This window comes from Vitis vinifera, chromosome 17, assembly GCF_030704535.1.
Source record: "Vitis vinifera cultivar Pinot Noir 40024 chromosome 17, ASM3070453v1".
NCBI classification, from domain to species: domain Eukaryota; kingdom Viridiplantae; phylum Streptophyta; class Magnoliopsida; order Vitales; family Vitaceae; genus Vitis; species Vitis vinifera.
In genome coordinates, this window is record NC_081821.1 from 4,425,901 (window position 1) to 4,570,079 (window position 144,179).

A 144,179-nucleotide genomic window follows, 5' to 3' on the forward strand; every position below is an offset into this window, starting at 1 on the left:
ACCATGACAGCGTGGATGGTTATGACATGGTCCCCATCTAAAAGATTGGAAAATGAAACGGATGAGCTGGCGACTGTTCTGGCCTACATCGCTATATATTTCTGAAATTTAAAGTTGTCCCCCCTCCTTTCACTCTCAGTCACGGGGATCTTGACTCTTTCTCTCTACCATAATATACGTACTAATAAATCAGAGATTTTAAACCAATACCATTCGATTTCTGATTTCTCTGTAATTAAAAAAAAAAAAAACATTCTACATGTTGTTAAGTCAATATAAGTGGGTAGGATTCCCCTTGTTTCCTATTTATCTTCCCTAGTGTTGAAAGGATATCTCCCATTCACTGCATCCACCACTAATTTCACAAAAAAGGGGGAGGGGACAAGGAGACAGAGATCGATTCAAGGCTCTGAAAGCAATTGTGCCACGCGTCACACATGCAACCATTTCATCATTTTGACTCTCTTCTTCCTTGTTTTATTGACGTTTTTCACACGAAAACACAACGCATAAGCATATATAACAGCCGGGGATGATATGCTAAACTACTGCCCTTAACCCCTATACTTTGATTAATTTCCTATACATGCCACTGACTGGGACAACAGCCTATAATAACGAATAATTATGAGTCAATGGCCCACACGGCCACACCCACTAAAGCTACTTTACATTTATTTAGATGGCCTCCCACTTCCCACCCACTATTTTTCTACGGAACCAAGTGAAAATCGCCTTTCCTATGTCGTAATTTTTTTAACTTATTTCGGAGATAGTTTCGTAATTTCACATCGAACCTACTAACATTTACGCGAGGAGAAGGAAACTTGCGAGTTGGCCAAATCGTACGTGACACGTGTCCCCTGCTGCTGTACGTTCCCGATGATGGACAGAGAGGCCGTCGTTGGAGCAAACGCCAAACAGAATGTTCCGGCCGAGTCTACGGGAATCAGGTAGTTGCTCGGCGGCAAGGGCAGGGACTTTCCTCCGTCGAACAGAAACGCCACCGTTGGGACACGAACGCTGGTTCGCGAGGAGAGATTGTAACAGGTGTCGAACAAGGCGAAGCCGCTCGTCGATGGCAGGTCCTTGGTGAGCTTCACGAACGTGTCTCGGAGCGCGTTGTAGGCCTGAGTCTGCAATCGAGTCACAGCGGTGCCGCAATCTACGATGATTCCTCCTTTTCCACTCCCGTCGACCTCGAAGATGGAGGGCGGGATGGCGAGCTTCTCACCGCCGACGCTCATCCCTGTGATGCCGACGTAGTAGAACGTGTCCACTTTGCTGTTTTTGAAAATCGGCGCGGTTACGGAGTCACTTGGCTTGGCAGAGTTGAATTCGAGAGTCGACGAGTCGACGGAGTCGCGGTTGACGAGGCAGTAAGAGAACGAGGAGGCTTTGATCTGAGAAGTGAGCGAGAGTGGGCCGCCGCCAAGTCCTATCAAGCCAGCCGCACCGACAAACAAGCCCTCGTTGTCGTGACCGCATCCGATGGCCACCTTATCCACAGATCCAGAGTTCCCAAACGACACCGTTTCAGTGGCGAAGTCGCCGACGGTGTACGATCCGTCGCCGTAGGAGACCTGGTAGAGACACGAATCATTCCGACACGCGAACACATCGAGATTCCGGCATTGTGGAGTTTGGCATCCGAGACGTGAGAACGAGGACGATGAAGCCGGATCGAAAATCGGATCGACTTGCTGATAGCAGTCGTCGCAAGGCTTGCACTGAAGCCAGTTGACGTCGCTGCCGGTGTCGATAACCATGTAGAACGTTTTCGAAGGCCGGCCAATTCCAACTCTCAAAAAGTACTCGCCGCTGCCCTGACTCGTACCGGAGGTGACCGGAGTCGAGAAATCCTGTGGATGGAGTATCTCCGTGTCCATCGGCACGAGATCGGACTTGTCGGTGCCGGATACAGCGAGTTGGAGCTTAGTATTGATGGCCTTGACCCGGGCTGAGTCACGAGCGAGTCGCGAAAGCATCAAAGCCCTGTAGTCCTTATGCGAGCCTCCATGAAGAAGCTCCCTCGGGTGAAGCTCCAGAGAGAAAGACGAAGCCAGAGAAGTAGGCGAAAACGACGTGGTCTTCTCATCTCTCTGGTCAGAGGGTTTCGAGACACTGCTCTTGTGAGATAGCACGTCGAGAGTCTTCCGAATAGAACCCGAAACATCCAGCACAGAGCTGTGAGAATCAGTGTCCAGCGATAACTCCCTGGAGAAAACAAAAGGAGAAAGAGAGAGAGCGAAGGCAGCGAAAATGGAGAAAATAAAAAACTTGTCCGCCATTTTGGCTGCAGAGAGGATAGCCAGACACAGACAGAGGTGGAGCAGTAATTAGTAATGCCTAATGAGTGAGTAAGGAGGCTTTGGTTGGCTTTATAGCGGCCGGAAGCAGGACGGAGAGTTTGCGTGGCGCTGGTGAAAAAAAAAATAAAAAGGAAAAAGAAAATAAAAGGGGCGAAATTAGGGCGATGATGACGTCATACCGTGGGGGATAAAAGTATAAAACAACAACATGCATATAAGCAATTAAAAAAGTGGGAAGATGGGTGTGAACCCACTACCCAGCTCTACGCCCACGTACTCTACTGCCCAATTCTAGAAAGCCCACTCCACTGCCCAACGCTACCTTACTAGTTACTATGCTATATTTGTGCCCACAATTTTTTATTTGAAGACAGGATTCCAGGTTTTATTTTATTCTTTAATGTCTAGATTTGAATGCTCATATCGAATTCAAACTGTTAGTTTTATATCCAATAACTTGGACTATGCTTTTCATAAACTTTAAACGTGTTCTTAATAATCAATCTATTAGTTAAAAAAGTTTTGAACTTTTAAAGGTTACTTAACATGGATTAGAATTTTCAAACTTTGAATTTAGCTTCTTTTTTTTTTTTTTCTCAAACTTAAATAAATCTTAATTTAAATTAACACTAAATAGGACTTGACAATCTTAAGTATTAAGTTTTTCTTTATATTTAAATCTTAAAAGAAATTTTCCTTAAGGTTTAAGTTATTATTAAAACTATTTGTCTTTTAAGTTTTCATCTAGACATGTTTTTTCGTTTTTTAAAATATGAAATAATAGTTACTTATAGAATGTATAAAGGTTTATTATAAAAAATGATTGAATTATTTTATATTTTTAAAAACCCCTTTTAAAATTTTTAAACTTTTACGCCATATGACCTCTCACACGGATATATTATCTTCATATTGCATCAATGGGGGCAAAATGTTTAAGATGTGTTGCTCGTTTCACTTTATTAAATTGCTCTCTAAATAGTGAAAAGATCTAGTCAATGATTTTTTGTGTATGAAAATGAAATTAAAGGATTGAAATTGCACTTGTTTGAAGTGATTTGCATAGCGCTTTAGTATACGTGAAGTTGATTTCACAATAATACATTCAATTTCGCATCCGCTAAAACACTTTAAAAAGGAATGTTCACGTTACAAGACATTGCGAATATTATAAAATGATTTTATTAAACAATGATATCAACTTACAAACAGAAAAGATAGATATAGAAATTAATGAGATCAGGGTATAAAACATTAAAACTAGGCACAAAATAAAAAAAACCTACGTACAAAGTTGTGGGAATTAGGTATAAAACAATAAGTCGTAAATGCAAAGTAATAAAATTTAAATTCAAAGCAATGAAATCGAGGTATAAAGTAATAAAATTAAGATATGAAACAATATGATGATAATATAAAGCAAAAACATTAAGATATATGATTAGGATACTAATGGGACAAAGCAATAGGAACAAAGGTAAAAAGGAAAAACATGAAAGTGGAGTAAATGGAAATCGGTCGGCTCACCTTCAGATTTCGAAAAATTAAATAAAATATAATACATACTTGGGCCGAATTAGATTAGTGGGCCCCGAAGAACGAAATCAAGACTTTATTGGGCCTCTTTAACTCGGCCCAAAAGGGGCAAAAACCCTAACCGCGCACAGAAAGATCAGAAAAACCTCGGACAGACGGAGAGGAAGACGAAGCCGAAGCCGAAGCCTCTGGTTCTCTCTCACTCTAGCTAAATCTAAGAGCCTGGGAAGCCCGAAATTATGTACGGAGGCGGTGAGTAATCGTATAATACTCTATTGTATATCTTTTTAGGCTCTTTGTTTATTCGTAGTTTATTTCAAACAGATGAAGTATCGGCCATTGTGATTGACCTTGGTTCGCACACCTGTAAAGCGGGATACGCCGGCGAAGATGCTCCCAAGGCTGTTTTTCCCTCTGTAAGTGTTCGCATTGCGGTGATTCTACTTCGTTTTGTCGGTTGTCACTGTCTGTGTTCTGTTTTGCTGCCGAGAAATTGAGGAGAAAAATATGAAATGAGATTATTATTATTATTATTATTATTATTTTTTATGTTTTTTTACCCTAAACTGAAAACAATCACATTTTAAGTGTTTGGAAAATTTATAATTGTTCAAGTCTTGCCTTTTTTAAACATGCTCATTTTTTTTTTTTTTACTTCCAAAAACCACCCCATCCCACCCCAACCCGACTCCACACACACACACACACACAAACCCTCATTTGGTCCACCAAACAGCTCTGTACGTTTCATTGTTTCAGTTCCCACCAAATAGCTCCGTACCTTTCAGTGTGTGGATGTGCGACGTGTATACTTAAGTTATCAATTTCTTCTTTTTTACTTCTAGTACTCCTTTTTTTTTTTTTAATTCGGATTAAAGGAAAAATGGTAATATCATAATTCCGGAAAAATCAAGGTTGTTTAATGTGGGATAATTAGAATATAGCTGAAAGGAAAAATAGGGAGGATAATGCAAGATAAGGTTCACATAGAGAATGCATGCCACTCATCTTGGATGTATGTACATGTTTTGAATCCAAACATTATGAAATGTTTTGAAAATATTGTCGTTAGTTTCCTTTGCAATTGGCCATTTATATTTTAATTTCACTTAAATCTACTACTTTAAATTTAAATACTAATATTTATGAACTTATTGCATGTTTTAGAATTGATGTCATCTGATTTTGCTACTTGATATTTCCTTGACTTATATGTAAACTACTAATACGAGAATGTAATTTTGTATGTATTTACATACATGACGTATATATGTATGTATGCATGTAAGTTTAAGTATTGGTTATCTATTAACACCAATGATAAAAGAACTAAAGACATATTTTCAAAAAGTTAAACACAAATAATCGTTTCAATATAGAATGGGGTTTGGCCAAAGGTGGATTAGATGGATAAAATGGTGTATCTCCACAACAAGCTTTTTTGTTCTCATTAATGGAACTTCGTTTGGTTTCTTTCAGAGTTTTAGGTTTTGAGGCAGGGTGATCCCCTATCCCCTTATTTGTTCATCTTGGCTATGGAAGCTTTTAGTTAGATGTTGGCTAGAGCTAAGAGTGGAGGCTTCATTTTGGGTTTTAAGGTGGGAATAAGGGGTGGGGAGGGGATGGAAGTGTTTTATCTCTTGTTTGTCGATGATGCTATGATTCTCTACAACACCAATCGTGATCAGTTGAGATATTTGAGTTGGGTGTTATGTGGTTTGTGGTGATTTTTGGTCTAAAAATTAATTTGGATTAAAAATTAATTTGGATAAAAATGAGGTTTTTTCTATTGGAGAAGTAGCTAATGTGGAGGAATTAGATTTGGTGTTAGGTTGTAGAATAGGGAAGTTGCCCACTTCCTATTTGGGTCCCCCTTTGGGAGCCTCTTATAAATCTTCCAAGGCGTGGGATGTAGTGGGGGAGAGATTTAGGAAAGAATTGTCGATGTGGAAGAGATAATACATTTCTAAGGGTATGAGACTTATCCTGATCAAAAGCACTTTATCAAGCCTTCCAATTTATTTCATGTCCTGATTTGTCATCCCAAAAAATGTCTGTTCAAGACTTGAAAAGATCCAAAGAAACTTTTGTGTGGGAGGTGGTGTATTATAGAAAAGACCATATTTAGTTAATTGGAACATAGTTTGCTTGGGAAAAAAGGATGGGGGTCTCGGAATTCACCATCCTCTTTGCCTTAAACAAGACATTGCTTGGCAAGTAGAATTAGAAATTTGCTATAGAACGAGAACTCTTATTGAAACAAATCATAATAAGGAAGTTTGAAGAGGAGGAAGGGGTGGGGGGGTTGCGTTTGAGAGGGGTGAGAGATGGATATGGGGTGGGGGTATGGAAAGCCATAAAAGACGAATGGGAGGGTATAAAAAGTAAGTCTTATTTTTCAATTAGGAATAGGAAAAAGTTTAAATTTTGGAAAGACTTGTGGTGTGAGGATCTAACCTTGGAAGAAGCCTTCCCGAACATATTCTCTTTTGCTTCTTACAAAAATGGATGGGTGCTAGCTACATGGGAGTAGTTTGGGGAAGGGGGTTTGGAAAAATGACTAGTTTAATAATTGAGAGCTTGATGAAGTGGAGATTTTATTTCAAAAGTTACAATTGCTGTCAATTAAAAGGGAAGTGGAGGACTGACTGGGTTCGAATGAATTCAAGAGTGACAAATTTTCACCCTCCAAGGTAGCCCGGTTGGTCAGGGCAAACACTGAGAAGTGTGGTCCCAGTAAGTGGAACATGATCTTGGATTCAAATCCTGCCACTGAAGATACCCTGAATTTATCCGGTGCTGGTTGTTGTGGGGCGGTCAACACCCTGAGGTTTGGGTCTCTATGGAGAGTCTTAAGGACTTGGCCATGGAATGTTCCTCGGTTATCAATGAAAAAAAAAAAAAGTGACAAATTTTCAATTAGATCCCTTTATTCTTCCTTTTCTAGGGATATAAAGAGCCTTTCCTGAGTAGTATAGTGTGGATCACTTGGGCATTGGTGAAGGTCGATGTCTCTGCCTAGGAACCATCTTGCAAAGATGAAAAGGAAATGACATACCACTTGCTTCTGCATTGTTCCAAAGCAAGAATGTTGTGACAACCGATTTATTCTCAATTTGAAATGGTTTGGGTGATGCATCCTTCAATTAGAAGAAACCTATTAGGTCGATATGACTCTTTCATGGGGAAGAAACGAAAGAAAGCATGAAGGGTTGCTCCCCTGTGCTTGTTGTGGATTCTTTGGAATGAAATGAACGAGAGGGCTTTTAATGAAGTTGAGCAGTCTGACCAAGCAATTAAATCCACTTTTATATATACTTTTATGAATTGGACTAAGGTGTATATAGAGGATCATACAACGTCTATGATAGATTTTGTAGATTGGTTTAGCTTAAAGGAAGGTGAGAGGTTTATTATTTTTATCTTTCTTGCCCATACTGAATGTTTTTTGTATACTTTGTGTGTATTGTGCAATGCCTCGTCTTAGATGCTTTTAATATATGCTCTCTTTTCCCTATAAAAAGAATATAATAATGTCTTCCTAATCCCTATTTAGTATAATAGATTATTTAGTACGTAGTGATGTTTTTAGGCTTTATTTTTGTTTTCTTGTTTTTTTAAATCAAGTGATATTAGAATGAAACATATAATGAATGAACAAAAGAATACAGAATCTTACATATTGAAGTCAAAAATAATATTTACTTATAGGTAGTATTCTAAATACCTGATAATTTCTGTTGCCAATGGTAACTACGGTCTACTAGTTATTACAGAGTCTACTGCGTGTAATTTTAGAGAGTGAATCCTTGGGTGGACAAATGTAGGATTGTTTTTCAAGTTATAGATGAAGCTAATATAAGCAGGCAGTAGTGGCATCATGTATCTATAGGTGTGTGTTATGTTTATGTTCGTTTGTTTGTTTGTTTGTTTGTTTTTTTTTTTTTTCTGTTTGCTTCTTGGTTTTTGGTGTGGGTAGGAGGGGTTTGTTTATAGGTGTATGCTATGTCACTCAAACACTCAAGAATGTGGTTTTTATTCTTTTTATTTTGTTTTATTTTTTTTAAATTTTTATTAATGCATTTGGGAACCTGTGAATGCATGTTGACTCTCGAATACTTGCATATTACTCCTTTGACTTACTGTTGATGCTTCTAGGTAATCTCATTCAATTTCTTGCATTGGTTTGCTGACACAATTGTCATCATTAAGGCATGCCTAGATATAGTACTTTGAATTTTTTTATTTTACAGATTTATAAATTATACAATATTTTTATATTTTGAATTTTTAATATGATTGATATTAAGATATGCCTGTGTTTCTGTGCCATCATTTTATTGTGGTTTATGCACATGGGAAGCATTGGACATGTGGTATACCATTTTATTGCATGTTGATACATGTATATATTAGGGCATGTCTGTCTCTGTATGAGCGTGTGAAAGATGAGGTTAGGGGGTTGGTAGAGGGGATATGGTTGGTTTTTGCAGTTTGTGTATTTGTGATGTGTGGGCAATGACACCTGTGCATCATGCCACTTTGTTAGGGATTGTGTATATTGAATCTAAGGTGCTGTGTGTTGTGGTTAAAAGTTTGATCTGAAAACACAGTCATAAACAGGAACCTTTTTGATAAGAAACAAAGATAAAATTTTATTGATAGAAGAAAGAGAGAAGGATGAGGGGTCCTTTTCTCAAAATACAAAACCTGATCAAAGTAAGAGTATACTCCTTTACTATGAATTACAAACCGAAAGCCAAATTAGTTGAATTACATTAAGTGGAACTCCCTTAAAAGCGTTGAAACAAGAGGCCCAAAGGGACGAGTAGAAATGAAGTACATTGCACAATGTCTCTCCATTCTCCATTAATCCTAAAAAATCTTAGCGTTTCTCTCTTGCCATACAATCCAAAGAATATTGAGGCAAGCGATTTGCCAAAAAGTTCTACCTCTTAATGAATTTCCCAATCCTCTAAAAGAGATAAACACCATATATTTGATACTCCTCGGCAACACCCAAGCCAAATTGGCTAAATTGAAGAGCTTATGCCAAAGCCCAAAGTTAATGGGCAATGTAGACAAAGATGGTCGATCAATTCTCCACTTTCTTTGCATAAAATGCACCAATGTGTACTAAGGGATTTGTAGGGTCTTCTCACTTGTAGCAAGTGATTGGATTCACCATCTTGTGCACCACCAACCAAACAAAGGCCTTGGCCTTTGAAGGGGTGTTTGATTTCCAAACAAAATTGGTTGGAAATAAAGGGGTTGGATATGAGGATTTGGACAAGACATAAAGAAAGACTTTACTGAGAAAAAGCCAGAGGAGGATAAAGACCAAACCCTTGAATTTGTGATGGTGGGAGTCAAGCATACCGAGGTGAGTGATGACATAAGTCTTTCAAGAGAATCAATTTTAGGATTAGTGAGGTTGTGACAAAAGTTAAAATTCCAAGGCAAGTAGGAAGTACTAGGGATGACTGAAATGGTGAGATTTTTAACTGAGATAACTTTTTCATAATCGGGAACTTTGATTTTCTATGGTGATACATGACATTCTCCACAGTAAATGGTTGTACATTGTAACCTATACCCATATGTTGGCCCAAGATGTACATAGTTGTAGGCCCTATGTCCCTTTGTGACTTTATTGATTGGTTGGGTCATCACTAAGGGAGGGGAGTAGTTTTTTGTTTCCCTTTCCTTTTTTGGCCATCTCTTGGCGGCCATTGTATATGTCTTGTGTACTTTGGTGCGCTTTCTTTTTGGTGCTTTTAATGCATTTCTTGTTTACCTATAAAAAAAATATTTATTCATTGCAATTTAATTGGCAATGGTATATTCGTTTTTTGAGATTTTTTTGGTTTGTTCTTTCTACATGGTAAAGGAACACACGCTCAAGAGGTACTTCATACATGGTGTGGAACACGTGTGCTTATAGATAGGATTGTTATTGACGAGGATGAATCTCCAAGATTTATATCAAGAAAGGGAATTAGTATTAGTTGCAATTAAAGTATAATTAGTATTACTTGGAATTAAATTAGGATTAATATTTGTTGGAGTCTAATTAGGATTAGCTAGTTAAGTTATAATATAATTAGAATTTGAATCATGATAGGTTATTAGAGTTCTAGTAGACTTTGGATGTTATAATTAGAATTAGAATCATAATAGGTTATTAGAGTCCTATTAGACTTTGGATTTCCTAGAAAAGCCTATAAATAGGTTAATCAATGTATGTCAAAGGGATAATTGATTATTAGTAATATTATGTTTTTTTTCATTGCAAGGTTGCAACCCTTAATGGTGAGACTCCATTGATTTTCTTCTAGGTGAGACTCCTCTAGTAGGCCTTAGTGGGACTCTAAGGTTTTCGATCTTTTCTTCGTTGTTTTTTCTTTTTCTCCATTTCTTATGTTATATTTTTCTCTACCATAAAATTTATTCCTTGTTCCTCTTCTTACACCCTAAAAATAAAACCCTAACCCACCTACCCTTGAGTGTAGGCAACCATCCTAGGGTTGTCCTACATCAGTTATACATAGGATGAGAGCTTGAGAAAGAGAAAAGTAAGGTTGTATGCTTTCGAGTGTTCCTCTTTAGGCACTCTTAATACAATTGCTTTTACTTATATAAAAAAAAGTAAGGTTGTTTATGGAAGAAGTAACACCGGATTTTATTGTTGTGGCCAATTCTTATGTAATAAATTTTTATTATCTTTTTCTTTCTTTCTTTCTTCTTTCTCTTTTGTTTTTTCTTTTTCTTTTTCTTCCCCTGTTTTTACCATTAGAGTGACTATAACTGCGAGAAAGAATTCACTTGTGAAAAAGAGGCAGGACCTTGAGGTGAGAGAGATTTTTCTGTTCCTTTTTTCACAATAATTTATATATGCCTATCTCTATAGCCATCTACGCTCATATGCATATGTAGTTGGTAGTTTCCAAATTATTTTGTTTTATTTTAATGTAGGTATGTATGGTGCTTAATTTTTTTTGTCTTGCTCTACTGTAATTCGTGTATATGTTTGTTAAGGTTGTTGGATCAATTGATCAAATGGAAGTTGATGACCCGGCGAATACTGAGAATTCTGGATCTGGCAATGATTCCAAGAACACTGGCAGACCTTTTGATTCAGAAAAAAGCAAGGGAAAACGCAAATTGTATGTGGGCTCTCAAGCCCTTGGGCATCGCCGGGATCATATGGAGGTCAGTTGTGTAATTCTAATCTGTTACTATTGGAAGATTCATGAGAGACATTTCCATGGTTGCTAATTTTGAGGTCTTCATTGTTCATTATACTTTTCCATCAGGTACTATCACCCATTAAGGATGGAGTAGTTGTTGATTGGGATATTGTTGACAGCATATGGGACCATGCTTTCAGGTAACTAGTGGTTACCTGATTTTTGTTTTACTGTTGTTTAGAATTGCCTTTCTTTTTAATTCTTCTGTTATCTTTTGAGATCATTGTTGCTTTATATAAATTATTGCATGCACAGCTTGCACCTTCCCCTAAATTTTATTCTCCTTGCTATAGCATCTAGCTGGAGCTTTTCTTGAATCAAGAAATTTTTGTAAAGCTTATCTATTTTGACCTACTCAACTTCTTGTATTTGCCTTTGTCCATCATTTGTTCTGATTCAAGTACAGCTAGATGGTTTCCTCCTTGCTTTTTCTTTCCCCCCCCTTTGTTTTAGAATAAACATTCCGACGGCACTACAAATGCCAGTGTTATCCATGGTCTCTTGATTATCGTATGGAATCTGCTCTATATGTTCTGGGAGGCCAACCCTCTGAATTCTCTTGTGGAAGCCGTTTTTCTTGATCTCCTTGGCTATTTTGTTGCCTCCATGTGTGGTTTATCATCTTGCAAGAGACAGCATGTTTTGCTCTTTCTTTCTCTTGTTTCTCTTTTTTCTTGGAAGGTTTCCTCATCCTTGCTTGTATGTTTTGCTATATTTATGGTATTGCCTCTGTTTTTTTATTTTTTTATTTATATAAAAAGGAGATCATTAGTTGGCTATCATCTGAGAATGGTCAGGTGAGCCTATATAGACTAGGGCCTAAGTATGCTTCTGAAAGTTGTAAATCAAGTATTAGGACCATTTTCTTGGTTCTGATATTTTCATATGAATACATGTTCCATTTTAGCATTTTAGTATTATCTCTACATCTACCTGTGCATTTGTTGTCACTTTAAAATTTCTTATATATTTTCATCCCATTGAACAGTTCATTTGTTCTTGTGAACTTTCTTGTATATCTTTTTGAGCCTCTTGTACCATGACATTCAGGGGCATCCCTCTCAATGTTGTTTAGCTGGACTAGCATTTAGTGTGTAGGCCATAAGGGTTTGAATAATGAGGAAAGGAGATTTGTTCTGATTCTATTTGATTGAGATGTTGTTATTCCTCATGGATATAAAGATGTATAAAACCTTTTTTTTTTTTTTGAACAGAAACAAAGAAGATTATACAAATAAAAGAACAAATACAGGAGAGAAAAAGAGACAATAGAAAGAGAAAAAAAAAAAAAACCAAGGGAAGGATGAGAGGTCCTTCCTACACAAATTAACCAAAGAAAAACTCCCAACAAAAGAACTCTAAAAACAAAGAGAAACCCCATCAATCTTCAAACTCTTGAAACGCAAACCCCAATCCAATTGAGTTGTAGAATGCTTAGAGGAACTCCTCTAAAAGCTTCAGTACAAGAAGCTCATAGAGAAGAATAAAACCGGATCAAATCCCAAACCATCTCTTCCGTTCTCCCTTTATTCTCAAAGATCCTATTGTTTCTTTCTTGCCACACCATCCAAATCAAAGTAAGGCAAGCAATTTGCCAAAGTGTCTTGCCTCTTAATGAGTTCCCCAAGACTTTAAAAGAAATAACCAACATGTCCTCAAGGCTCCTTGGTGGGACCCAAATTAAACCTACTAGATTGAACAACCTGTGCCAAAGTCCAATGGTAACAGGACAATGAAGAAAAAGGTGGTCAATCGACTCTCCATTTCCTTTGCAAAGAATGCACCATTGAGGACAGAGGGCTTTGTAGGGTCTTCTCAATTGCAACTTGTCATTAGTATTTACCTTCCCATGTGCTACTAACCAAGCGAGGGCCTTAACCTTTGAAGGGACTTTTGAGCTCCATAAAAACTTGGCCGGAAGGAACATTAAAGGATTTGAAACTTTTGACAAGGCATAGAAAAAAGATTTCACTAAAAACAAGCCTGACGAAGACAAAGACCACGCTCTCGAGTCTAATGAAGAAGGGGAAAAAAACACAGAATTAAGGGAGGACATTAATCTCTGAAGGAGATCAATTTCTGAATCCGTTAGATTGCGGCGAAAGTTAAAATTCCAAGACAGTGGTAAGGAATTGCCAAGGACATTTGAGACAGTGAGGTTTTTCACAGAAATAACTCTGTAAAGATTAGCAAATTGAGAGCACAAAGTTTGGTTTCCCCACCAAAGATCTTCCCTAAACCGAATTCTCTCCCCATTGCCCACCACTAGGTGGACAAAAGGGGAGAACTCCTGGAAAACTTGAGCAATAGCCTTCCAAGGACATCTGTGAGACCATCTAACCACCGTGTTGGCGTCCCATCCATTAGGATGTGTCCCATATATACTCGCAATAACCTTATGCCAAAGACCGCTCCTTTCTCTAGGGAACCTCCAGAGCCATTTCCCTAAGAGGGCAATATTTCTCATAGAAGTCTTCCCAAAGCCCAAACCTCCCATCTCCTTTGGTCTACTAACAACCTCCCATTTGATTAGGTGATCTTTCTTCCCTTCCCCGGCCCCAGACCAAAGAAAATCCCTTTGCATCTTCTCAATCTTTGAAGCTATTGATACTGGGATTTTAAAGAGGGAGAGGAAGTAGCTAGGGATGTGAGACAGACAAGACTGAATTAAAGTAATCCTCCCTCCCAAAGACAAATAGGCCTTTTTCCACCCATCTAGCCTCCTCGAAATTCTCTCAACCACTGGATCCCAAAAGCCTATTGTCTTTGGGTTCCCTCCCAAAGGAAGGCCTAAATAAGACAAAGGACACTCTGACACTCTGCAATCCAAAACCAAAGCCAAACTAGACAACAGCTCTTGCCGAGTGTTAATACCTGAAATGGTGCTTTTTTCTAGGTTGATTTTTAAACCAGATACTTGCCCAAAAACTAAAAGGATAATCTTGAGGTTTTGAAGAAGGTCCAAAGAGGCTTTAGAGAAAAATATGGTATCATCAGCAAACTGTAGCAAGGACACTCTAGTCCTATCCCTCCCCACAAGGAAACCCTCAGTTATCCCAGTTTCCTCAGCTCTAATCATCAACCTACTTAGAACATCTGCTACTAGAGTAAAAAGGAAAGGAGAAAGAGGGTCACCCTGTCTCAAACCTCTAGAGGCCTTAACCCAACTCTTTGCATTCTCATTAACTAGGATTGCAAAGCTAGATGAAGACAAACAGCCCCTCATCCAAGATCTCCATTTCTGGCTGAACCCCTTCCTTTGAAGCACATGATCTAAAAAGCCCCAATCCACATGATCATAGGCCTTCTCAAAATCAATTTTGAAGACTACCCCTTCCTTCCTTGACCTTCTTTTCTCATCCATTACTTCATTGGCTATCAATACAACATCCAAAATTTGTCTCCCTTCCACAAAGGCTCATTGAGAGCCAAAGATTGTTTCATGTAGAACTTTGTGTAAACGCCCTGATAAGACCTTAGCAATTATCTTATATAAACTTGTAACCAAACTAATAGGTCTATAATCTGAGATTTTAAAAGTTTGGCTTTTCTTAGGCACCATAGCAATGAATGTCGCATTTGTACTTTGATTTATTACCCCCTTAGTGTGGAACTCAAAAAACACCCTCATAAGATCCTCTTTTATCACATCCCAACACTCTTGATAAACTGCTATAGTAAAGCCATCAGGGCCAGGGGCCTTTTCCTTATTTAATTGGAAAACTGCCATTCGAACCTCCTCTTCAAAAAACGGTCTATCCAACCAAATTGCACTCTCTCCAGAAATAGGGGCCCAATCAATCCCTTCAATCTTCCAAGAGTCACCTTCAGGTTTGGAATAGAGATTCCCAAAGAAATTTATAATCTCCTCAGAAATAATCTCAATGTTATTTAAAGTCTACCCCCTCTCAGAAATCAGAGACTTAATGAACTTCCTGCTTCTTCTTCCAATGGCCACTCTGTGAAAAAACTTAGAGTTGTAATCCCCTTCTTTAATCCACTTAACCCTAGATTTTTGTCTCCATTGCACCTCTTCCTTTAATAACAAATCCTCTAGCTCCTTCCTTCTTAAGGTCCTTTCCGAAACCATATCAAGATTTAAATTCCCTTCTTGTTCTATTCGATCAATTCTGCCTAAATCCGTAAGAATGTGCTTTTTCCTCTCTCTTAAATCTCCAAAGGCCACTATATTCCACTCTTTCAACTTTGATTTAATAAACTTTAGTTTCCTCATAAACTTGTGACCTTCCCAACCTTCAACCGTACACTCTTGCCACCAATCTCTAAACTTCTCTTTAAACTTAGGATGGAGCAACCACATATTCTCAAACCTAAAAGGAGTCGGTCCCCATTTTAAAGGATTAGTTTCCAAACAAATTGGACTATGATCAGAGGTCCATCTAGGAAGGGCCTCTTGAATACTTTAAGAGAAAAAAGAATCCCACTCAGAAGAGAACAAAAACCTATCCAACCTATTGCAAATAGGATCGACTTGCATGTTTGACCATGTAAAAGCCGCATTCCTAAGAGGGGGATCCAACAAACCACTTTCCCTTATAAACTCGTCAAAACACCTCATGTTGATTGTTAACCTAGAGTCACCCATCTTCTCAGATATCCTCCTGATCACATTAAAATCCCCTCCTACGCACCACCTTGGGAAAGTCAGACCATGCAGGTCTTGAAGCTCCAACCAAAAGTCCTTCCTCCACGCAGGCTTATTCGAGCCATACGCTGAGGTTAACAAAAAAAACCCTTCCTCATCAGAGTTAAATTTTACAGTTATAGAGAAAGATCCTAACACCTTCTCTGAACACTTGAACTTAATTGAATCCCACAAGATCACAATCCCCCCCGACGCCCCACAAGCAGGAAGAGCAGCCCATTCCGGACTTTTACCTTTCCAAACACTACTCACAGACCTCCTATCCCAAATTTCTCGCTTTGTTTCCTGAAGTATCACCACATCTGGGTTTTGTCTTGGGCATGGAAGTGCTGAGTGCACTCATTAGAAGGGCTGTGCAGGGGAATTTCATTACTGGGTGTAGGCTAAGAGGGAGAGGGGGTGCGGAGATGAATGTGTCTCATTTGCTCTTCGCCGATGACACTATTATCTTCTGCGAAGCTAGAAAGGAGCATTTAACTCATCTTGGTTGGATTTTGGCGTGGTTTGAGGTGGCTTCTGGGCTTAGGATCAATCTGGCCAAGAGTGAGCTTATTCCTGTTGGGGAGATTGATAATATTGAGGAAATGGCGGTGGAATTAGGCTGTAGAGTTGGGAGCCTTCCGGTTAAATATTTGGGGCTGCCCCTTGGAGCCCGACACAAAGCCTTGTCCATGTGGGATGGGGTGGAGGAAAGAATGAGAAGACTTGCTCTTTGGAAAAGACAATATTTGTCTAAGGGCGGGAGAATCACCCTCATTAAGAGTACCTTGGCCAGCATTCCCATCTACCAAATGTCCATCTTTAGAATGCCCAAGTCAGTGGTTAAAAGGCTTGAGAAATTACAAAGAGATTTTCTTTGTGGAGGGGGAAGCATAGGTAAGAAAATCCATTTAATTAATTAGGAGGCGGTGTGTACTCAAAAGGAGAAGGGGGGTCTTGGTATTAGGAGGATTGAGTTATTGAACAAGGCCTTATTGGGCAAGTGGATTTGGAGATTTGCCTTTGAAAAGGATGTCTTGTGGAAGAAGGTGATCGGGGTGAAGCATGGTTTGGAGGGATGTGGTTGGAGATCTAAGGAAGTTCGTGGGCCCTTTGGAGTGGGGAGTTTGGAAGGAGATTTTGAAGGAGACGAGCTGGTGTTGGGATAACATGAAGTTCAGGGTGGGGAGGGGAACTAAGATTATGTTTTGGACTGATCATTGGTGCGGCAACGCAGCGCTGTCCCAAGCGTTTCCCCAGCTTTATGCCTTGGCGGTGTGCAGTAACACGTCGGTGAATGAGGTGTGGGACCTAAGGCTTGGCCAAGGAGGGTGGAATCTCATATTGTCTAGAGATTCAAATGACTGGGAGCTGGTGTCAATAGAAGAATTGCTTTTTCTGCTAAGGGACTTCAGGTTAACCCCAAAGGAGGACTCAGTGTTATGGAAAGGAGGGGATTTTGACATTTTTCGGATTCGGGTGGCTTACAATCTGCTGGCAGCCCCTAACCCTCTCGTTTTTTCGGGAAAAAATATTTGGGTGGACAAGGTCCTTACCAAAGTTGTTTTTTTTGCGTGGAAGGCCACTTGGGAAAAAATCCTCATGTTGGATAGGTTGCAAAAGCGTGGGTGGCAGCTCCCTAATCGTTGTTTTTTGTGTGGTTGTGAAGAGGAAAATGTAAATCACATTCTTTTACACTGTACAGTGGTTAGGGCTTTATGGGAGATCGCCTTTGCCTTATTTGGGGTTCAGTGGGTGTTTCCAGAGAAGGTCAAAGAGGCGTTATTCTGTTGGCGGGGCCCTTTTGTGGGTAAAAAAAGGAAAAAGATATGGAATTCCATTCCGTTATGTATTTTTTGGACGGTTTGGAAGGAAAGAAATAGGTTAGCTTTTAGAGGGAGTTCTTTGGCTATTCAAACTCTTAAGAATTCTTTTGTATGTAGTCTGTGGAGTTGGGCTAAGGTGTATAGGGGAGAGGAGTCCTCTTCACTTTTAGGCTTCTTGGAGTGGTTAGCGGTTCCCTAAGGGCTGGTGAGGTGTTCTTGTTTTTGCGTTTTTGGCCTTGTGGCTGCTTTGTATACTTCCTGTATGTGGTGCGGCCTTTCGGCCTTCTTTAATATATTTTGCTCTCGCTTATAAAAAAAAAAAAACCTTCTCACAGTCCTCCTTTTCTTCCTAGATCCTAAACCTCTTGTATTCCAACTTAAGATCTTCATGAAAACAAAAACAACCCGACACAACCAGCACCTAGTACTAATCCTCTCCTCGAGTTCCAGAGTCATTTTTCCTCTTTCTTCTGGAATAAACCTTGTCCGTAGAGAGAACACTCTTGTTCTCTCCTTCCACACCTTTTCCATTATCCCTGACAATTCTAATCCTCAAACTCTCCAAAACCGACTGAACCTTGACCAACTTCCTAGGCGTAAGCCCCTCAACCTGAAAACCTTCCAACGGGAGGGTGGAAGGTTCTAGTACTGGAAACGAAGCCCCACCTGAGACACCACACACCTCAGGGTTACTGAGGGTTTCCCTAAGGAGAGGTCGGTCTTTAAATTTTTGGTTAGAGGTTTCTAGAGGAACCACCACACCTTTCGAACAGGATGCACCACCACGATGGCTGATACTCACCACAGGAGAGATAAAAAAGGAACCACGCTGAACGGCATAGCTTGACTCCAACAGAATCGAAGAAAAGACTGACAACGAGAAGGATGAACCAAAGAAACAGAGGTTTCGGGAAGAAAATTTGGCTCAAAAGCCCCAACCAAAGGAAAATCCCGCTCGAATACAGCTAAGAAAGGAGTACGCACCTTATTGACCAATTTGCATTGCAGAATCCCCTCTTCTCCCTCTGTCTCGCCGGTAAAAGCTTTGGATGTTTCAAAACCAGTGGAGAGATCGCTCTTTCTAGAGCGATATTTGCCCCGAAAAGTGTCTCGATTTGCCTCTGGTGAGCCACCTCCTTCTAAGTTTCGCTTCGGGGTAGAAGACGCCTCCTCTAATCTCGGCGACCGACTTCTTGCTCTGCGCTTTACGGAGACTGAGGATCCTTTTGGCTTTGACGACACTTGAAGATGACCTTTCGGCATTATATTCTTTGCAGTGAACCTTGGTCTTAGGAGCTTTGAAGACGAAGATGCATCTGGGCCGCCATTAGAGGATCCTTCATGGGCTGGACCCGCTAGGGGCCCAAAATCTTTTGCCCCAAATTGGGCCCAATCAGAACGGGCTTCAAAGGCGTCTGGTGTTGGCCCGATGTTGCTTCCCGCCGTTGGGCCCAACATCCACCTTCCCTTTCCTTTCTCCCCCTTTGCCGATTTTGAATCTGAAGAATGAAAATGGGAACGATGATGAGGCATCCAACTATGGCACTCTTTGGTCCTGTTAGTAGCTCGTAGCCCCTCAGCGTTTTGTGGCTTCTGAAAGACGCAACCCCCCCCCCCCCCCGCCGCTGACCTCAACTTGTCCTTGCTGCGATTTGACTCAGGCCTGAGAGAGTCTTCTCTGTCATCTTCTCCGTCATCTTCTCCGTCATCTTCTCCAGTGACTGTAACTACAACCATGTATGTCCAATCTCCATCTTCTACCTCTAATAGCGTTGGAAGCACGACATTTGGAAGCATATCCACCCACAATGTTACCTTCATCAAATCAACAAGCTTCAGCGACTTCCTCACCACCTTCATTACCCTCCCCCACTGCTGCAAAATGTGTCTCAGTTGCGCCTCATCCCACAGGTGGAAAGGAAGACCTCTTAGTTGCAACCACCCCCGTCTAAATTTTCCATTAACGACTGAGTTCTCTTCTGGCGACCATCTCTTTAGAGCAATAACCTCTCCTCTTGCTGTGAGGCTCCCTTGATTTTGAATCCACTGAGCTTTCCTTTCAGAATCCACAAAAAAACACCCTTTGTAAACAGAAATGGGTGTTACAGACACCATTCCTTTCATACCCACCCTTCTCGCTATAGCTTTTCCAACCTCACACCAGTCTCGTATTTTTCCTTTGCTTTCACAAACTACAGCTCTTGCCCATTTTCCAACTGGCATCTTTGCACCATTCCTAGGTCCTTTCTTTGCAACCACATCAGCATAAGACCACTCACCTCTGTACATTCCTTTGCTCTCTTGAGGCTTTTTTTGCTTCTCCTTCGAATCTTTTTCAGCTTGAACAGAGAACTCTTGGACTGAAACAATCACCTTCCTAAGATTTTCCCACCCACAACCATTAACACCTTCAGGAACAACTAAAACCAAAGGTTTTCTCTTTGCAACGAATTTTGTGATTTTCATATATCTCCCCCTGCTATTAAAACATATCTCCATCGGATGAGTCCTAGTCTTGCCCCTCATCTTTCGAATGAAACCCCTGGAAGCCTCCAAATCCACAACTTTCTTTAACTGCTCCAATAACCAACCCGTCTCCTCCTCTCCAAAACCTAAAGAAACCACAAAACCTCGACTTCTCTCTGTTATTGAAATCCACGTTCCTCCATTGGAATCTTCAGACTTTACCTGGAAAACCTTTCTCTCCACTACAAACGACTGATTTCGATTCATCTTTATTATAAAACCTACATTCATTACAGTGTTATCATTTGTATCATTTCTAACTAATGCAACTTACGCCAGTCCATCAAATCTTGCCCTACAAACCTGTTGTTAAAATAAAATTGAATGTTAGCATGCAAATGTGCAACAAGAAAGTATCTCCATCAGTTAGATCGTAGAACACTAGAGGGGTTTTGTACCGATTTTTCTCTTATGGTTCTACATGGATGTATAGGTCTTATAACCATACTGGAGTATGTCAATCTTTTTTTTTTTTTTTGTTTAGCTTTTGTAAATCTAGGGAGGATTCCTCATTCTTCTCATGTATTTGCTTTATCCATTTCTAATACATAGGGTGTACATAGATGAAGGCTGTATGCCTTGAATTGATTTTGTAGATTAGTTGGTATTCTGTTGCGAGAGAGTGAGTAATTTTTTGTTTTGCCTTTTGATGGCTGTTGTATACATTCTGTGTTTTCTTGTACTTAGTTCTTTTGGTGCTTTTGATATATTCTCTTGCTTGCCTATGAAAAAAAGTTTCTAATACATTTGTTGTTTCTAAAAAAAAAAAAAAAAAATTCTTCTATATCTTGTGATTCCATGTTAAATGCTTGGTAATCTACAGTTTTTTTTTTCATATTAATTTATTAAGGCTTTTTTTGTTTATCCAGTTTCTGCCATAGCCATTGAGTTCTTTGTCATTATTTTTCAATTTAGTATTTTTCTTCTTAAGTTTCATTGTCTTATGCTATTACTGGCTTCTATCAATTTTAGGGAATGCTTATTGGTTGATCCTAAAGAGCATCCAATGCTACTCGCGGAACCATCATCTAACACTCAGCAACAAAGAGAAAGGTGATCTGGGACCTTGTACACTTTTTAGTTAATGATATAGATGCTGATAGTCGTTCTTTTTCCTGCACTTAACAGAATTGATGAGAGTCTGTCAAAGGACTTTATTTTAATGATTCTCATGATGATCATGACAAAGTTTAGAAGACTGATTCAATGGGTTTGATATTGTCTTTATTTATTTCTAGTAGTTATTTCCGTTGTTGGTCATTTGATGATAAGGTGTGACTAATTATTGAAGTGGATAAATAAATATTTTCAATTTATGATCGTATCTGACATTCATACCTGGGGCATCTGCCTTACCTTTATGCCTTCTATAGCTGTCAATTATGAGACCCTTCATTGGTTTTCTAGTTTTTATCTCAAGTAGGAAGACATTGTTGAGTTATGCATGATGAAATTCAAGAGATTTAAGTATAGATATTTGTAAGGTATCATGGCTCTGAGATGTGGACCTAATGAGCTCCATTGTTCACTTAAAAAGTTTACACTAATATATAAGGAATTAATAATACAAATAAAATTATGATTATGCCTGATTTGATTAAAGATAGGTGTCTTTAGTATTATTTATGCAATTTTTGTGTTTAAAATGAGACGTTTAATTTTGTTTTATTTGTTTAGGTAAATATTTGATTCAACAATTCCTATAATATATTTTTGCAATGGAAAAATGTTTGAGTAGACCAACAAATGTTAGCTATATTGGGGATAGAGCTGTTGTTGAGCCTAGGAATATGCCTATCAGGACTACATTTGAATAACTATTGGAAATGATGTACTCCATTATTAGCAACAATAGACAACATTTTCAGTTAGTTCTCAATTGTAGGTATCCTATAAAAAAGGAAGTAGGTTCCAACCTATGCTTATCATCAAAAGGTGGATTTTCTTTTGTGGCCTTTCTACCCCATATGCAGGAGTCTTTTGAGGGCGATTTGGGTATTCTTAGGCTTTCTTATTGCCTGGTGTTTTTGTTCTTCCTTTTTTCTGCTCTTGTTTTTGTAGGATTCCACATCCTTCTTTTGTACCTCCTACTTTTCTTTTCACTCCTTTTTATCCTGTAACAAATAAATTAAGACTATCTCAACTCAACCAAGCTTTATTCCAACTACTTGGGGTGATTGTTAATAAGTATATATTGAAAGTTTATATTTTAGTTTGTAGCATATTGTTTTATGTTTGGTGATGGAATTTTACTTGTTGCATGTCTCAGGACAGCCCAGCTCATGTTTGAAAAGTATGAAGTTCCTGCATTATTTTTGGCCAAGAATGCTGTATGCTCCTAGTCCATCCTGTTCTGTGCTCCAAGTTGCAGTAAATTTTGTTTTCATTATGGGTTGAAGATCTATCATTATTTTTGTGTCTAAAGATTCATTATTTCATTACCTGCCCTTCGTATCTCCTTTTCTTGAGAACATTATGGTCTCTGAGATGGTTGACAGGTATACTTTTGGATGTCAGGTTCTCACATCTTTTGCGTCAGGACGTGCTACGTCATTAGTTGTGGACAGGTAGGACTTTATGATGATGATTGGCTTTCTTCTTTGGCATCTACTGTTGTTAACTAAATGCAACTTCTTTTTTCCTTATTATTAATCACCCTAAAATAGTTACTTAATTCATCATCTTTGCATTGGATTTCTGTCATCGTTTTTCTCATATTTTCTACATATTTAGCTTACATGTTAGTGTCAAAGTTTAAACATTTCTCTGATTTAATCATGGGGTTTCTCACTGGACCCTGCCTAGTCACTGATGATACCACAAAAACAGGTTATTATTCCATGCTGGTTTTGCTGGCTTTACCAATGGGCCTTGGCAGGGTTTAATGGGACACCCTCCTACATTTTTGCAGAAAGCGTTCAGTCACATAACTCAAATCTGTCCTATGCGCTTGACGGCCTGAGACCTTTACCATTGCATGACATTGACCTCGACATTGATGATATGTGGATTGTCCACAATTTGTTGCTCTTTCTGCATGGCTAGTTGGAAATTTGTTTAGTGATGGGTTTCGACCCTCTACATCCCAATTCTTTCAAGAAACAATAAATTCTAGTCTTTGTTACCAAATCAGCTAATTGATAGCCTTACTAGTGGTTTTTCCATTTTCAATAATTGTTTTGGGGATGCCAGCTGTGGGCTTTGAGAAGGAAATCTGCTCACTCTTTAGAAAAATGGAATCAAGAAAAGGATGTGGGGTGAGCGTGTCAGGGGGAAAGAAGAAACCTTTGTCTTCATCCTGTTTGGAGAGGGAAATCTAAAAGCTAAAGAGTTTGATTAACTACAATAGCTCTCCGTTCACTGTTAGGGGAAAGGGAAGGGGTGTCAGGGATTGAGAGAAAGGGTTGCAGTCGGGCTTAGGAGGTAGCTGTATCAGAAGGGGTATTTGTGGTGGGGTTGCGTGGGTGGTTTTTTCTGTTGTTTATGACTTCCTGTTTGGGTTGTTCATTCTTCCTTTAGGGTTGTTTGTGGTTAGGGTGGTGGGTATTTGTTTCTATTTTTCTCCTCTAGCTTGCCTTTGGGCCTTTTTTGTATACTCCATGTGTACTTTTTTGCGCCTATTTGCAAATGCCTTAATATATCCTGCCTTTTTACCTATCTAAAAGAAAGGTTCCTTTTCTTGCCTTAAAGATACTTTACCTGAACCAGTTCTAACCATTACTCAATTGTTCTTCACTCCAATCCTTTCAAATGGGGACTGAATCCTTTTAGATTTGGGAATAAGTGGTTGTCTCATGCTGATTTTAAGGACAAGGTTAAAGATTGGTGGGGGGGTGCATGTGTTGAAGGTTGGGAAGTTAAAGGCATGAAGAATCAATTGATCACATTCTTCTCCATTGTGATAAGGCAAGAACTCTTTGGGTGCTGCTTTTCTCAATGTTCGGGGTGCAGTGGGTGCTGCCAGCCACGGTTAAGGAGACGCTTTCGGGGTGGAATGGGTCTTTTGTGGAAAAGAAGAGGAAGGGTGCTTGGAAAGCAAGTCCTTTGTGCCTTTTTTGGACGGTTTGGAAGACAAGAAACAAAGTTACTTTTGAGGAAGAGGAGCTGTCAATTCAAAGACTTAAGGCTTCTTTTGTTTATTTTCTTTGGTCGGAGACGAAGAGGTCTTTAAAAGATGGTCCCTCGACCTTAGTTGATTTTGTTGGGTGGGTGGCTTCCCGTTAAGGGTGTGGGTAGGGTTGCTCTTCAATCCTTGGCATTCTGCTAGGGAGCATGGGGCGTTTTTCTTTTTCTCTTCTTCTTCTTGTACTTTTAGCCACTGCTTCGGTGGTTTTTAATACAATCTCTTTATTTATCAAAAAAAATAAAGGTTGGGAAGTTAAAAAATTCATGCAAAGATTGCACTTCATCAAGGCTAAATTTAAAATTTGGAGCAAGGATATCTTTGTGGATATAGAAGAAGAGAAAGATGCTATCTTATAAGATATTGCTGTGGTAGGTTGTCGTGAAGGGAAAGATGCTTGGACAGGTGAATTAGCAACACTAAAAGTGTATTAAAAAGATTGAACAGGAGGAACTGTTGCTAAGAGAAGAGGTTCATTGGAAATAGAGTTAAGGTAAAGTGGGTTGAGGAAGGGGATTACAATTCCAACTATTTCCATAAGGTGGTAAATGGTAGGAGGAAGAAGAAATTTATTAAGTCTATAGAGTATGGAAAAGAAAGGTTGGATCAAAGGACTATTACAAAGGATATTTTGAGCTTTTTTTTTTTTTTTCCTCTTTTTATGGGTAAAAAGCAAATTTCTTTCTTTTTTTGATCAGAAACAAAATATATGTATGGTAAAAAGCAATATATTAAAGCACTACAAAACAAGTGCCCCAAAGTACAAAACAAGTATATGGATATTTTGAGCTTCTTTAACAAAGCTAATGAGGATAGAAGGGATGGATTAGTCTCCAATATTTGAGGAGAGTATTAGATGGTTGGAGCGCCTTTTTTCGGTAGAAGAAATGGAAGGAGCATTTTTTCAGATGGATAGAGAAAAAGCTCTTTGCCTTGATGGTCTTACTTTACCTTTCTATTGAGACTATTGGGATTCCATCAAGGAAGATTAGATGAAGGTTTTTTAGGAATTCCACCACAATGGGGTCATTAATAAGAGTTCCATTGCTACTTCTATTTCTTTTTTGGGCTCTTGTTGGGTTTTGGTTGGAATAGCATGATCTTGGTCACTATTTAGTCTATTTGGAGGGTAGGAATCAAAGAGTATTTGTGGAAAATAAAAGCTTTCTTGATGATACTATTTAGTGTATTTAATGACTGGTTACCAAAGAGTATTTAAGGACAAAGAAAAAGCTATCTGAGATCAAAGATAAGATCTCAACTCAGTCTCCATAGGAAATTACTAGTTGTGAATTTAATGTTACTCTAAATTCATTGTATTAGTCAAATTCAGTAAAACTCTTATTAGGAGAAAAGAGAGGGTTTGGGGGTGGAGAGAATCTTAATAACAACACATAAAGAAAAAGAGAGGGGAACTTGAATGAATTTTGAATTTACTTTCATAGTTTAAACATCTTTGTGTGTGTGCGTGTGATATCAAGATTTATTGCCAAGACTAACTCTGACAATGGTATTGTCCCCAATTACAACTCATTCAGTGGTGGAGGATCAACTACTGTTGCCCCTGTCCATGATGGTTATGTTCTTCAAAAGGTAACCCTCTCTATCCAAGTGGAACTTAACTTACCAAAGTAATTTAATTTGGGTGAGAGCAATGTTAAATCTTTTTTGCTGTATGGTTGCCTCTTCTAGTTTCCAGATGCTAATCAGGAAGCAGAATTTTATTTTTGTGGAAGAGGGAGATCTGTGGTTGGGTAGTATTGTTTTCTTGTTTTTTGTTTGGCTGGAAGGATCCTTCATCTTTACATTGTAATTCTTTATTCTTGAACATTAAGGCCTTGTTTGGCTACATTTTCAAAAACAGGAACTCAAATATAAAAAAATAGTTTTTTTGGCTTATTCTCCATAAAGATACTGCACACTTCTGTGCAATGTAAAAGTTTCCAAAGTATTCTCCATTTTTTCAGTTTTGCCCAGAAAACTCTATGAGGGACAACTGAAAACACCTCAAAATTATTCTAAAAAAATAACCTGTTTTCAGACCAAATTCTGGAAAAGTTGTATTAAGTCAAAAGTTGTCAAACATGTTTTCTAAGTTAGAGAACAATTACCAAAGAGGCCCGAAAGTTCTCTAATGTGGAAAAAAAAATCTGGGTGTAGTTTTTCCTTTACACCTACATCAATTTAAACTGATTTCCATTTTCAACAAATGGTACTCATTATATGGTTATTGGAACTTATTTATCTATCTCCATTGCATCTTTTATAATCTCTGCATATGTGTATTGGACCTTTCTCCTTTTCATGTTTTAAATTTTTTCCTGAACTCTTTTGGTTCCATTTTAGTTAGTCCTGTTCTGATAGATTTCTTATATTGGGATGCATTTTTTTTTTATCAGATTATATTGGGGTAAATTGGGCACGTAGGATGTAATGTTAGAGCTCTTAGAAAGATTGACAACTTGTGACAGCCTTACCTTTTTCCCCCGTTGTGTTTTTGTGACAATAGGCTGTGGCCTCTTCTCCTATTGGAGGAGAATTTCTTACTGAATGCATGATGAAAAGCTTGGAAAGTAAAGGCATTTCGGTAAGTGACTACTGAAAAGAATTTAAATTATATAAGGCAATTAATTGTTTATGGTGGCTTAGTATTTTTTAAAAGTATATGTTTTTTTGGGGGGGTTCTGCAGATAAAGCCCAGATATTCTTTTAAAAGAAAGGAAACACGTCCAGGAGACTTTCAGGTATCCTATTGTCTTATGTAGGTTGGCACCTGTCTTATCTTCTAATGTTTTAGTCCTATTTCCTCTGGTTTCTTTTTATAATTTTGATTTTGACATAATTCCTACTTGTATTATTGTCTTACGTGTGTTCCTGTATTTCATCTAGAATTGTGACTGACTGTAAATTCTTGGGTCTGACATGCCAATAGCTGTTTATGGTAGTAACCTGATTATTTCCTCCTCAGTTTTGGAAATCCTACTGAACCAGTTTTGATAGTTTTCAGATTCATTTTTATTGTCTATTTACTCTTTTACAGGATTGTTCCATGCGTGTTTCTCTCCTTTGTTTTCAATTAATCTTGTGTTAAAGTGTTTACTTTGTTTCAGATCCTTTGTTTTAAATAAATTTTGTGTTGAAATGTTTACCTTGTAATTTCCCTCCTCCAAGCCTTTGATGGTTTTGAAGGTGCTTGGAGGATTTGAATATAGTTGTGTCTAACAGATTTGGAATGTTAGACACAGGAATGCATGCACACACTCGCGCATGTGCTGTCACACTGCTAAATATTTGTCGTGTTTCTAAAGGTACTATTATTTGGCATAATAAGTCTACTGATGTAATCGTTTTCTTGAATAAAAATTTATGCTTTTGCCAATATTATTGAATCTTAGTAGTAGTTCAATCTAGTACTAGTCAGATTGAGAATTGAACCATTTCAATTCTCAATTTGAGCAAGACTAGATAACACTACTACTATTAAGATTTAATAGTAATCTCTTCTTTTTGTTTGGTTGGGTTTTAGATGATAGCTGATGAGTTTTTTGTATCCCTTCTTCTTTTTGTTTTTGCCTTTCGGCGCCTCTTGTATACTCCCTGTATTCTTTGGGTTGCTCTTTAGGTGCCCTTTTCTCTTAATATATTTTTTGTGTGATTATCTATCAAAAAAAAAAATAGTAATCTCATGGGTATCTAAGTTGCAGAGAGGTCCTTGGAAGTCTCATATGTGTCTTTGTCAAATCTTAGATCTAGCCAGCAGCTTAGGTTGATTCTTCTCTTGGTCCCATAGTTCAATTAACGAGATTGTTGATTGCTTAGCTAAACACGGAGCTCAACAAATGGTTTCTTTTGTAGGGGGATTTTTACCCCCTTGAGTTGTACATTGTTGCATATTTTGTACATCTTCTTGTTTCATACTTGTTTGGTATAGTCATCTTTCTGCTCTTGTTAGCTTTTCCTCAATAGTGTGTTTCTGATGAAAATAAAATAAAATAAATTGAAAACTGTATCAACTTATCTTCAATTGGCTTGGTCAGGTTTGGTTCTGCTCTTGACCATTAGTGCTTTTGTCCTGGATTGATTAAACTAGGTATAGATTTACCAGCTTATCATGAGACTGGACTCCCATTTATAACTGAGATGTGCCTTATAGTTGTTCCCTACATGCAATTGTAATTCAATGCTCTATGCATGTGTAGACCATATAAAAACTGTACAAAATCTTTAACAAAGAGATCAGAATATTGGGGTTTCTCTAATGGGAAAAATGGGGGGTTTCTTTCAGAGCAATGTGAGAGACAATTGTGGATGAGAGTTGGGATGCCAGCTGAGTATTGTTTGTCAAATAGCTGGTACTGCTGCTATTAATATTTTTTCTTGTTCTTCCTTATGGAAACCGGTTTAGCAAAATATCCTTCCTTATTTTTTGTTATTTTATGGAACCCTCAAAATCCTTTCCCACTTCTACTCTGTAGCTGCCTGCATGATATCCCTTTGCCCAATGGTACAAATACCTATGCATTTGAGCTTGCTGACCTGAAAACCTACTAGACCCTGGTGTGGTTGGCCAGTTAAGTTCTAAAGTTACAATAATCTCCGAGTTGAAACTTGAGAGCTGACCTAGGTTAGATCCCTTCTGGGTTGAGGCACCTAACCAACCCAAACTGAATTGCCCCCTAGCTTGACAGTTTATTTTCTTCTAAATATATTTTATGAATGTTTTAAATAATTGTTCTTTTTTGTGTACTTTGGTGCACCCATTTTAGGAATTGTTAATATACATTCTTATTTTCCTGTAAAAAAAAAAATAAAAAATTGTTCTCTTTCCTAGCCTTCAGCCAGGGTAGTTAAAGGTGGAAGATACCTTTGAGGCACCACAGCCTCATATCTATTGAGGTGCTGGATTTCTTGCTAGGCATTCAGCCAATGAGGACGTAATTTTTATATTTTCCAAATGCACTTTTAATTGTGATATAAATGATATGCCAAGCATTCCAGTAAACCTATTTGATGATCTGAGGTTAGTTACATGATTCCAATTTCATGATCCCACTTTTCAAATTATTATTGCTCTTTAAGTCATTGACTAACATGTCTTTCCAACTACCTCAACTCACCCTTTGTGTTCTTCACTTGTGTAATATTTCTGTTGCAATGATTGATCTTTGTTCTACAAGTCCAGATCATCTTAGTAGACTTTCTGTCTTGTTCTTAATCAATGGAAATTGTTCTACAATTAGGCTATTTCTTGACAGCATTCTGTAAAAGGATCAAGGCAGCAAGATCACTTATGATTTTATTTTTTTTCATACAAAGCTCATTTAGACATTATTACTGTTTTTCTTTGCTAATTTGCCTGATTAATAAGGATTTTCCTGAAGTTCATGGTATGCTGCAATGCTGTATTGTCCTGCCTGAGTCCTACGTATGAATTTGGAGCAACCTTCTAGCACCATCTTCAATCTTCTTTAAGGGGGGGTTTCATTTTCGTGGCATCACCCGGACTTCTAGGCTTTGGATCATGATGATGAGCCTCATAATTGTGTGTGTGTGTGTGTGTTCTTTTTTTCTGTTGGGAAATGAAAATATATTAAAAGTGTTAAGAAAAACGTGCAACCAAGTACACATGTAGTATACAAAATGTGGGAAGGGATAAGACATAAGTGAAGGGATGGAGGAGAGAGAAAGAACTAGAGAGAGAGTGAGTGAAGGAGACGGTGAAGAGAGCTGGTTCGAAGGCGCGAATGGGGACTCAGAGGGGTACCTCAAGGTAGGGGGTCGGAAGAGGAGGTTTGGGGTTGAGTCAAAAATCTTTGAGATCGAGGTAGAGAAGAAGAAGGGTAGGACATCTATTTTCATCACGGAAAGCAAAGGAGGCGTCTCTTCTTGGATTAAGCTGGGGCCGGCAAGCTTGGGGCCGCTCATTGAAGGCCTGGGTTTCTGCTCAAAGGACATGAGGACTGGCCATTGGGAGAAACGCTGGCAAGAGAATGGGAGATTTTTCTCTTTAGAGCGCGGCGAAAACAAAGGGGGATGTTTCCTTAAGCTGGGGGTTTTAGATCGGGAAAAAAAGAGATTCAATATCTTTGTTCCCAGGGGCAGAGGAGCAAAAGGGGGATGGTCTCTCTTGGTGGAGGCGCTGCGTGAGATAGAGTCTATCTCAGGCCGGCAAGTGAGACAGCAGGATAAGGAAATTTTTCGGTCACCTTTGAGGGGAAAGTCCTTTGCGGAGGTGGTAAAGCAGAACCACAGCATCGGAGAAGAGGTGGCGAGGGTGCGTGTGGACAATAGTGCATTATGTGTGAACTTGGAGAAGCTAGCCCACTGTCTTGTCGGGTGCTGGAACTCAACGAGAGGAGGGGGGGAAGATTTAAGAAGTTGGGGGACCCAAATGTCAAAATTATGGGGACTAAAGGGCAACTTAGGCTTGGCCAAATTGGAAGATGGCAAGGCTTTGTTGGAATTTGGGCTGTTATCAGAAGCTGAGAAAGCCCTAGATATGGCGGAAATTTCGGTTGGAGGCTTCGTCATTCGTCTGGAGAAATGGAGCCCAAGGTCGGGATGCTTAATGGAGGAAGATAAAGTAAGAGAGGCATGGGTAAGGATAGTGGGTCTTCCCATCTCTCTATGGAATCGGGACATCTTGAGCAAGGTAGGAGAGGCATGTGGGGGTTTTTTGGGCATGGATGTTAAAACAGAGAGGATGGAGGAGCTTCAGTGGGCAAGAATCCGGGTAAGGAGGATCGAGGAGAAGAATCCTAATATGGTGGAAATATGGGTGGGAAAGATGTGTTACTCCCTAACCCTGTGGTGGGAGACCAGGCCGACGCTGAGCGTGTCGCCGACGGGAGGGAAAGGGAAATCGGTTGTAACAGAGGGTGAGGTAGAGGGTGAGGCCCATTCACGCGAGGGCAAGCGCGTGAAGGAGGCCAAAGGGGGTTCGTGGCCCGAGGTGCAGTTGCAGTCGGCGGATGGGACGGAAAGACTAACCTCCGGGTCGGGGCGCCCCATGGAGTGCTCTCGTGGGCCTTATGGGCTGCAGTTAAAGCCCCAGGGAACAAAGAGTGTGCAGAGTGGACAGGTTGGGCTGGGCTCTCTGATGAGGCCTTGTGGGTCTGAGGGCTTTATTCAGTCCTCCTCCTCTGTGGCCTCTCTTGGGCCAAAGGAAAATAGATGGATCGAGGCTTGGAGGCCCTCGGTGGAGGCGGGACTGGTAGCTGAGAAGGAGCCCAGTGACCATCTTGCTGAGGCCCAGAGATGCGGCCCAAGCCACGCGGGAAGCCCACTCTCCGATATATCCCTGGTTTGGGTGAAGGATGGGATGCGATGGCTGGGTGAGGCAGAGCTCCCCCCCTTAGAGCGATCGAAGACTGACCTTGCCCTGGTGGAGGAAGCGTCGAGGTATGTTATGGTCCAGTCCGAGTGCTTGACCCCTGTGTTTCCCTCTTCCTCTCTTTCTTTTTTCGGTCGGACTCCAGTGGGGGAGTATTGCGACCTTTCTGGACACGGAGAGAAGCGTGACGAGGATGAGAATCCGCTTCAAATGCTCATGGGCATGGAGCCACTTGTGAGTGAGCCTGTCGAATGCTGGGACTTGGTGGAGGTCGGCAAGGACAGAATTGATGTTACTGGAAAAGGGTTGGACTCCGATCAAATAGTGCCAATGGGTAATAAGGCAGGAGGGGAGCTAAGCTGGGAGAAGAGTGATTTGGCCAAGTTTAGTAAATTTTTGGGGTTTTCAACAGAAGGTCTAGAAAAGGACATTATGGAATTCTTGGTGAAAATTCGTAAAAGAAGGGAAAGTGTCCACAGCAAAACCTTTCTGGAGAAATCCAAATTTGAGAGAGAATTGAAGAGATTGGAGTGTTCCATCAACTATGAAAAAGGGAAAAAGCAAAATGGTGAAATGCAAGTAAGGGGGTGCCAAATTACGGAAGTAAATGAAGCTAAGAATCATTAGCTGGAATGTTCGTGGAGCCAATGATAGCTCCAAAAGAAGGGTTATTAAGGCAGTCATAAGAAGTCAGAGGGTGGACCTGTTTTGTATTCAGGAGACCAAATTTCAAACTTTGTCGGAGGGTTTGGTTAGAAGTTTGGGTTCTGGAAGGTGGTCTAATTGGGTGGCTTTAGACGCCTTGGGCTCTGCGGGAGGGATTCTGGTGTGTTGGGACAAAAGGTCTTTGGAGGTGATGGAGACGGAGGTAGGAAGGTTCTCAGTCTCCTGTAGGTTTAGGAATGTGGAAGATGGGATGTCCTGGATCTTTACAGGGGTGTATGGGCCCTTCTCCAAAGAGGATAGAGATTGTCTGTGGGATGAGCTAGGGGCGATCAGAGGCCTGTGGGAAGACCCCTGGTGCTTAGGGGGGGACTTCAATGTCATATTATCCCAGCGGGAAAGGAGCAGACAGGGAAGGGTGTCCGGTGCCATGAGAAGTTTTGCCCAAACAGTTGACGATTTAGAACTCATTGATCTCCCAATGCAAGGGGGTATTGCCACTTGGAATGGGGGAAGGAACAATCAATCCTGGGCTAGACTAGATAGGTTTTTGGTGACTCAACAGTGGCTTGATATGTTTTGTGGGGTAGCCCAATGCAGAATGCATAGACCCACTTCCGATCATTTTCCTATCTTGCTGATGGGTGGGGGGATAAGGAGAGGACCCACTCCGTTTAGATTCGAGAATATGTGGCTGAAAGTGGACGGGTTCATTGATCTTCTCCGGGGATGGTGGCAAGGGATTGAGGTGAGAGGAAGGGCCAGTTTCAGATTGGCCTATAAGATGAAGGTTTTGAAGCACAACATTAAAGTTTGGAATAGGGAGGTGTTCGGAAGGCTGGAAGTCAACAAAAATTCTGCCCTCCAGCAGTTGGAGTATTGGGATGGAGTGGAGAGTGAAAGGACCTTGACTTTAGCTGAAGCTGAGCAGAAAAAACAAGCCAAGGATGCCTTCCATCATTGGGTGCTGTTGGAAGAGGTTCATTGGAGGCAGAAATCTAGGGAGCTGTGGCTTAAGGAAGGGGATAGGAATACGGGTTACTTCCATCGTATGGCAAATGCCCACCGTAGGAATAACTCCATGGACAGGATTATGATTAATGGGGAGCTGTTGACTGAGGATCAAGAGGTGAGGGACGGGATAGTGAATGAATTCCAGAAATTACTCTCAGAAGAGCAGGGGTGGAGAGCGGATATTGAGGGGCTGCAGTTTAATCAACTTAGTTCTAGGGAGGCTGATGGTCTGGAGGTGCCTTTCTCTGTGGAGGAAATCCATTCTGCTTTGATGGAGATGGGGGGTGACAAAGCTCCTGGCCCGGATGGCTTTTCAGTGGCCTTTTGGCAAGAGTGTTGGGATTTTGTGAAGGAGGAGGTGGTGGAAATGTTTAAGGAGTTCTTTGAGCATGGGTCCTTTGCTAAGTCTCTCAATACTACTTTTTTAGTCCTTATTCCTAAGAAAGGAGGGGCTGAAGATTTGAGGGACTTCAGGCCAATCAGCTTGCTTGGGGGCTTGTATAAACTCTTAGCCAAAGTCCTAGCCAATAGGCTAAAGAAAGTGCTGGATAGGGTGGTTTCTGTTGACCAAAATGCCTTTGTGAGAGGGAGACAGATTTTGGATGCTTCTTTAGTAGCTAATGAGGTGATAGATTATTGGAAGAAAAGTAAAGAGAAAGGGTTAATTTGCAAGTTGGACATTGAAAAAGCCTATGATAGCATCAACTGGAAGTTTCTTATGAAGGTTCTTCGGAAGATGGGCTTTGGGTCTCGCTGGAGGGATTGGATGTGGTGGTGTATTTCTACTGCCAAATTCTCCATATTAATCAATGGGGTTCCAGCCGGGTTCTTTTCGAACTCCAAGGGGTTGAGGCAAGGAGACCCCCTCTCTCCTTACCTCTTTGTCTTGGGTATGGAAGTGCTTAGCACTCTTATAAGACGGGCTTGTGAGGGTGGCTTCATTTCAGGCTGTAGACTGAGGGGGAGAGGAGGGGATGAGCTGGCTGTCTCTCATTTGCTTTTCGCTGACGACACTCTCATCTTTTGCGAAGCTAGAAGAGAGCAACTTGCCAATCTTAGCTGGATATTGGCGTGGTTTGAGGCGGCCTCTGGCCTCAGAATTAACCTAGCTAAGAGTGTCCTAATTCCGGTGGGGGAAGTGGATGAGCTGGAGGAGTTGGCGGCTGAGCTAGGATGCAGATGGGGGGCTTTACCCACTGTTTACTTGGGGCTGCCCCTTGGAGCCCACCATAAAACCTCTTCTTCTTGGGATGGGGTGGAAGAGAGAATGAGAAGAAGATTAGCCCAGTGGAAAAGGCAGTATATTTCGAAGGGGGGAAGAATTACTCTCATCAAGAGTACTTTGGCCAGCATACCCATCTACCTTCTTTCCCTTATTCGCATTCCTAAGGCTGTGGCAAAGAGGTTTGAAAGAATTCAAAGAGACTTCTTGTGGGGGGGAGGATGCTTGGAAGGGAAAGTTCACTTGATTAATTGGAAGGTGGTCTGCAGCCCTAAGGAGGAGGGTGGCTTAGGCATCCGAAAGATAGACTTGTTGAACAAAGCCTTGTTGGGAAAATGGGTTTGGAGATATGCCTATGAGAAGGATAACCTTTGGAAAACTGTGATAGGGGTGAAATACGGTCAAGAGGGAGGTGGGTGGAAGACAAAGGAAGTGTGTGGGCCTTTTGGGGTGGGGTTGTGGAAGGACATCATGAAGGAGGTGGATTGGTGCTGGGAGAACATTGAGTTTAAGGTTGGGAAGGGGAACAGAGTTTTGTTCTGGACGGATAAGTGGTGTGGCAACGAGGCGCTTGCTCAATCTTATCCGCAGTTGTTTACCTTGGCGGGTCAAAAGAATGCCAAAATTTGTGAAGTGTGGGACTCTAGCATGGGTCAAGGAGGTTGGAATCTCAGGTTGGCTAGAGACCTCAATGACTGGGAGATGGAGCAGATAGGAGATATGCTGAATCTGTTGAAGGACTTCAGGACTTCTCTTGATGAGGACTCAGTGAGATGGAAGTGGGAAGGCAATGGAGTTTATGGGGCTAAGGGGGCCTACAAAACTTTGAGCGGCTCTTCAGCCGGGGTTTTCCCGTATAGGCGCATTTGGATGGATAAGGTTCCAACAAAAGTGTCTTTTTTTGCTTGGGAAGCCTCGTGGGGGAAGATCCTTACTTTGGATAAGCTTCAGAGAAGGGGGTGGCAGCTCCCAAACCGGTGCTTCTTATGCGGCTATGAAGAGGAAAGTGCGAATCACATCCTCTTACATTGTACAGTGACTAAAACTATTTGGGAGATTACCCTTGCCATTTTTGGAGTTCAATGGGTGTTCCCAGAGTCAGTTATAGAGGTGTTACTTAGTTGGAGGGGTTCTTTTGTGGGGAAAAAAAGAAAGAAGATATGGAATTCCATTCCGGTGTGCATATTTTGGACGGTTTGGAAGGAAAGGAATAGGCTAGCTTTCAGGGGAGGGTTTTTAGATATTCAGAAATTCAAGAATTTTTTTGTATGTAATCTGTGGAGTTGGGCTAGGGTGTACAATGGTGAGGAAACATACTCTCTTTTAGGCTTTTTGGAGTGGCTTGGAACCACTTGAGGGTGGGTGAGGATGGGTGGGGTTTTCCCCCTTTTTTTGTTTTTTCTAGCCTTGTGTAGGGCTGTTCAGTATACTCCCTGTATACGTGTGGCTTTTAGCCTTTTCTAATATATTTGGTTGTTTATCTATCAAAAAAAAAAAAAAAAAAAAAAAAAAATGTAGTATACAAAATGTGCCAAGAAGCAAAGCAAAAAAACATGACGGACTCCAAAAAAACACAGCCCCTTCATGAAGACCTCAACTAATCGATCAAATCTATCATGTTTATTTTTTTTGATAGACAAAGGCATGAATTAAGAAGCGCCAAAAAGAGGGAGCCCACCCTACATATACAGGCAGTATACACAAAAATTCCAACACAAGCACCAGCTAAGACAAAAAAAACCTAGAAAAATGTAAGGCTAGCCACAATAAAGAGTACCCAAAAATTCAAGATAGAGGAGTTTTCCAAATCCAAAAACTGTTGAGACCACTCTAAAAGTAGTTAGATAGAGAGATCCTTCAAACTTTGATTTGACTATTCTTCATCTTCGAAAGTCCTTTGGTTGCGCTCTCTCCGGATACTCCAAAATAGACAAATCAGAACTAGACACCAAACTGCTTTTTTCTTCTTCCCTAGCCCTTTGAGTTTCCATTCTAGGAGAAGATTTCTTATTGAAGCTGGGAACACCCAAACCAAACTGAATGTTGCTAACAACTAGTGTTTGAAAAATCAGTTTTTTTCGTCGAAATATCGGATATCTACGGTGGTCGAAACAAAATCGGCCACCAACAATCGGTCGGGATAAAAATTGAGAAAAAATTGGAAAACTCGGCGAAATATCAGTTGCAGGGAGATATATCGGCGAAAAAATTGAACGTGAGGTGACATGCGTGTTGGGCGATGGCGCCGATTTATTGACGATTTTTTGATAAACCAACGATTTTTTGAAAGTTTATTTTTATTTTAAATTTATCCATTTCAAATTATTTATTTTTAATTTATCTTTTATTTTAAATTTATATTATCTTTTTATTTTTAATTACTTTTTATATTTATCTCATTAATCCTATTTTAAAAATTACTTTCACTTCACTCTTAATTTTTTTTTATTTATCCTTCTAATTTTATTTAATTTTAAATGTTTTTATTTTAAAATATTAAAAATATAATTTTATTCAAAATTTGCTACAATATAAAAATTTAATGGAGTCCTAATATTTTATAGATTAAAATTAATTTGATAAGATAAATTATTAATAATTTAATTATTTAAATAAATTACTGTTAATAGAAAAAGTTGTCACCACATATTTGTAATAAAAATTTAGAAATTAAATCTCAAATAAAATATTTTATATAAATCAATTTAGTTTTTTATTTAAAATGTAATAAAACATGTTTTAATAAAAATATTTTCTAAATTTTAAAATAAATGAATATAAATATATTAAAAGAATTTAGGCTAATTTTTTATAAAAATTTGATAAATATTATCTTTAATCATAGTTATATCAATTACACTTTCAAAATAACTTTAACATTATATTTTATCTTATTTTATCATTTTTTAGAGTTTTTTCAAGCATTCTCATGAATTTTGAATAATTTTCGTGTCATCAATATTTTTGTCAAAATATCTGCCGATATTTCTAATATATCCGTAAAATCAAAGTATCGATATATCTGTATTTACTGATATTTTAAACCTTACTAACAATAAGGTCCAAAGCTCCCTTGTCTTATCACAATGAATCAAAATGTGATCAACTGATTCTTCACTATCTTTACAAAAGCTACACTTGTTAAACATTGACCATCCCCTCTTCATTAACGTGTTTACAGTTCGGATCTTCCCCCACATAGCTTCCCAAGCAAAAAGAAAACGATTTCTAAAAGGAGCACAAGATATCCAAATCTCTTTGGCTTGGAATATTTTTTTTTTTTGATAAGTAAAGCAAGATGTATTAATGAAGAGACGGAAAGTTACAAAGTATACAGGGGGTATACAAAGCAACTACCCCCTCTCAAAGCAAAAAGAAGACCAACAAGACTCACCACCCCTTAGTTGGACGCTAACCATTCCAAGAACCCTATAAGGGACATACGCTCTTTGGCTTGGAATATTAAATTGTTCTCATTCCCAAATCTATTATGGTTAGGGGAACCCTATCTATATGATTGTGAATTTCGTCTTATGTATTCACTTGAATGAGTGTTGAGGTGACATTAAGAAATTGTCACCTCAAAGTTGCTTGTATCATCTCCTCTTTTGACTAGCTGAGTTTGCATCCACAATATCAGATAATTTTCATTATTTCCTTTTCTTCTTAATTAGAAGCAATAAAGTTCATCTCTTCATGAATGAAAAGTGGTGAAAGGATGAGTTATGCTTCACAGATAAAACACAACCAATATACAGAAAAGGAAAACCTTAAATAGACTAACAAAACCCAAACACAATTTCAAGGAGGCAACAATTCTGTACAAAAACCTCTAGCACTAGACACCTGTCTATTTGGCCAAACAAGAGATCTATGAGTAAAAATGAGCCCACTTCTTTTCTTTTCTGGGATTCAAAAATTAACTTTTTATTGTGGAAGATGTAATAGGGTGTAATGGGGCCATAATGCTGTTTGACTGGGGAGCGCCTCATTTGGCAACAAAAATTACTGTCCTTAGTACATGTTTCTTGCTAATGCAATGTGCAAAATCAGTGCATTATGAAATGCCTGAAGACAATTATTTCCTTGTTATGTTTGAGAGAAATACACAATCTGCCATTTATTTTGTGGTAGACCAGTTTCCTGTTTGTGAATTTTTAGTTGTCTAAAGCCAATGCTTCACAGTGGTGCATGCTGTTTTTGTGCTTTGTGTCATCGATGCAGTTGCCTACACTGTTGCAATTTGTTCTCTTATTTTGACATTTTCCTTTTCATTCTCCTGAATTTCAGACTGTTGATGTTGATTTTCCAAATACAACAGAAAGTTATAAGCTGTACTCCCAGGTTTGTCATTGATCTTAATATTCTTTAGTAATATTTTCATTCCTACTATCTTTACTGAATGTCATTGTATTGTGACAGAGGGTTATTGCTAGTGATATTAAGGAGTGCGTGTGCCGAGCCCCTGATACTCCATTTGATGGTTTGTGTCACTTTCCATTCTTTGTTTTGATAATTTCTGTGGAATTTGTATGCTATGCTATTAACATTGTTTGATACATAATACACACATGCACACACACATATGTATATATATGTGTGTGTGCGTGTGCGTGTGCATGTGCGTGTGCATGTGCGTGTGCGTGTGCGTGTGCATGTGCGTGTGCGTGTGCGTGTGCGTGTGCGCGTGCGCTTATGTATGTATGTATGTATGTATCGCAAACACACATATATACCTAAACTTTTGTGCACTCACATTCCACTTAACATGTTCCAAAGTCTTTTCTCACATGCTGCAACTTTAGTATATCTCACTTTTAGGAAGCAATATGATTTATAATTAAACCTTGGTTTTTGGTGCAGTTAAATGTTGGTGCATATTAATTTTATTGGCTATCGGCATTGTGGTTCTCTTTTTGAACTTCCCATGCGCTTTGCACCCTACTCAAACAAAGTCCTCTGTTTTTGGATCTTTAGTTTTCTTTTCTAACAAGTTGTAAAGAATATAAATTTAAAGAAATGAGGCCAAATTTAGTATGCAGGGAGTATAAATTTCTAACTTCTCTAGGCCTCTCAATGACTAGGAGATTGAGACTCTAGGGTGCTTTTTGTCAAGGCTTCAAGATAAGGTGGTTGTTGTGGAAGGGGAGGACAAGGCAGGAAGTGTAGAGCCATTCCTAACAAGTGTTGTGTTGAATCCGTGGGTTCCTCCAAAGGTAAGCTTTTTTGCTTGGGAGGCAACGTGGGGGAAAGTTTTGACTTTAGACCAACTATAAAGGAGGGGTTGGTCTTTCGCCGGTAGATGCTTCCTTGGTGATTCTCATGAAGAGTCAATTGATTACATCCTTTTGCATTGTGGAAAGGCGAGGGTGTTGTGGGAGCTCTTGTTTTCCTTGTTTGGGGTGTATTGGGTGATCCATTCTATAGGTAGAGAGACTCTCTTAGTATAGCATGACACTTTTGTTGGAAGAAATTGGAAAAAAGTTTGGAGAGCAGTGCCTTTATGTATTTTCTGGACAATATGGAAATAGAGAAATTGAAGATCTTTCAAGAATGTGAAGCTTTCTATTCAAAGGTTGAAATTCTTGTTTTTGTACAACTTGCTATCTAGGACCAATTTGTTTATAGAAAATACATCTATGTCCTTGGTTGATTTTATTGATTGGTTGGGTTTGGATTGAGGGAGGAAGTATTTTTGTTTTCCATGTCCTTTTTAGTGGCCATTGTATACACAGTGTGTACTTTGGTGTGCCCCGTTTGGCGCTTTTATACTATTATCATTTTCATTTACTTATCCAAAAAAAAAATAATAATAATAAAAAAATACATTTTTATAAAAATCAGTTTTAGTATATTTTTCTAAAGTAGTCTTCAAAAACTTCACAGGAAAAGGTATACTTGTTTGAAAAATGTGGTAAGAACATTAAATAAAAATTTAGCACTTAAGGGTTAAAAATTGTTTTGTTCCTAATTCAATCTTACATATTGGGAGGATCTTTTAAAACATTGTGATAAGAACAAAATAAAACTAATTCTCATGTTCATTTATTTTATTATGATGTTTTCTATCCTCTCAAAATTTTATTATTTCTCAAAGTTTCAGCCATTTTTTTTTGTTAAATTTAATTTTTTCTTTTCATCTTTATTGGTATAACCGTTGATATAAATATTTCGTTTGATATTTTTGTAAAATGGTAAAATCGAACCACTGATTTTTCGTCAACATCAACATTTTTATCCTTGGTTTCTTGTGGTCTTTTTGTGTTTAGGTTGATTATCCTGTTTTCTCTATGCTCTTTTATGATGTATACATTGTCATGTCCTTTTCTATCGAGGACTCCTTACTTAGTTAGTGTGGCTCTTTTGTTGGGAAGAAAAGAAAAAAAGCATGGAATGCAACCCCTTTGTGTTTATTTTGCTCCTTATGGAGGGAGAGAAATAGAAGAGCCTTTGAGGACACTGAACTAATGGACCAAGCTATTTTATGGTCCTTTTCGTACATGTTTTTGGAATGGGTCAAGGTTAATGTAGGCTCTAGCTCGTGGTCTTTACTTAATTTCATTGATTGGTTGGGGTGCAAGTAAGATGGCGGTTTTTGTGTTTTCCTTCTCTTTTTTTTTTAGCCTTTTAGCCTTTTAGCCTTATATACATTGTGCATACTTTTAGGTGTATTTTTTTGCCTTTCTTATTACAATTGCATTTACTTATTAAAAAAAAAGGGTTGTGCCCTCTTTAATAACCACCTGTTAATATATATTTCTATTTTCCATGAGAACCCAATTAAAAAAAAAAAAAAAATGAAAATTAGGAATCTCTCTAAAAAATGGTATCTGACCAAGAAGAGATTGCAAAATAACCTTCTGTTGTGATCAAGCTATCATTAAAAAAAAAAAAAAAATCTTCCCTTGTGGTCAGCCAGAATGTTGGACTTAACGCTCAATAACTTGTCCAAACTGCTGTCGTTTTTATTAACATTTTTTTTTATGAATAAACAACAATATATTAAAAATAAAAGACACATCAAGGAAGCGCCCCAAAGTACACATGAGGTATACAAAGGAGACTAAGGAACGCCTTAAAAAGAAACAGGGGAACAACAAAAAACAGCACCCCCTCAATCAGAACCCAACAAATCTACAAAATCAACAATAAAAGGGGGGCTAGAGACTAAAAACCCCTTAGCCCATGCCCACAAGTTACAAAGGAAAAAAAAATTTACATCCTTGAACTGAATGACCCTCATTTTCAAATGCTCTATTGTTTCTTTCCTTCCAAACTATCCAAAAAAGGCATAAGGGGGCTGCTAGCCACACTTTCTTCCCCTTCTTTCCCACACAAAACCCAAGCCACCCCAATAACGCCTCTCTAACTAAAGATGGAAACACCCATGACACCCCAAACAGGGAAAACAACAAGTTCCATAAGCTCCTTGCCAACTCGCAATGCAAGAGGAAGTGATCAATAGACTCTTCCTCTAAAAGACACAAGTAAACATCTATTAGTCAAAGGCCACCCTCTCCTTTGAATCCGATCCAAGGTTAAGACCTTTTTCCACGTAGCCTCCCAAGCAAAAAAAAACTCACCCTTGGCAGCATCCAAGAGTTCCAAATTACTCTTGTAGGAAAATCCCTTTGTCTTTTTGATTCCAAAGCCTTATAGAGAGACTTGACAGTAAATCTACCATCTTTTGACTTGTCCAAACTACTTGATCTTCCGCATCACTACACACCCTCCTCTCTTGTAGTCTCAGGAGAAAACGCTCCACCTCAAACACCTCCCAATCATTGAGCCGCCTAGAAAACCGAGGAACCTACACTCCCCCTCTAGAGTGGTTCCACACATCCTCCACCCAAACCTCCTTAGACAAGGAAATAGCAAATAAGGATGGAAAAGAAGTACGTAGAGGATTGTCTGCACACCACCTGTCTTTCCAAAATCTAACCCTCCTATCATTCCCCGCAGAATAAACCATATTGCTGCCCATCACATCCCAATCTCTCCTTATGACTGTCCACAAACCAACCCCAAAAATTCTTCTCACTTCACAAGACTGCCACCTACCTCTTCTTCCCCATACTTTCCACAGATAACTTGCCTTCACAAAGCCTCCCTCTCCACTACAAAACGCCAACCCTATTTGCAAAGGAGAGCCTTATTTAACCACACCAATTTCCTTACACCCAAACCACCCTTTCGTTTATCTGAACAAACAATAGACCAATCGACTAAATGGGGCTTCCTCTCAAGGGCCCCACCTCTCCAAAGAAAATCCCTTTGAATCCGCTCCAACCTCAATCTCACTCTCTTTGGCATATAAAACAGGGACATACAATAGATGGACATACTGGACAGAGTGCTCTGGATCAAGGTGAGCCTCCCCCCTTATTAAGATACTCCTACACATTGTTGTAGTATCAATTTTATAATCAAGGCCTGAGTTTCCTCTTCTTTTCCAGAATCTATGCACCGTGGGATAAATAAACAAATAAAAAATAAAACACATCTTATCTATTAGATAGAATGTGGAAAGGATGGCTGCCTATAACTTGAACATTGCATCACCTATTTTATATTTGTGAGGTGAAAGTACATTAAATTTTGAAATATTGAATGAGGGATACAGAGGAAGATCTTTGTAAGTTTCATTTTTTGTTTCTATGAAGGATTTTGGGGTTTTTGAAAGATAAAATGAACTGGCAAAAAGTGTTGCAATATAACAGGGGAGAGAGGGAATGAAGTCCCTGGCTACAGTGGCAATCGCCCTGGCCAAGGCTTTATCAGATAGCTTAACTTGTTCATAACTTAAATATGCCTTCTTTGTAGCTAGTGAGTCTTGACAATCTTATCAATATTTCTCAGAAGATTTCACACTCAGTTTTGTTGCATTTCTAGTATCATGTATTTTGAGCTTTATTTATTTTCCATTTTTGAAGCTTCAGAAGCATTGACTATAAAAAATGTGTTCTAATACTATAATCTTTTCTTTACAGAAAGCGCATATTCAAACATTCCGATGACACCATATGAACTTCCTGATGGGCAGTAAGTTCCTTGCAATTTTACTAGCAAAGTCTACATTTAGGGTGCAATTTGAGATGGAACAACTGGAGTATTAAACCAAAGAAAGAACCTTGAATATTTTGTTTTTATTAGAGAAGTATGATTTGGTTTTGGGTTGATGCTATTGAGAACTTGGAAAATTTGCTTCAGTTCTGGATTTAGGATTCAGTTTAACCAGCCCAACCCTGGACCATAACTCTATAGCTTACAATATTTGATGGGCAATTGAGTAATTATCATATATAAAAGGACACTGGGGTTGTTAAACACTTACAATTGGAAATGAAAAGAAAATTAGAAACAAAAAAGAATACAAAAACATCCTATTATGCTCCCTCCTTCTGCACTCAATGAATGTGAAGAAGGATCTTCTGCTAGTCAAGCCAACTTCTTCAGATCAACAAACATTGGTCTAATTATTTTTTTTTTGATAGGTAAAGAGAAATATATTAAACAGAAAGAGGAGACACCAAACTAGTGCCCTCTAGGTATACAGGGAGTATAAACATTGGTCTAATTATGTTCTCCTTAAATATCCATACTAGGCTCTTTAATCCCCTTGTGCTCCTTCCAAGTTCACCATGCTAAACATGAAGGAGCTGCCTTCTGTACTTCCCTTCTCCATTCAATAGGCATCCCATGACAACAAGCCAAGGCCTGCTTAAAAAGATGGAAGCACCCAATTCACTCTAGGAGGGCAAAGATCAAAGCCCATAAATCTCTGGTCATCATGCAATGCATAAGGATTCAATCAGCACTTTCTGTGTTTCTCTTACTCACGCAACACCATATTCAAGTGAACATCCCCCTTCTCTCCAACTGTTATATGGTTAAAATCTTTTCTAGACCTCTTTCATGTAAAGAATTCCAACGTGGTGGGAGCCAAAGTTCCCGGATTTCTTTTGCTAGAAAGTTGTTCTCACCCCTAGTATTCATGGCCCAGTAAAAAGATTTAACTGAAAGCTTATTACTCTACCTTATACAGTTGTTCTGTAAAGGAAATTGCTTCCTCCAAGTCACAGTTCTGAACCTCCCTAATCGAGCTCAAGTTACGATGACCCCACTTTGTTCTGTGCAGAAATGCAACCCTAACCTCTCTGTTAATCTATATCTTGAACAAATCTGGAAACTTCACTTTTGTTGTTCACTCAACATGCCAGAAAAGAACATGCTGACCATTCCCCACACTGAAGAATAAATGTAGAGATGACATTCCTCCCCAAAATTTCTTTAGATCGCTCTCATCCTTTGATGTTCCTTTTTACAACAAATCTCAGCAACCATTTACCTAATAAGGCCATATTTATCCCCTCCAGCCTCCCAATGCTCCATTCTTAGGCTTAAAACACCTTCCACTCAATAAGGTGCATGTGTTTCTCTTTCCTCAAAGCACCTCAGTAAAAGTTCGTCAGAAGCTTCACAATCACTTCTCACACTAAGGACTAAGTCAAGAAGGGTTAGAAGAGATGAATTCTTCAGCATGCTTCTAAGCAGTCATGGAGCCAGAAAATTAGTTTACAAGTCTATTGGAATTTTGTGCGTGAATCATAAGGGTCAAAATAGTTAAGCTTGGAGCAAAGCTTCAGTCTATAGGAGTAGAGTAGCCCTTGTGTGTATGTTTCTTTTAGCAATATATTAAGGTATAGGTCTTGTTTTGTATTTTGGGAATTTATCTACTTGCTCTATCTAACCAGAGTTTTGCATCTTGGGGAAGGATTCCTCGTCCTTCACAAGTACTTTCAATTCCTTAACAATGAATTGTTGTTTCTGATAAAAAAAAAAAGTTTACAAGTGGCAAGACGCAGAAATTTATTTCAAGGGGGCAAAAAAAGGTAAGATTGCTTTATGTAGCTTAATGGTAAAGGCAAAAATAGGGCGAAACCTTTTGGATAGGGTTTCAAGTTCTCATAAAGCTTAATTGTCTAATATGTTCAGGGGCCCCCTGGGCTTGATGTGGCTTTGCCATTGCTTGTAAGCATGATTTTAACCAGAGTCACCATTTCCCCTTTCCCTGATATCGCCTTTTCCCCACATAACTAATCTCTTCTCTGTCCTCTCTACTACAGGGGTCCCAAACTCCTTCACCCTTGTGGGGAACCCCCAGAGGGAGCCCAAGGTAGGTAAGTTCCTACCTTACAACCTAACATCATGGCCAATTCATCGGCATTCACCCCTCACTTACTAGATCACCTGCTATCCTGAAGTTGCTAAGGAAAATGCATCCATGCTTATTTCAATTGATCAACGTTGGCCCTCGCCCATCCAAATGAAAAATGAAAAACAATCCCATAGCATCATCTGCATTGGAGAAAATGAGAGTCCTCATTCCCATATCATATTGCCATATTGAAACCTTCCTCTACCCTTCATCAACATTTTTTGGTTATCATTGTGCTCAAAGCCTCCATAACAATCATAAACAGACACGAGAACAAAAAAAAAAAACCCTTGTTTAATACCTTAAAAAACTGAGTCATGTATCTTGACTGCTCAATGAGAGATGAATAGAATAGAAATTCCCTCTTTGACATTACCACACTTCCAGCATCTTTCTTGCTAACTACTACATTATCACCTTCTCAAGGGTCCCAGCTTTCACCTCATTACCAAGGCTCTTTTGGGCTAGCTTGATGGTTGCCCTTGGGCTGTGGTTGGTCCTTTACACATTGTCTATTATCAATTATTGTTGATCCTATTTTCTGATAAAAAAAAATTATTGTTGATCCTATTTCTGTGCATTAAGTTGTACCAAATAAAGTTAATATAATCAGAACAGATAAAGTTACTATTGATCCCATTGCTTTACAAATTAGCATATGTTAAATTGTTAATATAATCAGAACAAAAAACAATCTGAGCCAAATATAGTTACATTAATTTGTTTTGGTTTGGCTCCTTGGGCAAGTTGGTTTTGTTCCAGGTTGAAATTTGAAGAATTGAGCTGGGTTGGTCCAGCTCCATGCTATTGCTCAACCAACTGACCCAGGCAGAGTTGCATACCTAGTTTCTATGTAATAATTACATTACAATGTACTTAATTTGTTTTGCATATTGGAATTTCTTGGTTTAGTGTCCACTGTCCATTTAACTTTTGAGTACAATAATGTGGAATGTGGTGTTATTGTACCAAAACCTCATAATATCACCCAAGTTGGAAATCATTTTTTCTCTTTATACAGGCTTATGTTATTTTCTCTTGCATTTTCATTCATTGTGAATAACACAGGACGATAGAAATTGGAGCTGACAGATTCAAGGTTCCTGATGTTCTGTTCAATCCATCCTTGGCTCAGGTGTTTGGCTCACAAATTTACTTTGGGCTATTTTTTCTATTTCTTGAAACTTTCAGATATATCTCTGTTTCTTCTGTTGCTAATGTTTTTTTTTTTTCCTTAAGAGAAAATTGTATTTATGTAGTAAGACATGAGCTTTGGATTGTCCATCATGACATGTATTTGTTTTATCTTGAACATCTATCCGTGTAATCATCACTGCCCTCAGAATATAAATTTCCATAGTTTGTTAGGAGGACTATTTAGGTCATTCCTCCTGGTGACTAGTTAAATTTTCTTTTGAAAGGCAATGAAAAGTGCCTATAAAAAAGGAAGGCACATCCTAAGTACATTGGATGTGTTTGGATATCATCAAAGAAGGCACAAGCTAAAAAACAACCTACAGCCCACTTAAACAACCTAAAAACTGTAGAAAAGATACAACATTACAGTCCATCAAAGCCCTTGACTACAGGGACAGATTCGTAAAGACATGTTTCATTGTAGCCCCTGATTCCTCCATTTCCTCAAAACATCAACTATTCCACTCTTTCTAAATGGGCCAAAACAAGCATTTTGGGTGCTCAAGCCTCCACATCCTTTTCCAGCTTCTCCCAATAAAGATATCCAGCAAAAGCTCTCTAAGCAACTGAGGGAGCACCCATTTGATCCTGAAAAGAGAGAAATAATGCTTAGGACTATCGTTTTATAACACTGAAAAATTAACTGCCTTAAAATTCTGAAGTACCTGGTCTTTTAAAACTTGACCTTCTCTTTATGAGATTCTTCTAAATGACACAGGAGAAGGAATTGATCTTGGCATCTGCACTCCATAATTATTGTTAGAGATATTCAAATTCTGGAAGATGGTTAGCCTCCACTTAGGGGTTGGGGTGTTTGTTCTTTTTTGGTTGGGAGGCCTTATTCGCCTCGTATACTCTGTATGCTTTGCGGCTATTTTGCCTCCTGATAATATATTCTGCGCTTACTTATCAAAAAAATAAAATTGTGGAAGATGGTGTGGTCAATGTTACATTGGCTTAATTCCTAGTATCAATTTTGCCATTGTGAAATTCTTTGTTTCTCTGTTCAAATTTTGGGTTTGATCTTAGATATGGAGACTTCACTACTGATTAGTCATATTCATCTGAATTGATCTATAAAGTTACCTTTTATCCTTCTCTAGTTGTATTCTCTCTCTCTCTCTCTCTCTAGGGCTAGTTTTTTCTTATAAAAGAATAATTTAAGTATGCGTTCATGAAATATTTCTTAGTTATTATCTGAATCTCAGACAATTCCAAACATGGAGAGTTTTGCGGATATTGCTCCATCTGTTCGTGGTTTGCCACAAATGGTAAATTCCTTTTCTGTTTACAAATTTTTTCCTGCTGCAAATGATCTCTAATAATTGTTTGTTTTTATTTTTTGATTGATTATTCTTTTTTAAATTTATGCAGGTTATAGAGAGCATTAATAAGTGCGATGTGGACATTCGAAGAGAACTGTTTAGTAGCATATTGGTAAAGTCATCATAGTCCCCCCTTTTAAGTTTTTGGGGTACTGTAATCAATTGGTAGATCTTTTGCAAGTTTTTAAGCAGTTGCTTTAAAGATACTATTTATGTACTGCAGTGAGTTACCATAGTGAATTATATGGGTTCTAGTTTTATTGCTTATTTTCATTTTTATTGATTTTCTACATGGAATTCAATTAGGAGTTTTTCATTTGGTGAGCACATTTGGGACATAAGAAACTTATTGTTTTCTCAGTAGTTTGAGTTTTATGTGGTTGCTTATCAATTAGTCTTGTTTCATAAATCTGTTCTATCTGGCATATCTATTTTAGGGTCCATGTGGAATCCATTTCAGCCAAATGAATGGAGGATATGAAATGAATACAAGTTTGAGTTTGTTTCGAGTGTCTATCGTGGGGCCTGTTCCACAACACTAAAGCCATAGAGCAGTGAAGGAAAAGATGCACTGTCTCCCTGTCTGAACAAAGAATGCAATGAACTTTGAAGAGCATAAAAAATTTGATTCTTATTTTAGGCATATTTCACCACTTTCCTTCACTGAAAATTTTGAAGCTCTGAAAGCTGTCCTGCCTTAGGAAGTGTGACAGGGGATATAGAGATTTAGAAATAACTAACATAAAATCATTATATTCAACTATGTGTGCAGACTTCCCAGTATTTTCTTTGTAAGTTGAGTTGATTCATGGACGGCCTGATGAATTCTTTAAACTAATGCCTTGAACATCTGAACTTCTTGGATTATTTTGCTTCGAGTGACACTAATTATGTGATCTAGGAGTTATCTAGCAGGCTTTTCTCAGTTGGGCATCTATGTCTTTTTTGCTTTGTGAGTTGAAAAAAGAAAATTTGTTATCGTGACTATTGGAAACATACTCTTAATTTCGTACAAGTCATGTATTAAAGACTTTAAGCATGTCCATTACTTATTTTCCACGCTAGTGTAGGAAAGTATTACTGTTACAATAGGGTTGCTTTTGTCTCTGCATGGTTGCAATTTTTCCTTTTTGGATGATGATGAATGAATTTGATTAGTAGGAAGGGTACATAGGGTAGGGGTTTCTTCTCAAAATTTTCTATTTTGAGAAGAAAAACAATCAAATTAAATATGATTTTTATGACCCTATAATCTCTGATGTTAGAGGAGCTGTAAACATTGTTAAGGCTCACTGGTAGGTCAAAAGATGAGGAATTTCAGAATCATCATTAGGCTTTCAAGAAATGAAAATTAGTGCACTGGTCAATGATTCAATTGAGGGAAGCGATCCATAAATGGGGAGTCAATGTACAAAGGATCCTTCCAGAACTTGACTTAATCACTGGCTTTAGTATCGAGTCTATGCACAATGAAAAGCTACCCTTTTTCACTTTTCTGCTTTCCAAGGGCTCTGTGAGCTTTCCTTTCTGAAAATAGCATCCCAATCATTAGAATAGAGATCATATTAGTTCCCAATAACTGAATACAATAAACCATTGGATTATATTGCATATCTCCTCAACTAGGTTCCTTTCAAGGACAAGTTCCATATTGACAATGACCTTTCCACCTAAAACTTTACGTTTTGACACTGCAGTTTAGTCCAGTAGTTTATTGATCCTTTTCTCATCCCTAATGAAATGTTTGTAGATATTTTCAAAGGTGCATTTTCAGGAGTGAGAATATTAAACAGGAGGTTAGGATAGAAAAGGGGAGAGAAGGGTGCTTTGTAAAGTAAGTCTCTTAGCAATGCTATGGGCAATTTGAAAGCATAGGATTTACCATGGAGTTTAGGCCATCGGGTTCATTCTCTTTCTTTTGTTCTGACTTTATGATGGAATTTATTAACATTTTTTATTTTATTTTTGCACAGACTGCTCTCTTTTTTATATTAGCATGCCAGCCTTGGGTTCTAGTTCTAGTTCTAGATATTACTTTTTGTTAATTTTTGTGAACTCACATAGAATACATATATTCAGGGTTATTGAAAACCTTATAATGCTGTTATATTTGGATGCTAACACCTGAGTTGCCTGTCTCCATGTTTGACATTTAGATATTTTCTGTCTCTTAAATTCTGGAAACATTTCATGGAAAATGGTTATATAACATTTTGAATTCGATCAAATTTGTAAGATGTCCTATGAAGGATCTAATTCAATTGGGTAACGTAGACATTTTTTTTTTCTTCAACGCAACAATCAGAATTGGCCTATTTGCTCAACTTCATTTCTAAATCCATCTGACCGAAGTGATTTTGTGGTTAATTTATTTGATCAGTTTCTGTTACGATTGTGTTCCTTTTCTTGTGCTATATGCAGCTTGCTGGTGGTACAGCATCAATGCAACAATTGAAGGAACGCCTTGAGAAAGACTTGCTGGAGGTATAGGATATAACTTATCATTACCTATGAACTAAGTGTATTTCATTCAGAATTTATTTGAACCTTGTTTATGCCCTGTCCCAATGAGGGTTATTGACAGAAGTATTAGTTGAGGCCATCCTTGTTTTAAAATCTTTTGATGCCTCATTGATGGCGTCCTCTTTCTTCTCTCCTTGGCGAAGCTATTAATTTCTTACCCCATTTTCCTTTGACAAAAATGCATTTGGATTGTTATCCTGATGAACTTGTCTGATTAAATAGTATGGTTTTATTATCAAAGATCTAGTGGTGTTTGTGTAACTTGTTTTCTGCAATTTTCGGTCAAATATTACAAGCCTCAAGAGATTCTGAGATGATAAAAATAGGGAATATCTTAAACTTGAGTAATTAGAGGATCATATTATGATTCTACATGAAAAAACTATATGCACTAGAAATCCATGTTAATTTTCAAGATATCACTGCCAATCATGCATACATTTTGAACATGTTTGTCAACCTCCTCATCTGATTGTCATTTAATTTGGAATTCAGTCAAGGAAAGAGTTCTCTGCTTAGTTCTTCAACTAATTGAAATGCTGGCTTTAAGTTTTTGTATTTGTTTTGTTTTGTTTTTTAAAATCTTTTTTGCATATTTTTTATTCTCAATGTGCAGGAGTCTCCGCAAACTGCTAGAGTCAAGGTATTGGCCAGTGGAAATTCAACAGAAAGGAGATTCAGGTAAGATTATCTTGCTCAACACCATGCTGACACTTGAATCTTAACGCGGCTGTTATTTTAATTTATCTTGCAGAATAAAAGGCTGAAACTTTGTTTTCAGCTGCAGTTAAGCCCGTCAATTTTCTATCAGCTGCACATGTCTCTCTTTTTCTCTTTCTTCATTCCTGTGGTAATCTAGTGTTTTTATGCAGTGTTTGGATAGGAGGGAGCATATTAGCATCTCTTGGTTCATTCCAGCAAATGTGGTTCTCCAAGGCTGAGTAAGTTTCACCTCTCTGTTAACTACACTGCAGTGTAGGGGCATAATCCCAACCTTCACTGTCTTTATTATGTTTAAAAAAAAATCAAGGTTGAGCTTATATTTTTCAAATTTTCTTATTCTCTTGATCATTTCTTAAATAAAAAAATTACTTATATGTTTTATGTATATGCAAATGACAGGTACGAGGAGCACGGGGCTTCTTACATTCAGCGGAAGTGCCCGTAAATGCTGTTGTTATGCTCATCAGCGGATGAGTGGATCCCCTACAAATCCTAGGAACTAACTGGCTTCTGTTGATGAGCTACTGACAAGCTGTCCTTAATTTTATTAGGTTACATAGAACTTCCTGATCCTTTCCCTTTTTCGAGTTCGTAAACATTCTGAGGCCAATGTTATTGTATGTATGATGATTGCAGTGCTCTAGTCTTTATAATGTGGTAGTATGTAACCAACCATTCTTGCCTGTACCTTAAGTTGGTTAATTAATTCTGGTATGATATGTAACAGAACTTAGATTATTAAAAACAGATTGGGACTCTTTCGATGACTCAGATCATACTTGCCTTTTTCTATTGCTAGTATCTTTTAGATAAATTTGAGGTCAAGTTGGAAGTCAGGAGGCTTCTGAGGGAAAATGTGGGAACAATCTGCAGAAAATCAAGTTGAATATCTTGTCTGTTGTACTAATATAATTTGGATCTTTTTGGTGATGACTTTATTAATTTCTTTATGGGAAGTACTGAAATATGAGAGATATTTTGGTTTTTTCAAATTCTTAACAAGGGGAAAAAGAAGTTATGGAACCCAAGGAAGAACTGGGAAGTTTTGCTGATCAAGATTTTAAATATACCAGTCACCACTGTTTAGCTCGTTTTCTGACGTAAATTTATGTAGTTTTTGTTTTTCAAAAGAAAAAGATAATTTTAACTTAAAAATTAAATTTGATAATTTTTCATTGAAAATGGCTTTTTAAAATTAAGTTGTTTTTGAAGTATTTTTAAGCGGTTTTTTATTTTTTATTTTTTATACTTTTAAAAGCTGTTTTTTAAGAATAATTTTTTTAGCATTATTTAGTGCAGTATTGTGTTAGTTTGTACAGTATTTTGAGAATAATTGAAAATATTATAATCAGTTTAAATATGGTATATGTAAATGCAAAGCACACTTCTAAGAAAAATAAAAGTTCAAAATGACTATTTTTCGTATTTAACACTATTTTTTCATATTTAAATTCCAAAATAAAAAATGTTTTAGAATAAATTGTTTTAATAATTTTTTTAGAAAATGTTACCAAACAAACCATATATTCATTCACTCATTTTCCTTGGAATTCCCTTCCCTCGTTCTCTCCAATTTTATCCTTAAATTTACAATAAATAATTGTTAATAAAGTATAAACTCATACATGTATCTTAACAGAATCGTCCATGTTGATTCATGTCCCTGGACTAATACCTCCAACATACCCAAACGAAAAAGAGCCACCTGCCTCTTAAGCCGCTAACAACCCTCCAAGTTATATAACACACCTGCACTCCCAGACGAAATATTATTCTTTCACAGAAACAAAGTTGGAGTTTTTCAGAATGGGGTGTGGTCACTTAGCATGCTTTCATGGGGACCTAGCTCATATACATGCAGGAGGGGACAGGGTTTGATTCCCCGCCTCCCCAAGTTTTTGTGATGTTGGGATGCTGAGTATAACGAGGTTTTTCTACCTTAAGGGTGCGCTTGCAATAACAAGGAATGGAAACCTGAGTAAGAAATCAAAATCCTAGTAAGAGTAGGAGTGGATATCCATATTAATAAATTTTTCATTTCTATTCTCATTCTAAAGAACAATCCAAACACATCCTCCTCTTCTAACCCAATATTGCAAATGTGATCTAAGAGCATAAAGATGTCACTTTCGAGAATTTGATATCTATTTAGGGGGAAGCAATGCTTGAAGAGTTTAGCTGAATGGTGTTCTAACAGCATATTCATAATCATCACCGTTCAATGGTGATATCCATGTGAACAACAGGACTCACTATAGTAATCGGTCTCGACTCAGAAAACATAGTAACCAAGATTCATACAAATATGGACAGTTTCATTTTATGTACATACAAGTAGATTTCTATTAATGATATGATTGATATATACCTTAGCATATAGCATAATCTGTGACTCTTCTTTAGTGGTTTCTTTTTTGTAGGAATATGACTAGTATTTAACACCCACCGCTTGCAGGCTCAATCGAACTTAGAAGACCATTTCCCCTCAGCTGCATGCAGTGATCCTCTGCATCGACTTGAGCACAAATGATAACCACTGACATGCCATTATGGTGTGCCTCTTGCATGATATTAACCGCATTGTCAAGTGTCATTCCAGGGATAACCTTCATCAGCACTTGAACAACATACTCTCGCTTATTGTAGTTGTCGTTATGCAGCAGTACTCGATAAGGTGGGGACATTTTCCTTGATTTCCTGCAAATCCAAACAATCAATTTAGTGAAATCTTGTGTTCTAATTAAGTTTCATCAGTCACCTTCCAATTCATGATAGATATGAAATTCCATGAGAAGAGGATAAGGTTTCAGTAATGACTCTCTAGCCCAGCTATTGGCTCCTGAGTAAGCCAATTACAAAGAAAGAATTTACACCCCTTGCAAGGTCAAGGATTCCATGACTCCACCAGTCAAATCTTTAATGCCCTTTAGAATCCATTTGACAGTGTTTTTTAAAAACAATTCTAGCCTAAAAAGTGTTTTTGAAGAAAAATAAAGTGTTTTGACAAAATTTAGAAAATACTTTTAAAAACTTGAAAAATCACTTGTAGTATTTCTTGGAAAAACACTTGATAAACAATTCTTCCAAAAACCCTTCTAGAGAGAATGCTTCCACTAAAAGCACTTCCACACTCTTGCTCCCCTAGAGGCTTAGAGAAGAATATGGTCGAGTACCCCTCCTTTATGATCTGTCTATCTTCCCCAAAAAAGGGAAACCTTGTTTGAGACTTTCTAAAAGCTTAAGAATCTCAATCTCAATAGAGAAAGAATGCCTCAACAAGCCTAATCCCTATCATCTTTGATTGTACCACCAATATCTAATGACTCATCTCGCCAAATGAGCATCCATCAAAATCAAACTTAAAGATCCAAAAAGGTGGGAGTCCATGCAATTCTAAATGAAATTCCACTCTGATACAGTAGAAAAAACAATACTAATAGGAAGACCTGAAAATGCTTTGGTAACTGGAATCCAAAGAGAATCCAGATAGCCAATAGTTTCCCACATCATTAATGCTTCTCCTTTTATTCTAAAAAATCCTAGTACCCCTTCCTTTATGAATGGCTAACACAACATAATAATTCAACAAAACATCACCCCTAAGACTCCTTTCAAGCTGTAGAAAGAGAGACTCAACACATCAGGGCTGCCCCTCATTGCAGCCCGCATAAGAGAACACAACAACAACAAAACAATGAAGATAGGTGGTCCACTCTCTCACCACACTCCATGAAAAGGATGTACCTAAAAGCCTTGGAAGGGTTTGCTGAACTGAAGCAAGTCCCTGTTATTCACTTTCTTGTTAAACACTTACTCTAAAAACCCTATGTGACAGACTTAGTGTTTCCTAAGCTCACATGGGACACTTAGACAAGTTAAACTACTTGGCATTGCTAAGTCATCCTTTCCCCAATCTTTGCTCATGATTCTAAGCAAAACTACTTGATTAGAAAGCTAGGATGCACACAGGAAGCAATATTTGAGGAATGTAAGCTTCTATTGTACTAAAATACTGTACAAGACTTTTGGTTTGTACGTTACACATGTACACCATTGCAATCTTGCTTCTTTTTTTTATTTTTATTCTTTCACCTCAATAAAGTTTTTGCACATAAAAATGCATTATTTGTTAAAACTTGAAAATTACAGCAGTAGAATTTTATTTCTCTTTGAGGATTAAACAAAATTTAATGTTAAAGTGAGGGAATTTCTTTCAATCTTTTGCAAACATCATGGCTTGGTCTAGAAAAACAAAATGAAAATCATATTTTTTTTAAACATATAAATATATTCTTAATTTGAGAATCACCATACACTTCAAAAATTAATATAAAAGAGATAGTATGGAACAAAGAATTTTGATTGCACAACATAATATGTGGAATCTGTGGCATGTATGTGACTAATCAATGAACAATCTAACATGTGCATACTGTTTTTATGTTCTTAATACTCTTACAACGTATAACACTGCAATTTCTATTGAAACTAGTAAATTAAGAGTTCTTAAAGCCAAATAATTATTATCATTGTATAGAAGAACTTCAAATCCAGGTTTCCTTCCATCAAGCATGCTATATATCTAATAATATTTTCAATCAATTAATCATAAAACCATAACTTAATACATACTTTTACACTGTCTTTATATATTTAATGAAGGTTAGCATTTAATTATGCTGAATTTTCTGTATTCAATATGTGCAACGAAGACCAATGACAACACCATTAAAGTGGAATAATTTGAGTGGAGTTGGAGGTGCTACAAGTGAAAAACAACTTGGTTTATTCTGATAAAAAAAAAAAAAACTTAGCTTAAGGTTGTGATAAAAGATAATGATGACCTGTGATTTAAAATAAGGATTTTCTAGATAGTTTTAACAACAAAAACAAATTCATACAGTAAATCCTAAATAATTGAGTTAAGGGTTCATTGAGTTGGGGCAAATAGTTATATTTACAGTTTACACCATAGTTGTTAAAAACTTATGATACACAATATAATACAATGATACGATCTTTAGCAAATAGGTATTACTTTTTCCATTTGCATGAAGAATCCACAGATCACTTGCTAATCCACTATGAAAAAACAAGGGTTTTATAAGAGCTGCTTTTTGTTCTATGGTGTCTTGGGTGCTTCTCTTGTCAGTTAGAGAGACATTGGGTGATATGGTTCTTTTTTGGGCAAGAAGTGCAAGAAGATTTGGAGTGCACGCCCCTTATGCATATTCTAGATGGTTTGAAAGGCAAAGAACAGAATTGCTTTCGATGACGACGTGTTTTCAATCCAAAAGCTAAGAAGTATTTTTGTTTGCTTTCTTTGGTCAGACACTAAGTTGATTATAGATGATTGTCTTTCGACTTTAGTGAGTTTCTTTGATTGGTTTAGCACTTATGGAGGCTCTAATTCTTTTGGTAAAAAATTTTCCCAGTTGAGCCTTGGAGGTGGAGGGAGGTTTGTTCCTTGTATCCTTTAGGTTGCTCTTTTGATAGCTCTTTTTAATACAATTTGATTCTTTATCTATCAAAAAAATAATATAATATACTTCTTTTTTCTTTTAATATATTCCTTTGTAGTTTCCTATCAAAAAAAAAAAAAATTAATATAATACAATGATACGATATATTTTTATAAAAATCAATACATATTACAATCCATATTATATCTTACATATACAATACATAATATGATACAAGATATAATGATACCATAATACATACACCTTGAAAAATCAAAGTCAAAAGTTTTTTTCTTTAAATCACTATTATATTAATTGTTTAAAATATATAGTAAGGTTAGAAATTGATCATAAAGGGGAGAAAGAGATAAAATAATCCTATATGAAAAGTTACTTTCTTATTGTCAAAGGTCATGTTAGAAGTTAAGTAAATTTATTCTTATAATGAATACTGAAGAATTTATATTTGAGTAATTTGAATTTTGACATTGAAAATGTTGGTAATTGATGAATAAAAACTTTTACTGATATATTAGTTTTGAGAACATAAAAAGTTGAAATTTTACATATATATCAACAACAAATATAAGTCATATGCTTAGTAAATTTTAGAACTAAAAACATTGTTTTTGTGAATTTTGCGATGAACTATACATTAAACTCATATTTTATTAAATTGAACTTTTCAAAACTCTACTATTCAATGTTATCAAAATATATGATAAGAGTTTACAATCTTTAAATCCCACTATCTTCATTAAAATTTGTTATATATTATTCTATAGTAGTTCATACTTCCAATGTAAATGTACATGTATGCATTTTTATTTTATTTAATTTTTCACCATATAAAAAAGTTATGATGCACGATACAAAAAATAGAAAAAGATACACAACATGTTTTACGAGTTAACAACTATAGTTTACACTTACATTACTTGTCGGGTTTCTAGTAGATGCAAAGAGTTTTATATAATGTTTCACAAGTTAGTACATCTCAAAGCCTTCTCTCCTATTCCACATTGGTGCCATACACAATGTATGGGTGGACAGCATCCTTAATTCACCTCATTGGTAGCTAAAACAAGAACTATTTTCTGTTTCTGAAAATAAAAGAGATGAAAATGGCACCAAAAAAAAAATGTTGGGTAGCATGTTGTCAAAAATGTTTTCAAAAACATGTCCTGAAAATTGAACTCAAACATTGCACTTTAACTTCTGCAAAAGGGAAACACTTTAACAGTTGAAAACAATCTAGAATTGAACATGTTAACCATTTTCATTTTGGGATTCATTTCAGCAACCAAACAGGCTAGAGCATTTCCAAATTTTTTAAAAACATTTGCACCAATATATCTTTTATAATTTTTTTCCTCCTAAAATAGAAAAGCATGTACTTTAATAATTTATTGTTACAGATAGAAACTTGTAGTAATCTTGCACAGAGATTCGCATGCTTTTACCTCAGGTCAAATTCTGACTCCCGACCTGGCATTATTCTCTCTATTGTTGGCCTCTCCAACACCCCGCTTCCTTTTCCAGGTGCTGCAGCAGAGACCGTCATTAACATGGTTCGGTGCGTCCATTGTTTAGAAAGAGAATGCTTATCCCCTGGAATACACGTTATGTCATCGAAACATTAGAATCTTTAAGAAAACAACGCTTCAAAAATTTCAAGAATTTATCCCCTGGAATACACGTTATGTCATCGAAACATTAGAATCTTTAAGAAAACAACGCTTCAAAAAATTCAAGAATTCCATAGCAGCAATAAGCCTCTGTTCAAATCTCGGAAAAAGATAGTGAAAGGAGCAAGAAAAAGAATTCTGTCTTATAGAAAAAGAAAAAAATATTGACAAGAATTAAAGAAAAATTCATCCGCTTTGAAACTCCTCTTCTTTTTCTTTTTCTTTCTTTCTTTCCTTTTTTTTTTTTTTTACTTCAGAAGCTAGAAAATTTAAGAAAGGAGGGAAAGGGAAAAGACTTATTAAGGTCAAACTGGAAAGTTCTATTCCGTCCATATTTTCTTTCCTTTCCTTTTTTCACTTTCCTGAGAACCAATCACACTCCAAATCTCAAACTGGAACCAAAAAAAAGGAAAATTCTGCGTTTGCAAATGGAGAGTTTGATCTAGCAATGGTAAAAATGCATATGCAAAAGGTCATGAGTGGTAATGATACAGTTTTGAAAATACATAAATAATCGGAATTGCATGAATGCAACAGGATGCGACCATATAAGATGATTTCATTTTCTTCATTCTCGAAGTACATGTAGAATCCATTCGATTTGAAACTCGAAATTACTTCGTAGAATTGAGAGTAGAGAGAGAGAGTACCAGATTTAGAGGTGAAGAAGTGATTGGGGGAAAGAGGAACGCGACCGCAAATGGCAGTCTCCATAGCCTCCTCTGCTCTCTCTCGCTCTCTCTGTCTCGCTTTCTCTCTCTACACCACACACTCTCTCTCACTCCCACCACTCTTCTTCTGTTTTCTTCTCTGTTCCTGTCCTCTTCTTGGCCAGCAAAGATCAGAAATCATTTTTTATTTATATTTATTTATATTCATATAAATTGAAAGGCCTAAATGCTGTGTGTGGTGAGATTTTAATTTTTTATTTTTTATTTTTAAATTTACTTGTTTTATACGGAGCACACCAGAATGAATATTCCCTTGTGAACGTGTCCCAACTCATACCTGAATATTTACCTGCTTAAATTATAACCGTTGATGCGATCCAACGGTTACGGTCAATCAGATAAGCAAAGTCTGGACTAAGGCCAACCGTCCATTTTATTTGCAAACAGGTCGTTATAAGTTGAGTTGAGTTGAGCGCCAAAGCAGTCTCTCTCCATCACACACTCCCATGGGCTGCCACGCTGCCTCCTGGCTATGCGCGCCGATGCCCACAGCCACAACCACCACCGGGTCATCCAAATTCTACAAGTCAACTACCATCTTCTGCTGCATCAACAGTCCTGCAGATTCAACGCATCCCTCGCCGTCGGTATCGACTGGCTCCTCCAGCCGCCGGTGGTACAATCCCCTGAAGAAAAGGCCGTTGGATCAGCCACCTGAGATTGTGCGCCATTGGATCGATTCCAATCATCCGTTCCCCTCGCAGGGTATATTTGGCTGTTGTTTGCGTGAAATATAATTTTGTTACTGGTTTATGTTAGTTACTTCCTATCTTGAATTGGAGATTATTAGATAATTTAGGATACAGAGCTTCAGATTGGAGGTAGAATGCGTGCAGGGAAAATTCGGTGAAATTTGGATCCCAAATTGAGAATTTTTTACCAAATTTGGCAATATTCAGATGCGGAGTTGAGAACAATTTGGAAATTTGGCTGAATTCTACCTAAAAATGAGTTCAAATAATTTTGAGTGTTTTTCAATCAGTCATAAATTTGCGACCTTGAAACTCTTGTTCTATTGAAACTGATTCTATATGCTTAAGATGTATTTATAGTTCTGTTGCATGAAACAGGTACAATTGTATTCAAATTGATTTTCCAGTTGAATTCTCATTGGCTAATGCTCTGATTTAGTTCTGATGTTGCATGAAATGGATGCAACTTCTGCTGGTTCATGTTGATTATTATTATCATTATTATTTGGTTGAAAATGTAGCATTTAGTAAAAAATGCTCATGTTACTTGTGGTTTATTAATTTTTGCATGCAACAGAAACATTTACAGTTGTGTCATATAACATATTGGGGGATAGAAATGCTTTCAAGCACAGAGATCTCTACTCCAATGTTCCCTTCTCTTACATGAAATGGGACCACCGAAGGAGGGTTATATGCAATGAAATCATTGGACGGAACCCTGATATAGTCTGTCTGCAAGTAAGCTTTTATTTTTCCTTATTGGGTCTCTCTCTCTCTCTCTATTTTATTGTAATTATTGAAATTCTGACTATGACTTAGAACTTACATAGGTTGGTCTCATTGTGTTAGGAGGTGGACAAGTATTTTGATCTTGTAAGCATTATGGAGAAAGAGGGATATGCTGGTTCTTATAAGGTTGATGTTCTCTTTTTGGTTTATTTTGTTTGTGAAGTCGGTAATTTTAGACACATATAACCAGGCTTGACTCATATACAGTTCAACTGTACAGTTCGTTAGGTCCTAATATCATGTCAACACAAGGGAAATGGATCAAAAGTCAACACTTTTGGCCTTCCTCCTCTTGGCACCTTCAATTTGAATCATAACACTCTACATGCACTTCTTATTATTTTGTAGCATTTGTACCAGTATCATTGTGTGAAAATTTTACCATTAATTTGATAGTCATTGGATCACACAACACTGTAGATGCACTTCTCCTTTCACCCATCCCACTCTAATTTTGTGGAAAAGATCCTTCTTTATCTTCCATTCTCATGGATAACCAATCCTAGATAACAAAAATGGTCACTTCAGGTTTTTTTTTTTCCATTAGTTTTCACCACATCCTGATTTTTAACCTTAGTTTATATCACTTGTATTTTTTTTCTAGTCCTGCTGAGCTAAAACCTTTACATTCTAAAATGTCTTCCACAGTTCTAACTTTGATTTGCAAACCAAAACAATATTTTCAGCAAACAACTTTCAGTATAAGACATCTTTGCCAATGCAGATAATAAGGTTCCAGTGTTGATTTTTTATCCAAGCCTATTGTAATTGGAATTCATTTGTTTCCCCTCCAATTCCTCACTCTACTTACCACCTATGATGCATGTCCTTGATCACATCAATTTATTTGATTTAAACTCCCTTCTTTCCAAAACTTGCCACATTATCTCCCCCGTAACAAACCATGCACTTTTCTATGAGGCAATGAACGACATTCAGATGTATTTCTGTTTTCTGTAGACATCAATTGCCTAAGCAAGAAAATAGATTCCAAGTTCCATTTTCCTGGCATAAACAAAATTGATTTTCTCATACCATTGTTTCTGATCTTACTCTTTACTCAACCACCTATGCTAAAGTTCTTTATTAACTTAAATACTAAAACTCTTTATGTTTAGCTATTTTAGTTCTTTTGATATACTAATTAAACCTGTCATAGGATGAGTGCCAAAACTTCTCTTGATGTTAGTCCAAATCTTTTCTTGATGTTGGTGTGCATGATTTTAGCAACAGTGGAGCTGTGTGCAAGTCAATGCTCATATCATCATGTACAGCTTTTTCAGTTCTAAATTAGTTGTCTGCAATGCTAGAGACGCACTGGAGACACTGTTGATGGCTGTGCTATGTTTTGGAAAGCTGAGAAGTAAGAAAATTATTCTTGTAAATTGTTTTCTTGTTTCTTGGAAAAGTTGGTTTCATTAGGTCAGAAGTAATGAATCCAGACTTCACTTTCTCAGGTTTCGGTTATTAGAGGGAGAGTGCATTGAATTTAAGCAATATGGTCTTCGTGATAATGTTGCTCAACTTTCTCTTTTCGAGGTAGGTCATCAACAATTATTGATATTTCAAGTATTATTCAATTAAATGGTCCTTTTGATTCTTCTAGTCCAGTTTACTACTTCATTTTAATTTTTTTCTAATTTAGAGCCTAAGTAAATGTGCATGAAGTCTTAAGTCTTACCCAGAAGACAGAGTGGCTGCTTCAACAGCCACCCTAAAACTTAATAAACTTATGCATGATCCCATCATTATCAAAGTTCAAGGTTATAACTTTTCTGCATTCTAATTGAAGCTTGATAGTTTTGTTCATTTAATTTTGTAGATATTAAAAGATGAATTTTTTTTTTTTTTTCTCCTGCATGCTGCATAAGAATCCTCAACTTTGTACCTTCTATCAACTAATTTTTCATCCCAGGATTGCTGAAGGGGCAGCTTTCTTAAATGATGAACTGTATTCCCATAAAGTTTGGGAAGCAACATACAGTTTACTAAATTGGATGAACTTGTTAAATTCATTCATGTAGATTATGACCTTAAATGGTTTTAAAAAGTTGCAGTTTTGTGCATGTAAATGCAGTTCATCATCTCAATGGAGGCAGTTTCCCTACTACCCCATAAAAAATACAACCCGTGTTTCATTGTTCACTTTCCAAGCTGTTTCTTGCTAGAGCTTTTAGAGAACAAGCCAAAATAGGAAAGCCCATACAAACTACAAGATATATACATCATGTAACTGAAAACTTAAAATGAGAGCAAGAAGTTATCATTTTGTTGTTGATCTACCTTTGAGACTTAAAGAATGATGGGAATCTTCTCAGTCAGTTTAATGTCTATTTTGCCAGCTGTTGGAGGTCTGATTCTTCAGTATTACATGATCTTGGATGAACTTAAACCATCCAAAACTCAAACTTAATGGGTCTACCACATTAAGTCATGCTTTCACACTGCTTGCCTTGCTAGTTGCATGATGGAGTGTAGGCCTATGATTGACAATCCTCTAAAATACTATGAAGTCATTGCATCTAAATTCTAGCCTATTATTTATGTTCATGAAATTAATTTGCTCCAGATTCTCTATAACAGTACTTCCTATTTCAACATGATTATTATGGTTTTATGATTATTTGTCCATCCATTCCATATCTTACTTCATCCTATGCAGGCAGATGTGTGAAGATGAATCAAGAAAGCTGTTGGTTGGTAACATACATGTGCTGTATAACCCAAGCCGAGGGGATGTTAAATTAGGTCAAGTGAGTCCTTTTGCATTTTTATGCAATTTTTTCTGCATTATCCATATGGTGAATTAGGTATAGTTCTTTACTGATTATCTCTTAATTATACCAAATTTCTTGAAGTGCATCTAAAATTTAACAATCAAGTAGTTCCCCCCAAAATTTAATTTGTGTAGTAACCACAGTAGAGAATTTTAAGTTGTAAAGAAATTATTATTTTTTATTTAAAGTAAAATTGTTTCTACAAAGCTATTTATTAACAAACAACAAAATCAGACAATATTCAAGAAATCAAATGTTATGACCAACATATATTTATATGACGTCTGTATTATTTGTGTTGCATGGTATTTGGTTTTCTTTTCTTTTCTTTCTTTCCCAATAAATGTAGAACTAATGAGATTAGAACCTTAGGCCTAACAGTTTGTCATAGCCATGGAGTAGTCCATTGGTAGCCTGTTAGTAGAAGTTCATTTGCTAAACCAATTACAGAATTCTTCTTTTTATCCTGACTCCTTATATACCTGAAGGCTTATACATGCTACAAAACTTTAAGATAAGGAAACTGCAGTTTGCAGTTCAGCCTCTTATTGTTTCTTTCATCTTTCGGTTTTGTCCAATGCTCTGCAGCAGTTCACTCATGAACTTTACTATTGAACTGTTCTATTCTTTAGATCCGTTTTTTATCATCAAGGGCACATATCCTCTCAGAGAAATGGGGTAATGTCCCTGTTGTTCTTGCTGGTGATTTCAATAGTACTCCTCAGGTGCGATATTTATTGATGGACTTGCATTTAGTTTTCATATTCTTGTGGTATTTTGCCTCTCATATTAGTAGAATGTAATTCTTTTCTTTACTAATTGACAGAGTGCAATGTACCAATTCTTGTCATCATCTGAGGTAAATATCTTTAAGTTAATCCTTTTTCTTGGTTATAGAAATTCATTGTCTAGATACCAAGAGGAATCAGCATCATTTTATAGAAACCATGCAGTTCACACTTGGCATCCTCGCTTAAAATTGGATGTAATTGATTTTTTTTTCCTATTTGCAGCTAAATATCATGTTATATGACAGAAGAGAGCTTTCTGGTCAGAGAAATTGTCATCCTGCTCAAGTTTTTGATGTTGAAAGAGAAATATCAAGTTCCTTTATTTTGATGGACAGGTATACATTCTTTCCCAGTCATTTTTGGCAATTTTGTCTTCTGAGCGCATTTCTTTCCATGTTTATTGGGTTGATACACACCTTTAAGTCAAACAATCAAGGATTAGAAACTAGTTTATTTATTCACTTCAGCTTAAGCAGTGTGAAAGATTTGGTTGCTTTATATGGGAGGGTTGCTGTGCACTTCCTAAGTTTATTCTAATAATGTGACATTAGGTTTCCAGCATTTAAAAGTCCCATTCCCTTAGCCTTTTATTCTCTCAAGTAATTTTTACCTTTTGGTGGGAAGCAAAATTGGTTTTAGGTTTTTCTTTGTTACCAGAGATGGATTAGATAAGCTTTATTCCAATGGTTATTTGAAGCCAACAAAAACATTTTGATAACTCTTGGTGACCTTTGGACTGACGTTTGCACTATTTCCATTTCATATATTTTTCATGTGTTATGAATCTGATGCCACATAGGATATTGAGATCTTTGAACTCGATAAATTTTCAAGTCTTGTGCTTGAAACTAGGGATAAAAAAAAGGTGAAAAGGCCATTACCTGTTGCTAGTCCATGAAGGAATGGCCCTATAGGGAGTGTGGATGATATCCTAATCTCAGGCAGCCTTACATGAAGTGGCTACTCTCAAAATCAGACCAGCAGTCAGCAATGTTTACCATCATACCAGATAATATAGTTCATGTTGAAACTAGGAATGATGATGGATTTTTTTCAATTTGAAATTTGATGTTTTGAAACTATTAATTTACTAGCCTATTGTTACCTTCTTTCAATTTCTCTCTCTAATTGCTATTTTCTTTTCTCTTGCTACTTTATGATTGTGTGTTATGTTTATGTTGAATATAATGTATTTATAGTATATTATCTTTCCTTGTTAATATAGGTCACATGTATGGTAGTTAGGACTCCTAGCCTTGTATATATATATATCTCAATTGTAAGTAGATATTACATGAATGAGAATTAAGGTTTTTCTCCTTTCTCTCTCTCTCTTTCAACATGGTATCAGAGCCAAGGAAAAAAACCTAATTCTTTCCTGTTTCCAGTGTCATCAACTCCGGGAAACCTTCCGGTGACTGTGTTTCTTTCCGGTCACCCTCCCCATCTCCCAACACTTTCCGGTCAGTCGGATCATCGTTAGAAACCACTCACCGCCGGCGAACTTTTCCGGCGACCTATTTTTCCGACACTGACCATACCAGAAGGAGCGCCTGGAGGAGATCTCCAACTTTTGTGAAGGCACCAACATCAAAAGAGGATCCACGCGCCGGCCACGCTCCATTTTCCGGCTGGCGCGTGAGGGCGCGTGAGGCCTTTTCCGGCGACGCGCCTCCTCCTCCAGCCTCGCCTGCCGCCGACCAGCATCCCTACCTACCTGGTTCTCCCATCCGAGCCCTGCACGTACCTCTTTTGGGGATTTTTGTCTCCGTCAGCCCTCCAAACAGCCTTTCCGGCGAAGTTCCGGCTACTTTCTCTCCACCCCAATCCCTGCACGTGCCTTGGGAAGTGTTCATCTACCTTTCTGGTGGTACCACGTCGCGATCTGAGGCCGTCTCCCTTTTTCGGTGGTGCCACGCCGCAATCTGAAGCCGTATTAGGGCTCTCTTCGATCCAAATACGTGAATATGACCACCAAAAATCAGATCTTTACCTCTGTTATCTCTGGATCTCCTATGATTACCTCAGAGAAATTGGTTGGCAATGAAAATTATCTTTCCTGGTCTGCCTCTGTTGAACTTTGGTTTATGGGTCAAGGATATGAGGATCACTTGGTTTCCCAGGAGGCAGATATCCCTGAGGTTGACCGCGTACAGTGGAGGAAGATAGATGCACAGTTATGTAGTGTATTATGGCAATCGGTTGATCCCCGGATTCTTCTTCATCTTCAGGCCTATAAAACTTGTTTTAAATTTTGGACTCAGGCCAAAGGATTATACACGAATGATATCCAGCTTGAGGGGGAGTGTTGAATATAATGTATTTATAGTATATTATCTTTCCTTGTTAATATAGGTCACATGTATGGTAGTTAGGACTCCTAGCCTTGTATATATATATATCTCAATTGTAAGTAGATATTACATGAATGAGAATTAAGGTTTTTCTCCTTTCTCTCTCTCTCTTTCAACAGTTTATTTGTATAAGAAGACATATTGTCACAACTGAAGGCTTATCCTTCACATTGTTCCTCATTTCAGGTGGTGCAAGTTCTTCCTTTGATAGCTATATTAAAGTATATGCTTGAATGCTCTTGTTTCAGGTTTTTGAAAGGTTGTTGGACAGATGAGGAGGTTAAAGTGGCAACTGGCAATGCTGATTGCCATGTTGTTGTGCATCCTTTGAAGCTTAAGAGCTCCTATGCCACAGTGAAGGTATTGAGACTTTTTTCTTTGACTCTCTAGTAGTTTATTCTTGCCATTTTTTATATAGATATATATGTTGTTTTTTTTTAATGATTTTTTTCTAACTTCAATATATTTTCAGAGTTCGACAAGAACAAGGGGCTTCAATGGTGAACCTTTAGCTACCTCCTACCACTCAAAGTTCCTTGGAACTGTTGACTATTTGTGGTAATTAGTTTTGCTGAAAAGTTTCAATAGATATAGTAATGGTGGTGGTTGTCAGATGATAAATAATCAGATTGATTGTACTTGACACAGGTACTCAGATGGTGTTGTACCTACCAGAGTTCTGGATACTCTTCCAGTTGATATTCTGCGGGGATTGGGTGGCCTTCCATGCAGGGTAAGAATAATGTTGATTCTCCTGTCAGTTTCTGTTCAACTTTGAAATTTTTTGCATGATTAATTTGATATGAACACATGCACATCAACTGGATTATGGAGGTTCTCTTTTCTGGAATTTTACCAAGAAGAATGGCATCCACCTCAATGTATGCTTTATGCTACAGAAGCTTGGCTACTTAAGAAAAAAGATTTCAAATGAAGATTTTTAAAACAGAAAGGAAAGATAGAGGGCACCACATCTATGAGGAGGTAGAGGTGGCACTGAGGATAAAAATAAGAGAAAGTTATCTGGTTGGATGTGGTATGGACCTCTTAGTGAAAGCCAATGAATACAGCGAAAAGGAGTGATTTGATTTAGAAGGCATCAGAAGGAGCAAGCTAAGGCAAAAAAGAATGTAGTTCGAGGTTTTGAGAAATAGATATCAATAAATGGCATTTCCTAGAGCTGACTTGAAAAATGACAGACGATAATGATTGAAATAGCCTACGCGCTGCAATTGAGATATATGACTTTAATGTAATCAATGCTAAATGGTGGTTATCAACATCAGGATTAACAATTTGCTGGGATGACTAAAAAACTCTTTTTCTCTGGATATTATCTAAGTGGATTCCTCTGTTTTCTAAATAGTTAGCACAAGACATCTTCAATTTTATGGGGAGAACCTGCATCTGGTTTCATTTTAGTGCAGAAAGTCTCTCTCTCGGTTATTCACATCTTACAAACAGGGGCTTTAATGTAATCAATGCTAAACGGTGGATATCAACCTCAGGATTAACAATTTGCTGGGGTGACTAAAAAACTCTTTTTCTCTGGATATCATCTAAGTGGATTCCTCTGTTTTCTAAATAGTTAGCACAAGATATCTTCAATTTTATGGGGAGACCTGCATCTGGTTTCATTTTAGTGCAGAAAGTCTCTCTCTGTGTTATTCACATCTTACAAACAGGTTCCCTATTTGTAGCTGATACTGAACTTCTCTCTCTCTCTCTCTCAGTTACTCACACCTTACAAACAGGTTCCTTGATTTGTAGCTGATACTACTCTATAGGTGCCTTTTAATGTGTTTCCATAAATGATTAACAATGTGGTGCATGTATATGTATATGATTAACAATGTTTTCCCATTATTATGCAGGAAGTGGGAAGTGATCACTTGGCTCTGATTTCTGAGTTTGCCTTCGCACAAGGCACAGAAGAAGGAAACAATATGACATCTATGGTAACCTAAGATGTAGCCTTCCCAACATCTGAAGAAGATGACAATGGAACATTGATGTAGCAGAGGTATGGTGCTTCAGCATAAGAATTTTAGAAGGGGTAGTTAAACTGATTAGGAAAATCATTGAATGTAAGTCATTCTGTAGGGATATGTTACAAATATAATTCTTTTAGCTTTATGCTTCAAATAAGCTGACTTTGACAACTTCATTGGTTCAGCTAAACTTTGGATTAAATTAAGATACTGTTTTTAAAACATCACCATCATCACAGTGCTTGTTGGTTTGACTGGCAATACGCCTTTTTTCCGATCAAATATAATGTACAATAATAAGGGAAGCGCTAAAAGGGCAGATCACCCACTTTTAGAAGAGGGAAGAAGCTAAGGGCCAACCACCAGGCCAAAACAACCACTTGCCCACCATCAACAAGGCATCCGATATCAAGAACAATAAGAAACCCTTCTGGAGAGACTCCTCAAATCAACAAAATAGAGACATTCAATTTGATTTCTAGGCAAATTTGGTCTCTCTCACCTTCATAGCAATACTTGCTTTCTGTTGAGACTGAAGATTATAATATACTTACAGTTCTCCATACAATCTGTTCGTTTTTCTTGGTCTGAGCTCCTTCTGTCATGCATGAACACAAATGCTGGGTTTCTGGGAACAAAGCTAGGGGATTCAGTTTGAAATTAAAGTATACAGAATACACATTGAAATTCTGAATGACAGCTGAGTTTGAGTGGTTCCCACCTGCTGTAGACGCTAATTGCACGCAGTCGAAACCCCATTTATGATAGCTTTGCATGCAACAAATACTTAGTGGAAGTGATTCTCGTTGAGCAGCCATCCGGCATTTTATTTTGCAGAGTGACAATTTAGGTTTAATAATCGGCAAAGGCAATGAATTCTGACCCATCTTAGGTCATTCCCGACTCAGTCTGTCAATTGCGCATTCATCTTGAGATGCTTGTTATCTACACAGAATGATCACTGTGAACAACATCAATCTCCCATTTGAAGTGAAAAGGATCTGGAATCTAAAATACCTAGAAAAAAAACATAAAAAGAAAATAAAAATGAACCCAAAACACAAAATCGTCCATGATTCATATCTAAATCAGTCCCTTCGGAAATATTCAAGCAACCTTCACATATCAATGTCTCAATGGATCCTAATTCCTAAAAGGACATCATCAGTCCAACCTCTTAACCCTCATGCCTTCAACTTAACCAGTTATACATCATATTGTGGTTTTTTCAGACTTCCAACCTTAAACAACAGCTCATTTGATAATAACACCACTCTTCCTTTGGAATTGTTCCATGATATCAAGCTGTAACCTGAGGAGATAGGGGCTATATATCCATTTCAGAGAATACAATACCATCTTTGAAGATTGGCAAACATGGTTAGCCCATGAAACATAGTATCTCTTGCATTTTCATCTTTTCTTTTAAAGTTACATCTCAACAGCTATCAATTAACAATTCTAGCAAATTCATCCATATGTACTCAAGTGCATGGGATATTCACAGAGCACCCATAAGCATAAAGGTAAAAGTAGAAGGCAGGACTGTTCACACCCTTATGGATGGTCTAACACATTAATAAAATTGATAAAAGACACTCCCACGCCTTACAGATCTACTGTTCCACTTTCATGCAAAGTTACATCTCAAACCTTATGAAAATATATAATGTCATAAACTTTGGTGAAAATTAACACACAAGAGCATACTATTGTCTCTACATTCAACCCCTCTAGTACATAAACAACATGTCAATCAAGCTAGTGTAACAGATGCTTTGCTTTGTGGTTGAAGATGCCAGATCCATAAGTGGAAGAGACTATCTCAAAGAAGAGGGGATATTGCAGTCAAGCATATAAGCTGACTGGCACAGCTGCAAGCAAAGAAAGGGGAATGGCAACCCATTCTAATCCATGAGAAAGAGTTAGATAAAGAGTTGCACCAAAGGCGCTTGCTATAGAGAAGAAAAGGCTGGCAAGGCCAATAATTAACCTTTTTGGCAAAATCTCAAGGAACCTTCCTTCTGCGTAGCGTGAAGTGAGAATGTATAGGAACATCAATACTGCAGTTGTGGCTGAGTACAGTGATAATGTGTCTGATATGATAAAACCCATGAAGGCTTTATGCCTGTAGAATACAGGAATACCTGTGTCGCCAAAATTTCCACCAGGGACAGTAAAGGTTGTTGCAAACATAACTGTGGCTGAGTGTTGAAACAACCATACATGCTGCTGCAGTGTCCTTCATCCATTTCTCTCCTTCTTTCACTAAATGCTTATGCTCTTCAGTGAACAATGTTCTTGGCACTTTACCATCATCATTCTTCTCCTCTAGATACTTGGGATTCACAATGCGCTCCACCTCCTAGAGTTAGTTAAATCAATGAATAAAACTATGGTTGTAGCTTAAAGTGAAAGCATTTAGTATAAACCTACCTCTTAGACATGGGAGTGGTCATGTGAGTTTATTTTCTAATACCCCAGAGTGGAAAACTTTTGGAGAGAAGAATAGATGTGCAAACTTTTAAATCGAATGGTACAGATCATCAAATCAAGGAAATTAATGCAAGTTTATTTTCTAATTTCCAACATTGGAAAACTTGTAGGAGAAAAGAATAGGTATGCACTTTTTAAATCACATGGTACGGATATTCAAATCAAGGATTTTTTTTGCATTAACAGTATCTAAGTTGGTTTATCTCTTGGTAGGTTTTCCATCAGCAAAGATATTCCACATTCTGAGTTTGAGCAGTACCAACATTTGATTCAATTTTTTAATAAATGAATTAGGATTGATTTGGCAAGGTGTTGAATGCTTCTTAAAACTAGGGTTGCAACTTGTGTCAGCATGAAATTAACTAATTGATCCAGCTCCAGGAGTGGTTTTCTTTAGATTGGATGGTTTGAACTGAAATGCTAAACCAGTTAACAAGATCTATGTTTCATCTGAAGTGCTAAACCAAACTGAAATTGTCAACTTACATTGATTAGACCAGATCTCAAGCTGAAAAGTTGTATTGGGTTAGCATTCAAGTTGGTGTGCCTAACCACTTCTTCAATTTAGCTTTGGGGTATGCTTTCCTTCAGTTTGGGTGGTATTGATCAAACTAAGGTATGGAAATACATTCTTACTGCATGTAAAATTATTACTCAGCATGAACAAACTTAAAACTCTACAGATATCAAATTGGGAAGTAAAGAGTTGGTCTAGTAACTAGCTTGTCCTTGAAAAGGAATTTGGTTTCTGTTCAAACAAAAACAGCCTAATCCAATTCATGTTCTAAGCCAGGATAAAATGTGGGAGTTTTAATTGTTAACCCAAGGTTAATGCAAAACAAGAAACAGACATAAAACTTATATTCCACATTAACAATATCAAGTCATGGTTTTAGTTTGAATGACTGAAGATTGCCTTAAACCATTGTAGCTCCCTTTGCATTTGTAGAGATGAACCAGCTACTCTATCAAGTTGGGAAGCAGTGGCCAATCTTGCAGCCAAATGTAATATATTGTTACCAAATTTGTCTCGGCCACCAACTAATCTAGTCTTCTGCCCACCCATTCCATGTATGAGGTTGAATATTTTTTCTTGACGATGTACGACTGCAGCTTTAATAATGCTTTCACCATTTGCGTTCCTCACCCAGAGCAATAAAGGATGAGACTTGATAATCTCAACAACAAACTCAATGAGCCCATTTTCAACAGCAACAAAGATTGCTGAATGCACCCCAGCCTTGACAAGCTGTTGGTCTTTCAAGGTTGAAACTTCATCTCGTAAGACTTTTAGTACTTCAATTGCTCGATTATTCATTAGCTTTCTCTGATGTATTTGCTTCATACCTAGGACTATTACCATGAGAAAGTAAAGATTCATGCAGTCATGAAATAGTAATTGATTGAAGGATTGAAGGAGCTTCTTACGAAATTGATCAAGGATTCTAAAAAATATGTCTAGCAATTTATTGCTCCCTGCAGTTCAAAATAAAAATGAACAGGTCAGACATCAAAGAGAGTTGCAAAATTATTACTTATAGATAATGTATTAAATTGCTTTGCTTAATTAACATGTTGCCTTCCTTCTAGTCGATTTCATAAGGAAATCTAAAACTCAAACTAAAGGGCCTTTACTTGGTTTGTGGCTGGTAAAAAGGTAACGTTACCTATGACCTAATGCAGTTGAGGAGGCCTTTTAAAGCCCTTCATCCTTAGCAATATAAGCTTTTTTCAGATAGCAGGGAAATGGTTGATCATCTAAACCTTCATTACCTGGTTGCTTTGGGATGATGGCACAGTTTATTTGGGCTTGCTAGGATTGGCTAGGAGCAAACACCAAACTCAGGGTTCTCTTGAACTGCACTTGTCATTCTTGAATGCCAGGAAGAGTAGATGGAGACCTATGGAGCTGCAAGGAGTTTTGGGACCCAAAGAGATTTTCCCTTGTATTTTCTGGAATACAACTTTCAAGATCATACCTAGAACATTTAGATAAATGATTTTTTTCCACAACATTTTCAATCATTCAACATTCATTTGATATAAAAGTGTACTTGTGGAAGAATGGAATTAGGGAAGTTGTGATTTTGTAGAAGAGTAGGTAATCTCATGATCAAAGGGATTTATTGTAATTGAGTTAGAAAAGTTTCTAATTTAGGTGTTAGAATTTTTGGTGTATATATGTGTGAGTCTCTATAGAAATGAATAATATAAACCTCAAAACAGCAATTAGTGAACAGAAGTACATCCAACCCACTATAAACCTCAAAACAAATCAAGGCAGATGTCTATCCCCACTAAATAACTCTAGAGATCTAGTACACCTCCCTGCCAAAGAGATGGGAGAGACAGGAGGTAATGAGTGAGGAATCCCCTTCCACAAGAAGGCTTGTTACACCTAAGCCAGCAGCCATGTTATAACCTTCTCATATTGTTAAAACATCAGCATCAACAGCCATCAATGCGCCAGTTGAAGATTGTGGTGCATGTGTTAAGGCTTGGACATTAGAACCAGTCTTCCCAGTTCTCTTGTGAGTCTTTAAAAGGTGTCCAAAAATATTCCCATCAACTGCACAATGCCCAATCACCCTCTGTTTGTAAAGCACAACCACTAAAATTCAACTTAAGGCTATCACATGGGGGAGGAGACTGTAGACATAAAACAAGGATCTTCCTGTAGCAACTTGGGCAAATAACTTTCCCATCCAGAGATAGTAAAAGGGGTCCCAAGAAACTCTTTGTCAAAAACAACCAGAGGGATGTGAAACAAAATTATTTCAAGGATTGAAACCTGTCCTCTAAACTCTTAAAGTTTTGCTCCCAGTATATCGCCATAACCAAAGCAAATATCACACATTTCCACATAACTCTACTCCTTCCTCTCTGAAAAAAACCTCAAAAAGGGATAATAAACATGCTAGCAACATCTTTATAGATCATACTAACAGAGTTCTGGTGAACCTGTAAGAAGGTCTGGAATTATAGCTATGTTTTGTTAAATCTGAATTACTTTAGTGATGATCCTGTTAAAGTTGTATCCAAATTAGATGAAGAAACTCCATTTATTAATGCTGGATTGTGTATTGTTTCCTAGTCTTGAAGTTTCTAGCAAGATTTATATTTATCTGCTGTGGACTAGATAAGAGTTTATGGTAGTTGGAATATTAATTAAATTCTTCTCAGCTTTAGGCCATCAACCCAGTTGCCTCTATATATCCATATACATTTATAACTCCTACCCTGAAGGCCTACGAAAGTTGGGTGTAGTCCACATGACTATTTTTTTCTTCCCTTTTTGTAGAGATTTATAGCATTTAGTTGCTGTGAATATTAATATCTCTTCAAATGTTATTTATTCCAACCTTAATATTTGGTATCAGTTTTTAGTTGACATTATAATAGTTCAGTCTTGTTTCAAGTGTTAAATTTCCAAACATAGCCACCATTTTCAACTGTTGAGATATTAAGAATGTTTTCCTTATATCATTCTTTCCTTGTATCATTTAGTGTTGAGATATTAGGAATGTTTAGATACTAGGAAAGTTGAGATATTAGGAATATTGAGATATTAAGATATTAGTTGTTATTTCCTTATATCATTCTTTTCTTATATCATTCTTTCCCATTCTTAGAATGGTGATTACCCTCTATATATACTCTGTACATGAACGAATGAAAGGATGAATGAAAAAACTACCATTTATCAATTTGAAGATGGTATCAGAGCCATGGAATTGAAATCCTGGATATTTTGTCGCTATGGTAGTCCGACAGCAATCAACCATCCTAAGATAAGCCCTAATATTGATAAGTCAACCTTCAAATGCACTCACTACAATAAGACTGATCCCACCAGTCTGGATATCCCACAATTTCAAAACAATGACTCTTGGTATGACCAGGAAAACAATGAGAAACCGAGGGTTTGAACCATGGACCTTTAGATCATGTTTAGGCTATCACCACTTTGTTATTAATGATAATAATCGTGATTAACGGAAGAAGGATTCCAAGAAAACCTCGACTGCAACTATTGCTGAAATAAAAACAAAGGCTAATGTTGCTGAAAAAGCCTCTGCATTGGTATCCGTTACAGATCATGGTGGTAAGTTTTTAAATACTTTTACACCTGTTATTAATAGTGTATGGATAATTGATTCTGGTGCTACAGATCATATGACTTTTGATTCTAGACAGGTTTCACCTCTTAGCCCTTCCTCACAAAAAATTGTTTCCACAGCCAATGGTAACACAACTCCAGTCATTGGGGAAGGATCCTTAACTCTTACTGATACTTTGAATTTGGATTTTGTTTTAGTTGTTCCATCTCTAAATTACAATCTTTTGTCAGTTTCTCAAATCACTGCAGCCTTATCTTGTATTGTCATTTTTTCGTCTAAATTTTGTGTGATTAAGGACATCCAAACAAGATAGACGATTGGTTGTGGTATTAAGCGGGGAAAACTCTATTAGTTGGACTTGCAGTCAAAGGATTCAAATAAGTTGCAACAAGCCTTGATGGCAGATGGATCTGAGGAGGAGAAGAAAAAGTCTGAAATTTGGTTATGGCATCGACGTCTGGGACATGCTTCCTTTGGTTATTTAAAAAAATTGTTTCCTAGTTTGTTTGCAAAGAGTGATATTTCTGGTTTCCGTTGTGATATTTGTGAATTAGCTAAAAGCTATCATGCTTCGTTTCCGTTAATTTTGAATAAAAGTCTGCTTTCTTTTATGGTTATACATTCAGACAGGTTTCAACCCTTAGCTCTTCCTCACAAAAAATTGTTTCCATAGCCAATGGTAACACAACCCTAGTCATTGGGGAAGGATCCTTAACTCTTACTGATACTTTGAATTTGGATTCTGTTTTAGTTGTTCCATCTCTATATTACAATCTTTTGTCAGTTTCTCAAATCACTACAGCCTTATCTTGTATTGTCATTTTTTCGCCTAAATTTTGTGTGATTAAGGACATCCAAACAAGACAGACGATTGGTTGTGGTATTAAGCGGGGAAAACTCTATTACTTGGACTTGTAGTCAAAGGATTCAAATAAATTGCAACAAGCCTTGATGGCAGATGGATCTGAGGAGGAGAAGAAAAAGTCTGAAATTTGGTTGTGGCATCGACGTTTGGGACATGCTTTCTTTGGTTATTTAAAAAAATTGTTTCCTAGTTTGTTTGCAAAGAGTGATATTTCTGGTTTCCGTTGTGATATTTGTGAATTGGCTAAAAGCCATCGTGCTTCGTTTTCGTTAATTTTGAATAAAAGTTTGGTTCCTTTTATAGTTATACATTCTGATATTTGGGGCCCATCCAAAGTCCCAACTTTGAGTGGCTCACGTTGGTTTGTTACTTTTATTGATGATTGTACCAGAATGACATGGTTATGCTTGATGAAAACCAAAGATGAAGTGAACTTGTTGTTTCAAAATTCTCATAAAATGATTGAAACTCAGTACAATGCAAAGGTTCGGGTTCTGCGTAGTGATAATGGTGGAGAATATCACAGTTCTGATCTTCAAAAGTATTTGGAAGGACATGGCATCATTCATCAGACTACTTGTTCCAATACACCCCAGCAAAATGGAGTTGTTGAACAAAAAAATCGGCACTTGTTAGAGGTTGTTCGTGCTTCCTTGATAGCAGCAAAAACACCGATATCTTGTTAGGGAGAAGCAATCACATCTGCCGCATACTTGATCAATCGGGTACCTTCCAGCTCAATTAACTTCCAAACACCTCTCCAAGCTCTTACTAATGTCGTAGTTGCCCCAATCGTCCCAAATCTACCTCCTCGTGTTTTTGGTTGCGTGGCATTTGTGCATCTATACAAACACTAACGCACTAAGTTAACTTCCCATGCATTGCAATATGTGTTTGTTAGATATGCATTGCACAAAAAGGGATATAGATGTTACCATCCTCCTCGACAAATGTTTATTACAATGGATGTGGTATTTCATGAAGATTCAATGTATTTTTCATCTGAGTTTGAACTTCAGGGGGAGTACCATAAGGAAATTCAGACTCTTGATTATGATTATCATATCTCTGAGGAGGATGAATCTGGACAATCTGAACTAGTGAACCAGGAAGCGGGTGAGTTGGATATGAGTGGTCAACAATTTGGGTCCGAAGATGTCTTCACTGAAATACCAAACCAATCGTCGTCTATTGAGGGTGTTCTTAATTTGGAACCTGATCCATTCATGAAACGGTTACCACACCGTCATAATAGAGGTATTCCTAAACTCACATATGAACTTGAATTGTCTACCAAAGTCAAATATCTCATGAGCAACTATGTGTCTAACCATCGTTTGTCTGAATCAAAAAAGTTATTTGTAAATCAATTATCTACTGTAACTATTCCTAACAGTGTGCAGGAAGCCTTAGTTGATTCAGGGTGGAAAGCAGCCATGAATGAAGAGATGAAATCATTGCAGAAGAATGAAACATGGGAACTCGTAAAATGTCCACCAGGAAAGAAGCCAGTTGGGTGTCGCTGGATCTATACTATGAAGTACAAGGCATATGGTAGTATTGAACGATTTAAAGCAAGACTGGTAGCAAAAGGGTACACTCAAACTTATGAAATTGACTACACAGAGACATTTGCACCTGTAGCTAAGATCAACACAGTTCGAGTATCACTGTCTTTAGCTACAAACCTAGATTGACCATTACAACAGTTCGATGTGAAAAATGCATTTCTGCATGGCGAGTTATCTGAAGAAGTATATATGGATCTTCCACCAGGATGTATAGTGTCATAAAAGCAATGTCAGAAGGTGTGCAAATTGAAGAAGTCATTGTATGGATTGAAACAATCCCCAAGAGCATGGTTTGGAAGGTTCACAAAGTCAATGAGAGCTTTTGGCTATCATCAAAGTAATTCAGATCACACTTTGTTCCTGAAAAAGCAACATGGTAAGATTACGACACTCATCGTATATGTGGATGACATGGTAGTTACAGGAAATGATCTTGAAGAAATAAAAGCTTTGCAAAATTATCTATCTAGAGAATTCGAAATGAAAGATCTAGGTCATCTGAAATATTTTCTTGGGATTGAAGTTTCTCGATCAAGTGAAGGAATTTTTTTGTCTCAAAGAAAGTATGCCTTAGATCTTTTACAGGAGACTGGAATGTCGGGATGTCAACCTGTTAATACACCAATAGAAGAAGGTTTGAAAATGTGTGTTGAGCCTAATCAAGTATCAACCTATAAGGGAAGATACCAGAGACTTGTGGGGAGATTAATGTACTTAGCTCATACAAGACCAGATCTTGCTTATGCATTGAGTGTAGTGAGTCAATACATGCATAATCCTAGAGAGCAACATATGAATGCAGTCATGCGTATTTTGAGGTATTTGAAGAATGCTCCTAAAAAGGGAATTTTGTTCGCTAAAAATGTTGATCATCAGAGTATAAAAGTATATACTGATGCTGATTAGGCCGGTGCAATGGATGATAGGCAATCTACATCTGGTTACTTTACCTTTATAGGTGGTAATCTTGTGACATGGAAAAGTAAGAAACAGAATGTCGTCGCTCGTTCGAGTGCAGAAGCGGAATTTGGATGTATGACTCTAGGACTTTGTGAGGCATTATGGCTAAGACTCCTCTTACAGGATTTAGGTTACCTATCTAGGCAACCAATCCGATTGTTTTGTGACAATAAAGCCGCATGTGACATTGCTCATAATCCAGTACAACATGATTGTACAAAGCATGTCAAGGTGGATAGATTCTTCATTAAGGAAAAGTTGGATGATAAGATTGTGGAATTGCCTAAGATTCGATCAGAAGATTAATTAGTCGATATCCTCACCAAAGCTGTCTCAAGTCAAGTGTTCTCAAAATTTTTAGACAAGTTGGGCATGTGTGACATCTATGCACCAACTTGAGGGGGAGTGTTGAGATATTAGAAATGATTTCCTTATATCATTCTTTCCTTATATCATTTAGTGTTGAGATATTAGGAAAATTTAGATATTAGGAAAGTTGAAATATTAGGAATATTGAGATATTAGGAAAGTTGAGATATTAGGAAAATTTAGATATTAGGAAAGTTGAGATATTAGGAATATTGAGATATTAGGAAAGTTGAGATATTATGATATTAGTTGTTATTTCCTTATATCATTCTTTCCTTGTATCATTCTTTCCCATTCTTAGAATGGTGATTACCCTCTATATATACTCTGTACATGAACTAATGAAAAGATGAATGAAAAAACTATCATTTATCAATTTGAAGACTTTTTAGGAATAAATTTAAAAAAGATATTATGATATCATAGTTGATAGTATCCATTTTTAATCTAATGTAAATAATATTTTTAAACATTTTAAATAGACCTAAAAAATGGATACTATCAATAATATTTTTATACTATTTAAAAATATATTGATATTGTTAACAATGTTTTAAAATTTTCTAAAAAAATAAGTTTAACAACACGAGTTTTTTAAAGTTCACTCCCTAACAATATTATCATGTTAGCAAAAATTTCAATACAAACATATTAATTCAAAAACTCAAAAATATATCAATTAACATAATAGTGCACGAGGTTTTATCACAATTCAGCCAACAATGTCTACATTCATAAATGACAAAGAATCTTTTCATATCATAATGAATATTAGAGAGGGTAGAACAAAATACAACTATTTTGTTCTTAAAACATCTCATATTTTCTAATTCCTTATATCTACACCCTGAATCATGAGCCCTTAATTTCACCCGTATCTCCCGTTCTTCCTCATCTCTATCCACTTTTTAAATCTCTACAAACTTATTCTCATCTCATAATATTTTCCTATCATGATTTATAATATTTATATAAATATTTCCAACAACTTTTCTTATAAGATAAAGAAATTTAATATTACTTATTTAAAAAATTTTGATACAATATCCTTAAAAAAGAAAAACTAATTTTTTAAAAAAAATATTTCTTCCTCCAAGTAATTTAGCAATCAATGCACGTAAAATGACATGTATAAAAGGTTTCGAACCATTTTTTTTATAAGTAGAATATGACTTATGAATAGAAAATTCATTCCACTTTCTAATTATAAATTCATTTTTCATGAAAAGTAAAACTTAATTAATCATTTTCATGACTTATGTATAAAATTTAATTAATTCAATTCCATTTTGGTTCCTATTCTCTCGTGCCAAATTGATCGAAAATGCAACCAATTTCTATGTAGATGTAGGATGGCAAAATTGAAGTGCTTACCGCAAGCTTTCTCCTCCTGCTTATCTTCTCCTCTAGCTATGGAAAGAGTGTTAATGTAACTCATTTACCTGTGGAAAGAAGAGGAGGACTCTTTAAAGTATGTAAACAGTGAAAAAGTAGCATCAATAATTGGCCTTGTGATGAAAAGTGGGATTGATTTTCTCACTTTTCAAACTCGAGGGGCCAATTTCAAAGATTTCACGCTCCCGTGGGGCGGGAAATTACTGTGCTTAGGACACGACTGCAAACTGAAAGTCAAAACATAAATAAACAAATGAACAGGTTATTTGATTAAAATAATCAGTAAAAACCTAATTTTTGAATTCTCCTCTCTCTCTCTCTCTCTCTCTAATCAAATTTACAAACTTCCATGATTGACCGTGTGTAATAGTGTAATCAAATTTAGGTGGAATCGGTAAGATGAAATTATTGATTCTATGTTATTGGATTAATATTATAGGGCATTGATTGTTAGGAATTGAAGGAAAATTTTATATTCTCGATTTTATCAATTTTACAAGAAAATACTAGTTTTAGCACGTATTATATTCTAGTATGATCAACTATTTTTATGATCGAGTGATTCTCTATTGAATTAAGATAAAGTTGTTTTATGATATACCTCGAAGAAAAAATAAAGATATTAGTGAAAAGTTTGAGTTGTCAATTAATCGATAAAATTGAATGATTGATTGACTTATTGGGTATAAATAAATAAGATTAAAGTATAAATAAATAGGTGAAAGTATAAAAAAAATGAAAAATAATAAGACCTAAAATACATGTGTGACACAATGTGATTGGTACTTACAATTATTTTTTATCTACAAATTTTATAAGAAAAGGCAATGGTTTACGTGTTTGAATTGAGATTGAGTTATCGCTCAATGTACCCGTGTAAAAAGAAAGAGATTAGTAGAAAGTTAAGTCATGCTCTAATGGATGAGATTAAGTGACTAATTGAATCATTGGGCATAAACAAATATAATTAAAATATAAAAAAACGAAATTGATGTATAAAAAGAATAGAATGAAAGTACGAGATAATAAAACATAAAATACATAAGAATATGATATGACTAGTTTCGTGTTTTGATGGGTATCAATTTGATACTCTAACGATACCTTCTCATATTTAAGGAAAGAAGATAAAATATTAAGAAAACTAACTTTATCATATTTGATTATATTATGAAAAATAATAAAGAGAATTACATTAATTAAATTTTGCTAAAAACTTATATATTTTTGTTATTATTAAATTTTTATATAAAATATTTAAAATAAATGAATCACCTTAAATTTATTATTTATTTTTTTCTTATACTTTTATTATTATTATTTTTCATTTGCATTTCACATTTTTTATTCTTTTCTTCCATTTTTTTTTCATATTTTCTCATAACTTAAACAATATTTGGGATTTATGAGAAACCAAGTTTTGGATTGAGTCACTCTACCATCCAATCCAAGAATCTTCATTTTCTTTAGGAGGCATTTTAATATAAATTTAAAATAATAGAAAATTAATTTTTAAATATTAGATGATATAAAAGTACCATGGAGAAGTGCATTAAAATTCAACGCATGAGTTACGTGACAAAAAATAAATGTTACTTTTAATGATTGGTTCCAAAAATATGTTTGAAAATTTTCCTTTTTCAAACCTTTGTCACGTGAAAGGACTTTGTTTCTAAGGTTGTGTACGTGGGACTTGAATCATTTTTGCAAAACTCATGCTCATGTATCATAATTCATCGGGAATCCTCCATGAAAAGTAAGAATTTTCCTAAGAAAAAAATGTTATTTAATAAAATAATTAAAATATTCTTAAAGTTAGTTTTATAAAAAAAAATATTTTGGGACATTCTTAAAAGCATTATGAATTATATTTGTACCAAATCTTAGCGGTTTAAACACCACTAGAGTGGGTTTTGGTTTTTTTTTTTAAATAATTTATATTGCTTTTTTTCTTCAAAATATTTCATTTTTTAAACAATTTTAAATTATTTTAATAACAAAAAATGGTGAAATTTTACACAAATTATAAACCCTAAAATATATTATAATAATGCATAAATTTTTTCTTTAAAAAAAGAGAGTACAAAATAGAGGTTGGAATTAACTTTAAATCTCTCTTAAATGCTTTTTTTGTTAATAATAAACTTCAAAAATAAGATTTTGTCTCAAAATAATTTTTAGTCAAAAGTGTTAAATAGAATTAATATTTTAAAATAATATGTAAAATAGTGTGATTTTGTGGACCCCGCATTTCGGCTCAATGCGTTTCCCACTCGATGGCGAAACTCGATTTTAATTTGAAAATGATTTTATTTATTAAAAAAAGTTGACTTGGAGTCGCCACTTATTTTTGTTTTATTTTTAAAAGGGTAAACAAAATAAGAAAGAAAAACCCTAAGTGTGACTCCTTATTTTGGAAAAGGCGATCTACGAAAAACCGGATCGGGTTCGGGGGTCAGGTTACTTATCGGGAAGGTACGGTACAGACCGTAGCACCCCTTTAAGTCCCTAAATGGGTCTCTACTAATAAAATGAAGCAATCATGACAATTGATGAGGAAAAACAATTAATACCCGGAACTATCATGCACATAGGAGAATCAAAACATGTATGTGGAAATATCGGAATGGGGATAGATACGTACCTGGGTGATGAGCCACAATGCGCTTATCAAAAAGTGAGGTTAGTGCACAATTAAAGGATAATTTCGGGCATGCCATAGAGCAGAATAAAATCAAACACGCATGGCAATTGAATCAATCAAACAATCAATCAATCATGAGGAAAGCACGTATGTTGGGCCCCCACCAAAGCCCATTCATTTTTGCAGGAATTAATATCACAAATCCCATTATTCTGGAATTATGAAAATAGCATTCATGTTTATATAAAAACAAGAGAAATCAAAGGTTATTTGAAACCTGAAGAGAATTAAAACTGTTAGAGAGAAAATTGAATTTTTGAAATTTATTTGGAAATTGGAGTCTCGAAAATTATTTGAAGATTGGAGTCTTGAGAATTAAATTTAAGAGTTGGAATTTTGGGATGTCAAACTTGAAGGAAATTAGAATTTTAGAAATCGGAAATTAAGTTCGAAAATTGGGATTAAAAAAAATGTTTAAAAAAAAAAGGGAATTTTGAAGTAAATAAATGGACTAATAATAATAAGGACGAGAATAATGATTAAATAAATGAATGGAATGCTGGAATTTTTGAAATTGGAAATTAGATTTAGAAGTCAGAAAGTTTAAAGAATTGTTTAAAATAGAATTTTAAGATAAATAAACAAACTATTAGTGATTAAATTAGTGTGAATATGGGAATTTTCAAGATTAGGAATTTAATTTGTAACTCTGAAGTTTTAAAGAGTTGATTTAAAATGGAGATAAAATACTAATGATTAGATAAATTTATGAGAACATGAGAGTTTTCGGGATTAGGAGTTTAATTCGGAAATCAGAAGTTTTAGAGAATTTGATTTAAAATGGAGTTTTGAAATAAATAAATAAATAAAATATCAATGATCAAATAATTTAGTGGGAACATGAGAATTTTTGGGATTAGGAATTTAATTCGAGAATCAGAAGTTTTAGAGAATTTGATTCGAAATGGGGTTTTGAAATAAATAATCAAAATAACAATAATTAAATAGATTAAAGTGAGTGTGAGAATTTTCGGAAATCGAAATTGAGTTTTAAAGATCGGAATTTTGGAGTATCATTTGAAGGTTGAATTTTTATAAATTGGGCTTGGAAGTTGGAAGTTAAAAAGTTTGAATTAATAATAATAATAAGGTTTTGAAAGTTTTAATCAATGATAATAATAAAAATAAGATTTTGAAAGTTGAGGTAATAATAACTATAATAATGAGAATGATAATTAATAATGATAATAATAACAATGATTAATAATAATAATAATAACAATGATTAATAATTAATAACAACAATGATTAATAATAATTAATAATAATAATAATGGTGATAGTAATTAATAATAATAGTAATAACAATGATTAATAATAATTAATGATAACAATGGTGATGATAATTAATAATAATAATAATAACAATGATTAATAATTAATAACAACAATGATTAATAATAATAAATAATAATAATAATGGTGATAGTAATTAATAATAATAATAATAACAATGATTAATAATAATTAATAATAACAATGGTGATGATAATTAATAATAATAATAATAGCAATGATTAATAATTAATAATAACAATGATTAATAATAATTAATAATAATAATAATGGTAATGACAATAATAATTAATGATGATATTAATAATAATTACAAGGATAATAATGATTAATGATAATAGTAATAAATATAATGATAGCAATGATTAATAATAATAGTAACAATCATAATGACAATAATAATTAAGAAAAAAAATATATATATATATATATAATAATAATGATTATGGCAATAATAGAAACGGGCTCAAGACAAAGGCCCCGTCTGCTTGGGCCTAGGCTCCAAATTCAAATCCAAGCCCAAAAATCTAAATCCCTAAGCCTAAACCCATAAGCCCAAACCCATAAGCCTAAATCTACAAGCCTGGGCCCAAACCTCCAAAACCCAACAGCAAAACTCAAGCCCAAATGAGCAAGCCCAAAAACCCAAAACTTCATCTTCTTCCCAACTCACTTCTCCTTCAGGCGACGGCGACGGAGAAGAATGGAGGTGAGAGAGAGAGACCGCGCGGAGGTCCCCGAAGTCGGCCCAGACTGTCGACTTTCCGCGCCGCGCCGCGCCGCCATGTCGCGCTCCTCCCTCCGGCGTCGGAAGCGTCCAGCTGCAGCAGCTTGGTGACGGCGTGGAACCTGCTACTGCTGCCTTCACAGGCGCGCGAGGGGCTTCCTCTTCCGGCAGCGACGCCGCCCGAGTCGGGTACGGCGCAGGCGAGGTCGAAGGTGTGTCTTGCGCGCGCGTGCCGCGTGCCTTTCCGTGCCTTTAACTTGTTGGCTTTCAACTTGTCCAATAGGGAACATGGCAATATCCCAAAGATTCTGATGTAGAGACCCCCCTCAAAGAACACCCCAATCCAGACAACCAAACTCAAACGAGATGCCCGACACTCAAAGAAAGAAACAAAGAACAGAAACAGAGGAAAATAATGAAGAAACAGAGCATGCGGGAGAGAGGATGATTCCATCAAATATAGCTTCAATTCATGAAAGCCAAAGAACTAAAACAAGGACTGGTGGAACAGCTTGAGTAGTTTCAACATATAAAGGAATAACATAAACGTCATGTAACTCTCACGGGAATAAACAAAGATCCAGCAAGCAAAAACGAAGAATTAGCTTAACGTCTTAGACAGTAAAAGAAAAATGAGCATCCCCAACATCAGTAACGAGCAAAAGATGGCAGTAAAAGTGAAGAGTCTTAAGTGGGGGATGATTAAACCTGAACAAATCCTTTGGAGCAAAAATCCCGGTGAGCTGCCCAAAAAAAACCTCCCCCCGGTTCCCCCCCCCTCCTCTCTTTTTCTATATTTTTTTCTCCTCTCTTTTTCTCCTGTTCCTGTCTTCCTCAGCAAGCCAGCCGTATCCCGTCCAATCTGCCCCCCCGAGCCGCCCACTTGAGTCCTCTCTCTGCCCCAAAAACCAGCTCCTGACCCATCCTGTCGAGCCCCGGGAGAAAGGTAGGAAAAAGGAAAAGAAAAGAGAAAAAAAATAATAAATCCAAATAATAAAAAAAAGACTCTGCCTCCAGGGGGGTCTACAAATATGCCCCTCTTTGATAGAGTTCACGAGTGCAAGGAACGTGAACACTAGAGTGAAAAGAAAGTGTGAATAGTGAGTGGAATGAAGTGAACTCTACCGAAGAACCAATGAGACCCCCCATAGGGACACTAGCAAAACACGAATTCGCTCAGGCTGACAGACTAACACAAAGACTCTGATCCTAAAACAAAATGATGTCCCAAAGTGCCTCTACGGCCATACTAAGGATCCAAGCTCCCTCTAAGATGTCTCCAAAAGTGACCTGAAGATCGATGTCAAAGGTAAGTAACGGTCGAACCAACCTGGAGTACGAACAAGAATGCTTCTAAAGGAGACTGCCCTATGTGGACTGCGAGATGAATAGGCGATAAGCACAGGGTAACGAGGTGAGGAAAAACCGAGGAAGAACGCAAAACCATGAAGGTAAGATGCGCAATGCCAGTGAATATGAATGCTAGGAGCGGTGATTCTGAATGACGGGACTGACCCTAAAAGCTAAACTAAGAAAAACGATGGCTCTGGAAGCCAAACCAAAAACTAACTCTAAAAGCTAAACTAGGAAATAACAGCTCTGAAAGCCAACCAAAAACTAACTCTAAATGCTAAACTAGAGAACAACAGCTCTGGAAGCCAAACCAAAAACTAACTCTAAATGCTACTGAGGAAATAATACCTCTGGAAGCCTAAACAAGACGACAGTGATGGCTCTGGAAGCCTAAACGAGATGGCAGAAATGGCTTTGGAAGCCTAAACAAGATGACAAAAATGGCTCTGGAAGCCTAAACGAGATGACAAATGATGGCTCTGGAAACCTAAACGAGACGACAATGATGGCTCTGGAAGCCTAAACAAGACGACAGTAATGACTCTGGAAGCCTAAGCAAGACGACAGTGATGGCTCTGGAAGCCTAAACAAGACGACAGTGATGACTCTGGAAGCCTAAACAAGAGGACAGTGATGGCTCTGGAAGCCTAAACAAGAGGACAATGATGGCTCTGAAAGCCTAAACAAGATGGCAGAAATGGCTCTGGAAGCCTAAACGAGATGGTAGTGATGGCTCTGGAAGCCTAAACAAGAGGACAGTGATGGCTCTGAAAGCCTAAACAAGATGGCAGTGATGGCTCTGGAAGCCTAAACAAGATGGCAGAAATGGCTCTGGAAGCCTAAACGAGATGGTAGTGAAGGCTCTGGAAGCCTACACGAGATGGCAGAAATGACTCTGAAAGCCTAAGCAAAATGATGATAATGACTCTGGAAGCCTAAACAGGATGATAGCAATGGCTCTGGAAGCCTAAACAAGGTGACGGTGGTGGCTCTGGAACCCTAGACAAGATGATAGTAATGACTCTGGAAGCCTAAGCAAGATGATGATAATGATTCTGGAAGCCTAAACAGGATGATAGCAATGGCTCTGGAAGCCTAAACAAGGTGACGGTGGTGGCTCTGGAAGCCGAAACTAAAAAGTGACAATGATGACTCTGAACGTCAAACTGAGAAGTGATAACGACTCTGAACGCCGAAACCGAGAAGGGGACTCTGAATGTCGATCTGAAAACCGATGATAGCTCTGAACGCCGAAACTGAGAAGTGATGATGATGACTCTGAACGTCAAACTGAGAAGTGATGATGATGACTCTGAACGTCAAACTGAAAAGTGATAACGACTCTGAACGCCGAAAACGAGGATGCGACTCTGAATGTCAATCTGAAAATCGATGATGGCTCTGAATGCCGAAACTAAGAGAAGTAGTGATGATGACTCTGAACGTCAAACTGAGAAGTGATAACGACTCTGAACGCCAAAACCGAGGAAGGGACTCTGAATGTCGATCTGAAAACCGATGATGGCTCTGAACGCCGAAACTAAGAAGTGATGATGATGACTCTGAACGTCAAACTGAGAAGTGATAACGACTCTGAACGCCGAAACTGAGGAGGGGACTTTGAATGTCAATCTGAAAATCGATGATGGCTCTGAACGCCGAAACTAAGAGAAGTAGTGATGATGACTCTGAACGTCAAACTGAGAAGTGATAACGACTCTGAACGCCAAAACCGAGGAGGGGACTCTGAATGTCGATCTGAAAACCGATGATGGCTCTGAACGCCGAAACTAAGAAGTGATGATGATGACTCTGAACGTCAAACTGAGAAGTGATAACGACTCTGAACGCCGAAACCGAGGAGGGGACTCTGAATATCAATCTGAAAATCGATGATGGCTCTGAACGCCGAAACTAAGAGAAGTAGTGATGATGACTCTGAACGTCAAACTGAGAAGTGATAACGACTCTGAACGCCAAAACCGAGGAGGGGACTCTGAATGTCGATCTGAAAACCGATGATGGCTCTGAACGCCGAAACTAAGAAGTGATGATGACTCTGAACGTCAAACTGAGAAGTGATAACGACTCTGAACGCCAAAACCGAGGAGGGGACTCTGAATGTCGATCTGAAAACCGATGATGGCTCTGAACGCCGAAACTAAGAAGTGATGATGATGACTCTGAACGTCAAACTGAGAAGTGATAACGACTCTGAACGCCGAAACCGAGGAGGGGACTCTGAATGTCAATCTGAAAATCGATGATGGCTCTGAACGCCGAAACTAAGAGAAGTAGTGATGATGACTCTGAACGTCAAACTGAGAAGTGATAACGACTCTGAACGCCGAAACTGAGAAGTGATGATGATGACTCTGAACGTCAAACTGAGAAGTGATAACGACTCTGAACGCTGAAACTAAGAAGTGATGATGATAACTCTGAACGTCAAACTGAGAAAAAAACAATAATAGCTCTGGAAGCCAAATCAAAAGGCTAACTCTAAACACTAAACTATAAGGCCCATAGGTGAAGACCTACGGTGGTGATGAATCTGAAACAAAGAGAGATGCCCTAAGCGAACTGACGGTAGGGGAATGCCCTAAACAAACTGAAAATAGGGGGATGCCCTAAACGTAAATAACAGTAGGGAGATGCCTCAAACAAAATGACAGTGGGGGGATGCCCCAAACGAAATGACAATGGGGGGATGCCCCTAACGAAATGACAATGGGGGATGCCCCAAACGAAAAATGACAGTGGGGGGATGCCCCAAACGTAACGACAGTGGGGGGATGCCCCAAACGAAATGACAATGGGGGGATGCCCCAAACGTAAATGACAGTGGGGGGATGCCCCAAACGAAATGACAATGGGGGAATGCCCCAAACGAAAAGGCAGTGGCAATAGGGGGATGCCCTATGAAGATCAAGAAGTAGATCAAGTAGTGAGAGAATCTGCAAATGATCCGATGAACTCAGGGATGGGGGTATGCCCCAGTGTGGCATGTCGCTGCAAATCTCAATCCGCTGGAAATGGTTGAAAGGGACTCTACGAGTCTCGGACGATGCTCCGCTGAGAGCTCATATCGATGAAAAGCTCAGGAATAACGGTCAGTGAGACGAATACAACATATCTCGATCAAGTGATGGAAACTGTAACGGATATGTGAGGGAACGATCGCTTCCAGGGCTAAATGAAGGCAATATGCCCCAGCATGACATCAGATGTACCCGATCTGTCCCGATGACCCGAGAATAACACCAATGGGACGCGTAACAGATCTGATATGTACCCCTCTGAAATGATGACGCGGGAAATCCGGGCACCAGAGACAACTCCATCCAGGAATCACGACTACACAAAAGAGTATGAATCTGGCTGAATGACTCAAGAGAGGCTCCTCGGAGTGTCCAGACAAAATGAAGTCGAACATCGACCTGACGCGTATCCCATAACCGTGGATGATCATGTAAACCAGTGGGGATCTATAAATCTCGATCAAGATGGGGAATATGCCCCAGTGTGGCATCGAGAATGTAACATGTCGAAAAATCAGATGAGCTCAGGTCATCCATGCCTGGCTAGATGGCTCTCGATAGGCTCCACTAAGGAATCATCGTGAGGATAACGAGTATATCATCATCTTTGCATACATCTCGCCAAATAAGGATAAGCACACGACTCCCTCATGATCTGTAAATCTCATCCGAATCGAAATATGCCCCTGTATGGCATCGAAATGTAGGATAGGTCGGAGATCAGATAGCATGGAATCATCTATCCTCGAACCTGTGACCTCTGCGAAGATCCATAGAGATCCTCCGAAACGGAATATGCCCCAGTATGGCATCAGGTGTGCGACAGGTCCGAAGAACAAATGTCATGAAATCATCCATCATCGCACATGTGACCTCCCGGAAAGTCCGTAAATCTCATCCGAAACGGAAAATATGCCCCAGTATGGCATCAGGTGCGTGACGGGTCCGAAGAACAAATGTCGTGAAAACATCCATCATCGCACACGTGACCTCTATGAAAGTCCGTAAATCTCGTCCGAAACGGAAAATATGCCCCAGTATGGGCATCGGATGCACGACAGGTCAGAAATCAAACGACAAGAAATCATCTATCATCGAACATGTAACAATGGTCGTCCGAATCCATAACTGAATCATGCACACATGTCCAAAATGTACCTCCCAGATGGAGAGGCATGATGGAATCCAAGTGTCGAGAAGTGCGGACCCGGCTGGGTGGATCTCAGAGACTCCGTAAGGTAACGATCATGTCCACGTCTCGATGAGCATCCAGTAAGTGATGATCGCGCAAGTCCGTGAGGATCCATGAACCTCCAAATGAAATGGGATATGCCCCAGTGTGGTACCAGAGGTATGATAGGTCAAAAATCAGGTGACACCAAATCAATCATCATCAAACTCACGACCCTGGTAATCCGAACACAACTGAATCAGACCTACACATCAAAGAGGCGACTCCCAGAAGAAGAAGCATGACAATATCTAAATATCAACCAGATCTCAATCACCTGTCCAAGTAGAGGCTGCTGAAGACGACATCTGATCCCATGGCCTCAGGGTGGTCTTAAGACACGGGACGTAACGTAGGCCAAGGTGATAGGGTGATAGAAATGAAGGAAAACTAGGCTCAAATACCCGATGATCAAAACTCATGCCCTCATATATGAAATGCAACATGTATAGTGAACCTCATGAGCCATGGACCTGAGGATGCCTAATGTGAATATGATATCGATAAGGAGACCGATGAAGCAAAATGAACTGGTAGTGATATGTGCAATGATGATGCGAAGTATCAAACCTAAGATGGGTCGCTGTAAGAAGAGAATAAGACGCGAAGGGAACGAGATGAATCACAAGCAACGATAAAAACGATGGCGATACAATGAATACGTGAAGAAAAGTGGTGATCGACCTAGATCAAACATGAAATGAAGTCACATCAATAATGAACGTAATGATGGAAAGGACAATGACTCGGAGTCCTTAGGAGAAGGTCACTCATCTCTCTCACAAATAGATATGACGAAGCAATACAAATAACATGGGATCTCAGAGAGCTCACATACGAACTCCCAATAACGAACATACTCGATAAAAATGACCCCCAGACATCGATATACATACCCGATGATCGAGAACACTATGCACATACACACATGTGCTAATAATAGTAATAATGATTTTTTTTTTCTTTTTTTTTTTTTTCTTTTTTTTTTTTTTTTTTTTTTTTTTTTTTACATGTATACAAATACGCGTACCCTGAACGTGAACAAATGAACCCCAAAGATGATATCGATAACAAATGAACACACCCCCAAGTGATAAGGCAACTCAAAACTCTCTCTAACGAGATGACCTTCTCAAACTAAGGATCTCTAAACCAATGTCCGTGAGATAGATGGTGGAAATGATGTGACTATTCTCCATGTGATGAACTGAGGAGGCTCACCACTCAGGGTGGAGAGAATATGAGACAAACAAATAGTAGATAGGATAAAGAAGAAGAGATGAATAACACAATCAATAAGATGAGATGAAAATGCAGAGGTGCAATGATAGGAAAAGATGACGAGAAAAACATGCCCCTAGGTCCAAGGCTCATGAAACTACCAAACAATGCATGCATACATTAAAGGGCCCCTATCCCGGTGTGAAAATGTGAGCAAGGCGATAAGAAAGAAAGGCTATAATGCGCATGCGAGGCTCAATGGGCTAGCAACGGACTATGTATCGAAAGGGAGTAACAAGGTAAATGGCTAACCGAAATGATGGCCACCCATCCTGCGACCATGGTCTCAAACATAGTACCTCTTTAGCTGATCCACGTTGGTTGGCTCTGAGAATCGGTTTCCATCTAAATCCATCAACCATGCAGCGCCCTCTGGGGTCAACTCCCTGATGAAATAAGGTCCGCTCCAGTTGGGTCTGAACTTCCCTCTAGGATCTCTGATCAATCCCCTGATGACTTTCAAGACTAAGTCACCTACATGCAGTGGTCTGGGCTTGACCCGCTTTTTGAAAGCGCGGGCCATCTTCCTCTGATACGCTCGAACATGGTCTGCTGCTCTCAATCTCCTCTCATCTAGGAGATTGAGCTGATCAAATCGAGCCTGAGCCCAATCTGCCTCGGGAATCTGCTGCTCTAGTGCTACCCTCAACGAACCCATCTCAATCTCAACGGGTAGCATCGCCTCCATGCCATATACCAAGGAGTAGGGTGTGGCGCCTGTAGAGGTGCGAAAAGAAGTCCGATAAGCCCACAATGCAAATGGGAGCTTCTCTGACCAATCCCGAGAAGTCTCGACCATCCTCCGTAATATCCTCTTGATATTCTTATTCGCGGCCTCTACCGCCCCATTCGTCTGCGGCCTGTACGCAGACGATCTATGATGTCGGATGCCGTATCTCTGTACTAAGGCGTCGACCTCTGCTCTGAAATGTACTCCTCTGTCTGAAATCAACTCATGAGGGACTCCATAGCGACAGATAATGTGTGATCTGATGAAACTAGCAACTCCAGACGATGTCAATCTCGCATACGAAGCGGCCTCCACCCACTTGGTGAAGTAATCGATGGCGACCAGGATAAACTCATGACCACTGGAAGATTTCGGTGAAATCTTCCCGATGATATCAATACCCCAGACGGAAAATGGCCATGGTGAAGTCAGTGCGTGCAGCTCGGAGGGCGGCACGTGAATGAGATCTCCGTGTATCTGACACTCGGGACACCTCTGAACAAACTGGCAGCAATCTGTCTCCATGGTCAACCAGAAGTATCCTGTCCTCATGATCTTACGAGCCAACATATGTCCTCCCATATGTGGTCCGCAGACTCCCGCATGAACCTCTCTCATCACCCGATCGGCAGAGGCACGGTCCAAACACAATAATAGCATCCCGTCAGGGGATCGTCTGTACAGTGTCTCGCCGCAAATCACGAATCGAGTGGCCAACTGTCTCAATGCTCTCTTATCCTTGGCCGTGGCGGCCTCAGGATATATGCCGAGTCTCAAAAAGTGATATATGTCGTGATACCATGGCAAACCATCGTCTATCTCCATATCATCAATCAAACAACAATACGCAGGAGCAGATCTCGACTCAATCAACAAAGGGCGAACAGTGGCATCAGCGGGAATGTCGATCATGGAAGCTAGAGTAGCTAAAGCATCAGCAAACTGGTTCTGCGCTCTAGGCAGATGTGTATATCTCAAATCCTCAAATCTCGCAACCAGTAGCTCCAAATATGCATGATAAGGCCTAAGCTTCACGTCTCTAGTCTTCCACTCGCCCTGAATTTGCCTCAATACCAGATTGGAGTCACCAAACACCTCCATCTGTCTAATCCCAAGCTCGAGAGCCGTCTCCAATCCTAGGATACAAGCCTCATACTCAACGATGTTGTTCGTGGCAGGATGTCGATCCGTGAATGCCAAACGAACAGATCTGGGAATGTGATCACCATGAGGGGATATCAACAAAACACCTATCCCGTATCCAGAATGGTTGGCTGCACCATCAAAGTACATGCGCCAACCCGACAGACTAGTCGCAACTGCGACATCCTCGTCTGGGAAATCATCGTCAATAGCTCTGGCATCAGAAACTGGTAATGAGGCTAAATGATCTGCGACAATGCTCCCTCTGATGGACTTCTGAGTGACATAATGAATGTCGAACTCAGTCAGAAGTACCAGCCATCTTATGAGGTGACCAACTAGGGCGGGTCTGTCAAACAGATATCTCAGAGGATCTAGACGGGATATCAACTGCACTGAATACTCGGTCATGTAATGTCTCAATCGGCGAGTGGCCCAAACCAATGCCAAACAATAACGCTCAATCATGACATATCTCGTCTCGTAGTCTAACATCCTCTTACTCAGATAATAAATGGCTCGATCCTTGCCCGAATCATCGAGCTGAGCTAACATGCATCCCAAAGCCACGTCTGAGACAGACAAGTATAGGAGTAGAGGACGGCCTGGTGTAGGAGGCGCCAACACTGGAGGCGACAATAAGTACTCTCTGATCCTCTCAAATGCGCGCTGACACTGATCATCCCAAACAGTAGGTTGACTCTTCCTCAAGAGTCGGAAAATGGGCTCACAAATGTCTGTCAATCTGGCAATGAATCTGCTGATGTACTGAAGTCTGCCCAGGAAGCCTCTGACCTCCCTCTCGGTCCTCGGTGCAGGCATGTCAAGGATGGCTCTAATCTTGTCCGGATCTACCTCTATGCCTCGCTCACTGACCATGTACCCCAAGAGTTTCCCAGAAGTCACTCCGAAAGTGCACTTCTTGGGATTCAGTCTCAATCTGAACTGTCTGATCCTCTCAAAGAACCTCTCAAGAGCTGCCAAGTGATCTGATCTATCTCGGGATTTCACTATCATGTCGTCTACATAAACCTCGACATCCCGATGCATCATGTCATGGAAGAGTGTGGTCGCTGCTCTCTGATATGTGGCTCCTGCGTTCTTCAATCCGAATGGCATGACTCTATAGCAATAAGTACCCCACTCGGTAATGAAGGACGTCTTCTCCATGTCCTCTGGAGCCATCAAGATCTGACTGTACCCGGAAAATCCGTCCATAAAGGACAACATCGAATGACCTGCCGTGCTGTCAACTAGCATGTCGATGTGTGGAAGAGGAAAATCATCCTTAGGACTGGCCTTGTTGAGATCTCGAAAATCAACACAGACTCTCACCTTGCCGTCCTTCTTGGGAATAGGGACGACATTGGCCAGCCACTCCGGGTACTCAACCACTGATAAGAATCCTACACTGAGCTGCTTCTGGATCTCCTCTTTCACCTGCAAGCTCCAACGAGGGTGCAATCGTCTCAACTTCTGCTTAACCGGTCTGGCATGGGGCAGAAGTGGCAAACGATGCTGGACGATAGATGGATCAAGGCCTGGCATGTCCTCATAGGACCATGCGAAAACGTCCAAGTAGGATCTGAGTAGCTGGATGAGGCTGTCTCTCTCATCTGTGGACAAATCCGATCCGATCCTCAACTCCCTAGGCTGATCTGACGTGCCAAAGTCAACAATCTCGATGTCCCCTACAGCAGGTGAAACTCTCTGATCAACGGGGTCTGAATCGGAAGCAGAAGACGAATCATCGCCTGAGTCATGCTGCGCAATCTCATCATCAATGTCAAAAATCTGTGATGTGGGTGAAGATGGTGCAGATAAATCAATAACATGAGAGACAGGCAAATACTCAAAGGTGCTCAAATCCATAGATGAAAAGTCAGAAACATAGTCATGACGGGATACAAATCCCGATAAAACATCAAAGGTGAGAGGTGGGTCCACAAGGTCGGACGCTCCCTCAACTAGGCCAACAGGGCCATCAAACAAATCAACAGCAACTATAACATCCTCGAAGGCCTCTGGAGTGGGGGCAACCTGGATCTCCTCGGCGATCTCGAGGACGGACACCCCAAAGAGATCAAAAGGTGAAGCGAGCTCCGGCGGGGCCATCTCCTCGGTCTGGCTCAAACTCATCGCGAGCATCTCATCAACGTACTCGTCACGTGGCACGGCTCCATCCACTATGTCTCCAATCTCGGCAAAAGTCCCGTGATCATCGATCTCATCCGGGAAGCAAAGCGTCATAAGGCTCGTGCGATCTGGGGAAGGAGGAGCAATCAACGCAGAAGCCGAAGGGCCAGGGACTCCGTCACTCAACTGTAACTGCTGGACGAGGCGCTGAAGCTCGGCCTCCTGGGTGGTGCTGAGTCCTCCGATGATCCCATCAGATGGTGCATGTGACTTCGATGCCCTCACAAAGTAATCAGATAAGCTCCTGGTGTATGGGCGAAGAGGATAGTCGAAAGGCGTGTGGGTCAGCCGAGCCCTCGTTCTCTCCTTGCGCAAACGCGCCATATATCGATAGTCAGCCTCGGTGGGGATGAACCCAAGCCCAAATGGTACGTCATGATCAGGAATGGTGATGAACTCGCTCGGTCCATGCTGACGTCGACCCAAACCCATGCCGGGTAGATAGGACATGCTCCGCATAATATCGAGCACCACTGTGCTCCCATGCTGGTCAAAGGACATGGCCACAAAATCTCGGCAAAAATCCTCTATCTCTACGGTCTGCACCTCATCGAAGGTGAATCCAGTCAGAAAAAAATCATCATCAGTGTGACTAATCTCGAGCACAGGCTCGGCAGCAATGAACATGTCTCCCACAGACTGCACCACGACGACCTGACCATCGTGAATAAACTTCACCTTCTGATGAAGGGAAGAAGGAATGGCCCCGGCTCGGTGGATCCATGGTCGGCCCAAAAGCAGGTTAAAGGATGTAGGAATCCTCAAAACCTGGAATATAGCGACAAAAGTGGCCGGACCGATCAGTAACTCGATCTCCAATGTACCCATGACCTCCCTCCGAGTACTGTCATATGCGCGAACGGTCTGAGTAGAGGGACCGAAATCAGAAGGAGCGTATCCAAGGGCGATGGCGGTGGCCAAAGGACATACGTTCAGGGCCGAGCCATTGTCCAAAAGGACAGATGGGACTCGGCGTCCTGAACAACCAACAGATATGTAGAGCGGGCGAGTGTGGTCTGAGCCCCCCGGTGGCAAGTCATCATCGGAAAAGACAATACAAGTGGCTCTGCCAGCCGTCATCATATGAATGAGTCCCTCGGGAGTGGTCGTGGTATCAACTCTGATCTGGCTCAAAGCTCGAGTCAGTGCATCCCGATGAGTACTGGAAGACGCTAAAAGGCTCCAGATAGAAATACGAGCCTGAGTGCTCTGCAACTGCCTCAAAATCTCGTCATCCTCTGCTCTGACCTCCTCCTGGGAAGCAGATGTACCCTCAACTGGCCTAGCTGCCGCGGGAGGTGGCTGTCGCATCACTCTACCCCCTCGGAGGATATACTGGATGTCCGGAGTCTGAGAAATATCAACATGTGGAGCTCGAACCTCCTCAACATCTGGGATCAGAATGTACGGCGCCTGAACGCTATAGCGTGTGAACGTCAGAGGCTCGGAAGTGGCCGCCTGTACAAATGCTGCCTCAGGAACTAATCGGAATGGGGCAGGCATCTGTGGCTCTAGAGTCACCCCACTCGTCTCGTAAATCCCAGCTGGCATGATAGGCTCTGGGTCTGGATCATCCCAACTCAACATATGGACATGATCATCAGTCTCATCGAAGTCCAAGAAATGAATACCACCGGCTGGCGGAGGAACTGCATGTGTGGTGTGGGTCGGCAACGGGTTTGTGGTCACACTCGGCTGGCCCAAGTGTACCAAACCCTGGTCTATCAGATCCTGAATAGCGTGCCTCAGAGCGGTGCATCGATCGGTCTCATGTCCAGGCCCCTGATGATAAGCACAGTGTAAATCCATCCTGAACTGAGCTGGAATAGGCTGAGGTAGTGGCCGAGGGGTGAGAGCAGCCAATAAACCAGCCTCTGTAAGCTTCCGAAGAGCCTGGCTCAACGGCATGCCTATCTGCGAGAACTGCCTCTGTGTCCTCAAAGCAAACGGAGCAGAAGTCTGCTGGGCTCCAGGTCGGGGATAAGGCGCCGCAGGTCTCGCGGTGAACTGAGCAGCGTAGCATGGCTGTCCAGTGGGTGTGTAGGAGACCGCGGGTCTCTCAATGCCCTGAGTGGCATAAGAAGGTAAAACCAATGCCTGTGGCATGTGTGTCTGATCGTAAGCCGGACGAGGTGTCCGTGGCCTGTACTGATGAGATGCGTAGGAAGAATGAGGCTCGGAAAACTGTGGGATCGGCTGATAGCGTCTGAAAGGCCTCTGACTGGATGAACTGATAGCGCCAACCTCTGTCGGTCTCAGTCCTATGAATGGTTTCTTCCCCTTAACATCACTAGGGGAAGAATCTGCCCATAAACCTCTCGTGATGCCGTCCTCGACATCATACAAAGCCATAACCAGAGACCCAAAATCTGTGAACGGGGCCCCAACCACATGTCTGGCGATCCTCGGCTGTAGGCTCCTCAAAACCATCTGAATCTGGTCTCTCTCTGATGGTCTATCCACTATCTCAGCTATCTTCCCGCGCCAGCGGGAAATGAAAGAAGAAACGGACTCCTCTGTCCTCTGCCTCAGAGCCTCGAGTTCTCTCCTCGATACGTCTACAACAGTGTTAAACGAAAACTGTCGTAGGAACTCCTGGGCCAAGTCATCCCATGTACGGCGTCTCGAGGACTCCAGAGACGCAAACCAGCGCTGAGCCGCCCCACTCAGAGATAGGGGGAAAAGGGTGATCATCTGAGGCTCGTCTAGTCCATGAGCCCTCATCACGGTGCTATAAAGTCTGAGGTGGAGGCGCGGACAACCAATACCAGTGTACCTCTCAATATCTGGCATCCTGAACTTAGCCGGTAAACTGGCTACCGGCATACCCCCAAAATCATCCCAAACGACGGATCCATCTGACACTCTCATCTGTCTCATACACTGCTCGATGCGGTCCATGCGCGCATGCGTGTCATCAGCGACAACGGCCTGGGCGACTGCGGGTGGAGCGATCTCAGAATGCCCGTGTAATACATATGGTGATGCCTGATGCACTGAAGGAACGGGTGGGGGTGGTGGAGGTGGGTGTGAGTCATATGGCGTCTCATCCTGAACTGTCGGTGGTCTACCCTGCTGACCACTGATCTCCTGCCTGAGGCTAGCCAAAGCCTCCTGGATAGAAGCCATGGCGGCCGTGAACTGATCGACCGTGACGACCTGCTGATCCATATCTGGTGTATCTGAAACCCGAACTAATCTGCCCTCTACTCTGATCCACGAAACTATACCCAGACTGAGAGTAAAAATCCTGATCCTGAAAGTACTCCTCCTCTGCTCTGATCCACAAAGGTATATCAAGACAAGGAACAAAGGTCCGATCCTACAAAGCACGAAGAACGGAATAAGGATATGGCTCGGGGAATGTGTAGAAGAAAAGATAATCTGAACAGGAACAAGCAAAGCATCCAAATGAAGATGAGCGGTCCGACCGTACTCAAACTCGTCATGATCTCAGTGCACTCTCAACTGGAGACTAAACAGAGGGAAAATCGGATCCAAAACTGCGGCTACAGAGGCACGGAAAGCCCTCAGATGCACCCACGTGTAAGGAGGGAATCCTAATCGAAGGATCTACGGCTCAACCTACAAGGTCAAGGTGGCTCTAAATGGATAAGGGTGGACTTTAAAATATCCCTAGCAGAAGCGATCATACCCTCCGGTGGTACGCAACCCTCTGCACGCCTCCGAAGAGACGGGGCGCTTCCATGCAAGGTGGTCATCACCTCCACACATGCACTACCTCGCATCCCAGGGGGTTTCCTATGGTGAAACCTCTCAAACTCTCAACACTCAATAGTCGGCTAGAGTGCACAGTGAATGGTGTGGGTGCATCCGAAACCCTAAGAAGCTAAAGCAGGATATGAAACACACTGGCCACACAAATATCCATGAAACCTAGCTCCGGGCTATACAGGTCTTCAATGATCGGTCTCCAATCGACATCAAAGTGTCACTCTCCTCCAGAATGCTCCCGTGCATCGATATAGCCCGTCGCTAGACCCTACTCCTAATCTCTGGCTCGGTCAAAGAGCAAGCACACAGAAGGTCCCACACTTGCAATAGTGAGAACCGGGATGAAAGGGATGACCGAAACCAAGAGAGTTGGAGGTAAGGGGATATATGTGCGGCCCACATAGACAGGCAACATGCAATCATGCAGAAGGAAGGCAGTCACGCGTCATACAGTCAAGCAAAGTACAGGATATATCACTCATGTCCACACAAAAAGCTACGACTATCAGGATGAATAGCGATATGAACATCATGCTCAAAAGACGATCAAGATAATATGCCAGTCAGAGAAAACAACATAGCCAGCTGAGTGATGTACAGCGGTGAGTGTATGCATGTGAAGTGATCAGAATAATCATGGCAAAATCAGGATCAATGTGCTAAGCAATACGAAATGATCAATCGATATAGTCAGCATGTCAAAATCTCAAATGAATATATCAATGAAGCATAGAGAAAATAGCTATCTCGGAATCCTCTATCAATACGAATCAATCAACATGATCAACATGTCAATGTCCCAAGTGAAAGCTCGGGAACTCTCGATGTGCAATCAAGAGATGAGTACCCATTGATCGACTCACCAAACGCCACGTTTGCTTCACTTTAAGTTCAAGCTTGACCCTCTAAAAGATCCCCAGTGGAGTCGCCATTTTGTGGACCCCGCATTTCGGCTCAATGCGTTTCCCACTCGATGGCGAAACTCGATTTTAATTTGAAAATGATTTTATTTATTAAAAAAAGTTGACTTGGAGTCGCCACTTATTTTTGTTTTATTTTTAAAAGGGTAAACAAAATAAGAAAGAAAAACCCTAAGTGTGACTCCTTATTTTGGAAAAGGCGATCTACGAAAAACCGGATCGGGTTCGGGGGTCAGGTTACTTATCGGGAAGGTACGGTACAGACCGTAGCACCCCTTTAAGTCCCTAAATGGGTCTCTACTAATAAAATGAAGCAATCATGACAATTGATGAGGAAAAACAATTAATACCCGGAACTATCATGCACATAGGAGAATCAAAACATGTATGTGGAAATATCGGAATGGGGATAGATACGTACCTGGGTGATGAGCCACAATGCGCTTATCAAAAAGTGAGGTTAGTGCACAATTAAAGGATAATTTCGGGCATGCCATAGAGCAGAATAAAATCAAACACGCATGGCAATTGAATCAATCAAACAATCAATCAATCATGAGGAAAGCACGTATGTTGGGCCCCCACCAAAGCCCATTCATTTTTGCAGGAATTAATATCACAAATCCCATTATTCTGGAATTATGAAAATAGCATTCATGTTTATATAAAAACAAGAGAAATCAAAGGTTATTTGAAACCTGAAGAGAATTAAAACTGTTAGAGAGAAAATTGAATTTTTGAAATTTATTTGGAAATTGGAGTCTCGAAAATTATTTGAAGATTGGAGTCTTGAGAATTAAATTTAAGAGTTGGAATTTTGGGATGTCAAACTTGAAGGAAATTAGAATTTTAGAAATCGGAAATTAAGTTCGAAAATTGGGATTAAAAAAAATGTTTAAAAAAAAAAGGGAATTTTGAAGTAAATAAATGGACTAATAATAATAAGGACGAGAATAATGATTAAATAAATGAATGGAATGTTGGAATTTTTGAAATTGGAAATTAGATTTAGAAGTCAGAAAGTTTAAAGAATTGTTTAAAATAGAATTTTAAGATAAATAAACAAACTATTAGTGATTAAATTAGTGTGAATATGGGAATTTTCAAGATTAGGAATTTAATTTGTAACTCTGAAGTTTTAAAGAGTTGATTTAAAATGGAGATAAAATACTAATGATTAGATAAATTTATGAGAACATGAGAGTTTTCGGGATTAGGAGTTTAATTCGGAAATCAGAAGTTTTAGAGAATTTGATTTAAAATGGAGTTTTGAAATAAATAAATAAATAAAATATCAATGATCAAATAATTTAGTGGGAACATGAGAATTTTTGGGATTAGGAATTTAATTCGAGAATCAGAAGTTTTAGAGAATTTGATTCGAAATGGGGTTTTGAAATAAATAATCAAAATAACAATAATTAAATAGATTAAAGTGAGTGTGAGAATTTTCGGAAATCGAAATTGAGTTTTAAAGATCGGAATTTTGGAGTATCATTTGAAGGTTGAATTTTTATAAATTGGGCTTGGAAGTTGGAAGTTAAAAAGTTTGAATTAATAATAATAATAAGGTTTTGAAAGTTTTAATCAATGATAATAATAAAAATAAGATTTTGAAAGTTGAGGTAATAATAACTATAATAATGAGAATGATAATTAATAATGATAATAATAACAATGATTAATAATAATAATAATAACAATGATTAATAATTAATAACAACAATGATTAATAATAATTAATAATAATAATAATGGTGATAGTAATTAATAATAATAGTAATAACAATGATTAATAATAATTAATGATAACAATGGTGATGATAATTAATAATAATAATAATAACAATGATTAATAATTAATAACAACAATGATTAATAATAATAAATAATAATAATAATGGTGATAGTAATTAATAATAATAATAATAACAATGATTAATAATAATTAATAATAACAATGGTGATGATAATTAATAATAATAATAATAGCAATGATTAATAATTAATAATAACAATGATTAATAATAATTAATAATAATAATAATGGTAATGACAATAATAATTAATGATGATATTAATAATAATTACAAGGATAATAATGATTAATGATAATAGTAATAAATATAATGATAGCAATGATTAATAATAATAGTAACAATCATAATGACAATAATAATTAAGAAAATATATATATATATATATATAATAATAATGATTATGGCAATAATAGAAACGGGCTCAAGACAAAGGCCCCGTCTGCTTGGGCCTAGGCTCCAAATTCAAATCCAAGCCCAAAAATCTAAATCCCTAAGCCTAAACCCATAAGCCCAAACCCATAAGCCTAAATCTACAAGCCTGGGCCCAAACCTCCAAAACCCAACAGCAAAACTCAAGCCCAAATGAGCAAGCCCAAAAACCCAAAACTTCATCTTCTTCCCAACTCACTTCTCCTTCAGGCGACGGCGACGGAGAAGAATGGAGGTGAGAGAGAGAGACCGCGCGGAGGTCCCCGAAGTCGGCCCAGACTGTCGACTTTCCGCGCCGCGCCGCGCCGCCATGTCGCGCTCCTCCCTCCGGCGTCGGAAGCGTCCAGCTGCAGCAGCTTGGTGACGGCGTGGAACCTGCTACTGCTGCCTTCACAGGCGCGCGAGGGGCTTCCTCTTCCGGCAGCGACGCCGCCCGAGTCGGGTACGGCGCAGGCGAGGTCGAAGGTGTGTCTTGCGCGCGCGTGCCGCGTGCCTTTCCGTGCCTTTAACTTGTTGGCTTTCAACTTGTCCAATAGGGAACATGGCAATATCCCAAAGATTCTGATGTAGAGACCCCCCTCAAAGAACACCCCAATCCAGACAACCAAACTCAAACGAGATGCCCGACACTCAAAGAAAGAAACAAAGAACAGAAACAGAGGAAAATAATGAAGAAACAGAGCATGCGGGAGAGAGGATGATTCCATCAAATATAGCTTCAATTCATGAAAGCCAAAGAACTAAAACAAGGACTGGTGGAACAGCTTGAGTAGTTTCAACATATAAAGGAATAACATAAACGTCATGTAACTCTCACGGGAATAAACAAAGATCCAGCAAGCAAAAACGAAGAATTAGCTTAACGTCTTAGACAGTAAAAGAAAAATGAGCATCCCCAACATCAGTAACGAGCAAAAGATGGCAGTAAAAGTGAAGAGTCTTAAGTGGGGGATGATTAAACCTGAACAAATCCTTTGGAGCAAAAATCCCGGTGAGCTGCCCAAAAAAAACCTCCCCCCGGTTCCCCCCCCCCTCCTCTCTTTTTCTATATTTTTTTCTCCTCTCTTTTTCTCCTGTTCCTGTCTTCCTCAGCAAGCCAGCCGTATCCCGTCCAATCTGCCCCCCCGAGCCGCCCACTTGAGTCCTCTCTCTGCCCCAAAAACCAGCTCCTGACCCATCCTGTCGAGCCCCGGGAGAAAGGTAGGAAAAAGGAAAAGAAAAGAGAAAAAAAATAATAAATCCAAATAATAAAAAAAAGACTCTGCCTCCAGGGGGGTCTACAAGTGTGACAGATGCAAATATAAATTCTCATCGTAAATTAAACGAAAGAATCCTTATGCTAATTAATCTTAATTTCAATTTATTACTTTAATTTTCATGTTAATTAATTTCAAAAATAATTTTAATTCTTTTAATATTAATATTTTTATTATTTTTAAAATATTAAAAAAAAACTAAAAATACTTTCTAATATGTTATGATGGACATACTCTCTGATGCTTTGACAGGATGAAAAGAGTACTACTCATCGAAATAAAATAAATAATCTAGGCATGGGTCACGTGAGCACAAGCTTCACAAGTAGAAAATGCGATCCTCGTGGATTTGGTAATTATAAAAATGTGAACTTGACCTTTTGTTATCCCCCAGCATTCGTTTTCAAAATAAGTTGGTATGAAGAGATGGAGAGATGTTGACGTGAGATCCACCACCGACTTTGACATTTTGGGAAATCGGCTGAGTCATTTTTTTTTAATAACACTGTGCTATTAATTACAATTTTTAAAAAATTTGATTTTAAATAAAAATTATTTATTTTGTTATAAAATATGAGAATTTATCAGATTATGAGAACTTATGGATAATCATCCATATTGATGTATATCTTTTTGTGACTCCCTATAAAAAAGAGATATCTCTAATGAAAATTATTTTATTCTCTTTCTATGTTCTAATTTCTCTTTCTTGTTTTCTTCTCCTTTCACTTTATAATTTTACAATACGTTATTAGTAATAAGAAAGACGTTCTCATTTTCAAAGAAATAAGAAAGACGTTCTCATTTTCAGATAAATAGAAAGACTTTTCTCTGTCTCATTTTCAGAGAAATAAGAAAGATCGTTCTCATTTTCAGATAAATAGAAAGACTTTTCTCTCTTCTTTCTCACAAAAAGGTATGTGATAAACTTATATCATGATTTTCTATTTTATTATCCTTTGATTTCTATTTTCATTTAATTTATTTGAATATATAAATATGTATAATCCCTATAAGTTATGGGGTAAATTATAAATTATAGAGTAAATTCATAACCCGAAGTTATGAAAAATATGTGCAATTCCTATAACCAAAAGTTATGGGAAAAATTACAGAATTACAAATATATGACCAGAAGTTATGTATATGATATTTAATTATTTATTTTTAATTATACGGTATAACTAGATGTTATACCGAACAATATTATATAGCAAGAAGCTATAAAATAAATAAATAAATGTTCATATCCTGAAGCTATATATAAATCTATATAATAAAAGTTTATAACTTAAAGTTATACACAAATTTAAATATTTTCTTATTATGACAAAGTAATCATAACTTGAAACTATGAAAGATAATAACTTTTAATTTCTTTTAATTATATTGTGTAACTAGAAGTTATACATAAATATATAAATCTATATAATGAAAGTTTATAATTTAAAGTTATGCACAAATTTAAATATTTTCTTGTCATGACAAAGTAATCATGGCCTGAAGTTATGAAAAATATTAACTTTTAATTTCTTTTAATTATATTGTGTAACTAGAAGTTATACATAAATAATTCATAGGTTGAAACTATGTACAAATTTGAATATTTTCTTGTTTTGACAAAATAATCATAACTCAAAGTTATGAAAAATATTGGCTTTTAATTTTGTACTCACTTATTTTTCACAATAGAAATTATGAAAAATAATTTTTATTAACAATTGTTTCACAGCTAGAAGCTATGCATACAATTTCTAATTCTATTGTAAAACCAGAAGTTATACAAAACAAAATTGTTAACGAACAATTATGTAACTAGAATATACATAATTTTGTTATATAACCATAAGTTATATAAATATTATTATTTATAACCCGAAGTTATGAAAAATGAGAAAATTAATATTCTTTGTGCTAATAAAAGGTTATGCCAAAGTTGTTAATATGTATTTTCTTATAACTAGAAGTTATAGATAACAAAATTGTTAACTAACAATTTTGTACAACTTTATGAAATCTATATAACCAAAAGTTATAATGAAATATATTATAGCCCGTAGCTATGATAACAAGCATATAGATAATATTTACATATTATCAAAAGATTAATATTTTGTACATCAAATTATACAAATAGGCAAGTGTTTGATAGTTTTTATAAATTTCTATTATTAGAAGGTATACTGTTATTAGTAGAAAATTTTATATATAGATATGGAATTTCGGATTGCATGATATTTTTATATAAGAGGTGATAGTTTGGAATTTTTTTTTTTATTCTAGTTGTTTAACACACAATAATCTTTTGATTTAGAAAATTGAGATTCTTTGGATACATGTGAAATATATGACTTGGTCGTATGATTAATAAATTGATTTTGCATGTCAATTTTCTTTAAGATATGTTTTTATGATTCAAAAATTTTGAGTTATATAAAATAATATATATTATTGCATGTTGCCACATATGGTATTTTTATTAATGCAATAATTTTATTATCCAAATTAACAAACAAGGCTTATAGGTGAATTTTTATCTATACTACATAATAAAATTCAACTTATTTAGAAATTTGGATAGCTGATAAAATAGAATGTGAGGATTTGTTAGGTAGTAATTATTTTTTTAAATAGTTTTTTGTACTAAAAAAACCCATAAAAATGCGTACATACAAATTTTCTTACATAAATAAAGTTGTGGGAAAACAATATAAATTTAATAATTTGATAATTTAATAGATCAAAAAGAATTTCGACTACATCATTAAGTTTCTAACAAAAGTAACTTTTAAAATCTTCTTCAAATATTATTTTTAAAGAATATCGTTTTCAATTTTTATTTATTTTTTATGGTTGTTTTAAAAAATAATTATATAAATATGGATAAATATCAAAATAAAGTATTATATATAAAAATTATTTTTAAAATATTGACGGATATAAATTTAGGTATGTAGAGTTCCTTTTGTATTCAAATGTCGTGAACGCATTATAAGATTCAAGTATCCATCTTTCTTCGACTTCTATCATTCTACATAAAATATAATTTAAAATATAAAAAATAGATTAAAAATATTTTGGATAATAATAATTTTTTTTTAAATGGAAACAAATACCGACATAAGCTAAATTACAAAAGGTAGGAACACCTGTCCACACATTCCCTTCACACTGCAACATCTGTCCATGCATCCCCATCCCACTGCAACACATGTCTAGTCCTTCATTTAACACAAGGAGAATCAATTGTTCTTTACATCTTCTCCTCTTCTTCTTCTTGTCTTATATTTATTCAATGTAGATGATGATAATACATATAATAATTCAATAGCATATATGATATTGACTATATTTTAATTTCTTTGTATGATAGAGAATTTCAAATATATTATTAAAATATAAGAAAAATCAGGGGTAACGTAACGCATAAGAAAGATCATTAATCTAAGGAAACTGACTTCACACATAATTCGTGGTGTCAGAGTGCAGGGCAAACCACCGAAAGCAGAGAGGAAACAGAATGACACGTGTTTTCCACGTTGGCACCATGCATCCATAGAAGAAGAAGAGGAGAGGCTGGGAGAAGACACATAGCCACCTGACCAATGATTATTCTCCGCGTGGATGTGCCGACATAGAACATAAAAAATAAACAAAAATAAAGGCAGGGAAAGAATCAGCGCTGTCTTTCTCTCCTCCAGATAAATCGGGCTCATCCGATTTTCCGTTATCAGGATTCCGGAATCCAGTTTTTCGGTTTTAAGCAAAACGATGCAGCGATTCGTCGACTCGTCCCTCGCAGTCGTCAAGGAGTCAGTGCCCTTTCCTCCTTTTTCTTCTCTCTCCCTCCGTGTGTAGATTTATATGCATCTTAATGGTTTTGATTTTGATTTTGATTTTGATTTTTGGGAGATTATGGGAAATGGGCATCTGTCAAAATTTCATATGGAATGGGTATTGTCGAAAACGTGATTTTGCTGTTGTGTGTGGATGATTTTGGTTTGTTAGGATTTGTAAGTGCAGCAGCAGGGTTGGAGGGGTTGGCTCATTGGTGTGTTTTAATGGGTTGATCGTTTAAAAAAATAGAGAATTGATGTGTGGTTGATGGGTTGGTGGCAATATTTCGTCGGCTATTGGTATTAATGTTTTTTGTCTGTTGTTTTAGGCGTGAATCATTTTGATAGCTGGAGGTGTGTCATTAGGAATTTTGTGATATGGAGATTGTTCTCTTTTTCCCCCTCCTCCTTGGACTCATATAGAATTTAATGAAGGCAGTGTTGAGAAAAGGGAATTGTTTGGAGGATTGTGTAAAATTGGTTGATTTTAGGTGTTGGATCATTAGCAAAGGGAAGTCGGCTCTTGTTACTAGAGAATGTATTGAGAAGATGGATATTTGATCGACATCCTGTGTACTTTGGATGGGGGTCCTTAAATTTGTGAAGAATCTGTGAGCTAGTGGGTTATGCATCTACTAACTTGGTGCCCTATATTTCTTTGGCTATTGGTAATGTTGTTTCTTGTTTGTTGTTTTTGGTTGGGAATCATTTTGATTGCTGAAGGTGTGCATTTGGAGTTTTGTGATATGGAGATCATAATTTTTTTTAGCTTTGGAGTCATATTGATTTTGATGAAGGCAGTTTTGAGAAATGAGAATTATTTAGAGGATTGTGTAAAATTGGTTGATTTTAGGCAATGGATTGCTAGCAAGGTGAAGTTAGCTCTTGTTGCAAGAGAATGAATTGAGAAGATGGATGTTTGATCGAATTTGTGAACTAGTGGGTTATGCATCAACCAACTTGGTGTCCTATATTGAAGATGTTCTCCATTCAATGTTCTTTCTCTTCTCTATTACTATATTTTAGGCTATACTGATTTTCTGGCTAAAAATTCTGATTTTGTTTTGTTTACCTGGAGGCTTAGCCTGCAAGCCTACCCTTTAGAAGCAGGATGTACCTTTTCTTCTATTGTTCTAAAAACCTACAACATTTGTCTTGTAATATTTGGTACTATACTTTAATATGCCAAAAGATCTAATTGATGAGGTCAACATTTTAAAAAGTGCAGATTATATTTTCCCTTTTTTTTCTTTTTTCTAAATGGTGATTAGGGATGATAACAAGACAAGCACTAGCCATTATATTGGGAAGGCTTTTTCTTTAATTATGATTTCTTTGAAGAACAAAGTATTTATTATGGAGAGAAGTGAATTTACGTGTAAAATATTTTCTTTTTTTTGCTTGGAATAATCATTAGATGCATACACTCTGTACCTGGGCTGCACCCCCTTTTCGGCGCATACATGAAGATGAAGAGAACTGGTCCTTGAAAAAGAATAGAAGAAAAATATGATGATATCCTCATAGAAAGAAAATATGGCGATATTTGATAGAAAGAAAATAAGTGGAAAAATAAAATTGCAAAAAACCTCATGATTGCATACACGACAAAACCCTCACAGGCTCACAACTGAGCTAAGATCATGTGAAATCCTCAACAAAATCCTTAAGGCTATGTTTGGTTGGTTGGGTAGAATAGGATATGATAAGATAAGATATGCATATCTTAGGATATCATTTTCAATGAGATATGATATTCTAGGATATTTCATCTGATGGAAAGGATATCCTGACATATTTTATCCATGAAATATGTTGGATCATCCTCATGTTTGATTTGTAGAAGGAATAAAAAAAGAAATGGAAAACATATTGCATCTCAATGTTTGATATTTGTTTAATAAAAATCATATTGCATCCCAATATTTGCTACTATTGTTTGGGGTTTTTCTTTGTTTTTAGTTTTCTAAAGTTGGGTGTTTTCTCTTTTATTCAGTTTTTGTTTTTGTGGAAAGGACCTTTCATCCTTCTCTTGTTTTCTTCTCTTTCTCTTGTATATCTTCTTTCTCTTGTATCTTTTCTTCTTTTAATATAATTTTCTTCGTTTCTGATAAAAAAAATATATATATTTGCTACTAAAAATAGTATTAAATCTCTCTTATATTTAGTATGATTTGGAAATCGTTCTACTATTTATAATTTAATAAGTAATTTTGGTGAGTGATATTCATGATTAAAATATTTAAAATTTATAAATAAAAAATGTTATAGTATGTTGATAAATATATAAAAACATTATATATATATATATATATATATATATATATATTAAATAATATATATATTTGTATTATTTTACATTATATTTATTATATATACATATAGAATTATTTCTTTCTTTTTTGAACTACAAATGTAACTTTTTTATAATGTTTTTTTTGAAAAATAAGTGATAAAATTGAAAAAAATTATGAGGAGTAAATTTATGATCCATGAGATATGTATATTTCATATCTCAATTTAGGATTATCGCATCCCATGTAGAGGGAATGTAAAAAAGAGGTTGGATAATATATCACCACTTATCCTGTTGGATATTTGGTTAATGATAAGATATGATAAGTGATTGTATAACTTATTATATCTCATCACCAACCAAACATAGGATATAATATATTATTCCACCTATTATTCTATCTCATATTATATACAAGCAACTAAACATAGCTTATTAAAGAGATGTTTGACCTTTCTTGTGCAAGGATTTATGTTATCAGCTGCCCTAGGGGTCCAAAAGTTGCATAATCTGAACCTCTTAAATCAGGATATTTTTATGGGGTCCTTTTTTATGAAAGCATCTTTGCTTATTAGCTGATAAAGGGGTCTATGAGATGGATAAAAGGGAACTCTTGTATCACTATCAGCCAAATAAGCCTTCTTCTCACACAGCCCTGTTTACTGGAATCATTCTTAAGCTTCTCAATTCCATTAGCCACCTAAATTTGTTTCAAGAAACTAGGTTTTTGGCATCATCTTTTTTAATGGTGTAAAATAGTCAGATGCCCTGTGATTTTCATTAAAAGACAGGACAAACCATTTAGGAGGCCACTCAACTTGCTAGGATTCTGCTGGTAGGCAAGCACTTGCCTGTTTTCAGTGCTGCTCTTTTTGAATATTTTTGGAGGTTTTCTTCCAAATCCAAAGTTCTTTCAAACCAAGGGAGGATGAGCTTAGGAATCTTTTTGGAATCAGAGGTTCAAAAAAGAATTGTCTCATAAGCAAATTGCAACTCAGAGGTGCTAATGCTATTCCTGTTTAGTAAGATAATTCCAATCACTGCTGTCATTTGCACTTTGAACAGAATTCAAGAATTGTACTCATTACATTTGCTATCAATGTGAAATGAAAAAAAGGAGAGTACTACTTGATGCGATAGACCAACCTTAGCTTCATCATGAATCAAAATAGTGTAACTGGTGGAGAAGATGGAGCTACATTCATTATCAATTGTCTCTAGGTTAACCAATCAAGAGTTTATTTGTGAATGCAGCTTCAGGAGAGATGGTATCTTGTCAGGCTCCCTTATGCAGTGGATAAATGTTGGCAGTAATCGTGTATATGCTTGTAGAGACAACTGTCTGTGAAAGTGAAAAGCCAATTTATCATTTCCCTTTTTTATCAATACACTTACTAAAGAATCACCAGTGAAAGAATGTCTGTTATCCATTTTATCATCCCTATCTAAGATGGTCCTTGGTACTTTTGCTGCAACTGAGTATTATGAATAAAATGCCCTCTATTCTGATTAGTTTCAGATACCATTGATTGATTCCTTGGCAATCTGCAAAAGCTTTTTTTCCCCCCCTGGATTACATTAAGTCTTTGATTCCATTCATATATACTAATAAAATTCTTTTAGGTGATTTTCCAGATTTACCTGTGATGGAATGGAAAATCTCCTATGTCACTTATTTTTTCTTAAATTTTGTATTGTTTTTAGTTTCCTTTTAGGTGGTCACTTATGAGGAGTTCTTTTTCCTCAGCTTCTTGATTAGTTGATTTATATGTTGTCTTACCAATTGAGCTTTGAACGTATGTATAAGTTCTCTACTCTTGATACAGGTCCGTGAAGACTATCACTTATGAGTCTTTGAACAATATTGCAAGGCTGATAAATGGAATGTCAGCACTTCTATTGGCCATTCTGCCTGGGAAGGCCAATATTCTTGAAGGTATTCATGGCTGGGAGCTCAGGCCAACTTTCCGTGGACCTCGTCTTCCACGCTGGATGGGGAAGTAAGATTCAAACATTCTTATCAAACTGTTGCTTGTTATCACCTGCTTGTGTTTATGCTTGTTCTTATTTTCCTTTAAGAAGCTTAATTTTATTAGAAGAGAGTTATGTTACATGGGTTTAGATACAAGTGTTGCTTGGCGGGTGCAGGTATGTGTCTAGATGTTGGATCCTTTGCATCTTAAAATCTTAAAACATGGGGACTCGGCTGAAAAGGATTTCAACTATGAGTGTGGATGCTTGGATATGACGTTAATAAAAAATAAACTAACACTATATATAAGCATAGTAAGATACATATAAGTCATTTATAATACTACATGGTTAATCATAATTGGAGAATATGTTTACTATCTTTTCTCTTTTAATAAGATGTTAAGTATTATTTTACTTTGATGTCACTTAATTTTTTTTAAATTGTATAAATATAATAATTAATAGTTCAAAATTAATATCTTAACAAATCTAAAGGTAAATTATAATAATTAATATAATTTTTTTTTTTTGAATTCTCTCATGATAAGAAATTAAATATGAATTATATTTTATCAATATGTAGTCTATTAGAAAATTTTTATTACAAAATCAACATAAAATTTTAGAATTTTAAACTAATCAAAGTTTATTGATGTAATATTGTCTTAAATTTTTTTCTCAGAATCTTATTAAAATGAAAGGCATCATGTTGGAACCGCCCCTAGGACAAAGAGAACTTATAAGGGGAAAGCACATAAAGCAAAAATAAAATAAAATATGGAAACTTAGCTATTGGGGAGATTCTTAGAACTACTAGTGTCTGACTTGTTATTTTAAGACCTATTTTTTGCCAAATAAGTTCTATGAATTGCATTTTGATTTTCCATTAACAATCCATAGAAGGTGGAGAAAGATCAAAATGCAAAACTGGGTGGATCGTTCCTTATATGATGGGAGAATTGGTGGCTAATTGCTTAATTTATTTGCATGGATAGACAAATCAAATTAACTCCATTTACCAAAGCCTTAAAACCCTACATCAGTCAGCTACATTTTTTCTCCTTTTCTCTTTGGCATTCAGCTCTATCCAGGTTCAAGTTTCATCTCCTCCTATGCATCACAAGACACCTTGTCTTTTGCCACTGCCTGGATGCATATTCTTCTGGGTTTTCCTCTTCTCCTTTAAACACCTTTAGTACTACTTCTGTGTATGAAGAATATTCACAAGCGAGTAGAATTTTCCACCCAAGCATAGTCTTTACAATTCTTATGTAGCATCTTTATAATGAGAAGGATTTTGAATTGTCTTATTTCCATTATAGTACTTTTTTCAGTTCTGTGTTGTCTGCCCCACCTCCTTGTTGGATGATAATATTTCCCATGTAAAAGTTTACTGCTGTTATGCCTTGCTTTTTATCACATATTCCCATTTTTAATATCTCCACTTTTTTATGATGATGCTAGTGGCGTCTCCTCTTTCAACCAGTTTATCCATGAACTTTCTGTGGATTCTGATACTTCATCAAGTGCTGATCACTCGTCTGGAGAAGAAGATAATGATGGCGCATATCCTCCATCACCTTTATCTCAAAGTTCTCGCCTCTCCAGGGCAAGCAGTTATACAAAGGATGATAAGATTTGGACATGCTGGATTATATGGATATTTTCGTGGATTCTGTTTCCTGTAAAGTTTCTGCTGGGGATACCATTTTGTCTTTATCATTTGTCTTTTTCTAGGGGGTCAAAATCCCCATCCACCTCAAGAAGCCACCAGCCTTCACCTGCACGTCCTCTTAAGAGAGTATACACCCTCAAGGATCATCCTTTTCATCTCACCACTGACAGGAGACGTGGAGTAATTGAGGTTGCTGCAAGAAACACTCTATAATGCCCTAAGAATCCTTGCTTTTATGTTTCCTGCTAATTTATCTTGTGTCTTGTAAAATTTTTTATATACATGTCGTATTTCATTACTTATAATGATATTATGTTAACCAGGATCTTCATCTAGCAATTGAGATATTCATAGAGGCGATATTTGATGTTGTTCACAAGGCAGCACATTGTGTTCTTTCACCATCTGAAGCTTTCAGAATAATGTTTAGATGGGTTTCTTCCCACAGTAGTAATACTGATACTTCTGCTGGTGGTTTGGATGCCTCTGTCCCTACGGCTACACTTGGAGAGGATGATCCAACTGTTAGAGAAAGGAAAACTACTTTTAATAACACTCTAAATACAGATGCCCGGACATGTCAGGATGTCATAACAGAGTTTGGGTAAGGCCTTGGTTGAGTTTTACTTTTGGCATTCTGCATATATTTAGCAATTTTCTTACTTATCCACCTATCTTAGGTACCCTTACGAAGCTATCCGTGTGGTCACTGCTGATGGTTATGTGCTTCTTTTGGAAAGAATTCCCAGGTATAAATCAACCTCTGATTTATTTATGTTTTCCTTTTGAAGTATCGTTATGGTTTGCCTATTTGATGTCATGATTGGACTTTGTTTAATCCTTTGTTTCTGATGCCTATGATGTGATATTGAAGACGTGATTCACGGAAGGCCGTTTATCTACAGCATGGAATATTGGATTCCTCTATGGGGTGAGTTTCCTGTTTTTATCTTTTCTTTATCATTTATGATTCTAGTAAAAATTGAAAAAGAAAATGGGGACAGGTTGATGGGAAGGAAGAAATTGATTAGCTAAGGAGATACTTATAAACTTATATGAAGAAAGGCTGGCAGATTGTGCCAACCAATAAAGAGCTAACTGAATTTCTTTTTTTATTTTAATCACCTTTGGTGTTTAGGTTCTATGTTTGGATATGACTGCTGTTTGGCTATAATTTGTTGTGGATACATTTCAGCGACTAAAATGATTATAGATGTAGTCAAATTATTTCCAAGTTGACCATCTTGAACAAGGCACTAGAAAGTACCAATTAGCCTTTATTTCACAGCATATAAGACATGATTTGAATGAGGGTATGTAAAATAAGTAACAACAACCATTTTAACTTTTGCTATGGGTTAGAATTCAGTTGTTGGATGGGAACTATTGGAGTCTATGGATTTTTATGGAAGGTTGGAGCTAATTTTGAATTTGACTTATTCAGGTTTTGTAAATTGAGGTATTTTTACTCAGGTTTAATCATACTCAAATGTGAATGATTCTCGGTGGAAATATTATTTTATTTCTTTACTATAAAACAAAGGGTTAATTTTATTCACCTTTCTTGAGGTTTTGGCTAAATACACTTGGTCCCCATTGATTTGAAATTTTATCAAGTGCCTCCCCCACTCAAAATAAAGGAGGTATTTGATGAAATTTCAAACCAACGGGAGCTGGGTGTATTTACCCAAAACATGAGGGGATGTGAGTGAAATCAACCCTAAAATAAATGGTGGTGTATTATAAGGAGTGTTATTTTACTACAAGTAAGATGTGTGAAAGAAACCAGAAAAAGTGAAGTGAAAAGAATATTCAGGAAACTCGTGTAAAAGGTTGGGAAAAAATAATTGAGGGAAGATGAAGCTCCTCGATTTTCCTATTTCAGTTAAAATTAACGTATTCCATTTTTTTTTTACCTTATTGGCTGTAAAAATCTGAGTTCCAAACTTCTTGTAGTTTAAGGCATAAACTGTAGTTAAATCCCTTATTACCCTTTTTACATGCAAACGTAATTTCTTGAATTTAAGCTGCTGATGTTACAAATGGGGAGTCAAATAAGCCCTGGTTTTTATTATGAAGGTGGCTTCCTTTTTTTCCATTTTGGGTGCATTTGCACCTGTTTATGTTTAGGCTTTTGCACGGCTTGTGGCTAATAAGAATGATGAGGATGAATTTCCAAGATATGTATCAAGAAAGAAAATTAGTATTAGTTGCAATTAAATTATGATTAGTATTACTTGAAATTAAATTAGGATTAATATTTGTTAGAGTTAAATTACAAGTAGCCAATTATTAGAATCAAAATTAGGTTATAGGACAATTAGATCCTAGTCTTAATTGATAATTAATAATATTATGTTTTCTTGCATGCTTAGCAATTCTCAACGGTGAGACTCCATGATCTTCTTTTAGGTGAGACTCCTAGAAAGTCTTAGTGTGACTTTAAGATTTCTATCCTTTCTTTTCTTTATTTTCTTCCACTATATTTTTATTTGATTTTATCTCACTGCCATAAACTTTATCCCTTGTTCCTCTCCTTGAACATTGAAAGATAAAAATCCTAAGCCATCTATTTGATTGTAGACAACTACCCTAGGTTTGTTCTATTAATACCAATGACTTGCTTAAATTGAGGAGGCCCAACAATGCTCTCAGCTCCGACTTATGTATTATGTGTTTGAAGAGTAGTGAATATCTTCTTTTTCTTCATTGCCCAATGGCACTAGAACTTTGACATAGATTGTTCTGTGTTGCCATGATTGAGTGGGTGCCTCCTAGAGGTACAATGGAGATGTTGGGAATTTCTTTTAAAGGCTTTGATAATCAACCAAAAGAGAAAGTTCTTTGGCAAGTAGCTATCTTATCCTTGATATGGTTTTTATGGTTGGAGAGGAATACTATAATATTTGTGGATGCTATTTGGGATTTGATTTACTTCTTCTCTTCCCTTTGAGATTTAATCACCAGACCTTTTGTCGATATTCTTTTGTATCTTCTATTGCTATATTGGAAGAATATCTGCCACTCAAAGAGATCATATAGGATGGATATGCTCAATTGGTTAACTCCTCTAGTAGATTTGGTAAAGTCAAACTTTGATGGGTGTTCCTTGGATAATCCTAGACAATTAGGTATTAAAGGTCTGATGATCATTCAAGCATATTATTGAAACTTATTCTAAACTTGCAGGAGTGGGTTAGCTGTTGAGCAGTGATATTAACATTATTGGAGGGCTTGTTGCAAGCTAAAGCTTTGTGACTATCCAATTTAATCATAGAGGGAGATTGTGCTATTGTTGTGTCTTGGGTGGGTGCCCAATAGGGAGAGAGGCTCATGAAATTTCAATAACTAGGTCCATAAAATTATAGATGCTGCTAGTGAGGTGGGATGCTCCTTCTCTTGGGTTCATTGTCCAACAAATCAAGCTGTAAACTGATTGGTTAAGCAAGGAGCAAAGCACTTGGTCTTTTTTGTTGGAGACTTTCTTCTTCCCCCTTGAGTGCATAAAGTTCCTTTAGAGGGCATATATTGCTTTTTTCTATCTTTTGTTTGTGTAGATGATTCTAGCTTTTTTGTGGAGCACGCTCTGATCAGCAATTATACATCTTGGAATGATTGGTTATTCTTCTTTGTGTTTACCATTCAATAAATGAATATGGTTGTTCCTAATACAAAAAATTACACTTGCCTTTGTTTGATGTATCTACTGGTATATAGTACATTTTCCACCTTTTGTTTGAGTAGATGATTCTAGTTTTTGTGTGGAGTATGTTCTGATCAGCAATTATACATCTTGGAATGATTGCTTGTTCTTCTTTGTGCTTACCATTCAATAAATGAATATGTCTAAAACGGAAATAATTATGGACCTTTGCTATCAAAAAAAATAATTAATGGACCTTTGGACTAATGTTCAAAGGTGCCATAACCAAAGAGTGGTTCTTTCCTTTAGATGGTTCTTCATTAGGAAACTACAGAAATGGGGTTTGGTGATGGATCAGAGATCCAGGAGGCAGGGTGGTTAGAGCCTTTCCCAAAGCTGCTGGTGATTTGGCCATTGAGGCAGAGACCCATCCTTTGTTGGAAGGTTTGATGGAGGCACCTTCACTGGGAAACTTTTTGGTGGCAGGGGGCTGAGGTGTGGTTATCTCACCAATTACTCAGAGAACCCAAGGGACCTTGGAAATTGAGTTCCCAGACAAGTTAGCTGAGCAAGGAACCTTTTTTGGAAACATCTCACGGGGATGTCTTTAGTAAGCATTGTAGGATTGGGGATATGTGCTGGGTTTTTGGAGTTTTCTGCTGATCAGTCATTTGTACTTATACCCTGATTTTATTTTCTCTATTTTGCTTGGAGGATGGTTCGTCCTTCGTACTCTTTCTCCTCTTTATTCCATTAATATAATTTTCTCTAGTTTCATATAAAAACCCTCATCCTCGAAGGCTTTCAAAGTGAGGCTAGTAGCAATGTGTCAGAGAGCCCTACCTTGAGGAACCCAAAACTTGTAAAGGATATAATCAACATATCATCTACCCTTTCAGGTGGAATCTAATGGATCCTATGTGTCAAAACAATTCACAGCATTGGCATGTGGGGCAATTATACACTCCTCGCTCCCCCTACACAAAACACACCATTCTGGGCTAAGAGTTTTGATACACTTTCTTAAATTTGATTCCATTGGTGGAAATTTTAGCCCTGTCTGCCTCATAATTCATAGTGATTCTCCAAAATTTTAAAGAATAGCATGGACATTGTGCATTAGGACAAATAGATAGTTTTGTTTGGGAATATCCAACATGTTTGTGTATCTAAAGACCTTTTTATTAATTATGCGTTGGTTGACAATGACAAAATCATGTCTGAAAATAATGGGAAAAATCAACTGTGAACCAAAATTAGAAACTTTTGGACAAACTTTTCATTGGTATTATGGTGTCATTAAGAAAACAAAATTCCCAACATGAAAGACTCCAGTTCCTTTCAAAGTCCCATAAATATATAGCATGTTTCTCTTTCATAATGGTGAAAATCTATTTGATGTGGTCATCTCATGGATGAGGGCCATGGAGCTATGATCACTGGCTTTGGAGTACAGGGGACCTCCTTAGCAGGATCAGAGCCAGCTAGGGCCTGGGGGGGCAGGTGCCCCCCGTGAAGATGTTAAAAAAATAAACCTCCACTTCTTACAAAGGAAATTGAACCCAGGACCCAACTTCTTCCCCCCCTGAAGAATGCAAGGCCCGGCCATTGGGCTAAGGCCCACATTCTTTATAATTGACAAAATTTATATATGTCTTAAAAGTTGCCCCCCCGAACTAAAGTCCTGGCTCCGCTGCTGCTCCCTAAGGAATGGTGTTTTTCTCATGGAGATCTAGAACTGCAAACCAAGAAAGTGATAAACTACCCAAGAGGGAGGCTTTATCCCTCTTATGTTTTGTCAGGGATCATCTTCTCCTTTGGAACTACTGGGTTTTGTGGCCATATAGGAGGGTTCATTTTTTGGTTCTTCGTTGCTTTTTTCTATCCCTCACTTTCTGCTGTTGTATCTGGTGGAAGGGCCTTCATCCTTCCTTGAACATACACTTTCTTTATATATACTACTATTTCATTTCTTAAAATCTCATTTAATGTCACAATTTCTTAGTCTTTTGAATCAAACTATAGCACATGCCTTTTGGCCGAAAAGTTACAAATGTAGGGTGGAAGTTGATAAAAGTGTACTTGTTTGGCTTTTGAATTAACTCTCATTATTTATGCATTGGTGATGCATAACTTAGTGACAAGTTTTTTAATAAAGTTTCTTTTTGGGATTTTATTTGATATTTTCTAAGTTTCTTTTCCATGGTGGCATGGCTGATGATGGAATTCATGCTTCTGATGGATACAGACATTTGCTAGCTGCTAACATTTATTTGATCTAGGTTTTCAAGTTGAAGTTAAATCTGATAAATCTGAATCTCTGATTAAAGCTTCATGACTGAATTCCTGACTAGTTTTAGTCAATCTTAGTATAGAATTATATTCACAATGCCCTACTCCCAATCTATTAGGGTTGGCCACTTGGATTTTGCTCTGCCCTTTTGCAGCTTTCAAAGCTAATAATTCTTCTGTTATTTTTTCTGGGTTTATTGCTCCAACTGCTTCTAGTTTGTTCAAAGCAATGAACACATTGTATCCAAATAGTTTGAGCATGTGTACCCCGCATTATGATGACCCTTAATTCCTTTTTCTTTCATAAAGTTGCCTTTTTCCTTTTAATTAATGACAGTTCCGTGTACATGTATACTGATTACTTTTTCTTCCCTCTCACCACCTCCCAGTTTTCTGTGTGTTACATCTTACATCAATTTCTCAGTTTCTAAATTAATTTCACCATCCAGGTGGGTGTCTAATGGAGTTGTTGGTTCTCCAGCTTTTGCAGCCTTTGATCAAGGTTCGTTATGTTTCCCTTGAGAGTATTTGCAATTCTTGTGTTACATTACATTTAAGAATAAACTATAGACATGCTAATTTTTTTTTTTGTTTTTGCAGGGTATGATGTTTTCCTTGGGAACTTCCGTGGCTTGGTTTCTAGGGAACATGTCGACAAGAAAATTTCTTCAAGAGAGTAAGTTCTCACATGAACTGTCCTAGTTACTTTCAGGATTTAATTACACCTTTATCTTTGCATCTTGAATATTGAAATTTCCAATAGGAAGAGAATGAGGCATACAATTGTGGAAATTGAACAGCCCCATTGGACTTTGGAAAAAATATCATATATAAATCCACAATCATAAATGGGCGCCTTCATAAATAAAATAGCAACCCTCTTACCAAATGATATTGAAAATTTTAAAATGGTAGCCATTTATCATCTTAGTATCATCGTAGAATGTGAAGAAAAACAGTGAGCAGCACCCCAGGGCTGGCTCCTATATATTTAAAATGGATTGGATCATATTTTTATTGAACCACACCTTGACCCAAATAATTATAGCAGTTAGAAGAACACCTGGATGGTTCACATACTCCCCCTCAAGCTAGATAATATATGTATGTCACCCCAGAGCTTAGGTGAGAACATTGACTTGTAACATGGATTTTTAGATTAAAATAAGATGTCATATTTTTCTTTATTATCATATCCTTCATTAAGTAACAATCAACTTCAATATGTGCTTTGTAATATGAAACATTGCTGGCAATCATCGTTGCTGCCCATTTATCACAAAACATTGTCATGGACTTACCAGTGAAAAAATTCTCATCTCGTGTAAGAAGGATCTCCATTTGCATCTCACATATCATATGGGCTGGGCCCTGCACGTCTGTCTTTGTGCTAGATCTAACTTTCTCACTCTGTCTCTTACTCTTCATATTGCTATACTACATCCCATAGAGGTACTATAACCAGAAGCAAATCTTTTATCTGGATAATAATTGTTTACATGATAGATATTATTGGCTTATTACCTTACTTTGTAAGCCCTTGGATTAATTAAATAATAGCTTAACATGGTACCCAAGCACTGGTTGCTAAAGGTCCGGAATTGGAGTCTTTCTGTCTGTTTTTTCCCTCATTTGTTTGTCCTTGATAAGTTATTTTCCACCCTTCATGTGCGGGTTTTGATTCCTAACACAGGCTCCTTCTATAAGCCGGTCTCAGCTTCTAAGATTAAATTGCTAAGTTTAAGAAAGATGGAAAAAAGAAATAAAGGAAGGAAGGAAGAAAGATGGATCATATTTTCTCTTCCATGTTGGAGGATTATCATAGAAGAAAAATGGGGAGCCACAAACTAAAAGCTGGCTCTTGCATATTTTATTCTCATTATCATATTTACTGAACTTAAAAATGATGGAACCCCAATGACCCAAATAACAACCAATATTCTTAACCCTCTTGACCTCCTAAATTCAATCCTACCCATCAATTTTGATGGAAACTCTAGCCTTCTTTCATGGCAGTACGAAATTTCATTACTATTTCCCCCTCCTATATTTACTAGGAAATTGTAGTAACCATATATAAGTATGATAACATCAATAAATCAACTGAATGATGAATGTGATGCAGGTACTGGCGATACTCCATCAATGAACATGGGACTGAGGACATACCTGCAATGATAGAGATGATTCATCAAATAAAGACTTCAGAGTTGAAGGGTAGCAAACCTGATCTTAAGGAAGAAACTGATGATGATCAGCCTTACAAACTTTGTGCAGTGTGCCACAGCTTGGGAGGAGCGGCTATTTTAATGTATGTCATAACACGTCGGATTGAGGAGAAGCCCCACAGACTTTCAAGATTGATCTTGTTATCACCTGCTGGCTTCCATGAAGATTCCAACCTAGTGTTTACAGTGGCAGAGTATATTTTCCTTTTATTTGCCCCTATCCTGGCACCCCTTGTGCCTGGCTTCTATATACCTACAAGATTCTTTCGTATGCTGTTGAACAAATTGGCTCGAGACTTCCATAACTACCCTGCAGTTGGAGGACTGGTTCAAACCCTGATGAGTTATGGCGTTGGTGGAGACAGCTCAAACTGGGTAGGAGTGTTAGGTATACCACATTACAACATGAATGACATGCCAGGAGTTTCATTCCACGTGGCTCTCCACCTCGCACAGATGAAGCATGCCAGAAAATTTATAATGTATGATTATGGCAGTTCATCTGCCAACATGAAAATGTATGGATCATCTCAGCCATTTGACTTGGGTGAATACTATGGGCTCATTGATATTCCTGTTGATCTTCTTGCTGGACGGAAGGACAACGTGATCCGGCCATCAATGGTGAAAAAGCACTATTCGTTGATGTATAAGTCTGGTGTAGATGTATCATACAATGAGTTTGAGTATGCTCACTTGGATTTCACATTCTCACACCATGAAGAACTCTTGGCCTTCATCATGTCACGCTTACTGCTGGAGAGGCCCTCCCCAAAGCATCAATCTGGTCAGAAGGCTGCTATCTCAAAGAAAAAAAGCTGAGCGGTGAGCTGCTAGTGGATCCAGAATGCAAACCAAACTCCCTCCTGGTTTTTTTTCCTCTGTTGGGATTGGGCATGCTTATGTTGTATTCTTTGGTACAAATTGCTGTTGTATTTTGATCGTCGACTAGGTTGCTGTGTCCTTCACCTCACTGTAATTACTTATGGAGCTGTACTATATGTCCTTCAGTCACCTTTCCCTTGATACATTTTTTCTTTTGAAGGGAAGTAAAATGGTTGGAAGGGTGTACCCAGTTTGGGTTTATATTATTGTAGTTGAGTTGCTGGGCTCTGAAAATTGTTGTCTGTAACATCATACTGCATATAATAGTTCATTTTCAAACATATTGGCCAGGGTATGGATGATGATTATTGTTTCTTAAACCCTAATCTTCCATAACTATGATACTTGGTGTCCTGCATCTCACTGGAGGGTCAAAAGTTACTGAGTATATCAAATAAAGTTGAGGTTCATACAGTTAAATTTTCGAACACTCAGAAGTATACAAATGGTTTTCATTAAGAACAATGCTATATAAATAAGAGTTTACTTTTACAAAATTACATGACATTCCTCCCCCACCTGCATTTCAAAGTGAAAATGTCTATGAAGTTTAAAAATTTTTCCCCATGAGCTTGTTCAGAAGTTTAAATGTAGAAATAATGTTCCCCTTCAAAGAAACTAATCACTATTCTTTCATGAACATATCAAAATCACCCTGCAAAACATATGGGTCAAGAATCAGGATGAATGTCGACCTCTAACCATCCGATCCAGCTATGCTGTATGCCTGAAAATATTACAGTATGTATAATATTCAGAGTTCACACAATAGGCAAATTGATGATACCTTAAGCTATTAATGGTAGTAGTAAGGATTGTAAGAATTGAGTCCCCCTTGATATCAAATATTTATGAAGGAAAATTAATAGGATGAGAGAACAGATGTATAGATAGGGGAAATAATTAAACCTGTTAGTACTGTTCTGTTGTGTCATCAAAATCTGCAGATGCCAATTGATATTCTTTTTCCATCTAGACTGGGTTTTGAATCGATGGTGTGCTTGTTACATTGTACTCATTTAGAGCAGCATGAGCCTCTGGGAAATTCTTGGAGATTAGAATAAGAAACTGAGGATTCATACCATTAACAAGAGAATTTTCTCCTTGGAGATTAGAATTTGCCTGCATGGACAGAGTATGATGCTATGCTCATAACATGTACCATTCAATATAGAATTTGAAAATAATAATTTAGGAGCATTAGTAAATGTAATGATACCGAATTATATATCTCTCTAAGTTTTGGAAGCTGTTTTGGAGAAATTACTGATAGAGAAACACAACACTGCAAGCAAAAAGAAAGAATACATATGAGGTAGGAACTCTGAACAACTTGATTAGAATGAATATTCAAGCAAAAATGGAAAAGGAAACTTTCAAAAAATAAAATAAAAAAATTTAAAAGGTGATTAACAAGGCTAAAAATTTAGAATGATTAGTAGGTGGTAGGTACCTGAGTGAATAACTTAGCAACCATGTTGGGATCAGCGAGAGAAAATTCAGTGGTTGCACCAGAAATTTGAGCGCCTTGCAAATTTTGGATTTTGGGGAGGTGGACAGGAATGGGGAAAGGGAAGGGGTTACTAGCAGCTACAAGAATGCAATGCCTCCGTCCAAGTAAACGTTGTTGAGTTTGGGTTCCATGTGGATGCCTTGGAAACATCTATACAAATGCATCATATACATAACTAACTCAATGTGGATGCAAAAGCCTTCCCATAAACATAATGAGATCATTTCTAAATGGTGGAGTATTGATTTAGTTTAGTTTTGAAAAAGCTTATGGTATAGGATATTGTTATTACTAATAAACATTGTTGTGTCAACGGAAGCACACAAAAGTACATAGGATTTTAACGTGGTTTGACTAACTATGCCTACATCCATGGCTGAGAGAGAAACCACGAGTCCCTTCACTCCACTGGTATCTCTCATTCTTTCTCACTTTTTTATGCACTTGGCATAGTTTTACAAGTCCATCTCCATCACATGACTTTTCCCCTTATGACCTAGAATGCATATGGAGATATTCCTAATAATTTTTCTTCTACTTTAGCAAACCCAAACCCAGAAAGACATGAACTCACATTTCACAATGAAGAAGAATTCCTTCTACATCCCAAAATGTAAAATCAGACAATGACTGTGAACGTACTACAGTCCATGTTTGGGTATGTGATAGAGCATAATCTTCAATAAGAGAACTCCTTGTGAAGTAAAATAAAACAGAGCATCATATTCTAGTAACTGGCTCTCCTGTGATCATTCATTTGGATTCTACAAGCTTGAAACTGTTAGAACTTAGAAGTGCAGCAGATGGCCATAGAAGTTAGCATGAGAGTGTGAATGGCAACATGAAAAACAATGATAGAGGTATAACACACACAAAAGGCAACAATGTAAAATGAATAGTGGTAGTGCATACCAACAAGGCATCAGCTAGTCCTTCTGCAATTGCAAGGTCATCATAACCATCCCCACTGAAGGATATTGCAGACAGCCACTGTAAGAATGTACCCATGCTCCTTGTTGTCCTACTATCCTGTGTTAAGAAACCTGCATAGAGATAATAGAGGGGGGATTTTATTCAATAGTACTGGAAAGAAAAAGAAAGAAAGAAAGAAAGAAAGAAAGAAAAGAAAGGGTGTATGCTAGATGGCCCAGATGTGGAAGCCAGAGGAAGGAGCCAACTGCATACCACTATAAGGTCCATGAGAGTTGTACATAACTAGGCTGAGCTCAACTCTTCCCCCAGAGGCCTCCTGTTGACAACAAATAAATAAAATAAGAAGAATAATAAGAGAAGAACAAGAGGACATAGAAGCTATATTTGGTTTTGGAAGGTATCGGGAAAGAAAAATGATTTTCATATGTTTGATTATCCTATGAAAAATACAACAAATAAAAAATCAAATATAATTAAAATTAGTTAAAAACTTATGCATTTTCAAATTATTTAATCTTTGATTAGTTAAAATAAGTTAAATGAGTTTGAAACAATAAATAAAAATAAGTTATTGACTTTAAACCTTTTTTTTTTCTTTCCTTCTATTTTTTCTCTCTATACATATACTAAATTGTATATACCTGTCCTGTCAAATTTTGACCACAAAGATACCTGCAATTAAATATATTAGACAATACAAAAAATAAGTAAAATGGAGTAATTAATTATAATTAGTGCAGCAATGGCAAGGAAATCAAGACAAGTTAATCAATATAAGGTAGATTTAACAAATTAGTTAGTGCATATTAAAGGGTAAACTATCTACTCCTATGTAGCAACAATGTAGAAATGATATTATATTTTAATGCCATGAAAACAAATTATCAAAAAATGGATGAGAAGTTTGGAAAAAATATTTAGGCTATGTTTGGTTTCAAAAAATTTGAGGAAAATGAAAAATAAAGAAAAAAAATGAAAAAAAAAAGATTTAAAATCTGAAAATTACTTTTATATATTATATTAGACCCATTTACCTTATTTTATTTCTTTCACATGTAGATTAAATAATTTGAAAATATATAAATTTTTAATTATATTTTATTTTCTTTAATATTTTCTATGGTACAATCAAAACAAGAGAAAATATATATTTTTAAATTTTTTTTTTTATTTTCTTATTATTTTTCAGGAACCAAATATGCCCTTTGGATTAGAACCATTCATATTTGTCACATGAAAAACATTATATGACACACCAACGAAGAATGGTGAGTTGAAATTGTCTAGTTGGATTTCTTTGCATTATTTACTTAGGCTGGTTTGGACTTGAGAAGTTTATACCAAAAGGAAAAAAAGAAGAAAAAGAAAAATAATTGAGAAAAATGGAATAGAATAATAAATAAAAAAAAACAAATGTAGGAAAATACAAAATAGGTTTAAATGAAATAATTGGACTTACATGCTTTTTCTAGGTTATTTTTCTCCCTTTTTCTTTGACTAAAAAATATTGAATTTGAACATGCATAAATTTTAAAATAATTTTCTATAATTGAGTTTTTTTTTTTTTTTTTTGTATTTTTAGAGAAAATTAAATAAAAAAAAATCTAGGCTATATTCAGAAATTGTTTTTGCAACATATTTGACAAACTTTTAAAAGAAAATAGTTTTTTGATTTTTAATTCTCAAAATATATTACCTTTATGCTAATGAGTTGTTGGGTAGAACTTAATATTCATTACTTAATAATTTAAGTTGGTTTTAAGTTAAATTACTTAAGTTGTTAACTTAAAGCTTATTACTTAATATTTACTTTAAGTATTAAGATTATTTAATAAAATTTATTTTAAATCATCAAATTGACATATTTATTCTTATAAATTATAAATACAACAAAGAAGTTCTAGTGGTAATAGAGGTCATGGAATAGTGAAAGAGATTATGAAAGGTACTAAGGTAAATTATGGTGAAAAAGTAAAATGAAGATGTAGACTTAATAATAAGTTAATTATTTTTATTATTAAGTTATTTTACTAAATATACTTAATTTATTCAATGATTTAAATAAAGTTATTAATTCATTGTTAAATTGGTTTACCAAACTGTTTTCAATTATTTTTTATAGGGTGTTCTACCTAATAATTATTTTAAAAATATTTTAACAATAATTGAAACTACGAAGAATATTTTAAAATTTTACATTGTGTAAAAGTGTAAAATACTTCTACAAAGAATCAATCAAAAAAACTATTTTTTCACATTTAAGTTTCTCAATAAAATTTGTTTCTAAAAACAATTAAAAAATGTTGTTAAGAGGGATTCTTATAAACAATTTTTCTAATAATTATTTTAAAAATTATTCCTATAGAAGGTCTTGGATTCTTTCTTATTATTTCTTCTTTTCTAATACTTTTTGTGATCTTGATGGGGAGAAGAAATTTGTTGGCTTTGAAAAATGCTAATCCATCACCTTGGGAAACATATATGGGTGTTCCAGCCCATCAGAGTTACATTTTGGACTTGGTTTCGAAAAAATTGAGAGAAAATATAAATGAAAGAAAATTAAATAAAAAATAATAAAAAAAATTGAAAAATAGATTCAATAAATTATTTTCATATTTTATTCAAATTTATTTCACTTAATTCAATTCTTCAATATATATATATATAGATTAAATAATATAATTTTTTTTTTTTAATACTCTTCTAGAATCCAAAGGGTTGAGAGTGTGAAGGTGAAGCTTGTGAGTGGTTCCTTCAACTTCCCTTTTCAACATGAAATAAGTTTCAGGGGCCATTCTAGAATTTTTTTTTTAAACAAAAAAAAAGAAAAAAAAAATAGAGGAAAAAAGAAGGCAGCATTAAGAAGTAAAAATAGATGTACCTGATGATTTTCACGAGGTAGTCAGAGAGAATAGGGGCCCAGTAGAAACCCATCTCGGCCGTGCCGTCGACGGCGATGACCAGCTGCTTAACTGACATGGCCTCTTTCCCAGAAATGGTTTCAAAGAGGAAAAAATGGGAGTTGTGGTTTTTGTTCTGTGGAAATGGCAGCTCCAGACATGTATTACTTCTTCTTCTTCTTCTTCTTCTTCTTCTTGATGTTTTAATTTCTTACAGGTGTTCATTACAAGTTTACAACTCACTTTTTATGGGTCCTGTCTCAAAAATTTCCTCAAATAAGCCATTAATAGTTTCATTTTTTCCTTTTCTAAGACCCTGTTTGGACCATTCCTTTTATTCTTGGGTTATAATTAATGAAAATTGTTTATGTTATTACAAAAGGTTTTAAAAATAGCAAAATAATTACTCTTTTATTATATAAAAAGTAACCTATTATTTGACTTTTTTTTTTTGCAAGTACAAAGCAAACTAATTGTTTTTAAAATTATTTTCCTTTTTTAGAATAGAAAGTATTTTTAGAAATCAAAACAAAAGGGCAACCCTTTAAAAAAAAATCATACAAAAATTTAAAAATATTTTGCCCTAATTTAATTTTAATTTGGAATATATCAAAGTTCCGTAATATTTAACAATTATATATAATTGGAGTTTATATTTATGATTTATATAATTGGATTATAAATTTAATATTTACATTTGAAAATATTTTATTGGAGGTAGGGATAATTTTAATATTTTTAAATGATTAATTATCTATTTTTCAAAGATAAAAATTAATTTTAATATTTTTATTCAATTATTATATATTTGAGTTGATGCTTGAATTTACTAATTAGAAAAAAAAAATTAATAAGAATAGATATAAAACAATAAATGATAAATTTATTAAATTATTATAAGGCTTGATTTCAAATTTGAATAAAGTAAAATATTAATAAGAATAAATATAGAAAATAAATAAATAAATTATTAATTCATTATAACACTTAATTTCAATTTTAATATGAATTGTACATCATCGAATTTGCTCTTTATATTAGAAAATAATTTTTTTCAATTTAAAAATATATTATCTAAAAATAATTTTTTTTAAATTTCATTTTAAAATATATTATTTAAAAAAAACAAAAATTTAGAGTGTCTTTAATTTTTTTTTATAAAATATTCTTATATTGAATTAATATTTATATTTCAAGTTATTCCTCTAAATGTAATATTAAAAATATTCCTTAATTATAATTCAATATAAAATTTTATATTTAATATTTTAAAAATGTCAATAAAATCTTATAATTCCAAATGTTACAAAAATTATAATTCCATTCAATTTTAATATTGAAATAATAGTTATAATTGATATTATTCTTACAATTTACAAAGTAATACTCAAAATATTCCTTCATTATAAATTTATAATTCAATTTATTTTTATATTTAATATTTTTAAAGAATGCGCCGTGAGTGTTACAAAAATCCTAATTTCAATTGGAATCAATTTTCAAAACTTGATGATTCCAAAGATTGCCATTTCTCCAGGTTGTGAAATCTAGTGAGAGAGATCGTGTTAGGTTCAATTCATTTCCTTGTTTGTAACGGCGGAAGAGAATCCGCCGGAAGAGTAACCAGAGAAAATGGCGGGATCTCAGAAATGGGGTTACATTAGGATTATGACCGGCACTATTCTCGGAGGCGTTCTCGGCTTCTACGTCATGCACCGAGTCGAACTCAGCTACAAGGTTCCAACTTTTTCTTTCTTTTTTTCCTTTTTCCATGCTTTCTCGCCAGCCAAACACCGCTTTAATTGAGGAGTTTTTATTTCTTTCTCTTTTGGGGGTTTTTCCGAGTACAGGAGATGATGAATGAAAGATTGAGGAAGTATGAGTGCGAGCTGAAGAATAGGGAGAAGAAGTTGGACGAGTTTGAAGATTCTTCATAGCTTAGGGATCGCCATCGGACCATTCTTAGTTTTTATTGTTTTTTGCTATTTTACTCCTTTCGTTGAGGAGGAACTGAGGGAGAATTTGAAGAAACGAAAACTGAAATTTTGGGTCTTACATTTTTGGCTGAGAGAAGAATTCACCTTTAAAGTAAGCTAAAAAATCATTGTTATGTTGGCTTAAAATTTTATGATTTTGGAAATTCAATTTAATTTTCTTTCCTGCATTTTCTCAGCGACCAGAGAGTGTCATTTTGGTTTGTTGTTCTAGTAAAATTAGGTCAGGGGGATGGTTTGTTCAGCAAGACACTGCAAATTAAAGCAGTCTTTCCAAACTGGAACAACCAATAAGGTAGGAGCGTTTCTTCAATGGGTTACATCTCGGTTAAGTGTTTTATTAGCTTCAAATTTTTCGTCAATGGTGTAGCAATTTCAAATATTGAAGTTAAGTCCTTTTTCTTCTAACGCACATTGCACCATATATTGTGATCACTTTGCCAGTTAATATTCTTGTTTCTTTACCTCTTGATCTATTTTATAAAATGGTTGATAAATTAAGCAGTGGGATAATTGTATTGTTGATGGAAAATAATTTGCCCAGCCTTGGTTTGTGTCCTATTCTAATATTTTTGTATGTTATGCAATTAGTTTAGGGGGAAAATTGGTTCATCCATCCATTGTTTATCAAATATTTCTGTAAATTTGAGCATCTCAAAATTTCTCCATTGTTTATGTGAAAATCTTTACATCCATTTCTCCCGGTCTATTCACTTTTCTAAGATTAAATTCCTCCTCCATTTCCCAGTCAAAAGGTACTCCATTACTCAATCTATGATCTATCCCCTTTCAGATCTGCATTTGGGTATAATTTCAAGGCCCTGGGCAGGGGCTGGTTGTATTCTTATCTTTAAAAGTGTAATCTTGGGTAGGACCGTAGGAATAGCACTTGTTCGAAAACCATGGGATAAAAGTGTGGCTAGTTTACTATAGAACTAGCAAGTTATCAGTTTGATGGAATTAAATCAAAAGGAAGGATTTATGTGATATCCTACATCAGTTAAGAAAAAAAGTTTTTAATGCTATACATGTATGGACTCTTCTTAACTTTGTAGATGCATTTTAAAGCCGTGAAAGCCTCTTTAGGTTTAGAGTGAACAATATCTCCATGGTTGGGAGTAGGTCCCTACAAATAGTCTCAAAGTTGATCCCTAACCCCAGTATGGGGGTTTGTTTGACTTTGTGTGGGGTATCTGTCTATTTTGACTTACAATCCCATGGGGCACAATGAGGACATTGTATCTACATGGGCTATGATTGTGATATCTCACATCAGATATAAGAAAAACTTTTTGATGTTTTATATGTATGAACTCTTTTTAACCTTGTAAATGCGTTTTAAAGCCGTGAAAACCCCTTTGGACTTAGAACAGACAATATTCGTACAATTGGGAGTGGATTGTTACAATCTAGTTAGTATGAATCATTGAATACAAAGTCACCATGTCCTTTTAGTTTTCTACAAGGAAAGCAATATTTATGTACAAAGGAGTGATATAGATTTAGAGACCTCATATTAGCCCTCATCAAAGCATAGTGAATTCCATATATGTCTATGGGCACTCAAACCTTTAAACAAGTGTACAACAAGCTAACAAGTCCTCAACTCCCCTAGCTACTAGCAAAACCATAACAAATGCACAAAATCCTTAGAAATAGTTTCGCCCCTTCCAAAGCTAAGACCCAATAGCTAATAGACTTTAAATTTCACATTTTCAAAACCATATAGATTATTACCTTGTTTAAAAGAAAATTTCAAGAGCAGCTGCCTTCCAAGCTTCCATAGTGTGGAACAAGACCTCCTTATTCTCCACCGATCAAAGTATGCTCAAGACCACAGTAGAAACCAAGCACAATCAGATAGTAGAAAAGATCAAACAACGGAATTCAGATGCCACCATGCAATAAATCACGATCCTACCACTCATAGTTGTTAAAGGTGTGCCTCAGGCATGCCTAGGCCTAAGGCACAACAACTTCTTAGTAATAGCATCTTGCTAGAGAGGCACACCTTATCTATTCTTTTTTTTTTTTCTTTTTTTTTTTTCAAAACACTTTTATTTTTGAAATTTAAATTTTAAATAATTCCCTTTTTTAAATAATTCCTTCTTTTTTTTTTTTTGGGTGTGTGTGTATGGGTTTTGTGGGGTGGTGGTTTGTTGGGGAGGGGGATGGATGCTTCTTTAAATGCTTTCATGTTCAAAATTACAATATTTTATAACTTTAGTCCCATTTAACTCAGGCATTCAGCTTTGGTTGTGCCTCACACAGCCCCAAGAGACCTTTGCACCTTGATGCACATTGTGCCTTTAAGAACTATGCTGCCTCTGCTAACATGTTCCGGCCCCTCATACTTCATGCCATCATGTGCCAACATGGCAAGGTTTGGGATGGTATGCTGTGAGACATGCATGTGACCTCACCAAATTTGCCCACTTTTCCCCACATTAACTTGCATATTTACTGAATTTATGACTTTTGAGTCATTCGGACGAATGTTTAGAGTGCATTATTGGCCATTGGAATCTACCGATTATCCCATCAACAGAGGTGTTTAATTTACTTTAAAATTTAAACATCTATGTTACTTGTGCAGAAACAGAAGAGAAATTTTTTTACCCTGTTGCTATTTTCCCTTAAAGTGGCATTCACCAACCCAATTCTCCATCGTCTTTTTCTTTCTTTTCCTTCTTTTTGGTATCGTATTTTCCAAGAATCTTCTACAGTAATCTACAAGTGATACAAACTTCAATGCTCTTGCTTAGTTATATGAGGACCATCTAGGTTCTAGATCATGTTAAAGAGTGTCACATGTATATAGAGGTTGCAACTCGGCAAGTTGGGTCAAGTAGAGCCAAACTGAGTAATCACTGGAATTGTGAGATTAGAATTATCACAAGGTTGAGGTTTGCCAGCATCTTTAATAGCTAGAGTTCCACTACATTAAACAACTTTACCACCTGCCAATGTTTCTTTTTGTTGCTTTTTGTTATATAGATATTGATATATAATTATATAGTGAACATAAATAGGTCAAATTCAAGTCATTCAGGTTGCCCAACATCCTCAATGGTCACAATATCGAGGTCAGATTGAGGTTGTTTAGCCCAAGCCTAATCTGAATTGGGCAAAAGGCTTGCCCAAGGTTCAGTTTGTGTAGGTTTCAATCTGACTAAATTGCAACTGTTCTTGCATGTTGCACCCAACCCCCCTAGAACAATCTCATTTTAGGGAAAGTTGCAGTTGCATCTTTCAGGGAACCTTTTGTTTGATGGAGATACTAGATAGTGTAGGAAAAATGTAGCTTACCAATTTTTCCATTAGGAATCTATTACAAAAGACTTTGAGATGATTTGTGTCTCCTATTGCTAAAGATGAGAAAGCCATTTTGTTTGTCATCAGAAAATATTAGAAAGCCATTGCGCTGTTAATATTTGCCTTACCCTTATGCTCCTTTGGGAGCCTTCTGTTTGACAAACTGGGTTCTCTATGCCTTTTGAATGAGCAAAACCTGTCAAAGCAAAGATTTCAGAGCTTTTGTTGGAACTTTTTGTGGTATGATTCTATTATTGTCATCAAATACTAGAATCACCCTACAAAACTAGGCTTAAAACATGTCCCATGGTTCTTGGAGATACTTTCACTCTCATCTTATTCATGAAAATTTACATCTTTGGACAAGGCTTTTTCTAGTTTCTCAGATATTAAGCTAATAAGGAATGAATGATGCCTTGACTCAAAAGATTGCAGGTATTTCAGAAAAATTTAGAGTACACTTTTGTTCTCTTAGCTTGCTTTTGCTGTATCTCATGTTGTAATTGGAAGCATCTTTGCCCTCATCTCCTGTATGCATCTTTTCTAGCTTGAAAAATAAATCAGTTCTTATCTCACTTGGTTGGGCGAAAAATTGCTGTTCTTACCATATTCAGCAGTTCAAAAACAGTTGTTAAGGAATGGACTTGAGGATTTTGGTTCCTTATCCTCTCAACTGAACAGATCATGAGGAGATGGGGCAAACAATTGCTTTCTTCCTCTTGAATTATCATCAATGTTCGGGTTAGTATGGACTTTGTGATTTTTGTTGCTGAAAATGTGCCCTCTGAAAACCAGTTTCTATATAGACCAAGTTTATATGCTTTGGACATTTTTTCCCTGATCTTCTATCTCTAGGAATACGAGGTTGGTTCAACCTTTAGATTTCAATTGTGTCAATGGATTCATTCAACTCTGTTAGTCTACAGGTATGCCTCTCTGACTCTGTGCTATTTTTGGATCAGCATCAACATGACCGACTCCCCATTCAACAGAATAGTTCTAGTCTTCTGAATAACTGTTGTGATGCTTTTATAGTTGCAACTGTATTAACCAGTAATGGATCTATTTATTGCTTGCTTTCTGAACATCCAGTGTAGCAGTAGTGATTCCCATTGATCACTTTGAATTGAATCCTCATTTCTCATTTTCTTTTAGCTGACAAGCCTCATCTATAATGTAGTTTAATGCATGCAAATGTGAATACAGGGTGTGCAGGAATACATACATTACTTTTAGAGGAGGTATTGAATCCAAGGCCATATTGTAGCCAATGTACCTGAGAAGAAAAGCCCCAAAAGTAGTTGCTGCACTTGGTTTCATGGAGATGGTGGGATTGCTGAAATTTTCAGGAAAGTTTTGAAAACTGATCCATTCTTTCTTTGGCTTGAATCTTTTCTTCCTAATGTTGGGTGGATATTTCTCAATTTATGAGTGGTAATGATAACAGTGTTACAGCAGATACAAAGAAGGAATTTGTTATGAATAAAGTACATCTGTTATACAGAAATGCAAACAGGTAATGCATTTTCCGCAGGCGCTGCACTATTGATCAATGAAACCCTAACATGGGATCCCATAGATTGTCATAATAGTCTGGATTGTAAAGAGAAGGTGGATGAACTCCTCCTGAGCACCCTTCATTCCATTAAGTTCTATAAGAAGGCGAATCAAAATCCGTTGCCATGGTCCGAACATAGTAGGGAGGATGAATTCCTCATCTAACGAAATTAAAATTCTAAGGAATGGAAGGAACCAAAATTCGTCCCCCATGGTTCTTGTCGGAGCACGGTAGGTAGGACGAATTCCCTGGCATCAGTAAGGGGTCAAATCTATCATTGTTAGGCGGGTGAAACAAAATCACTGTTACTTTGCTTTCGTCCCACTCAGGACCGAAAGGTATCTTGATTTGATATCGCTTGTCTACCTTTAGATAGAATGGACAAGTATTTCATCATGGATGCCCAATTTTGTAAGGGTGAGTGCGGAATTAAGTTGTCGTCATGCCATAAGTACCATGCCTAGACCTCTACTAAAGGTTTTGACTCTAGGGGGGACTGGGTTTTTTTGTTGGATATGCATAGGCTGTGAAGTAAGGAGAAGTTGTTGAATCTTCCTTCTTCTTTTTTTTTTTTGTTCTTATTTTTATTTTTTATTTTTTTGGCTAGATAAAGTGTTAACTTGATCATGGGAGGGAGGCTAAAAAATTTGGTATCTCCTTTGTTTCCAAGAAAAAATTAGTCCATGATTAATTTAATAACAAATTAAATGGTAATTTCCTTTCCTCATAGTAAATTAATGAGTGGTTATACCTTCACCCACCTTTATACCTACCTACCCTCTCCTTTATACAACTACACCCACCTGGAGGGCCAAATTATAATTTTAACCATTCCACTTCCTTCTTAATATAAATGGTAGGGATTTGACTTTTTAAGTGAGTGGATTTATAATTTCTTTAATTTAAATAAATAAAGGAAAAGATATTTAAAATCTTTCAGACAAAAATTTATCACATCACAACCATACTTATTAGTTCTTACAACACTTAATATATAGGAAAAAGAACCGTTATTGATCCGATGGGTGGTAGTTGATTAAATAAATTATGATTATTTTTATTTGTAATTTTATTATTATCAATGAAAAAAAAAGGTGAGTCTCTGCGACTTGTTTGCCACTTAGAATGGAGCATGGAGCTTCACGTCCAAGGTGGGACCCAAGTCTCAAACTGGCATGCGTACTTCGAACGTCAAAACTCATAATATTCAAAACTAAATTCCCTTGGTGGGTCTCATTCATTCCACAAAAAGTTCAGCCATGGCTGTGTCTTCCACAAAGCCAAATTCCCAGGCCAACATCCAAGACACTCAACCACTCCCCAAGAAGCAGCGGACCAAATCACCTGGAGTTCGAATCATTGGAGGCCGTATCTATGATTCTCAAAATGGCAAGACTTGTCACCAGGTTGTGTGTTTTTTTGGTTTAATATACCATTTGCTTGGTTGCTGGGAAAGTATGGAAAAATGGAAGAAAATAAGGATTTGAAGGAAATGTCTTGTTGTGGGGTTGGATAGTTTTATTGGGCTCCAGATTCTGGGTGGTGGAAGATCTTGCTCCTTCTTTTTTCCTACATTTTCTGTGCAACCAAAAAGAGGGATTTTTCTAGTGTTGCTTTTTTGTGAATTTTTTAACTGGAATGTTGCAGTGTCGCCAAAAGACCATGGATTTTATGGCACCATGCAAGAACCAGGGGGAGAAGAAGCAATGTAGCTTTCGTTTTTGTCATAAATGCCTCTTGAACAGGTCTGGTTTTTCTCTTTCTTTCTGTGTCTTTATATTTAAGTGTAGATTTTGAGTTTGTTTCTTTTGTTGAGTTTGATTAGATATGGAGAGAAAGCGGAGGAGGCGGTAGCGTTGGATGAATGGAAATGTCCCAAGTGCAGAGGTATTTGCAATTGCAGCTTCTGCATGTAAGTGCCTGGTTTTCTTACATTATAGAGTTCCCATTTCTCATTTCGATTCTGTGATTTTTTTTTCTTGCTTCTGGGTTTTGTTGAATCTTTCTTGATGGACCTGGAAATTGAATGTTTAGGAAGAAGCGAGGCCATCGGCCAACTGGGATTCTTGTCCACACTGCAAAGGCAACTGGGTTTTCTTCAGTCTCTGAAATGCTGCAGTTTAAGGGCTCTGAAAATTCAGGTTCTGAGAGGTCTGTGCCAGATGAAGGCACCTCATTGACAGCTTCAAGTGAGGTCTGATAAAATTTCCTCACCCCCTCTTGGATTTATGAAATAAGCATTGAAGTTGCTTCAGAGGTTCCATACAAACCAAAGCAAAGGAAAAAAAACAGGGAAAATGGTGAATTTTTTAGTTGTCTAATTGGCCCTAATCAATGTATTAGACCATAAGTGATTGTTTTAGTTTCTTTAGTCCCAAGTGATGAAAATTTGGAGTGTTAAAACTTAAACTTCATTTGTTTTCCCCCTATTTTAATGTTAAGCAGTTGGAGTTTTTTTTTCTTCATGGTTGTAATCTGTTAAAGAACTTTTGACAGGAGCTTGTGGTGGCCTTATCAGGAAGCAGAGAGAAAAATGGTTCTGATGGAAGAGATGATTCGAGAGTGCAGTCAATGCCTTTGCAAATGAATGGCAGTGCAAAAGAAACTAGAAATAGCAAGTCGAAATCAATAAGAAAAAAAGCTGACAATAGTATGTGTGAGCATAATGGGGATGATGGTGCATCTACAGGGAAAAGTTGTCCTAAGAAACCTCGGATTTCCAAGGAAGTATCTAAGAAAGAAGGAAAGATCCACAAAAGGGTCCAATTTAATAAATCGAATGCTGATATGCGTTTTCCCGACAAAACTTCTGCAGAGTCTATTGAAATAGAAGATAATGAGGCTACAGCACCTAGTTATGCAAATATTGATGGCCACAAAACCAAGCATAAGCCAGTGAAAAAATCATACGGGTGTAAAAGGAATACACTGGAAGTCCAAGGCAAAGATTCTCATGTTGAAATCCTGCTGCCTCAGGGCACTCAACTGAGCAGTGTGGCTTCCATTGACATGTTGGCTGAGGATGTTGGGCATGCCTTGCAATTCTTGGAATTTTGTGAAGCTTTTGGACAGGTAAAGGTGACATTGATTTATTTTGGTACTCTTCTAGTAATAGAGCCAAGAACTGAACCTGGGAATCCTGTTTTAATTGAATGTTGTTAGTTCTGAGCTCTTCATGCTTATATTATAGATCTATGATGTTTTATTCTTGGTTGGCCTTTTCAAGTTAATTCCTAACCATGTACTTGCAATTTTACTACTGATGTTGGGAAAATAATTGTAATGTTAATCATTCTTGATCGTAAAGCTTCAATCTTGATTTCAAATGCATTCCCATGTTTCCTTTCATTATAATGTCATGTGCATCATTTTCGTGAGATGCCTTTTCTGTTACTATTTTTAGGTTCTTGATCTAAAGAAAGGACAGCCTGAGTTGTTACTCAGAGAATTGGTATGTGGACAAAATAAACTTCAAAGGCTGGCCCCTTCGGTTGTCCGGTTCCATGTCCAACTGCTCTCAATGATACAGAAGAACTCAGAGAACAAGTATGTACCTTTGATACGTACAAAAATGAAAAGCATGCATGTTTGCTTTTTAGTTATTACTTCTGTAATTTCTGCTTACTTAAATTGGTTGACACAATTTTTATGCAGTTATCCTTCCTTATATCCCACAAGACGGGGAAATTCATGGTTGAAAGCTCTAAGTAGATGCATCTCTGAATCCCGGTTTCCACCAAGGGAACTTCAGTTGGATTGTGTTGACATGGATGGAGATGGATACAATAAGTTAAACTCCTCCAAAAAGCTCAGACTCTTGAATTTTCTATGTGATGAAGCTCTTGGCACAGTGTATGTGATACTATGCTGCTGTAGAATCTATTCATATTCATCTGTCTTTCTATTTTATTTCTAAAATAGTTTATAAAGAATTTCGTAATTTTTGCCTCTAGAGAATTAAGGAATTGGATTGATGTACAAAGCTCAAATTTTATTGAAAGAGAGAAGAAAGAAAAAGGAAAGGTAATGTCATTGATTGGGTGACCACCTTTGGGAGCATATGCCTATATTATCTGTAATGGTTTTCTTCTAAACATAGTGCTCTGCATTGGAGAAAAACATGAAGAAGCGGCTGCAGGATGAGATGGCCAAAGCTCTTCTCATGAAAAATGGTGCTCCTCTTTCCATTTCTGAATATGATGATCTTGTTTCAAAAATAAAAACGGAAGTAGCCCAGACTTTTGCAGAAACTGTAGAAGCAACAGATCCCAAGAGTACGTTCTAGATCCCTGATATAGTGCAATATTTGAAATTTATTTGAAGCACAGTGAGTACAGGTTATTTATGGAAATTGAAGAGACTAGTTTTGATTTCCTCACTTGTCCTTGAGGAATAAGTTGGTTTGCTCCTTGTTAAATTCCTTGACAAATTTATTTCCTCACTTATAACTAAATTTTATCATTAAGCTCCTTTTATTTTATGTGTAGTTTTAGGTGTAAGCCTTAGTTATTATCAAGGATGTTTTGCTTATCAAATGTCTAAATTTGAGTTCTACACTGCAAAGAAGTAAATTTTTGAGAAACTTATTTTCCAACAAATTGGGCTCATGCAGAAACATGGTTGTATTATTACCGAACCCAATACTTCCTTTATAGGCTCTTGCTCCAAGGTTGAGAGTTGAGACATTCATAATTATGCACTGAAGGCTATCGATCTCAACTCCTAACTTTTACCAAATGCTTATTCCTACTTATTTTCTTGCCACTAATTTAAGATTGTTCTGCTGTAAATGTATGACTGGGAACTTGGGCAGTCTATTGGGGTTCATAAAAAGATTTGAGTGCGAAGTTCACATAGCAAGACTCTATTTTAGGCCAGGTGTTGATGCTATTCAAACATTCTTTCTTGATTGGTATTTGGCTAATTTTGTGGACATTCAACAGCATTCGGGTTTTGCCCCTATACTGCCTTATACTATATGCTTACGCATATTTTGACTGAATGCATTTCAACTTAACTTTTTTGCTTTGCAAATGATGTCCAAAGAGAAACAACGCTCTGATGCTGTTAGATCAGAGCCGATATTTGTGGATGGGAACGGTCGCAAGTTCTGGAGATCGAGTTGCTGCTCTAGTGATGTGGATATTCTGCTTCAAGGTTTTTTCTTCTTTTTTTTTTTCCTTTTTCTTTTTCAAATTTTGTAAGACCAATCCTCTAGTGGTTCCAACTTGAGAGACTTTGCTTGCTGTTCTTTTGTTAATCTTGTATGCAGATGTTGGAAACAGTGATCCAGCTACATACGAAGAAAAATGGTTTACCTATCATGTTGAACAGAAGGCAACAGTTGAGAGCTATATTTCATCTTTAAGGTCTGGAAAATGCTTCAATTCACACAAATCTGCTTTCCATCTGAACCATATTTCATCCTTTTTAAGGCCTGCAAAAATGTTTTGGTTTATGTTACAAACATGCTTTCTATTTTTCCTTTCATGGAATTTGTTGGAATAGATTCAACTTTACGGTATCATCTGGTTCTATGTTGTGGGTAATAACCAGATTTTGATATTGGGTTGCAGGAAGCTAAGAAAATGAGAAGGAAAATTGTCCCCCATGCCTTTTTTTTTTTTTTTTTTTTGTTCTGGGCAACAGAACCCATGACTTCTTGGAGGGCATTTTGTCCATTTAATCAGATGTTCAACTTTGCTGCCGGATATGCCATCCTTGTATGTCGTCTTCTTCTGCTATCAAGGTCTAAAAGATGATACCACAACTTTTGAGTGATGATACAACTATCTCCCTGTTGGCTCAACAATACTGTTATAAAAGTCGATTTCTAAGTAGTACCGAAAGACCAGAGATTACCATCTAGAGGATTCATAGTTAACCAACTATAGAAAATTTATGCATGGCTTAGAGGCCTTTTTGAGGGCTACTGTAGTTTATTAGTAGCTCTTTTATTAGAAACGTTGTTTAAGAAAATTGCTTAATGTGTTTCTTGTAATATGCTTCAATACATGCATGGATCACAATAAAGTTGTTACAAAGAAATCATGTTTTGCGTGATTATGCTTAAAACCATTTATGCATGATGTTTTGCATTTTAAAAAGCTTAGCTTCGTCTGATTTTTGCACAAATTTCTACTTAGACATATAACCTTGAGATAATTGGTTGTATAATATTAATATTGTGATGTATATGATTTTCCAAGGAAATTCTGTACTTGAATCAGAATTTAGTTATCATGTAGGAAGATCTTAAATATGATTAGATATGGGAGGAAACTAAAGTTGGAGAATGATTTCAGAAATTTTCTTGAAATTTATTTATTTCATTTTAAAGTAAACTGTTGGTGAGAATAAAAAACAATAATGGGTAAATTGAAAATAAACACCCTATTATAAATTTTAGGATTATAACATACTTATTTGGCCAGCTAAAGAAGAGTATAAGAGGCATGGTGTTTTCGAGGATTAATAAGAATAATGATAAAGAAGAGTACGAATCACATGGCTTATTTCGACCGGATGGAGGATGGAGGAGAAACCAAGAAAGACGGTATTTTAAAGGACATGATATTTAAAAAATGGTATTTTAAACGACATGATATTTTAAATCATTGATAAGCGGATGCATCTATGTACATTTTGGCTCCAACTTTGTTCCAGGAGAAATTGCTTTCATTAATTGATAAGTAAATGGCTTTACACTCGGATTCCAAAAGCGTGTTCACTGAATTTGAAAGTAAAAGGAAAGGTGTCTCTACACTCTCAGATTCCAAAAGTCTGTTCACTGAATTTGAAAGTAAAGGGATAAAGGGAGAGGTGTCTAGCATAATAGAAAGGATATAAATGAAAAAAATGAAAATGATAGAAAAGTGAATCCTTTGAATCCTGTAATAGAGTCTAGTTCGGTTCAAATCAATTTAATTTAAATTTTTGAATTTTGAATTATTCAAAACATTAATCATGTTCAATAAATTTAAAATCTATTTAAGAAAATTAAAAACTTATAATAGATTGCAGGAGATAAACACTAAATTCACAACTCATATGTATTAGTTTTTGTCTATTAATTTTTTTTAAAGATAGTATATATTTGTTGAGTTTCAAAATTATTTTTAAAAATTATATAACTCATTAATAAATTTAACAAATGGATTCTATTTTAATTACTTTTTGTATTGGTATTGGAGGTGTAGAAAATGAAATGAAACAATATATATATATATATCATGTTATATTTTATTTATTTATTTGTTATTTTTTTTCTCATTTTTCTTTATATAACAATTTTTATTTATTTTTTAAAAATGGTTATTTATTTCACTTTATTTTTAAGAATTATTATTAGAGAACAACAATTAAATAATATTATATAGAACATTGTTTTCAAATCATATGTTCAAATAAGATTTCATCATTTAGGAAAAAAAAACTTTTGAAATATATTTTTAAAATGAAAATAAAATAAAACATTTTAGATCATGCACATAAATATTATTGGTAATTTATTTATTTATTTTCATTCTCATTTTCAGTAACAACATTTTTAGGTATATCCAAACACAATAATTAAAATTATCAAACTCATTCTTATTTAATGAAAAATAGGTATGAACAAAATATTTATTTTCATTCCTCAACCTCCTTTCTCCTTGATCAAAATATGGCAAATATTATTATGAATTCCTAAAAATTAATGGATTAAAATGAATAAAATGACCTCAAATTTATAAATCTAACATCTCTTATTTTTTAAATTGACCAATTAGATTTATGAATTAAAGCCACGGGTTTGTTTGCTGGACATGCATGATATAGATATAGTTTATACAGCAGTACACAAAGACAGAGTAACTTTTTTAAACTCAAGCACGATGGGAATGACACAAATTCATGACCCTGCCAAGTGCAAGAAAGAGCAGCATTAATTTCACACAACCATCCTTGTAAGTCTTCTTCTGCTATCAAGTTTATATCAACCAATGGTCCAAGAGTATCTGTAACACTTTCTATAAGTAGTGATTTTCAAATAATTCTACAAAATTTTAAAAATAATTTAAAAAAATTGTCAAACTTAATTATTGTAAGAAAGTGCTTACAAACGCATTAAAAATTGTTTTTTACTATTTTCAAAATTATTATCAAATGGATTTTTAATAAATTTTAATCATCAAAATCATTTCATTTATTTTTTGGTTACTCAATAATTAATTATAATACATATAACTTTCAATGCATTTTGAGATTTTCTTAGCATTTTATTAAAACAACTATATCAAAATTAATTGAAATCTCCACCCCTTCCTTTTTAGATTTCTTCATTCTAATTGGATAACAATATATTTGTTCTAAAAAAAATCACGTTTTGCATGATTGTGGTTGAAACCACCACCATTTATGCATGATGTTTTACATTTTAAATAGCTTAGCTTGGTGTGTGGTTTGTGCACAAATTTCTAATTATGTTATATAACTTGAAGGTAATAGGTTATGTAATATTAATATTGTGATGTGTGTATGATTTTTCAAAGAAATTCTTTTCTTAAAACAAAATTTAATTCTTATGGAGGAAGCACGTTAAATATGATTAGATATTGGAGGAAATCAAAGTTCCCAATGATTTTAGAAAATTTCTCACAAGGTAAAATTTGTGCTTTATTTTTCAATGAAGAAGAAGTGGAATTTATTTATTTTATTTTAAAGTAAAATGTTAGAAATATAAAAAATAAACAATAAAATAAATAAATAATAATAATTGATTAATAAAAAATAAATGATGGT

General features: G+C 36.8%; 8 protein-coding genes across 11 annotated transcripts; 4 read left to right on the plus strand and 4 right to left on the minus strand.

Annotated features, from left to right (window-relative positions):
• Positions 1-446: 446 nt before the first annotated feature.
• Positions 447-2,646, minus strand: LOC100242440 (protein ASPARTIC PROTEASE IN GUARD CELL 1). Its single transcript, XM_002275128.4, has one exon. The coding sequence runs from the start codon at positions 2,289-2,291 to the stop codon at positions 801-803; it is 1,491 nt and encodes a 496-aa protein (XP_002275164.1). The 5' UTR covers positions 2,292-2,646; the 3' UTR covers positions 447-800.
• A 1,315-nt stretch (positions 2,647-3,961) lies between these two features.
• LOC100266467 (actin-related protein 4) lies at positions 3,962-52,207 on the plus strand. Its single transcript, XM_059734137.1, has 20 exons — positions 3,962-4,100; positions 4,173-4,264; positions 10,887-11,060; positions 11,165-11,238; positions 21,068-21,148; positions 22,365-22,425; positions 22,613-22,662; positions 25,757-25,811; positions 26,728-26,805; positions 26,909-26,962; positions 38,741-38,794; positions 38,873-38,933; positions 43,441-43,492; positions 46,737-46,803; positions 48,074-48,136; positions 48,240-48,302; positions 50,612-50,674; positions 51,330-51,394; positions 51,586-51,654; positions 51,836-52,207. Exons 1-20 carry the CDS (start codon positions 4,088-4,090, stop codon positions 51,879-51,881), a joined length of 1,335 nt encoding a protein of 444 aa, XP_059590120.1. The 5' UTR covers positions 3,962-4,087; the 3' UTR covers positions 51,882-52,207.
• Positions 52,208-53,563: 1,356 nt separating this feature from the next.
• LOC100247572 (ATP-dependent Clp protease adapter protein CLPS1, chloroplastic) lies at positions 53,564-59,561 on the minus strand. Its single transcript, XM_002274803.3, has 3 exons — positions 59,237-59,561; positions 58,362-58,509; positions 53,564-54,133 (listed from the first exon to the last, which is right to left on the minus strand). The coding sequence occupies exons 1-3, from the start codon at positions 59,298-59,300 to the stop codon at positions 53,872-53,874; spliced, it is 474 nt and encodes a 157-aa protein (XP_002274839.1). The 5' UTR covers positions 59,301-59,561; the 3' UTR covers positions 53,564-53,871.
• A 151-nt stretch (positions 59,562-59,712) lies between these two features.
• LOC100244123 (carbon catabolite repressor protein 4 homolog 3) lies at positions 59,713-68,936 on the plus strand. Its single transcript, XM_010665273.3, has 13 exons — positions 59,713-60,022; positions 60,587-60,750; positions 60,862-60,927; positions 62,112-62,164; positions 62,259-62,340; positions 63,468-63,554; positions 64,211-64,303; positions 64,405-64,437; positions 64,592-64,704; positions 66,972-67,083; positions 67,196-67,281; positions 67,372-67,456; positions 68,598-68,936. Exons 1-13 carry the CDS (start codon positions 59,764-59,766, stop codon positions 68,688-68,690), a joined length of 1,326 nt encoding a protein of 441 aa, XP_010663575.1. The 5' UTR covers positions 59,713-59,763; the 3' UTR covers positions 68,691-68,936.
• Positions 68,937-71,132: 2,196 nt separating this feature from the next.
• On the minus strand, positions 71,133-80,814 carry LOC104882339 (uncharacterized). Of its 2 annotated transcripts, XM_019226488.2 has the most exons (4): positions 80,637-80,813; positions 80,471-80,538; positions 72,639-72,686; positions 71,133-72,563 (listed from the first exon to the last, which is right to left on the minus strand). In XM_019226488.2, the coding sequence occupies exons 2-4, from the start codon at positions 80,532-80,534 to the stop codon at positions 72,103-72,105; spliced, it is 573 nt and encodes a 190-aa protein (XP_019082033.1). In that variant the 5' UTR covers positions 80,535-80,538; positions 80,637-80,813; the 3' UTR covers positions 71,133-72,102. The 2 variants fall into 2 exon arrangements, with proteins under 2 accessions (XP_019082033.1, XP_010663572.1); XM_010665270.3 differs by having other exon boundaries at positions 71,133-72,686; positions 80,637-80,814.
• Positions 80,815-107,573: 26,759 nt separating this feature from the next.
• LOC100252671 (uncharacterized) lies at positions 107,574-123,463 on the plus strand. Its single transcript, XM_002274551.4, has 9 exons — positions 107,574-108,165; positions 112,312-112,485; positions 113,924-114,323; positions 114,458-114,738; positions 114,815-114,883; positions 115,009-115,065; positions 120,519-120,571; positions 120,670-120,745; positions 122,195-123,463. The coding sequence occupies exons 1-9, from the start codon at positions 108,125-108,127 to the stop codon at positions 123,117-123,119; spliced, it is 2,076 nt and encodes a 691-aa protein (XP_002274587.1). The 5' UTR covers positions 107,574-108,124; the 3' UTR covers positions 123,120-123,463.
• A 68-nt stretch (positions 123,464-123,531) lies between these two features.
• LOC104882338 (mediator of RNA polymerase II transcription subunit 25) lies at positions 123,532-128,732 on the minus strand. The gene is made up of 8 exons (XM_059733905.1): positions 128,510-128,732; positions 126,270-126,300; positions 125,881-125,944; positions 125,608-125,738; positions 124,636-124,845; positions 124,402-124,467; positions 124,092-124,304; positions 123,532-123,909 (listed from the first exon to the last, which is right to left on the minus strand). Exons 1-7 carry the CDS (start codon positions 128,605-128,607, stop codon positions 124,155-124,157), a joined length of 750 nt encoding a protein of 249 aa, XP_059589888.1. The 5' UTR covers positions 128,608-128,732; the 3' UTR covers positions 123,532-123,909; positions 124,092-124,154.
• Positions 128,733-130,466: 1,734 nt separating this feature from the next.
• LOC100242396 (uncharacterized) lies at positions 130,467-141,458 on the plus strand. 3 transcript variants are annotated; one of them, XM_010665265.3, is made up of 14 exons: positions 130,467-130,616; positions 130,702-130,817; positions 135,044-136,801; positions 137,043-137,140; positions 137,221-137,307; positions 137,430-137,589; positions 137,892-138,467; positions 138,799-138,941; positions 139,050-139,247; positions 139,349-139,418; positions 139,495-139,669; positions 140,442-140,552; positions 140,668-140,764; positions 140,972-141,458. In XM_010665265.3, the coding sequence occupies exons 3-14, from the start codon at positions 136,655-136,657 to the stop codon at positions 140,985-140,987; spliced, it is 1,878 nt and encodes a 625-aa protein (XP_010663567.1). In that variant the 5' UTR covers positions 130,467-130,616; positions 130,702-130,817; positions 135,044-136,654; the 3' UTR covers positions 140,988-141,458. The 3 variants fall into 3 exon arrangements, with proteins under 3 accessions (XP_010663567.1, XP_019082233.2, XP_059590089.1); XM_019226688.2 differs by having other exon boundaries at positions 130,737-130,817; XM_059734106.1 differs by lacking the exons at positions 130,467-130,616; positions 130,702-130,817 and having other exon boundaries at positions 130,825-136,801.
• Positions 141,459-144,179: the final 2,721 nt, after the last annotated feature.

Coding starts and splice junctions, on each gene's coding strand:
- LOC104882339 (XM_010665270.3), bottom strand. CDS start 80,534: ATGAGTTACATTAACACTCTTTCCATAGCTAGAGGAGAAGATAAGCAG. Junction 72,687..80,470: donor GCAGGAGGAGAAAGCTTGCG/GTAAGCACTTCA, acceptor TTTGAACTGCAG/GGAGCAATAAATTGCTAGAC.
- LOC100244123 (XM_010665273.3), top strand. CDS start 59,764: ATGGGCTGCCACGCTGCCTCCTGGCTATGCGCGCCGATGCCCACAGCC. Junction 62,165..62,258: donor ATGTTTTGGAAAGCTGAGAA/GTAAGAAAATTA, acceptor TCACTTTCTCAG/GTTTCGGTTATTAGAGGGAG. Junction 67,282..67,371: donor GGAACTGTTGACTATTTGTG/GTAATTAGTTTT, acceptor TACTTGACACAG/GTACTCAGATGGTGTTGTAC.
- LOC100266467 (XM_059734137.1), top strand. Junction 22,663..25,756: donor ACGTCATTAGTTGTGGACAG/GTAGGACTTTAT, acceptor CAACTCATTCAG/TGGTGGAGGATCAACTACTG. Junction 48,303..50,611: donor AACTGTTTAGTAGCATATTG/GTAAAGTCATCA, acceptor TGCTATATGCAG/CTTGCTGGTGGTACAGCATC.
- LOC100242440 (XM_002275128.4), bottom strand. CDS start 2,291: ATGGCGGACAAGTTTTTTATTTTCTCCATTTTCGCTGCCTTCGCTCTC.
- LOC100252671 (XM_002274551.4), top strand. CDS start 108,125: ATGCAGCGATTCGTCGACTCGTCCCTCGCAGTCGTCAAGGA. Junction 108,166..112,311: donor TCCCTCGCAGTCGTCAAGGA/GTCAGTGCCCTT, acceptor CTCTTGATACAG/GTCCGTGAAGACTATCACTT. Junction 112,486..113,923: donor CTTCCACGCTGGATGGGGAA/GTAAGATTCAAA, acceptor TGATGATGCTAG/TGGCGTCTCCTCTTTCAACC.
- LOC100247572 (XM_002274803.3), bottom strand. CDS start 59,300: ATGGAGACTGCCATTTGCGGTCGCGTTCCTCTTTCCCCCAATCACTTC. Junction 58,510..59,236: donor CTTCTTCACCTCTAAATCTG/GTACTCTCTCTC, acceptor CGTGTATTCCAG/GGGATAAGCATTCTCTTTCT. Junction 54,134..58,361: donor GAGTCAGAATTTGACCTGAG/GTAAAAGCATGC, acceptor TTGGATTTGCAG/GAAATCAAGGAAAATGTCCC.
- LOC104882338 (XM_059733905.1), bottom strand. CDS start 128,607: ATGTCAGTTAAGCAGCTGGTCATCGCCGTCGACGGCACGGCCGAGATG. Junction 126,301..128,509: donor TACCTCGTGAAAATCATCAG/GTACATCTATTT, acceptor ATTTAATTGCAG/GTATCTTTGTGGTCAAAATT. Junction 125,945..126,269: donor GTCAAAATTTGACAGGACAG/GTATATACAATT, acceptor TGTTGTCAACAG/GAGGCCTCTGGGGGAAGAGT.
- LOC100242396 (XM_010665265.3), top strand. CDS start 136,655: ATGGCTGTGTCTTCCACAAAGCCAAATTCCCAGGCCAACATCCAAGAC. Junction 136,802..137,042: donor ATGGCAAGACTTGTCACCAG/GTTGTGTGTTTT, acceptor GGAATGTTGCAG/TGTCGCCAAAAGACCATGGA. Junction 137,308..137,429: donor TGCAATTGCAGCTTCTGCAT/GTAAGTGCCTGG, acceptor TTGAATGTTTAG/GAAGAAGCGAGGCCATCGGC.